The 118,352-nt window shown below is 43.3% G+C and overlaps 2 protein-coding genes across 4 annotated transcripts; one reads left to right on the forward strand and one right to left on the reverse strand.

The window, feature by feature from the left end:
* Positions 1-35,014: 35,014 nt before the first annotated feature.
* Positions 35,015-52,670, reverse strand: LOC139600261 (serine/threonine-protein kinase pim-1-like). Its single transcript, XM_071448328.1, is given in 8 exon segments — positions 35,015-36,837; positions 37,115-37,291; positions 37,506-37,644; positions 37,646-37,873; positions 38,083-38,124; positions 38,214-38,568; positions 51,688-51,824; positions 52,509-52,670. Coding segments are annotated over 8 exon segments (1,380 nt in total). The 3' UTR covers positions 35,015-36,697.
* Positions 52,631-118,011, forward strand: MAP4K3 (mitogen-activated protein kinase kinase kinase kinase 3). Of its 3 annotated transcripts, none has more exons than XM_071423732.1 (34): positions 52,631-52,893; positions 60,757-60,814; positions 62,875-62,965; positions 65,621-65,685; positions 67,935-67,990; positions 70,785-70,832; positions 72,929-72,971; positions 73,622-73,694; positions 76,044-76,175; positions 76,476-76,538; positions 76,620-76,701; positions 76,806-76,916; positions 80,898-80,973; positions 81,924-81,982; positions 84,541-84,603; positions 92,005-92,063; positions 93,198-93,236; positions 93,517-93,570; positions 96,617-96,659; positions 96,872-97,034; positions 98,021-98,130; positions 99,072-99,113; positions 99,346-99,430; positions 100,456-100,535; positions 102,950-103,010; positions 103,096-103,213; positions 105,025-105,083; positions 106,938-107,041; positions 107,791-107,962; positions 110,055-110,123; positions 110,241-110,333; positions 111,946-112,016; positions 114,471-114,526; positions 116,603-118,011. In XM_071423732.1, the coding sequence occupies exons 1-34, from the start codon at positions 52,783-52,785 to the stop codon at positions 116,688-116,690; spliced, it is 2,697 nt and encodes an 898-aa protein (XP_071279833.1). In that variant the 5' UTR covers positions 52,631-52,782; the 3' UTR covers positions 116,691-118,011. The 3 variants fall into 3 exon arrangements, with proteins under 3 accessions (XP_071279833.1, XP_071279843.1, XP_071279852.1); XM_071423742.1 differs by having other exon boundaries at positions 103,102-103,213; XM_071423751.1 differs by lacking the exon at positions 84,541-84,603.
* The last annotated feature ends 341 nt before the right edge of the window (positions 118,012-118,352 follow it).

The following is a 118,352-nucleotide window of genomic DNA, read 5'->3' on the forward strand; positions in this document are numbered from 1 at the left end:
CCAGCCATGAGGACAGGGCCACTCTGCACCTCCCTGAGGAAAGACCTGCAGCTGCCTTGTGACAGCACCAAGCCAAGCCTGAACAACCCAGCCCTGCTGGGCCTGGCTCAATCCCCATGGAGCAACAACCAGGGAACAGCCATACCTGACCCTTCCCACCTCACAGCACCTCTGTTTCCATTGACTTCAAATATTCTAGACTATCAACTTTTGGAGTAACTCAAAACTAGATTTGCTGTTCATTCTCAGGACAGACTATGGACCCAAGATCCCGGCTGTGCTGGCTGAGGCAGGAGGCAGTTTGTGCTCCTTGTGCAAGGACAAACCCCTGCAGGAAAAAGCTGCCAGGGAGCAGGCTTACCTGAGGAGCTGCGTGGGAAGCTGCCATCCCCATGGCGGGTGGGTGTACTGGGCAGTAAGGGAATGTTGTCCTGCTTCCTCACGACCATTTTCTTCATGGCACTACCAGGGGGTTTCCTCTGCAGCCTAGGAGCTGTGCCATGGATAGGTGGTAGGCTAAAGGCTGCAGGGACCAGAGAGGAGCATGTAAGTGGAGGGTGCTGGACCGGGCAACGATGGAAATGGCCAGAAAACTTGCTGGAGCTTGGTAACATCTCTTTGTTATCCCAAAGAACTTCAAGTATAACAATGGCACACCGACATGGGACAGTGATCACAGAATGACAGAATCCTAGAGAGTTTGGGTTCGAAGGCACCTCTAACCACCATCTAGTCCAACCCCTGTGAGCAGGGACATCTTCATCTAGATCAGGTTCCTAGAGCCCCATGAAAACTGACCTTGAACACCCTAAGGATAGACCAACAACAGCTTCTCTGGGCAAATCCTGCCAGCTTTTCATCCCCTCCATTAAAAAAAAAATCTCCCTAATATCTAATCTAAATCTACCCTCTTCTAGCTTAAAAGCAAACTGCAGTGATGCTTCCCCTGGGAACCAAGAAAAACCCAGTATTGCTTTGCTTTTGCTCTGTTCCAGAGGCAGGCAGGGGCAGTTCCCACAGAAAGTGCAGATAGCCCTGCGTGATGCCCTCGGGCTGAGTGCTGCCTCCTGAGGGCCCTGCTGCCGCCCTCGGGCAGCGCTCACAGCCCTGCAGGCAGAGCCCCTCAGCCGGGATTCAGCCGGGAACGCTGCTTGCTCCTGGGGCTACAACAGAAGCCCTGCCTGGGGCTCCAGCACCAGCTCCTCAGCAGGGAGCGGCAGGAGAAGGATCTCTGGAGGTGAATTTTGTTTCTTCCAGGTTGCAGCCTGGTTGAAAAGCATTCTTTTGGCCTCACCTTCCCTGGAGACTGCTCTCCAGGAGACAGTCTGAAGCCCCAGTGTACTTTGCAAGACAGAATTTTCTACTCTGAAAAAATTTAGAGGTGAAGGTGGGAAGCTGATATTCTCTTACTGATGCAGTGAGGCCATGGGCACTTTATACCTCTGTATTTTTCTTTGGGAAATAGAATTAAATCCTATGCAAGCTTCCACTCAGATGCAAGCAGAACAGCCCCCCAGTCTGATTGCAACATTGTGCAAAAGGCAAGCAAGTGCTCAAAAAGGACCACCACATGTGTAGCCACCACTTACTTGGTCCAGCTGCATGCCTGGGCTCAACTGCCTTAGAAAGAAGCTGCAAGGATGTTTCCTTTTGCCTCCTCTTCATCTCCTTTTCCAAAAGCTCCATTTTTTTCCTCGCAACATTCTTTTCAGCCAATTTTGCCAATGCATCATGGACCTAGGTGCAATGGAAATACATCACAGACTGTAAGCAGAAACACACAAAGCAAACACAACACCTCATCAGGAGCACAGAGTCCACAGAGTGCCATAGGCTTCAAGGCAGCTCCATATACATTCCAATAGTTTCAGAGGAATGTCTCCAGTCCTCACCTTGGCAATTACACACAGTGAGGTGGAGCACTGTAGTGCCACAATCTTCCACTGCTGCAACTGCAACCTATGTCAGGAAGCCCTGCTTGAAGCATGAAACTCATAGGAGTGCTCCAAGACAGATGAAGAGCTCACATGGCAGTGAGCAGGCAGTTCAGTTCCTACAGGCCACGGCAGGAGAATAAAGACCATGTGCAATACCCAGCAAGGAGGCCTAATGAGCTGTTGCTTAACACTCATGGCCAGCAATTGCAGCTGTTTCTCACTTCCTGGCTTCTGAAGGCCTCAGTTCTCAAGCACTTGATCTCTGAGACCAGCAGACCAAAAGGAGGAGTCTTGTGAAAACAAGTTGTAGAAGCACTGATGTTCATGAGCAGAAAACTTGAGAGTGAGAGGGCTATGAGATACAGCCACAAAGGTAACCAGGAAAAATCAAACTCTCCCATTTCATTTTGCAGCCTTGCTTACACTCAACATCAGAATCTTTGCTTCTCTGCTTCTAAGGATGCACTTTGCCCACATTCACTGATGTGTAGCTTGCTCTGCCTTTCAGAACTTCTCTAAAACAGCCTTTGCACATAAAGAATGCTTCTGGCATGAGCTTAGCACCATCTCCAAACCAGTGACTGTGGCACCACTGGAAATGGCCAAGCAATTGCCCTGGAGATGTCAAATAAATTCCCAAGAGAATCCCCACCCCCCAAGGAGTGGAAGATTATGATTTTCAGTGACATTTTGGGCATAAACAGCCACTGGAAAGGAAGCCTGCTCATCCCTGTCCTTATCCCTTACCTTTCCAGAGCTGTCCCTCAGCTCTTTGTCCCTCGTAACACCTGCACTGCTGGGATGATCCATCTCCTTGGCCTGGCTCAGTGGGAGGCCTGGGAATGGAAGCAAAGGTTCCTGTAAATCTCTGGCGCATTTCAAGACCCCAAAAATGCCATGCTGGCCAACAGGCAAGACAGGTTCCAGACTGCAGAACCCCAGAGCTACCACAGGCACAGCCTGGCCTCTGGGCTGCCCTGGGACAGCAGGGAGCCCAGAGCCCTGTGCTCTCCAGGAATGCCTCAGCTGCACATGCACCCTCCTGCTCCTCTCCCTGCCCCACAGCTCAGCAGCCCTACAGCTCCAGGGGCACTGCCAGCAGCACAGCTCCTTGCAGGGGGCACATGCAGGCCACGGCTGTTCCCTGCCAATGTGCACAGCCTCTCTGGGCTGCCACAAGACCCTTCCTCCCACCAGAGAGTGGCCCAGCTCCCACCTTACCTTTTTGTGAAACGGATCCATGCTCCTGGGGCTCCTGGGCCAAGGCCCCATAAGCCGGCTGGGAGCCCGGACCTCCATTCCCAAGGCCAGGGTCCAGCACATGAATCTCCAAACTGAAGGGGTCTGTGAGATCCCTTGGGAACAGAGGCATCCCAGGTCCTGTCTTACACTGAGAGCTCTTCTCATTCTTCCTCTGGGTTTTTGTGATACATTCAGAAGAAGCTGTCAACCAGGTGCAAGAGAAGAAGTGAGTTAATTGAACACACGCCTTTATAATCAGCCCTTCTAATGGGTGAGGAATTCAAGTGTATTTTAGTTACTGAAAAGATGGCTTGGTTTTTTATTTTTCATGAAACCAGCATCAGTTTAATTTCTCTGAACAATATGGAGCTGCCAAGCCAAGAGAGAAGGGTTCTACTACTTCATGTGCTGCCCGTTGCCTCCCCACTACTACAGGATCCCTTTCCTTCCAAACACTTGGGAATTCACAGCGCTCTCTACAATCTGACACTGGCAAGGAAGTCATTGTTTTCAAAAGGAGTTTTCAAGGCCTTGGTTTCTGTATTTCTCACTCAATTCTTGGTCAGGTTTTGCAGTTTTGGGGATTTTTTATATTACTCTTTACAACAAAGGAAGGTCTGAGACACAAACAAAGGCACCCCATGTTAGACATAAAACCAGCTTTGCTTTCTCCATTAGATGTGCCCAGTATTCTGCAGACCTATATTTGTAGGGAAAAAAGTGCTCATCCCAAAGTTCCACTTGGGCTCTACTTATTCTTCCAGGGGTTTATTCTCTGCTCTCTTTTCAGCAGACACACCCAAATCCAAAAAAATGCAACCCATCTTGAAACAATTCTGATCTTGGCTAATACTGACAACTGCAAATGTCCTTAATGGAAATAGCTGATGGCCAGTCATTCTGAACTACCTCTCAACACAGGTGTTAGAACTAGGAGAACTAATTCTTTATATGGTTTCACAGAGGATAAAATCATGTGGCAGCCAAGCACTATGAGAGGAAAACCTGTCTCAAAACTCAATTCTTTCAGCCTGCAGAATGCTCGGGTCAGTGACAAATACAAGACAGGAAAGGATTAATGATATAAGTCAAACTAGACCAGAATTAATCCAGAAAAAATGTCACCTTACTTACTGAGTAATGCTACTCTCTAGCTGCATTCAGCATTCCAGCAGCAGATCAGCAATGAAGGAGCCATTCCAAAGGGGCCATACCCAGGATTTGGCAGAACTAACCCTAAGCCAAGGAACCAGGGGATCTGATCCCTTTCTCTGCATCAGCAGAATTATTTCTTCAAGTCTCACCTCTCCTATCATTAACATGCCCTGAGATGCCAAAGGAACAACTACAGTGTCAATGAGGCTTTCAACTTGAAAGCATTCCCTGACCCAGCATTTTGTCTGGCACAATTCCACTTGTCAGGGATCAGGCAAGGCAGGGACAGGCACAAGGCACAAGGCATCTCCTGCCCCAGCCTCAGCCTGCAACACTGACACAGGCAGAGACAGCCTGGGAACAGATTTGTCACTGTGACCCTGCCATAGGTGGCTTTGGGACTGTGCTGTCAGAGGATGACAAACTCACACCCTGCCTAGGCTGCATCCATTTGGAAGTCTCCTTCTCATTCATTGAACTAGTCAAAAGGCCTTTTTTGTCATAGGAAGTTCCCCTATTTCTGAAAGTGTCTAACCAGGCAATACCCTTGAATCTGCTCCACATCTCAAAGCGTTCAGATCAGAAACAGCCACAGGGAAAGCTTTTCTCCTTCAAAAGCAGGAGGAATTAGTGGGAACATGTCTCATTTCCTGATAAATGCCTTCCTTTACTAGTCTCATTTTGACACTAGAAAGGCTGCAGGAAGATAAAAGGCATGTGCAGGATGAACAGGAATGTTTTCTTTTCAGCGCTTCATTTCCAGGACCCCAAGGTACCACTCCAGCTCCTGCCATTCAACACTTCACACTGGAGGAATTTTCACTGCACCACCAGAGAACACTCCCAAGGGAACTGGGTTCTGGGAGAATCCACTGAGCCCATCAAGGAATTGAAATGAATTTAAAGAAATATTTAAAAAGTTTGCGTTTTAACCAAGCTTTAAGAATGTCACCTCAGAGTCAAAATTCCAATGGTCCTTTGAGGACAGACATGCCCTTCACCTACCTGCATGTTCAGAGGACTTCTCTTGGCTTCTGCTGCTGGATCCTGGCCTGGAGAAAATGGAGGACAAAAGAACATATTAGGAGGTAGAAAGAGAAGGGAGGGAATGGGCATCCCATCAAAGGAGACAAACCTACTTAGCATGGTCACTTCTATGAAGGAGGGAATGCAACACATAAACCCAAAAGGATGCAAAGATGATTAACTGTCCTTAAGCTTTCAGTTGCTGGAGACACACAGAGCTGGCCAAGCTCTGGCTGAAATAATAACCAAGTCCAGCAGAGGACCCATCATGAGATGCTTTCAAGCCCTGCATCCTCTTCCCCACCACAGCCTCTGCTCTTGGGGCATTGCTGTGGGGTTTGACATTGTGCTGGATCATCATACATGGGAAAAATGCTGAATACACTGGGGTTTGCAAGAACACATGGGACAGGTGACAATCACCACATGAGATGGGAAGAGTGAGGTGAACAGCACACTGGAGCAGCAGACACTTGGCTTACCTCATCTCCCGGGACTCCTGCAAATCCAGCTGGGGAGAGCTTGGCACAGACCCTGCAGCACTGTCAACAGGGAGACTTCCTGCCTTGCGTATTGGGGGTATCAAAGGCAGTCCAAATGATGCCTTCTTCATTTCCCCATCACTGGGATATGGCAAGGAGGTCTGGAAAGAGTAGAACGTAGTGCTCCGATCAAGCAAACAGACTTCCCCCAGTCCTGCCCCAAGATTATTTAGACATGCCCTCTGCAAGGACCTGGCATAAAAGGACACGTCAAAGTGGTGGAGCAGATTGGCAAATGATGGGAAATGCAAAGGAAACTGCTGAGGGACAGACCATGTCTCACATTTGACACCTTTCCCCGCATGCTCTGTCCTCTGCAAGTGTGGCTAAGTGTGCCTGCATTCCCAATGACATCAAGATGTTCTGGGGTGTCACTGCCCCCACTGGCCTTTGGGATGGCATGGCAGTGGCTTTAGATCATCACTGTTCTCTCCCTGCCCCTAAGGTGTCTCACAGCCACTGCTGATCTCCAGCCATGGCCCCACAAAGCCATTCTGCAGGATGTCCAAACCTGCTTTTCTCAAGGCCCTCATTTCTTCTGCTGCTGCCCTTCCCTCCTACAGTTCCCCAGCAGCCTTTGAGCCCGGATGCTGCTCAGCTCTCGGCATGCTCGCTGCTCTCCAGCTCCCACACATCCATCAGCTCAGGCTCACTGGCATTTGGGAAGCTCAGCAGAGCTCCCTGCCCTGCTGCTCTCTGCAAGCTCTCTGCCTGCCCAAGCTGCTCCAGGGCCCCCATGCCATGGCCAGCAATGGGGCTGGAGGCACTGGCCGTAGATGCACACCCACCCTTAGTATCCCATCATTGCTGGCCCAGCTAAAGAGCCAAATCAGGACCTGTTCAAAGTTCACTGAAAGGGTCAGTTCCTGTCAGGGATACCTTGGGCCCTTTCTCTGCAAGGCTGAAATCAAGTACCCAAGCCTTGGATTGCACATTCTCTCTACCAAAGCTGTTGCTCATCTGCCTCCTCCTGCACCCCACGGCAAACCCAAAACAACTGCAGGTCCTGGCCCTGCTGCAAAGGCAATCGTGTGCCTGGGCTCTGGGCTGCTCTCCCCATGGCCACCTCCCATCCCTTCCCTCTGGACAAAGCCATGCCAGAGCACACAGCTGCCCAGGACCTGGTGGAGTCTGGAAATAGCATCAGAGACAACTGTGCAGAGGGCATGACTGTACAACTCACAAGCTGGGACAACCTGACCTGGCAGCTTCCAGCAAAAACCTTTTTCCATCCAAAGCAGACATAGCTGACAGAAACCACCACCAAGACATAGAGGTGCTTCATAGATATATGTAGGTTACTGAATGGAGGAGGATTGCTTTTCCAGATTGGACAACTTGAGCTGCTCTGACTGCTTGTTGGTGTTTTCTCAGCCATAAGACAGACGAGGAGCCACGAGTCAGCCCAGAAACCATTCTGAGACCTCTCCTGTTATTGATACATGCTGAGGACATGAAGTCTGCCCTGCACACCCATTGCAAAGACAGCCTGAGGCGCAGTGTCCAGCTGAGTTCTTCCTTGGCTCAGCAGCTTCCCTGGGCTCACAACACAGGAAAAGGTCTCCAAGCTCTGCCAACAGCACATAAACTGAACATCTACCATACAGGACTTTGCTTGGTCTCCTTACCATACATCCTTTTCCCTCTGAACTGTCCACCACGACGCTTCTTCTGATATCATTGTAGCCAGTGCTCATTTTCCCTTTCTCTTTCTCTCTGTCATACATAGCACTTGGCTTGTTGGAAGAAGAGCTCTCTCGGATGGGAGGCAGGGGCTTATAAGGAAGGAGTGTAGAGGGACGTGTCTGGGGATGACTCTTGGAAATACTGGAGTCAGTCAGGCCTGCAAAGTGGAGACACAAAATGTATCAGAGCCCACTAAGTAAATCTAACGCATCTGAAGCTCCATATTCCATGGGACAGACATCCTGGAAACTTCTAAACACCTGCACAGGGAAACATGCTCCTGCTGGCAGACACTTGAGGCAGGCCAGGGGAAAACCCTGAGCCACTTCCCCAGAGCTGCCACAGGCACAGCCTGGCCTCTGGGCTGCCCTGGGACAGCAGGGAGCCCAGAGCCCTGTGCTCTCCAGGAATGCCTCAGCTGCACATGCACCCTCCTGCTCCTCTCCCTGCCCCACAGCTCAGCAGCCCTACAGCTCCAGGGGCACTGCCAGCAGCACAGCTCCTTGCAGGGGGCACATGCAGGCCACAGCTCTTCCCTGCCAATGTGCACAGCCTCTCTGGGATGACACAAGACCCTTCCTCCCAACAGAGAGCAGCCCAGCTCCCACCTCACCTCTGTGTGAGGCTGAGCCAGGCTCACAAGGCAAGAAGTGAGTTGGGTGATCTCCCACCTATACAATCAATCCATCTCATGGATGAGGCATCCAAGGGGTGTTTTCATTATTCAGAAGATCACTCTGTTTTTAGTTTTCATGAAACCAGCCTCACTACAATTCCTCTGAACTGTATGGAGCTGGCAAGCCAGGAATGAAAGCTTCTACAGCTTTGCTTATGTGTTGCTCCTTGCTCATCTACTACTTTGAAATTCCTTTTCATCAACACTGTTGGCAACCCACAGTGGTCTCCAGAATTTGACAATTACACTTAGGAAGTAATTGCTTTCCCAAGCTGCTGTTCATGGCCTTTGTTTCTGTAATTGCCACTCAGTTCTGGGTTGGGTTTTGTTTGTTGCTTTTATTTCTCTTCACAACAGAGGAAGTGCTGGCACATAAGCAATGGCACCTCATGTTGGAAGAAGACTTGCAATCCACATTACATATCCCCAGTATTCAAGGAGTCTGTATGAGCAGGGAAAAAAACGTGGCCATCCAATTGCAAATTGCCACTTTTGCTCTGCTTCATTATTCCATGGGTTTTTTCTCTCTACTTTCTTTCCCACAGACATAACCAAAACCAACATAAAACATGACCTGCCTCAAAACATTTCTGATCTTGGCTAATACTGACAATTCAAAATTTTCTTAATGGAAATTGCAGAGGGGAAGTCATTCTGAAATACTCTCCAACTCAGCTGTTAACACTCAGAGAGTTTATTTTTTATATGGTTCCACAAAGGATAAAATCATGTGGCCTCCAAGCCATTAGAGAGGAACACCTATCATAAAACTGAATTTTTTTCCCTCTGTAGGATGTCCCAATAAGAAATAAAGGAGAGACATGTAAGGGATAATGAGATAGGTCATTCCTGGCCCAGAATTAATCCAGCAAAACTGGCAAGTCCTTTAATGAGCAATAATACTTTCTAGCTGCATTCAACATTCCAGTTGCATACCAGCATAAAAGGAGTCATTCCAAAGGGGCCATACCCAGGATTTGGCAGAAATAACCCTAAGCCAAGGAACCAGGGGATCTGATCCCTTTTTCTGCATCAGCAGAATTATTTCTCCATGTCTCATCTGTCCTATCATTACATGCCCAGAGATGCCAAAGGAACAACAAAGTGTCAAGGAGGCTTTCAACTTGAAAGCATTCCCTGAACCAGATGCACCTGACCCAGCATTTTGTCTGGCACAATTCCACTTGTCAGGGATCAGGCAAGGCAGGGACAGGCACAAGGCACAAGGCATCTCCTGCCCCAGCCTCAGCCTGCAACACTGACACAGGCAGAGACAGCCTGGGAACAGATTTGTCACTGTGACCCTGCCATAGGTGGCTTTGGGACTGTGCTGTCAGAGGATGACAAACTCACACCCTGCCTAGGCTGCATCCATTTGGAAGTTTCCTTCTCCTTCACTGGAAAAGTCAAAAGGACTTTCTATCATAGGAGTTTCCCTTTTCCTCCCAGTGCAAAACCAGGCAATGTCTATGAATAACCTTCATATCTCAAAGGGTTCAGCTCAGAAACTACCCCAAGGAAAGGTTTTTGCCTTCAAAAGCAGAAGGAAGGAGTGGGAAAATTTCTGATTTCCTACTAACTGCCTTCTTCTTCTATTCTCATTTTGACACTAGGAAGGCTACAGGGAGATAAAAGGCATGTGCAGGATGGACAGGAATGTTTTCTTTTCAGCGCTTCATTTCCAGGACCACAAGGCACCACTCCAGCTCCTGCCATTCAACACTTCACACTGGAGGAATTTTCACTGCACCACCAGAGAACACTCCCAGAGACTGGGCTCTGGGAGAATCCACTGAGCCCATCAAGGAATTGAAATGAATTTAAAGAAATATTTAAAAAGTTTGCGTTTTAACCAAGCTTTAAGAATGTCACCTCAGAGTCAAGATTCCAAGGTCATTTTAGCACAGACAAGCTCTTCACCTACCTGCATGTTCAGAGGACTTCTCTTGGCTTCTGCTGCTGGATCCTGGCCTGGAGAAAATGGAGGACAAAAGAACATATTAGGAGGTAGAAAGAGAAGGGAGGGAATGGGTGCACCATGAAAGGAGGCAAACCTTCTTATCATGAAGGAGGGAATGCAACACATAAACCCAAAAGGATGCAAAGATGATTAATTGTCCTTAAGCTTTCAGTTGCTGGAGACACACAGAGCTGGCCAAGCTCTGGCTGAAATAATAACCAAGTCCAGCAGAGGACCCATCATGAGATGCTTTCAAGCCCTGCATCCTCTTTCCCCCCACCACCATCTCTGCCCTTGCAGCATTGCTGTAAGGATTGACATTCATCTGAATCATCATAGATGGGCAAAATGCTGAATACAGAGAAGTTTGCCTGAATACATGGGACAGCTGACTGTGCAAAATCACCACAGGAGATGGGAAGAGTGAGGTGAACAGCACACTGGAGCAGCAGACACCTTGGCTTACCTCATCTCCCGGGACTCCTGCAAATCCACCGGGAGAGATCTGCGCAGAGACCCCGCAGCTCTGCCAATATGGAGACTGCCTGCCTTGCGCATTACGGGGATCAAAGATTTTCCAAACGCCCCCTTCTTCATTTCCCCAATGCTGGAATAACGCAAGACGGTCTGGAAGGAATAAAAACACAGTGCTCATATCAAGCATCCAGCCTTGCCCCCATCCATGCCTCAAGACATTTAGATATGCCCTCAACTGGCACCCGGCAGGAATAAACAAGTCAAACTGATGGAGCAGATTGGGAAAGGATGGGGAATGCAAAGGGAACTGGTGAGGGAGAGAACATGTTTCACATTTCCGAGCACTCCCTGCCTTCTCACTTCCCTAGAAATGTGGCTACATTTCTAGCTGCCATCCCCATGTTTGACATCAAGATGTTCTGGGGTGCCACTGCCCCCACTGGCCTTTGGGATGGCATGGCAGTGGCTTTAGATCATCACTGTTCTCTCCCTGCCCCTAAGGTGTCTCACAGCCACTGCTGATCTCCAGCCATGGCCCCACAAAGCCATTCTGCAGGATGTCCAAACCTGCTTTTCTCAAGGCCCTCGTTTCTTCTGCTGCTGCCCTTCCCTCCTACAGTTCCCCAGCAGCCTCTGAGCCCAGATGCTGCTGAGCTCTCGGCATGCTCGCTGCTCTCCAGCTCCCACACATCCATCAGCTCAGGCTCATTGGCATTTGGGAAGTTCAGCAGAGCTCCCTGCCCTGCTGCTCTCTGCAAGCTCTCTGCCTGCCCAAGCTGCTCCAGGGCCCCCATGCCATGGCCAGCAATGGGGCTGGAGGCACTGGGCGTAGATGCACACCCATCCTTACTATCCCATCATTTCTGGCCCAGCTAAAGAGCCAAATCAGGACCTGGTCAAGGTTCACTGAAAGGGTTCAATTCCTTTCAGGAAAAAGGTCTCAGAGCTCTGCCAACAGCACATAAACTGAAAATTTACCACACTGGACTTAGCTTGGTCTCCTTACCATACATACTTTTCCCTCTGAATTAAGCTGTTTCTTTTTAATCTCCTCATCCCCGCCGATGCCAGGTTTCCCAATCTCCTGCTCTCCACTGCATGTCTTGGTAGAAAGAGAGCTCTTGGGGATGGGAGGTAACGGCTTGGAGGGAAGGAGCATGGAGGGACCGGCCAGAGAAAACCTCTTGGCAAGAGGGTAGCCAGTCAGGCCTGCAAAGTGGAGACACAAAATGGATCAGAGCCTGCAATGCAATCCTAAAGCATCTGAAAGTATTTCATGGCACAGATTCCTTGGAAACTTCTAAACAGCTGCACAGGGAAACATGCTCCTGCTGGCAGACACTTGAGGCAGGCCAGGGGAAAACCCTGAGCCACTTCCCCAACAGCTTCCACAGGCACAGCCTGGCCTCTGGGCTGCCCTGGGACAGCAGAGAGCCCAGAGCCCTGTGCTCTCCAGGAATGCCTCAGCTGCACATGCACCCTCCTGCTCCTCTCCCTGCCCCACAGCTCAGCAGCCCTACAGTTCCCTTCTATCCTCACCTTTTCCTGCCATGTTCTTTCCTTTCCTAGTGAAATCCATCTTCAAACCCGTGCTTCTGCCAGGCAGAAGTGTCAGGGTTTGAATCTGGGATGGCTCTGGGAGGTGGCAGCGACGGGAGCTTGGTACCCAGCCTTAGAACAAGGCCTAAGGGTGACTCCAATCGCCAGCGCTCGGCACAGAGAGGCAGAGCCAGACGCGTCTGCTGCCACTGGGGCCGTGTCAAGCACAACCTGCACCAGCCCAGCCTGGGGCTGCCCCTTTGTGACACGCTCCCCATGCTTCTCCCGTTTCCATGGCTGCAAAACCCCACCTCAACTCCATCCCCTTCCATTCCCTTCACAAGCCCAGACAGCCCTAAGCCCAGCCTGGCCAGGCCTGAGGCTTTCACACTGTCTAGGATGTAGACCCTTTCCAAAGCTACTTTTCAAGGCCTTTCATTCTGTAATTCCCACTCAGTTCTGGGTTGCAGCTTGTTGGTGAGGGATTTTAATTCTCTTCACATCAAACAAAGTGGTGGGACAGAGACAATGGCACCAGGCAGTGGAAGTCAAAGCAGCTTTGCACTCCCCAGTAGATGACCCCAGAATTCAATTGGCCAAGAGCTGTAGGCTCTCTGAGTATCTAAACGTTCCTCTTTTGCTGTGCATCATTATTCTAGGGGTTCATTCTCTGCTTTCTTTTCAGCAGACACACCCAAACCCAAATAAACACGACCTATCTGAAAACAATTCTGATCTTGGCTAATACTGACAATTCAAAATGTCCTTAATAGAAATAGCTGATGCACGGTCATTCTGAAATATTCCTCAACACAGCTTTTGGAACTTGGAGAACCAATTCTTTACATGGCTTCTCAAAAGATAAAATCATGTGGCAGCCAAGCACTATGAGAAAAAATCCTGTCGAAAAATGGGATTTCTTGCCCTTTGTAAAATGTCCCAGTCAGTAATAATAGAGACACAGATAAGGAATAATGAGATAGGTCATTTCTAGTGCAGAATTAATCCAGAAAAAAAATTTAAATTCTTCAACACTTCTCCCGAGCTGCATTAAGCATTGCAGCTACAGATCAGCAATGAAGGAGTCATTCCAAAGGGGCCATACCCAGGATTTGGCAGAAATAACCCTAAGCCAAGGAACCAGGGGAACTGATGCCTTTTTCTGCATCAGCAGAATTATTTCTCCAAGTCTCACCTCTCCTATCATTACACACCCAGAGATGCCAAAGGAACAACTACAGTGTCAATGAGGCTTTCAACTTGAAAGCATTCCCTGACCCAGCATTTTGTCTGGCACAATTCCACTTGTCAGGGATCAGGCAAGGCAGGGACAGGCACAAGGCACAAGGCATCTCCTGCCCCAGCCTCAGCCTGCAACACTGACACAGGCAGAGACAGCCTGGGAACAGATTTGTCACTGTGACCCTGCCATAGGTGGCTTTGGGACTGTGCTGTCAGAGGATGACAAACTCACACCCTGCCTAGGCTGCATCCATTTGGAAGTCTCCTTTTTAAAAGGAAAAGTCAAAGAGACTTTTTGTCAGATGAGGTTTCCCTATTCCTTTCATTGCAAAACCAGGCAATGTCCATGAATCTCCTTCACATCTCATAGGGTTCAGCTCAGAAACACCCCAAGGAAAGATCTTTTCTACTACACAGGCAGCCAGAAGGATTCAGAACATTTCTCATTTCCTGATAAATGCCTTCCTTTTCTCTACTAATTCTGATATTATAAAGTCTGTAGGGAGATAAAAGGCATGTGCAGGATGGAGAGGAAATGTTTTCTTTTCCTGCACAGCATTTCCAGGACCTCAAGGTACTACCCCAGTTCCTGCCACTCAACACTTCATTCACACTGGAGGAATTTTCACTGCTCCACCAGAGAACACTCCCAAGGGACTGGGCTCTGGGAGAATCCACTGAGCCCATCAAGGAATTGAAACAAATTGAAAGAAATTTTCAAAATAATGGGTTTAAACAGAGCTTTCCAAATGTCACCTCTGAGACAAGATTCCAATGGCCATTTTAGGACAGACATGCCCTGTACACACCTGCATGTTCAGAGGTCTTCTCTTGGCTTCTGCTGCTGGATCTTGCCCTGGAGAAAATGGAGGACAAAAGAACATATGAGGAGGTAGAAAGAGAAGGGAGGGAATGGGTGTACCATGAAAGGAGACAAAGCTACTTAGCATGGTCACTTCTGTGAAGGAGGGAATGCAACACATAAACCCAAAAGGATGCAAAGATGATTAATTGTCCTTAAGCTTTCAGTTGCTGCAGCCACACAGAACTGGCCAAGCTCTGGCTGAAACACAGCAGTCATTCTTCAACTTGCACCAGAACTCCCCAATTCTGCTGCCTCTCCTTTCAGAGCCAAGTATCTCCTGCAGCCCCTCTGAAGCAGCAAGAGCTGCTGGGCTGAGTCATCAGCCTGGATGGAGGGCAGCTACTTTTGTACTGCTCACAAAGTTTGACTTTGCCTGCTCGTGCCTTGCACTGGTGGCAGCCCCGTGCTACACGTGGGCAGAGCACTGCTTCCTCCTGAGAATGATATTACACCTCCTGGCTCTTTCCAGAACAAAATGGCTTTTTCCAATTCACCTGCTAGGGAAGGATATTCACTTTGCACTTTCAAAGCCCTACCAAAGATTTTCAATTGGAATGATACTTCTGTGGCTCCCTCTTTATGGTTATCACTTGGATAAGCTTCACAGCTTCCTTTTCTCACACCTATCCCAAGCCAATATCTTTCCATCATGTACAGTCCTCGAACTCTTCTCTAGCACCTTGCCCTCTTTGATCTTAAGCCCAGATCTAAACATCAGTCAGATTATACATTTATATCCCAAAACTTATCAGGGATCTCATTTCACAGTGGAGGCCCAGGCACAGGGAAATTACACCTGATGTTTGCAGAAGCAGTACCTGAATTTGCAGACACCTCTCCAGGAGCCAATATTTGCCCATGCATATTCTCCTGGCTGAAGAATTTAACAGTTAAGGATCTCTGCATCCAAACTTCTGCAGGATCCAGACCCATGCAAAACACTTCCCAAATGACCCCACAAGAATTACAGAGGGAATCAAAAACCAAATCCATCAGAGGATCCTTCTGGAGGTGCTTTCAAGCCCTGCCTCCTCTTCCCCACCACTATCTCTGCTCTTGGGACGTTGCTGTTGGCTTTGACATTGGATGGGCAAAATGGTGAATACACAGAGGTTTGCCTAAATGGGAGACTGTGCAAAATGACCACAGGAGATGGGAAGAGTGAGGGGAACAGCACACTGGAGCAGCAGACACCTTGGCTTACCTCATCTCCCTGGACTCCTGCAAATCCAGCAGGGGAGAATTTCCGACAGACCCCGCTGCATTCCCAACATGGGGGCTGCCTGCCTTGTGAACTGGGGGGATCAAAGGCAGTCCAAATGATGCCTTCTTCATTTCCCCACCACTGGGATATGGCAAGGAGGCCTGGAAAGAGTAGAACACAGTGCTCAGATCAAGCATCCAGCCTTGCCCCCAATCCTATCTCAGGACATTTAGATAGGCCCGCAACTAGCACCCGGCAGGAATAAACAAGTCAAACTGATTGAGCAGATTGGGAAAGGACGGGGAATGCAAAGGGAACTGGTGAGGAAGAGACCATGTATCACATTTCCGAGCACTCCCTGCCTTCTCACTCCCTGGAAATGTGGCTACATTTCTAGCTGCCATCCCCATGTTTGACATCAAGATGTTCTGGGGTGCCACTGCCCCCACTGGCCTTTGGGATGGCATGGCAGTGGCTTTAGATCATCACTGTTCTCTCCCTGCCCCTAAGGTGTCTCACAGCCACTGCTGATCTCCAGCCATGGCCCCACAAAGCCATTCTGCAGGATGTCCAAACCTGCTTTTCTCAAGGCCCTCGTTTCTTCTGCTGCTGCCCTTCCCTCCTACAGTTCCCCAGCAGCCTCTGAGCCCAGATGCTGCTGAGCTCTCGGCATGCTCGCTGCTCTCCAGCTCCCACACATCCATCAGCTCAGGCTCATTGGCATTTGGGAAGTTCAGCAGAGCTCCCTGCCCTGCTGCTCTCTGCAAGCTCTCTGCCTGCCCAAGCTGCTCCAGGGCCCCCATGCCATGGCCAGCAATGGGGCTGGAGGCACTGGGCGTAGATGCACACCCATCCTTACTATCCCATCATTTCTGGCCCAGCTAAAGAGCCAAATCAGGACCTGGTCAAGGTTCACTGAAAGGGTTCAATTCCTTTCAGGAAAAAGGTCTCAGAGCTCTGCCAACAGCACATAAACTGAAAATTTACCACACTGGACTTAGCTTGGTCTCCTTACCATACATACTTTTCCCTCTGAATTAAGCTGTTTCTTTTTAATCTCCTCATCCCCGCCGATGCCAGGTTTCCCAATCTCCTGCTCTCCACTGCATGTCTTGGTAGAAAGAGAGCTCTTGGGGATGGGAGGTAACGGCTTGGAGGGAAGGAGCATGGAGGGACCGGCCAGAGAAAACCTCTTGGCAAGAGGGTAGCCAGTCAGGCCTGCAAAGTGGAGACACAAAATGGATCAGAGCCTGCAATGCAATCCTAAAGCATCTGAAAGTATTTCATGGCACAGATTCCTTGGAAACTTCTAAACAGCTGCACAGGGAAACATGCTCCTGCTGGCAGACACTTGAGGCAGGCCAGGGGAAAACCCTGAGCCACTTCCCCAACAGCTTCCACAGGCACAGCCTGGCCTCTGGGCTGCCCTGGGACAGCAGAGAGCCCAGAGCCCTGTGCTCTCCAGGAATGCCTCAGCTGCACATGCACCCTCCTGCTCCTCTCCCTGCCCCACAGCTCAGCAGCCCTACAGTTCCCTTCTATCCTCACCTTTTCCTGCCATGTTCTTTCCTTTCCTAGTGAAATCCATCTTCAAACCCGTGCTTCTGCCAGGCAGAAGTGTCAGGGTTTGAATCTGGGATGGCTCTGGGAGGTGGCAGCGACGGGAGCTTGGTACCCAGCCTTAGAACAAGGCCTAAGGGTGACTCCAATCGCCAGCGCTCGGCACAGAGAGGCAGAGCCAGACGCGTCTGCTGCCACTGGGGCCGTGTCAAGCACAACCTGCACCAGCCCAGCCTGGGGCTGCCCCTTTGTGACACGCTCCCCATGCTTCTCCCGTTTCCATGGCTGCAAAACCCCACCTCAACTCCATCCCCTTCCATTCCCTTCACAAGCCCAGACAGCCCTAAGCCCAGCCTGGCCAGGCCTGAGGCTTTCACACTGTCTAGGATGTAGACCCTTTCCAAAGCTACTTTTCAAGGCCTTTCATTCTGTAATTCCCACTCAGTTCTGGGTTGCAGCTTGTTGGTGAGGGATTTTAATTCTCTTCACATCAAACAAAGTGGTGGGACAGAGACAATGGCACCAGGCAGTGGAAGTCAAAGCAGCTTTGCACTCCCCAGTAGATGACCCCAGAATTCAATTGGCCAAGAGCTGTAGGCTCTCTGAGTATCTAAACGTTCCTCTTTTGCTGTGCATCATTATTCTAGGGGTTCATTCTCTGCTTTCTTTTCAGCAGACACACCCAAACCCAAATAAACACGACCTATCTGAAAACAATTCTGATCTTGGCTAATACTGACAATTCAAAATGTCCTTAATAGAAATAGCTGATGCACGGTCATTCTGAAATATTCCTCAACACAGCTTTTGGAACTTGGAGAACCAATTCTTTACATGGCTTCTCAAAAGATAAAATCATGTGGCAGCCAAGCACTATGAGAAAAAATCCTGTCGAAAAATGGGATTTCTTGCCCTTTGTAAAATGTCCCAGTCAGTAATAATAGAGACACAGATAAGGAATAATGAGATAGGTCATTTCTAGTGCAGAATTAATCCAGAAAAAAAATTTAAATTCTTCAACACTTCTCCCGAGCTGCATTAAGCATTGCAGCTACAGATCAGCAATGAAGGAGTCATTCCAAAGGGGCCATACCCAGGATTTGGCAGAAATAACCCTAAGCCAAGGAACCAGGGGAACTGATGCCTTTTTCTGCATCAGCAGAATTATTTCTCCAAGTCTCACCTCTCCTATCATTACACACCCAGAGATGCCAAAGGAACAACTACAGTGTCAATGAGGCTTTCAACTTGAAAGCATTCCCTGACCCAGCATTTTGTCTGGCACAATTCCACTTGTCAGGGATCAGGCAAGGCAGGGACAGGCACAAGGCACAAGGCATCTCCTGCCCCAGCCTCAGCCTGCAACACTGACACAGGCAGAGACAGCCTGGGAACAGATTTGTCACTGTGACCCTGCCATAGGTGGCTTTGGGACTGTGCTGTCAGAGGATGACAAACTCACACCCTGCCTAGGCTGCATCCATTTGGAAGTCTCCTTTTTAAAAGGAAAAGTCAAAGAGACTTTTTGTCAGATGAGGTTTCCCTATTCCTTTCATTGCAAAACCAGGCAATGTCCATGAATCTCCTTCACATCTCATAGGGTTCAGCTCAGAAACACCCCAAGGAAAGATCTTTTCTACTACACAGGCAGCCAGAAGGATTCAGAACATTTCTCATTTCCTGATAAATGCCTTCCTTTTCTCTACTAATTCTGATATTATAAAGTCTGTAGGGAGATAAAAGGCATGTGCAGGATGGAGAGGAAATGTTTTCTTTTCCTGCACAGCATTTCCAGGACCTCAAGGTACTACCCCAGTTCCTGCCACTCAACACTTCATTCACACTGGAGGAATTTTCACTGCTCCACCAGAGAACACTCCCAAGGGACTGGGCTCTGGGAGAATCCACTGAGCCCATCAAGGAATTGAAACAAATTGAAAGAAATTTTCAAAATAATGGGTTTAAACAGAGCTTTCCAAATGTCACCTCTGAGACAAGATTCCAATGGCCATTTTAGGACAGACATGCCCTGTACACACCTGCATGTTCAGAGGTCTTCTCTTGGCTTCTGCTGCTGGATCTTGCCCTGGAGAAAATGGAGGACAAAAGAACATATGAGGAGGTAGAAAGAGAAGGGAGGGAATGGGTGTACCATGAAAGGAGACAAAGCTACTTAGCATGGTCACTTCTGTGAAGGAGGGAATGCAACACATAAACCCAAAAGGATGCAAAGATGATTAATTGTCCTTAAGCTTTCAGTTGCTGCAGCCACACAGAACTGGCCAAGCTCTGGCTGAAACACAGCAGTCATTCTTCAACTTGCACCAGAACTCCCCAATTCTGCTGCCTCTCCTTTCAGAGCCAAGTATCTCCTGCAGCCCCTCTGAAGCAGCAAGAGCTGCTGGGCTGAGTCATCAGCCTGGATGGAGGGCAGCTACTTTTGTACTGCTCACAAAGTTTGACTTTGCCTGCTCGTGCCTTGCACTGGTGGCAGCCCCGTGCTACACGTGGGCAGAGCACTGCTTCCTCCTGAGAATGATATTACACCTCCTGGCTCTTTCCAGAACAAAATGGCTTTTTCCAATTCACCTGCTAGGGAAGGATATTCACTTTGCACTTTCAAAGCCCTACCAAAGATTTTCAATTGGAATGATACTTCTGTGGCTCCCTCTTTATGGTTATCACTTGGATAAGCTTCACAGCTTCCTTTTCTCACACCTATCCCAAGCCAATATCTTTCCATCATGTACAGTCCTCGAACTCTTCTCTAGCACCTTGCCCTCTTTGATCTTAAGCCCAGATCTAAACATCAGTCAGATTATACATTTATATCCCAAAACTTATCAGGGATCTCATTTCACAGTGGAGGCCCAGGCACAGGGAAATTACACCTGATGTTTGCAGAAGCAGTACCTGAATTTGCAGACACCTCTCCAGGAGCCAATATTTGCCCATGCATATTCTCCTGGCTGAAGAATTTAACAGTTAAGGATCTCTGCATCCAAACTTCTGCAGGATCCAGACCCATGCAAAACACTTCCCAAATGACCCCACAAGAATTACAGAGGGAATCAAAAACCAAATCCATCAGAGGATCCTTCTGGAGGTGCTTTCAAGCCCTGCCTCCTCTTCCCCACCACTATCTCTGCTCTTGGGACGTTGCTGTTGGCTTTGACATTGGATGGGCAAAATGGTGAATACACAGAGGTTTGCCTAAATGGGAGACTGTGCAAAATGACCACAGGAGATGGGAAGAGTGAGGGGAACAGCACACTGGAGCAGCAGACACCTTGGCTTACCTCATCTCCCTGGACTCCTGCAAATCCAGCAGGGGAGAATTTCCGACAGACCCCGCTGCATTCCCAACATGGGGGCTGCCTGCCTTGTGAACTGGGGGGATCAAAGGCAGTCCAAATGATGCCTTCTTCATTTCCCCACCACTGGGATATGGCAAGGAGGCCTGGAAAGAGTAGAACACAGTGCTCAGATCAAGCATCCAGCCTTGCCCCCAATCCTATCTCAGGACATTTAGATAGGCCCGCAACTAGCACCCGGCAGGAATAAACAAGTCAAACTGATTGAGCAGATTGGGAAAGGACGGGGAATGCAAAGGGAACTGGTGAGGAAGAGACCATGTATCACATTTCCGAGCACTCCCTGCCTTCTCACTCCCTGGAAATGTGGCTACATTTCCAGCTGCCAGCCACATGTTGGACATCAAGATGTTCTGGGGTGCCACTGCCCCCACTGGCCTTTGGAATGGCATGGCAGTGGCTTTAGATCATCACTGTTCTCTCCCTGCCCCTAAGGTGTCTCACAGCCACTGCTGATCTCCAGCCATGGCCCCACAAAGCCATTCTGCAGAATGTCCAAACCTGCTTTTCTCAAGGCCCTCATTTCTTCTGCTGCTGCCCTTCCCTCCTACAGTTCCCCAGCAGCCTCTGAGCCCAGATGCTGCTGAGCTCTCGGCATGCTCGCTGCTCTCCAGCTCCCACACATCCATCAGCTCAGGCTCATTGGCATTTGGGAAGTTCAGCAGAGCTCCCTGCCCTGCTGCTCTCTGCAAGCTCTCTGCCTGCCCAAGCTGCTCCAGGGCCCCCATGCCATGGCCAGCAATGGGGCTGGAGGCACTGGGCGTAGATGCACACCCATCCTTACTATCCCATCATTTCTGGCCCAGCTAAAGAGCCAAATCAGGACCTGGTCAAGGTTCACTGAAAGGGTTCAATTCCTTTCAGGAAAAAGGTCTCAGAGCTCTGCCAACAGCACATAAACTGAAAATTTACCACACTGGACTTAGCTTGGTCTCCTTACCATACATACTTTTCCCTCTGAATTAAGCTGTTTCTTTTTAATCTCCTCATCCCCGCCGATGCCAGGTTTCCCAATCTCCTGCTCTCCACTGCATGTCTTGGTAGAAAGAGAGCTCTTGGGGATGGGAGGTAACGGCTTGGAGGGAAGGAGCATGGAGGGACCGGCCAGAGAAAACCTCTTGGCAAGAGGGTAGCCAGTCAGGCCTGCAAAGTGGAGACACAAAATGGATCAGAGCCTGCAATGCAATCCTAAAGCATCTGAAAGTATTTCATGGCACAGATTCCTTGGAAACTTCTAAACAGCTGCACAGGGAAACATGCTCCTGCTGGCAGACACTTGAGGCAGGCCAGGGGAAAACCCTGAGCCACTTCCCCAACAGATTCCACAGGCACAGCCTGGCCTCTGGGCTGCCCTGGGACAGCAGAGAGCCCAGAGCCCTGTGCTCTCCAGGAATGCCTCAGCTGCACAGGCACCCTCCTGCTCCTCTCCCTGCCCCACAGCTCAGCAGCCCTACAGTTCCCTTCTATCCTCACCTTTTCCTGCCATGTTCTTTCCTTTCCTAGTGAAATCCATCTTCAAACCCGTGCTTCTGCCAGGCAGAAGTGTCAGGGTTTGAATCTGGGATGGCTCTGGGAGGTGGCAGCGACGGGAGCTTGGTACCCAGCCTTAGAACAAGGCCTAAGGGTGACTCCAATCGCCAGCGCTCGGCACAGAGAGGCAGAGCCAGACGCGTCTGCTGCCACTGGGGCCGTGTCAAGCACAACCTGCACCAGCCCAGCCTGGGGCTGCCCCTTTGTGACACGCTCCCCATGCTTCTCCCGTTTCCATGGCTGCAAAACCCCACCTCAACTCCATCCCCTTCCATTCCCTTCACAAGCCCAGACAGCCCTAAGCCCAGCCTGGCCAGGCCTGAGGCTTTCACACTGTCTAGGATGTAGACCCTTTCCAAAGCTACTTTTCAAGGCCTTTCATTCTGGAATTCCCACACAGTTCTGGGTTTCAGTGTGTCAGGGTTTGTGGGTGTCAGATGTTGTTTATTTCTCTTCACATCAAAAAAAGTGGTGGGACAGAGACAATGGCACCAGGCACTGGAAGTAAAAGCAGCTTTGCACTCCCCACTCAATGACCCCAGAATTCAGTTGTCCAAGAGCTGTAGGCTCTCTGACCATCCAAACGTTCCTCTTTTGCTGTATCTCTTTGTACCAGGGGTTTGTTTTCTGCTTTCTTTATTGCAGAGACACCCAAACCCAACATAAACCTGATCTGCCTTGAAACATTTCTGATCCTGGCAGCTCCTGACAATTCCAAATTTTTCTTAGTGGAAATAGCACAGGGCAAGTAATTTTAAAATACTCCCCCACAGAGCAGATAAAATTAATCATCCTTGTGTTGGCAGAACTAAGCCTGAGCAACGGGACCCGTGGGTCTGTTCCCTTGTTCTGCATCTGCAGAATTATTTCTTCAAGTCTCATCTCTCCTATCTATTCTAAGAACCTTTGCACTCTGCATTAGGTGCCCCCAGTGTTCTGTGGGCCGATATAATCAGCTTTTGTACACACTCTGCCCCCTGAGCTGAGCAGCATCCCTGGGACCCTGCAGCACCACTGCAGGCCAACATGCTCCAGGCACAGCTGCAGGAAGGAGATTGCAACAAGTCCTGGCTGAAGGAGTCTCCAGGCTGCTGCAGCCCTTCCCCTGTGGCGGAATCATCCCTCGCTGCCATGGGGGGAGCAATGGGGGTGACGGGCTCTGTGCAGATGAGGGTCTCCTCCATGTGCTGCTGCTGGCTGCGCTGATACAGCTGCTGCTGCCTTCCCCCACAGCTGGATCAGGAGCCTGCCTGGGAAAATAACACTGCCAGTGCCAGGGCCAGCCACCCATCCCTGCCACGGCCCTTGCACACACGGCATCCTGCCCACAGGGCATCCTGCCCACCAAACTGCTCCGCTCAGGTGATGTCAAACAATATCAAAATACATTCAAACGATGTGTTTTCCACATTCTGGCAAAATCATGGCCATACAGTCCACATGTTGGAGGCAGACTGCTGTTGGCAGAATGGGGGAAGCCCCAGCAGCTGCTCTCCCCATGGCTGGATGGCCATGGCAGCAGAGGCAACTCTCCCACCGTGCCCACTGCTGTGGGACCCAGTGCTTTGGGCTTGTTCCCACTGAACTCGGCCTGCTGCTTCAGCAGCAACATCACTTCACACATTTGATAACAAAGAGTTGGAATGGCACACAGGACTTGCCCCAAGTGCTACAAAAAATTTTAAAAACAGGAGGGGGCAGGGGAGTTAGAACAGTTAGTTCCTTTTTAATACAAGCATACCTGGATTGAAGCAGGGACACTGGGCTAATCATACTGGGCACTGCTTTGTAAGCCTTGTCTCTAGTAATTCCCACCAGTCTGAAAGCATTTTTCACTACAAAGGGTAGCAAAGATTTTACAACACATCCATGAACAAGTCTGAACGAGAAGTCAAAGCACAAGGAAATACTCCCAAATCTGCCACTCATGGGGAAAGGAAGCAGAAAAGCAGATTAAACAAGTGCCCTTGCAGCTAAATTGCCTGCATTGATCCCATTTGTCCAACCTTCCTGTACAAAAGCACCTCAATTCAAGCATACAGCTTAAGATCAAGGAATAAAAGTGTTTTGAGAGCATTTAACGCCTGATTCCTATTACTTTCAAGGAGAAGTCAATGCTAAATCCCTTAAAAACACAAATGCAGGTCTGTTTGGGACTGCATCCTTCAAAAGCACAAACGGAGGTTTAGAATTGCAGAACTGTTTCCATTGGAAAAGACCTTTAGGATCATCGAGTCCTTCCAATAACCTGAGACCCCTGACACTGCCAAGGCCACCACTAAAGCATGACCCAGGACAGGATGCCATTGGCCTTCTTGGCCACCTGGGCACACCTGGCTCACCTTCAGCCACTGCCAACCAGCACCCCCAGGTCCTCTTCTGCTGGGCGGCTTTCCAGCCACTCTGCCCCCAGCCTGTGGCCTTCCATGGGGCTGCTGTGACCCAAGGGCAGGACAGGGCACTTCACCTTGTTCAACCTCATGCAAGTGGCCTCAGCCCATGATCCAGCCTGTCCAGATCTCTCTGCAGAGACTTCCTGCCCTCCAGCAGATCAACACTCCCACCCAGCTTGGCATCATCTGTAAACTGCCTGAGGTGCCCTTGATCCTCCCCTCCACATCATTGACAAAGATGTGAATCACAACTGGCCCCAGTGCTGAGCCCTGGGGAACACCACTTCTGACCAGGCACCAGCTGGATTTAATTCCACTGAATTCCACCACTCCCTGGGCCCAGCCATCCTGACAGTTTTTACCAGGGAAGAGTGCATTCAGTTCTTCAGTCTTTTCCTCAACCTTTGTTCTGTGTTTCCCCCCACATCCAGGAAAAGACAGAGATTCTCCTTAGCCCCCCATTTGTTGCTGATGTATTTACAGAAACATTTTTATCCTCTTAGCGATTTTCTTGGAAGAAATTCTCTACAGTGAGGCAGGTGAGGCACTGGGAACAAGTTGCCCAGAGGAGCTGTGGATGCCTAAGGAAGGGTGTTAGGTGAACATGGCTCAGCCTCACACAGAGGTGAGGTGGGAGTTGGGCCGCTCTCTGGTGGGAGGAAGGGTCTTGTGTCAGCCCAGAGAGGCTGTGCACATTGGCAGGGAAGAGCTGTGGCCTGCGTGTGCCCCCTGCAAGGAGCTGTGCTGCTGGCAGTGCCCCTGGAGCTGTAGGGCTGCTGAGCTGTGGGGCAGGGAGAGGAGCAGGAGGGTGCCTGTGCAGCTGAGGCATTCCTGGAGAGCACAGGGCTCTGGGCTCCCTGCTGTCCCAGGGCAGCCCAGAGGCCAGGCTGTGCCTGTGGCAGCTCTGGGGAAGTGGCTCAGGGTTTTCCCCTGGCCTGCCTCAAGTGTCTGCCAGCAGGAGCATGTTTCCCTGTGCAGCTGTATAGAAGTTTCCAAGGAATCTGTCCCATGAAATATGGAGCTTCAGATGCTTTAGGTCTGCATTGCAGGCTCTGATACATTTTGTGTCTCCTCTTTGCAGATCTGACTGGCTACAGTCTTATCAAGAAGTTTTCTCTGGACACTTCCAATGTTCTCCTTGCCTCCCGTCCAGAAGAGCTCTCTTTCCTCCAAGCTCAGGAAGAAGCTGCTGCCAGTCTGAAGAGTGTCACAAGAATAGAATTTATGTGTTGGGCTTCATAGTTACAGATGGATTTATATTCTGATATTTAGATGTAATTTTGAATAAATATTTTGATTGTATCTTCAAATTTTGATGACATCTTTTTAATTGTATATCATTTATTTTGATGATTAAAAAATAAATAAAGAAATTAACTTTAAATAAACCAAAAGAAGAATGTGCAACCATGACCTGCTGGCCTAAGGGCTATAGGAGTGCAGCTCACTTGATGTGCCAGTGTTTTGCCACGTCCTTTCCTCACTGCGCATTCCCTCTTCCTCTTTTGCCATGTTTTCTTTGTGCCATTTGTCCTGCTCTTCTTACTTGGCATTACAACAGGGCCATACATTGACATATTTGGGGGACCATGGATCCAAAGGATCCTTTCAAGTCAAAAGTTTTCTAGCTGGATGAGTTCTGTCCTCACCAAAGGCCTGAGCAAATAAACATAGAGAAGTGTGCCCAAATGGCAAAGCTTTGATCCTTTGCAATCTCACACAGATCTGGCTCACAGATGTCTTCAATCACAATTTCATAGGTAAGGAGAGGTTGTGTATTTCACTGGGAAATGGGGCACTGCTTTGGAAAAGTCATCTGTAGGTAAAATTATCCAGGACAGAAGTCCAGCTGTGTTGTTTGCAAGTTGTTTGCAGAAGGATGAGTGGACTGTGAGGCCAATAACAAGTGACAAGGGTTCCTCAAATCTATTTACACTCCAGCCTGGGTGCTATTCAGCCCAGAGCTATGGGACAATGCTGTAGTGCATCCCACACACATTCTGCCTCCAAGAAGAGCTTGGCTTGGCTTAGTAGAGTGAAAGAAATAGAAGAGCAATAAAATGGACAGTTAAACTCGTCCCTTTGGAATGACTCTCCTGCTTTCCACTGTCAACCCTGCCCCTCATGCTCCCAAGGCTTGTTACAAACAAGTATCTGAGATTGCTTAAAAATTCCCAGGCAAGGTTCAGTAAAAAACAGTTTGAATATTAAGCAACAGCCCATGAAAATTCATTGGCAACATTCACACTATTACTTACTAGATGGTTAGAGCACAACAAGGAAAAAAATAGCAAAAAACAAAATTCAGTCAATCAAATAAGTGTGTGTGTGTGTGTGTGTGTGTGTGTGTGTGTGTGTGTGTGTGTGTGTTTTTAGGTGCTTTTGACAAAGGGACAGAAAGGACAAGGCTAAAAAGGAATATGGCCTAAAAGCTTAACAGCACTCCAGCTTAACAGTGGTTAAACTGGAGCCTCCAGGAGTGGGGCTCTTGGCCCAGGATCCATTGCTGATCGGTGATCCTGACAGTGCCGCAAACTTGAGAGCTCGCTGCCCCTGAGAGGCCCCACTCCGAGGGAGGTTGCTGCTGGCAGCCACTGTGGTCCAGGAGAGCTCCAAGGGCCTCCTTTGGAGCGCTCTTTATGGGCCACAAGAGAGTGGGCCTCAGCCATAAAATGCTTCCTCATGGCCGCACTGTGGGGCAGCAGCCTGTCTTGGACAGCAGGAGAAGAAGGATGCCGTGCCATTCAGGCAAGAAATGTGGTTTCCAAGGCTGTTCCCAGGACACCCCAGGAGCTCGTTAGACAGCACAAGTTCCTGGCAGCACTCCGTGTCCCTGATAAGCTCAGCAGGAGCTGAGCCCAGGGGCTGTTCAGCAAGGCCCAGGCCTGACAAGCGTTTCCCAGATCACCGTGGGGCCGGACAAGGCCGGGCCCATTCACCACCACAATCTGAAGCACCAAGTTTTGATGGAGGGGAAAAAGCCATGGCCCAGTGGAAGTGGGCCGTGTCCTCAGGCCTGTGAGAGAATCACAATGCAGATCCTTGTGCTACTGATTCCATGTCTCCCCTTTTTTCTAAGTTCTTGGTGGCAAGGTCACTTAGGTTAGACACACAGCTCATAAGCAGTGCTCCTGTAGTTTTCTGCACAATGAATTCAAGTGAGATTACATATCCCAGATCATGTTCTGTTACGGTTTAACTGACTGATTTCAGGAATTTCTGGAGCAGCAAACTTGCTTCCTCAAATATTTACTGTGTGTGGCACAGAGGAGAGATTTCATGTCAAAGGCATCGCCTAGACAATGCTCTTTTGACAAGTTCTGTCCTGAGCTTTCCTTAGGAAGATCTGAAAGGTTCAATGTCACCAGCACGAGCTCCTGCAATGGCTGCTGGCCAGCAGAGCAGGGCTGTCAGCTGTGAAACAAGTGTTGCCGCAAGCAGCAGCTCAGCCAGGGCAGCAAATCAAGAGCTGGGAAGGAGCTGATCTGAAGGCCAAAGCTTCTTAGCTCCTTCCAAGAGGACTGGAACACTTCCTCATCCCAATGAGGTGCAGTGCTGGACACCACAGCTCTGTGTGAACACTGGACACAAGTTGCTCCCACTGAGTGCTGTGATGGTTTCTGCAGGAGCTCTGGGCTCCTGTGTGTGCCGGACACAATGAGGAGAGAAGGAGCCAAGTGCAGTCCTCAAATTCCAAACGGCACAGGATGTCTCCCAGACCCAACCTGCCACTACCTACAACTCAGGCTGCCCTGGCAGTGCCAAATGCCTCCTGCAAACTGACAGCAGGAAACTGGGGAGGGTGAGTTTTGTTTCCCATGGAAAAGGGCTGGTGTTCATGTTCAGGGGCCTGTGGCTCCGAGTGGCCTTCTGCCTGCTAAAATTCTGAATGGTGCAGGATTTCTCCCAGACCAATGCTGCCACCACCAAGAACTCAGGCTGCCCTCCGATTGCCAAATGCCTCCTCCAAACTGGCAACACCACACTGGGGGGATGAGGTTTTTTGACACCGAAAAGGGCCAGCATTTTTATCATCCAGGGGCCTTTGGCCCCGAGTGGGCTGCCACCTCCTCAAATTCAAAACAGCATAGGATGTCTCCCTGACCCCACCTGCCACCACCTACAACTCGGGCTGCCCTGGCAGTGCCAAACACCTCCTGCAAACTGACATCAGGAAACTGGGGTGGTGAGTTTTGTTTCCCATAGAAAAGGGCCAGTGTTCATGTCCAGGGGCCTGCAACAGGAGCTGTTGTTGAATTTTTTAGGTAACTTTACCCCCTCTGCAAAATGCTATTTATGGCTGATACCCTGAAAGGAGACAAAAGCTCAGAAAAGGATGAAAGAAAAGCTCCAATGATGACAACAACACAATGATTTATTTTGGACTGCAAATGAACACCCGCCACCCTCCAGCCCTCCCAGACCAGCAGGCTGAGCAGTGCTGTATCCATGGCATGAGGTGCTGGCAGCCTGTGGAGAGAAACCAGAGAACCATGGTCAGTCACAGAAGGCTCCTGTCCCCCCTGTCCCAGCACAGCCTGTGCCCAGGCCAGGCTGCTGGCTGTGCTCAGAGCCCAAACTTCCCAACCCATTCTCCGTTTTTAGAGGAGAGCAGCGTGGCATTCCACGTTCCACCCACTCTGCTTCAGCACAGCACGGCAACCTCCTCAGCAGCTGCAAGAGTGTGATGATGCCCGTGTGCCTGCTGCCATCTGCCCGGAGCCCTTCTGCCAGCCCAGCTGTGGAGCCGGGTACCCCCGTCTGGAGACCTGCTGCCAAGAGAGGAGCAGATCCCACACGAGATCCTTGTCCTTCTTGAAGGGGATGCCCCCCACAGGGACAGCGCTAGCACTGGACATGCTCCACAGACAGTTCAGGTGCTTCCCCGTCTGGTCTGGGCACCAGGTGCAATCTTCCTGGAAAAGAAAAAAACAACAATTGCATGAAAATCAATTCAAAACAAGACCTGGAAACAAGAAAATCTGTCAAAGGTTATCACTGTATCACAAGCCTAGGGAGGGTCTGACCACTCCACGTGAGAATTTAACCTCTTCATGGGTGGAGAAAAACCCCACCTTTCCCTCCCATAAACCCACCCCTTCCTCAAGGGCCTGCAAATCAGACCAGCTGGGGCACAGCTTCGGAACCCGTCCCCCTCTTCTGCCCCCAATCCACATGGATGGATGCTTTTGTCAGGCTGGCTGCTCCTGCCCCAGGCTGGCTGGCAGAAGCTGTCAGCAAGGCTAGGAGCCAGTTCCCCTTCCACAACATCCAGTCCCCTGTCCTGCCACAAAGCAGCTTGGGGACCAGTGGAAAAATTAATATTCCCCACCGCCACTGAGCAGGGAACCTCCAGCACATGGTCCAGCTGAGCCCTGCCATGCCTGGAAGCACAAGCATCCCCCACCCTTGCACTGGCTGGGGACTCATCTTGATTTCATCAGGGTGCAGTGTGGAGAGCTTTGTGGATAATTGGCTAGCTGAGAAAGGTCACTTTGATATGATACCGTTGGATAAGTTTCAAGGAGACAAGCTGGGGATTAAGTAGTCAGTGTCCAATCACTGACAAGAGTCATGGTGACCTTGCTGCAACATGAAGATGGGGCAGAGAATCTTTTGCCAGAAAAATGAAGATAGCCTTGGTAGAATAGCCACAGGAATGTAGATGTAGAAACAAAATAATCATTAGAGCATAGAAGTAGGTGTGGTTGATTTATGTGTGTTTAACCAATAATGAGCTCAGTTTTGTAATATGTATAAGCTTCATTAACACCAATATAAATATGTGTGAGCTATCAATAAACTTTGGGATTTGCTGTTCACTCATATTGAGTGCCACTTTTCCTCCGCCGACCCGACAAATGGTGACCCCGAGACGTGATTGCCGGTAACCACGGTGGATCGGTGTGAGGAGTTTGGGTCCTACCGCAGCAAGGACGGTGAAAGCACCGCTGAAAAAGGGAAGGTGCCGCGCCCTGGGTGACCTCAACGGAGAGCCCGGCCGATACGTGCTGCCGAGACCTTGAAGGGCTGCAAAAAGCACGCTGTTATTTTTAAAATGGATAAAGAAAGGCAAGCAGCATATGATTTATTTACTTGCTTTTTACAAAAGCATCAGCTTAAGGGTATAGATTTGCAGAAAGAGTTTCCTGGGTTGTTAGCTTATGGGTATGAACAGGGACTTTTTCAAAATCCTCACACAGTACATGAGTTAACAGAGTGGCGCAAATTTGGGGATAAGTTGTGGCAGGCAATCACAGATGATGATAAAACTGCAAAAAAGTTGGGAAAGTTGTGGCGAGTTGTGCATGAGGAGTTGTTGCAATATCAGGCAGAGGAAAAGGCTGCTCAGCAAGCTAGTGTGGCGCATGAAAAGAACAAGGGTTATGGTGACTGGTATAACTGTCCATTACCCCCTGCCACGTCCACAGTCAATCTGCCACCAGCATCGGCTTCTGCTTCAGGCAGCAGCCCCGCCCCCCCCCCCCCCACACGTGTGCTACAACAGCACCGTCCGCACCTCCTGTGTCAAACCCTACATCTCCTCCTCCTAGTAATGCACCGATCCCTGGGTCAGAGAGTGACCTAGCGGGGGCCATTGCACAGGAGCGAAGGAAGGCATGGGCAGCAGTAGCAAAAGATATCATGGATACGGGGGATGAGGAGGCTATAAAAGCTGCTATGGATGTTGCCTGTCCGGTGATTTATTCTCCTGTGGCAGCGGGAGGGTTTCAAGCAACAATAACTGCTTTGGATTGGAAGTTGCTATCACAGTTACGGTCCACAGCTAGTCAATTTGGGGTAACCGGTGAGCCCACAAAACAAATGCTGGATTATATCTGGGGGGCTCAGGTTTTGCTGCCGGCTGATTGCAGAGGAATAGCGGAGCTTATCTTCACTCAGCATCAGCAGCTTTTGTTTAATGCACACTGGCAGTCACTCTGTCACGAATGTGTGGCAGTAATGCGGCAGCCAGGTGACCCGTTACACGGAATTACCCTAGATGAGTTAATGGGTCTCGGGCCTTTTCTTCGGACAGAGGCACAAGCGTTAATTGGTCCTGATAAGTGTCGGGAGGCTATGCGTCTGGTACGGTTGGCTATAGACAGGATAAAAGAACCGGGGGGAATTCCTTCTTACATGGGAATAAAGCAAGGTAGAGATGAGTCGTTTGGAGCTTTTATAGATAAGGTGGCCAATGCTATTGAGCGGGCAGGAGTCCCTGAGTTCATGAAAGGGACCTTGCTAAAGCAATGTGCTCTCCAGAACAGTAATCAGGCTACTAAGAATGTGTTAAATATCCTGGGAGCTAACTGGTCTATAGAAGAAGCTTTAGAAAGATTGGCAAATGTACCTTTAGGAAGTCAGGCAATGTTAGTAGATGCTATTAAGGAGTTAGGAGCAGGATTACAAAAACAGGCAGAAACATCACAAAGTCAGGTGTTAGCTGCACTCGCACCCCTCCAGACAGCGGCAATAAATACTCCACGGGCTCCAGCTGCTGGCCGATTCAAATGCTACCGGTGTGGGGGTATAGGGCACACGTGACGGGCTTGTCCAGCAGTCAGCATCTGGTGCCAAAATTGTTGCTTGGATACCCACAACACTGGAGCCTGCAGGCGCCGTCCGGGAAACGGGAGAGCCAGCACATCCACCAGCCGCCGCGCTCAGACACAAGTAGCAGCTGTCACTGCTTCAGCTCAACTTCCCTTCAACCAGCCACCGCCGGGAGCCTCAGATTGGACGTGGCAGCCGCAGCAACAGTAACCCTGATGACCACCCAACCAGAAAAAGTTCCAACTGGAATAAAGGGACCACTCATTATTGATGGATGACCTATGGGGGCTTTACTTTTGGGTCGTTCCTCAGATACCATGATGGGATTATTTGTTCTACCCTCTGATTTTACGGGGGAAATTTGTGTTATGGTGCATACTCTTTTTCCACCTATACAAATTGAAAAAAGACAAAGGATAGCTCAATTGATTCCTTTGGAACAGTTGGATAAAACTTTACCCCCTTGTCAAACACAGTCGAGAGGGGAGCATGGATTTGGTTCCACTGGAGGACTTACTCTTTTAACAATGTACCTGAATGAGCGACCAAAGCGCACTGTAATACTAGATTATCGGGGTGAAAGGCAATCCTTGGAAGGACTATTGGATACTGGCGCAGACTCCAGCGCTGTTAGTCCGGACTTTTGGCCCCGCAACTGGCCATTACAGTCAACCACAGTGCCACTTACTGGGGTTGGAGGCCTAACACTTGCAAAAAAATCACTCATGCTATCTGTGACTATTGATGGCAAAACTGTGTGGAGTGTTTTCTCAATTGTACCTTTGCCTCCTACTGTACAGTGCCTTATTGGTCGGGACATTTTGGCTCAAATAGGGGTGGTACTGGCAAATGAGCACCCTTTGGGCTAATGGCCATTGCATGGACTTTCCCAATCCCATTAACCTGGACCACAGACGTTCCAGTATGGGTTAAGCAGTGGCCATTAAAAAGGGAGAGTCTGGAACAAGTTCACATACTGGTACATGAACAATATAAACAAGGACATTTACAGATGTCAACAAGCCCATGGAATACCCCTATCTTTGTTGTCAAAAAGAAGTCAGGGAAGTATCGCTTAATACATGATTTGCGGGCTGTAAACGAACAAATGGAGCCTATGGGAGCCTTACAACCAGGATTACCTAACCCGGCTATGCTGCCAAGAGACTGGCCACTTTTGATTGTAGATCTGAAAGACTGCTTTTTTACTATTGCTCTTCACCCTCGAGACACTCGGAGATTTGCATTTACTCTGCCAGCTCTAAACAGGAGAGAGCCGGACAAAAGATTTGAATAGGTTTCTCTTCCCCAGGGCATGCACAACAGCCCCACCTTGTGTCAACTGTATGTTGACAATGCTTTACAACCTTTGCGGCATGCCTGGCCTGAAACAATCATCTATCATTATATGGATGATATTTTATTTGCGCAGCCACAACCTTTTACAGGTCAACAAATTCAAGCAATATATGATGCCTTGAAGCTTTATGGACTGACTGTAGCTCCTGAGAAAATTCAATTATCTGCACCTTGGAAATATCTGGGGTGGATACTTACTGATCAAATTGTTACTCCTCAGAAATTGCAATTAAACATTAAATTACATACATTGCATGATGCTCAAAAGTTACTTGGTGATCTGCAATGGCTGCGCCCGATTGTTGGTATCCCTAATGAACTGTTAGATGAACTTCGACCTTTGCTAAAGGGAACTGATCCGGCACAGCCTGTTCATATAACCTCTGAGCAGGTTAAGACACTGCAACAGATACTGGACTGTGTGACACAAGGCAGTGTTCGGAGACGCGATCCTGACCTTCCCATACAGCTGACAGTTTGGTGTGGAGCTAAGGTTTTACTGGGTGCGCTTACTCAGCAAAACAGAAAAATGGGGGAGATATGGGCCTTGGAATGGATATCTCCTCCACTTCAACAGCATAAAACCCTTCTTCAAAAAATTGAAATTTTAGCTGATTTGCTCAAAAAGGGTCGTGAATGGGCATTACAGATTACGGGAAAGGAACCTGATCAGATACAGATACCAATGAAGAAGGATACATTGACCTGGTACCTGACAAACAGTATGGAATTACAAGAGGCTCTGTTGGGAGCCGGTAGTGTGATTGCCACTGATGATATTCTCAATATACCGTTGAATTGGATAGGGCAGTGGGGTTGGATTCAATGCCCAAAAAGATCACAGAAGCCCCTGTTGGATGCTATAACAGTTTATACGGATGCAGGAAGGAAATCCAAAACTGCTGCAGTAACCTGGCAGGAAGAGGGACAATGGCACCATCAAATACTCCAGGCTTCTGAGTTGGATACTTTACAAACGATGGAGCTATTGGCTGTATGGGCTATGATGCATTTCTTTGGGCCTCTCAACATTGTGACAGATTCTTTGTATGTTGCAGGAGTGTGTGAATGAATAGAGGATGCCTCTATAAAAGAGGTTCAAAACAGGAGGTTGCATGAACTGTTCATACAGTTGCAGAGAGCAATTAAGCTAAGAAAGCATTCTTTTTGTGTTATCCATATCAGAAGTCACAAATGGGATATTGGTCTGGGAGAAGGTAACATGCGAGCAGATAAATTAGTCTCAATCACACAAGCAACTCCAATTCCCAAGCAAACTATAGCCAGAGAGGCACACTCCATGTTCCACCAGAATGCAAAAGACCTTCATAGAGAATTTCAGATATCTATGGAGGAGGCACGGGCAATAGTCAAAGCCTGTCCTATATGTAGTCATCATAATGGAGGCTGTGGACTAGGTCTGGGAGTTAACCCAAGAGGGCTGAACACAAATGAGACCTGGCAAATGGATGTCACACATGTTGCTGAGTTTGGGAGGTTGAAGTACGTGCATGTTACCATAGACACTTATAGTCATTTTATATGGGCCACAGCACAGACTGGTGAGAAAGCAGGGCAGGTGGAGAGACATCTTAGCAGTTATGAGAGTGCCATAGCGCATCAAGACAGATAACGGGCCTGCCTACTGCAGCAAAAGAATAAAGCAATTCATGCAAATGTGGGGGATAGAACACGTGACAGGCATCCCTAATTCTCCTACAGGGCAAGCGATCGTAGAGAGAGCAAATGGTACCTTGAAAACATATCTGAGTAAATACACAGATATCAGAGAGCCACAAGAAAGCTTGCTGAAGTGTTTATTTGTTTTGAACCACTTGTGTGTTTTCAGGGGAAATAAAGTTCCTGCTGTTATTTGTCATTATGTACAGGAAAAGGATGGTGTGAAGCAAGATGTATGGGTGAGATACAGAGATCCTAAAACAGGACAATGGCAAGGTCCTGCTAAGGTGTTATATTGGGGTCACGGGTATCTTTGTGTTTCTACCCCTACAGGATCTCTGTGGGTACCTGCTAAGTGGACCCGAGCAGCTGTGTTTGATGGAACACCTCGATCAACTGAGCGAAGAGGATCGTCAGCGAGTGGAGGCGAGGCTGTTGATCATCCTTCGACCAATACTTCTTAAACCGAAAGGACAGTGTAGTTTTGCCATCGATCAAGCAGTTGATCGGTGCAAATCTGTTGATAATATATTAAGCTTGCATTTAGTGCTTTCTGATCTTGAATTTGAAAAGCCATGGTTGTGAAGAATTTGAGGGCATGTGTTGCATGAATCTTTCTGATCATGCACAGTCTGTTCACTCACAGCTCTCTGAATTGCGGAGGTTAACTGGGAACTTACAGGTAGAATCAGGCCTTGGTATTGGTGGATGGCTCAAATCTTTAAGCTTAGGATCATGGTTATGCTCTATTGTTAAGGTTGGCATTATAGTAGCCATTGTAGCTTTGTTGTTAGTATTAATTTTACCGTGTTTTTGTATATGCTTACAGAATATGGTGCAAAAGATGATATCTGCCATATTCAATCAGACCATGCTTGTTCAACAGAAAAACAGGGGAAATGTGGAGAGCTTTGTGGATAATTGGCTAGCTGAGAAAGGTCACTTTGATATAATACCGTTGGATAAGTTTCAAGGAGACAAGCTGGGGATTAAGTAGTCAGTGTCCAATCACTGACAAGAGTCATGGTGACCTTGCTGCAACATGAAGATGGGGCAGAGAATCTTTTGCCAGAAAAATGAAGATAGCCTTGGTAGAATAGCCACAGGAATGTAGATGTAGAAACAAAATAATCATTAGAGCATAGAAGTAGGTGTGGTTGATTTATGTGTGTTTAACAATAATGAGCTCAGCTTTGTAATATGTATAAGCTTCATTAACACCAATATAAATATGTGTGAGCTATCAATAAACTTTGGGATTTGCTGTTCACTCATATTGAGTGCCGCTTTTCCTCCACCGACCCGACAGTGCAGAGCGTGTCCTCCAGGCAGGGGCCGCAGCCAAAGCCAATCAGCTCTGCCCTGCCAGCAGCCAGCTCCAAGATGGTGTTCCCAGCTCCACGTCATGCTCCAGAAGAACACGCCAGCTGTGCCTCGGCTTGTGGGGACATCATAATGTCATTGAGCTGCAGGGGGATGTTTCTCCTGTCCCAGTCCGTGGCAACTTCACCACACTGCCACCAATTCTCCAACAGGACATGGAGCACTGAGCTCCCTCCACACCTTGCCAGGGACCAGTGGAAGCATCTCCTCAGCTGCACTCTCGGCTACACTCTGTGCCACAGCCACAGGGAAATGCTCTGGGGTTTTCATCCAGTACCACAAGACACATGCAGCTAGTACTTGCTGGATCCTACTGTGCAGAAGGATGGATCTCTGCTGTCTCCTGGGCCACATGGGGGTCCAGCAGCCAAGAATGCTCAAAAAGGTCTTCCAAGGATGGCCTCTCTGTGGGATCCATGTATAAACACCACCTGATGAGGTGCTGGCACTCTGCAGAGACAAACCAGAAACCGCTGGTCAGCGGGACAACGTTTCTGTCCATGCTCTCCCGGATTCAATGGTGCCCAGGCCACACTAGGAGGGCTCGGGGCTGCACACAAAGCTTCCCATCAATCCTCCCTTTCAGAGGAGAGCAGCACAGAGGCACACGTGCCACCTCCTCCAGCTAAGCCCAGGAGATCAACCTCCTCACTAGCAGGATGCTCATGTGCCAGCTGCCCTCTCCCAATCCTTTTCTTCCTCCCATGTGTTGAAGGCTCATCCCCACCTTCAGACACCCGGGATGGGAAGAAGAGCTGGCCCCGGATGATGTCCTCACTGGTGTGGAAAGGAAGGTGCCCACAGACCAGCTCATACAGCAGGATGCCCAAGGGCCAGATAGTGGCTGGCTGGCCATGGTAGCAGCCAAAGAGGATCCACTCCGGTGGGCTGTACTCCAGCGTTCCTATGGGACACGGGTGCAGCTCATCAGGCCCATGGTGCTCCCTCCCTCCCTGCCAGCCAGCTCCCGTTCCACAACAGCCAGCCCCTGTCCCGCCGAAAAGCAACTTGGCTGCAGCCGGCTGAAGGACGATTCCCCGTCTTTCCCTCCCTCTTCCTCCTCTGCCAGCAAAGGGGGCAACCTCCGCTGCCCGGCTGAGCCCTGGCTCTGGGCGCACCTGACATCCGCGTGTAGAACGAGTCCTGGAGGATCGTGCCGCACCCGAAGCCGATGAGTTTCGCCTCGCCTGTGGCCAGGTCGGCCAGGACGTTCTCGGCCTTGATGTGGCGGTGCAGGACGCCGCAGCTGCTGCAGTGAGTGCCGCACAGCCTCCAGCACCTGGCCGAACAGCCCCCGCGCCACGGGCTCCGTCAGGAACCCCCGCTCGTCCAGGAAGTACCAGAGCTCCTGACAGCGCTCCGGACGCTCCGTGACCAGCGCGAAGCCGTCGGGCAGCTCGAACCAGTCCAGGAGCCGCACGACGCCGCGGAAGCCAGGGCACGACTCCATCCACAGCAGCGCCAGCTCCAGGGGCACAAGGGCGCCCTTGTGCTGCGGGGGGACCGCGATGCCGTCAGCGGGGCCGCTGCTGCGCCGCGCCCTCGGCACCCCCTGCCCGGCCCGGGACGCTGCGCGGCCCCCGCTCACTCCACGCCCGCTCCCCTCGCAGCGCCCCGGCTCCCGCCCTGCCGGGCCCCGCCTCAGCCCCGCCCGGCACGCCCCGCCGGCTGCTGCCGCTGGCCCCGCTCACTCGCCCATTCCGAGATGCGGTCCCGGGACACTCGCTTGATGGCCACCTGCGAGCTAAGGAGAGCGGCGCGCTGAGCTCGCTGCCCGCCGCCTGCCGACCCGGCACCGTCTCCTCCGACCCGGCCCCGTCTCTTACCGGGGCGCCGTCGGCGAGCCGGGTCCCGGAGCAAACGATGCCGCAGCCGCCGCTGCCCAGCAGCGGGCCCTCCCGGTAGAGCTGTTCCAGGGGAGGCTTCTCCGCCCGTGCGGGCGGCACCGCGCTCTCGCCATTCTGCCCGGGGCACACGAACGCCCCGGGCACCGGCGGCTCGGGGCCGGCGACCGAACTGGCGAGCGGCGGAGCTCGGACCGGGAAAGCTCCTGAGGGAGCTCCCGGGGACGGGGCGGGAGCCGGGCGGCCGCGGCGCGGCTGCGAGCGGAGCCGTGGGAGGGGCTTTGTTCGGGGCCGGGGCCGGGCCAGAGCTCGCACCAGGCGGAGCCAGAGGACGGTGCTGCCCCAGCACACCCAGAGGGAGGAACTCTTCCAGAGACTCTTGCAGAGGCGCTACAGCCAGTCCGGAGGGAGCCTGGCGGAGGCGAGACCGCGGCGGGCCGGGCAGGGTCGGCCAGGGGACCGACCCACCCACGGGCGCCTTGCGGGACGCGGCATGAGCCGGGCTGGGAAAGGCGGAACAAGGACGGAACGGGACGAGATGGGACGGGAGTGGAGGGAGTGTTAGACGGAGAAGGGGACGGAGAGCGAGCGGAAAACCGATTGAGAGAAGCGCTGCTGCTGCTGCGGAGCCGCCGGAGCTCGCGGCCGTTCCTCCATTGCCTCCGCGACCCAACGGAGGAGCCGCCGCGCGTCCCGTGGAACGAAAGAAGGAAACAAACAAATAAAAACCCAAAGCAATTCCTATTAGAGAAGTAACCAGAGGTCCTGACAGCGGTGTTCCAGCACCTTACCACCCTCACAGTGAAGAGGTTTTTTCTGAATATCTAGTTTAAACCTACTGTTTGGGTTAATTTTAAAGGCAGTGCTACTGCATATGCAGGTTTCCTTTCCTCAGCTGAGGGCGAGAACGGAACTGAAGGGTACATGAGCTCCCTGTACCATTGTCCTCTTACCATCCTTTATGCCGAGAGCAGGCAAAGAAACAAGTGGTTGTAGTGAAAAAGTATGGTTTTTCCAACAGCAACGTGAGCTGTTCGTTATGCACACGCAGAACTAAGCGTTCATTGCAACTTATAAATATCCTGCTCCACCAAGCGTCTGCAATTGGATCTGCAAACACTGGGAAAGACATGAAGAGGTTTTGCTGTAATCGCCTCTGCCTGTGACTGCAAACGGATCGTGTCTTTACCCCATCCCGGTTCAGGTGGCAGAGGAACAAACTGCCTCAAGGTACCAAAGGAAAATTACTTGAAACATTTGTCTACAGTGCTGGATGGTGTTCTGAGGAGAAAGGTGGATGATATATTGACATAATGGGAATATGACACCTACACATACCCCTCAAAAAATGCAACTGGAGCACCAATCAAGCTTGGAAATTTCAGGTTTTTCTTCTAAATCTTTCCTCAGTTCCATGATGGGGCACAAAATATTTTTTTTCGTGATATTCCATAACGTTTGATTGCTTACTTTTTATATACAAAAATGTAGAACAGCTGTGGAAAAATAAGTCCCCTCAAAAAAGTGTTCTCTGATTAAGATTTTCTGAAATATTAAAAATATAAAAGCACTATCATAGTATTTTCTTCTAATATTGAAGATCTTCCCCAGCAGAGAACAGTTATGTACAGACAGTGCAGTATGTTCTCCATCCTCACACTGGGGAGGTTTTACACTGACTCCCCAAAACAGCTTTCACGCCACAAGAGACAGGAACTGTGTCTCTGATAAGGTTTTCTTGAGCTATGATAAAAATAATTTAAGCAAACATTTTTATTACCTGTGGTAAGTAATTTTCTGTAAGCAAAATTATCACTACTGTTGCTTTAGTCATGATCCTATTTTCACTAGAGTCCTGTTCACGTTAAGTCAAATTAACAACATTCATTTCCTGTGCATTACCCCATAGGCTCTATCCTGTGATTACATTAAATTGTTGTTTTGAATGGACTTCTAATAGAAGCTTTTTGGGAAAATGCAATAATATATAGGCAAATCTAGTGTTAATGAATGTATTTTTACAGTTAACATTACTTTTATTTTTGGAGCCCCAGCATGGTGGAGCAAAAAGAGGAGCAAAAATGCATCTGCCTCGCCCACCTCGCTGGGCAGCTGAACAAAGCAGCTGCCATAAGGCAGAGCTGATTCAAAGAACAAACTCTCAGGCTGAGGGTGGATCTGTCAACTCTTGCACAGAGACACAAAGGGAGAAATGGAGAGGTGTCCTTTCTTTGAAATTCCCAGGAAGGCTAAGAGAAGCGCTATAAATGGGCTTCTACCATTCAACCCACAAACACAGATGCAAAAGGAACTTCTGCAAACTTGCACCTGTACTTAAGAGGATAAATCAATGTAATTTTTTATCAGACACCACCATGAATCAGAAGAAAACCCTAAACCACTATTTAATTTTAAGCAAAATCTTTATTTTATTTTATAGGCTTGTTTGTATCAAAAGCAGTTATTTCAAAATCAAATACACATAAAATTCAGCATGTAAATAGGCTGAAGTTGTCATTGGTTAAGATCTATTGGTGAAAGATGAGGGCTCTGAATGACATTTTAACAGCTTTGTGGGGGAACAAATAAAACTGTGGGGCATGTGATCCCCTTTTGTGTCTTTCAGTTTTCATGGGGTTTAATTAACTTAAGGTTATCTTGAGTGTGGCTTTACACTCATCCTAGACCATAATGGTAAACTTGTAAATATCACAAAAATACATATAATGAGAGGGTTTTTTTCTCTCTAATGGGACCACACACAAGGCAAATCCAGATAAAATGTTGCTTGTAACTTAAATGTACACATGAGCTCATAAAGCTCAGTGTTGAACTGTTGATGTTTTGCAGTAGGAGTATTTTAAATGAAGAGACATTACTCCTAAAAGGTGGAATCTCTTTTCCTTCATGAGATGGATTTAAGGAAATAATTTTATTACCTCATTCTGGACCTTAAAGCCTGTGTCTAGGTGAGTCCTATATAGGAAATTCACAAAATTCAGACAAAAGCGAGGTGGTTTTCCCATGTGCATGGATGATGAAGTATGTGGGGGGTTTTTTTGCTATGTTGCAATATTATTTTTTACAGGAATGGTAAGAAATATTATTTCCTATTAATAACAATATATGTATCTTGATTTCTTACTTTAGAGATGTGATTTGCTTTGGTGTCAAGGATAATGAGTTACTTTAATGTCAAGCTTTTCTAATATGCAACAAATACTTCTGTTTCTATCACTGGTCAGAAGCTGTTACTTTCCAATGTTTTGAGAAGAACTGTAGGTTATTTGTCCTTTCTCTTGTAGATAAAATTGTTGTGTTGCAAGTGTTGATCCAAGAAGCATCTCTAGTTCTGGAAAGGCTGGCATAGAATCACAGTGGGGTCTAGGTGAGAAGGGATGCTGGAGATCTTTCATCCTGTCATCTGCTGGGAGTGAGGCTAACTCCAAAGCTACGTCAGATTGCTCAGGGCCTTGTCCAGTCAGTTTTGAGCACCTGGAGGGATGGAGGACCTTTAATCTTGCCCTTTCACATGCTGGTTACACTCTGGCCAGTACAGCCTAGCATGTGACCGGCCTTCATCATCACAAGGGTGCAGTGTAGCACCATTGTCAAGAGAACTGACAGTTCCCAGGATGCAGAAGCTCCTGGGAAATACATCAGAGACTCTGGTTCTGGCAGATGCCAAGTGATTTGGGCTGTAAACCGATCCTTGGAAGGAGAAAAAGGGGATGAAGAGAAATTAACATGGGGTTCCTAGGCATTTGTCAGTGTGTATCTGAACATCTGTGCTAAGTGCTCTGAAGATCAGCTCTTCTTTTGCATTTTGCTTGCAAAGATGTACTAAATGTTCAGAAGCAGCAATTAATTTGCAACCATGCAGCCCACTGTTAGGAGTCATACTCTCATAGCACTAATAACAGGGAACCTGCAAGCTAAACCACACTCTCATGCATCTTTCACTTCCCAGTCTGCATTGGGTTGGTGGCTTTATAGTGTTGTTTGTGAGAATAAGAATAGGAGCATGAACCTGGCTGCATAACCCATGGAAGAGCTGGCAGGCAGTTTTGCAAGGTGAGCAGGGGCTTAGCTGCTGCTCATTTCTCAGGGTGTCACAGATAAAGACCTGCCTTTATTCTGCAGCATTGCCATTGCCTTCAGAAAGCTTTGGCTCTGTGACTTTGAATGTTCTATTGGGAAGAAGCTGAAGATCACAAAAGACATACAGCTCCTACTGGATATTGTCCCAGAAATGGATACCTTTCACATGCTTGGGGTTTTATGTAAATATCATGATGGTTTGTGACATTCATCAGCTTCAGGTTTGCTTTATTCCAAAGATTCTCTACTTCTGTGGTCTGATCCTGTGCAGGCTGGGGAAGTCTGAATCCTTTACTTGTCGTAAGGAGGTTGTTGTGGCTTGTCTTGCAAGCTGTGGAAGTGGCAGTGCAGGCTATCAAGAAATGAGTTTGTTGCAGAGGCCACACTCACAAATATTCTTTACAAGGCATGGTAACAGCAGAAAGGAGAAAGAGAAAAGGATGACAGCATGGCCAGGCAAATAAAGCAATAATCTTTCTTGGAAGAGGTCTACTTTCTAAAATCATAGGCCTTCCTTGCAGATTTACTAGCAGGCTTTCACCAGTCCCCCTTGGCAGGAAGGATCTCAAACCAGAAAACACTGGTGTGTATTTTCCTTTCTGTTCCTGTATATTGGGATATCCAGCTCACCACCTGATCTGCTTTTAGGTGTTTCCTTTCAGCCTTCACTCTGTCATTTTGCCTCAGAGTTGAGCCAAGCTAATAGTGGGCTGCTTCAACTGGGCACTTCAAACCATCTGCTCCTTTTATTTCATTTCTTGGCTGAAAAGAAGCCCCTTCTGTAGGACTGGTCTTCAGTAAGTGTTGATCGATCTCACCCAGTGCAGGAATGTGGTGGCAGTATGGTGAAGGTGAGGCAGCGCCACAGAATGGCAGGAGAATCTTCTGTCAGTTTCCACTGATCATCCTTCCCTTGGCCCATCCTTTTCTGGTCTTATTTACTCTGTTGGGCCATCCTAAGCAAAATATTTCCTTGGGAAGTTGGAGGTGAGGAAGGGAATTCATCACCATGAATGGCTGGCACCATCAGTAAGATTTCCACTTGTCATGAACAGAACCAGGCTACTCTTCTTTCCTTTCCCCTCTTTCAAAGTCAAGTGTAATCCTTCCTCATATACTAGGAAGAGTGGATTGCAAAAAATGGTCAATTTTCCCATTTTCTGAGTTTGAAAGCCATTAAGAATCAGTGGAACAGGTAAAGGACAGATCTTTTAAAGTTTCCAAAGCAAAAGCTCGCTTCAGAATTGCCTTTTCTACCTGAGAAGTTTTTTCTGCCCTGGGAAGGGTTTTCATTTGCAGACTGGTGGGAGGCTCAAGCAACCCAAAAATGGGGTTTGAAGGTGCCTTTGATCCATGGAAGAATACCAAGGCTGAAAAAGCTGGATCCATATTCCTTGCTAAACTAATGAAAAGAACTCATTAGGTTAGAAATGTTTGGGAGTTAGGTTAGGGCCTATTTATCCCATTTAGGAAGTTATGAAGTTAGGGAATTTAAATTCCATTTGGAGATGCAGGTTACTGAGTAGAGCCATGATGCTTGACATGCTTAGGTGTTTTAATATTTGCAGCTGGCATCTGAAGGTTCAGTGGTGTTGAGTTCTGCACAGACAGAACAGGATGAACACCTAACCTTCATAATGTAAATCCTGATAATCCTTGAAAAGCAGTATGGCAGTGATCCAGTGGAACCCTGCTGATTGGAACAAATCATGTGCCATTTGTTAGCTCACCTCACTTTCTTTGGGCATCTTAAGGTACTGCTTTTCTCTCTTTCATTTTAAGGAGAGGTGGAAGATGCCTAAAAGTCTTTAAAATCTTTGTATTGTAAAATAGTGTTATGTGATAAGAGTCCCAAAATCCTTGTTTAGTCAAAGTCTCTTGGTGTTGAGAGGAGATTCTTTCGTAAAGCAAGACTTTGCCAAAAGGTTTGTCAAGCATTGGAGCAGGCTGCTCAGGGAAGTGGTTGGGTCACCAACCCTGGGGTGTTTAAAAGATGTGCAGATGTGGCACATAAGAACATGGTTTAGTGGTGGATTTTACAGTGTTAGATTAATGGTTGGGCTGGATGGTCTTAATGGTTTTTTTCCAACCTAAATGATTCAATTAAACTGTAAAACCAAATGTGGTAATATTAAATGTAAATGTATTTTCACCTTCAGCAATATTTTTAGAAGCACATCTTGCCTGAAGCAGTTTCCTGCTCTTTTTGAGAGCTGGATGTATGTTTTCCCATGTGTTTTGCAGCATTACTTTAAAGCTTATTTCTGGTGAGTTTGAGATGTTGTTATTGAGATCTCCTGGAGTGGAAAATAAACTATTTTCTGTGTTATTTCTTTGCAGCACTTGCATGTGTCTACTGGGTATGCTTTAGCTTTTTCATGTGAAGAGAAGAGATTTCTAGCAAAAAGAACGTTTTTCCTCACTTGGTAATGTTACTCCAAGGGCACAGTGTGGAAGACAGAAAACTTGCCAAGTGGATGAACAACTGAGAATGATGTCTACCTGCAAAGAAACATGTGGAAAAATTCTACCAAAAAGAGAGAGCTCTTAGTAGTTCTTTCAGCCTATACAAAAGGTATTTGTGAGGTAGGAGGGGGATGGTCTAATTCAAGGCTTTCCTATTGCTGTTGATCTGACAGTGAAGTATTTTTATAGAAAATTACTGCAAATTGCTTTCAGATGCTACATTGGACAAGCATTTGCATCTTGGCAAGTTGAGATGGACTCATGCATTGTGTTCCTCTGCTATGATTAGGATGGAGATACAATTAGTAGTGTGTCTGGAGTTTGGGCTGTTTGGGTTTTTGTTGCTTTCTTTTGTTTGTTTTTTCCCTTGATTCTGGCAAGGTGCTTTGGGTGGGTAAGTGAAGAGACTTTAAAGGCTAATTGTATTTCAGGAGACTAAAACTTCCTGTTGTTGAGATCTACTTCTAGACCTCCCAAGCTGCATTCTATGGTTGTGATCCCTGCTGCTTTGCCTGATGCTGCAGGAGTTTTGCTCTCATGTCTGTCACTGCCTTTCCAGCAGTCACAGGCTCCTGGAAGATGTCCCCTCTGCCTTCTTCTCACCAAACTACACAAGACCAGCCCTCTCTCCTCAGAGGCACTGTGTTCCAGGTCTCTAACCATTTTTGTAGTCTCAGGTGGCTCCTCTACTCTTTTGCCACATCCCTTCTGAACTGGAGGACCTAATGCTGGACACAAATCCTGGAGAGGCCTCACCCTCTGGACAGAGCAGGTAGAAATCACTCTTCTGGCTGTGCTAGACATGTGGCTGCTAGTGCAGCCTGTTTATCTTATCTGTGATGGGAACATATTTCTGGTAAATGGTCAGCCTGTTGTCTGCTGAAACCCCAAGTCCTTCTCAGAAGGGCTGTTGAGCAGATTGAATCTTCCAACCTGGCTGAATGCACAGAGTTGTGTCACCCCTTGTGCAGAGCTCTGCTCCTCTCCTCCTTGGACACCACAGGGTGCTACTTCTCATGTTGACTGAGGCCCCTCTGGGCAGCCATTTGTTAGGTGGCCACCCTCCCAGTTTATTGTCACCAGTGGCTGTTCATGCTCTTCACCCAAAGTAGAACCAAGATGAAACTTCATGTTGATCTGAATCTATAAACCCCCTGGAGGGAGTATTTCTGTCTTGACCTGCGTAGGACAAGACAACCACACAAACAGGTATGAGATGACTCCAACAGGACCTACCTGTTTGCTGAAAGACATTGCTCAGTGGTAAAGCCAAGCATGGAAGTCCAGGAAAGGCTGACCACAAAGCTCTACTTAGTGCTGTTGCTGGTTTCTCCTACCATTGCTTCCAGGCATCTTGATTGTTCCCAGATCAATTAATTGATCTGTTGGGTTTTAGTCTGCTTTGTATGGTAGTGCTTCCTAGCCTCATTTGGCAGTGACTTTTTCTGCTGTCGTCTAATAACCATCTAATTGATGGTTATTGCATTAAGGCAATACTTTAGTGTTCCACCACCCTTGCCTCTCAGCTCCCCTTCTTTCTTCTCCCACCCCTTTGTCCTTCAAGCAACCTTTCTCTCCCATCTCCCTTCTTTTCTTCCCAGTCCTATGCTCACAGTGATCTGTACCTGACCCTTTCCCTCTGCCATTCCCTTTCGTGTTCACCTTGTACCATCCACCCTTACTGCACAATGGACTTCTCTGTTCCATCAACAGAGCCTGCTCCATTCCTGACAGAGCTCATGCCCTTTGCAGGGCAGCCCAGGGGACCTTCCAGGGGCCTGTCCTATTCTTTCCCTGTGTTCCATAGGTGTGAAACACTGCTCCAGCAATGAATGTGTGGATGCTGTGGATCATGGGCAACACTGGCGCTTGTGTGATGGAGGGGGAGGGATTGTAACCTTGGATGAATTCTGACAGAATCTCCTCCCCTCATGTTCAGTGAAATGTTTGGCATTTCTCAATGAGCCATGGCTGAACCTCAAGGATTTTGGTCCTATTATCAGCTTCACATGAGGATTTGCTAGCTCTGAGAGACATCCTGTCCTGGGTAATAAAAAAAGGGGTGGAGTCTCTACCACTATTGTCTCATTTTGAGACAATTTATGGAGTGGAGACTCCAAACTAAGTTGCCTCCTGACAGTGTTTAACCTCTCTCCCTTCTACCAATAAGACAAGTGCAAAGAGATATAAATGAAAAAATAACAATTTACTAAAAGAAAACATAGCAATAACCACAAGATACAAAGGTAAATGGTTCAGCCTCAACCCACAAATGCAGAAAAGGTATTTCCAGTTTGTCCCCAAATAAGGGATGGCACTGTTCCCACTCTGGGCCATATGGCAAATGAGTCTCTGTAGTTTAAAAACTCCCTCCTCCAGACAAACAAATAATAGGGAATGGGGGAAAAACAACCGGGAAAAACTGTTTGTCTGAAAGAAGTCAATGTTGCTGAGGTCCCACACTCCCTCACCTCTCTGCTTCTGAGGGAAGAGTCCCTGAACTTCCAGGGGCTTTATGCTGGAAACCACATCCTCCAGCTGTGACATGGTGGTATTAAACACCAAACACTGAAGTTCTTCCCTCCCTATTCCTTTTTTCTTCTAACCATACCAACTGTTTGATTCCATACCACCCACAGCATGGCAGGGGCAGGGTTTTCAGCTCAAAGAGTCTCACTTAGGACCGATGTTTATAGGGTCACAAGGTGATTTGCTTTAGTTTGGTAAATTTCCATCCTGGCCACAATCCATGTTGGCAGTTAATGGAATTTTCTGAAGCCCACCAAAAATTGTACCACTTCACTTGGGCAACACCTCGGGTAAGTGATATCCCAAGGCTGTGAGGGGATGGCTGATTATCCTGCTCTCATTCCCTACCTTGGTCAGGCAATAGATGTTCCTAGTACAGTCATGGCAGCTCCACCTTGGCCATCAAGAGCTCCTGGTGTGGTCCACGGGATACTGTCCAACATATTACACAAAGGCCAAAGCCTAATGGGAGTTCTTGAGATCTTAGAGTGGCCTAGAGGAGCAGGAGAAGAAACACCACAGTCACGAAGAGCAGACCAGCAACATGCTGGATGAGGATTTGCTTCAAAAGAAGCTGTTGGCTGCCAGAACACACCTGCAAAGAACAGCTGCAGCCCAGAAATCCAGCCATGATCCTTCTCCAGTCTGTTTCTACCAAACCCAAGAAATTAAGAGTGGGCACACAAGCAGGAGGAAGTGGAGGAACATCTAGAAATAGCCATGAGGGCAGCTGGTCAGTGCCAGGCAGACCTGCAGTAGGAGTGATCCCACACCTATGAGTGAGTACCTGTAAGTAGAAACTGCTGCTGCAGCAATGCTCCTACAAACCAGCAGTTTTTTGTTATGCTATGAGCTTCCCACTATCATATAAACCATATAATCATACAGCTTCAGCCATATGACCTTCAGAATGTGGGCGCAGCATGGTTTTGTGCAGTGATACACTTCTTGTTCTTTATTTCCTTCTAGAGTTCAAATCTAAAGTAGTTTGGATGGAAAGAAATGCTCCAGTTTCTAAATTCTGTGGAGTTTCCATGCAGACAGGTCCTGCCATAATTATTTTTAGCATGTGGCTTCTGCTGTCAGTTTCTGACATGGCTCCTGCTGGACCCTTCCCAGGGAAATCAGAATGTGGGGCTTCAAGCTGTTACCCTGGATCCACCAGCAGCAATGGCCAGTGCACAGATGGCCAGCAGCACTCATAAAACATAACCTATTACATGGGAGCTGGATTTCTTCCCTTCCCCTTGTCCTTTCCAAAAGGATACTGCTTCTCTCTGAAAGACACAAACAAGTATTTCCCAGAAATGTAAAAACATGAGGAAATGCTTACTACTGGGCTTCTGGGGAAAAATGATCAGTGTGTTTCCTCTCACACTATAGTCATGCCCCTCTTGATAAAGAAAAACCTTCCTAGAAAAGGTTTGATCTGCAGCAGGAGAAACAAGGCTCTGACTAATGCAAAATTGTGTGCAGGAACTCTGCCTGCTGGGAACTGGCTATTGCTAACTTCCCTCCAGCAGCCCATGCTGGCCACTGGCAGTGCTGGCTGAAACATGAACTTGCTGCAGAGAGAGAAGGAGGCAGGGATCAGCCTGGACCTCATGCAGGCTTTATTTTTGCAAGAGGGGAAGGGGGGCAGGGTAAGAAAAAAGAAGGAAAAAGTGATGCAGGGGTCTGGCTGGATTCCAGCTGCCACACGCTGCACCACCAGCTGGTATCCCTGAAGGGCCACCATCTGGCAAATGCCACAGAGATGTCACCTACCTTGCCCCTGCAGCCATTGCTGCCCTGGGGCACCATTTACCTCAAAAAAGGCATTTGTGCCTTCCATGTTCTTTGCAGAACAAATGCTAGCATGAGCTCTCACTGCTGGCACCTCGCTCCTTAGCTTGACACCATGGAGGTGGCTTCTTTAAAAGGCTTTTAAAAGGCTGTGCAGTCGCTTCACAAATAAAGCAGGTACTCAGGGCAAAGGGTGCCATCCTGCAGGGTGCCCCTCCTGGAGCAAGGGCGCTGGGTGCTTTGGGAAGTGGAGCTGAGCTTGCTCAGATGAATGGGAAGCTACCAGCAAAAGGCATTTGGGAGCAGATGGGAGTGGACATGGGATGCAAGGAAAAGGTACCAAGGAGATGCTGTCTGAGGTCAGGAAGGGCTGGGGGTCAGACACTGCTCTGGGAACTGTTAAAACAGGAAGAGAGCATAGAAGAAGCCAAGTATTCTGACTGTTGGCATCGTGCTGGAAAGATTTATTGTCTTTTTTCTGTGAAGTACAATGTAGAAGTCTCATGTTTGAGGAGAGTGGAAAAATTACCAGGCTGTACAGTTGCTTTTTTACAGTCTTAGAGTCATCCCTGAAAGTGTGAGGCATAGCTCTTCTGTCTGGATATCAGGAGTGACTGCAGCAGGGTTATATCAGTATAGGACTAGTATACACTGGCATCCCACATCCATCCTTCCTTCCTTCCTTCCTTCCTGCCTTCCTTCTCTCCCTCCCTCCCTCCCTCGCTCATACCTCTACATTAATTCTTTCCTACACTTTTTAAACCAACCTGCCCTGGGACTAACAAAAATGCAGCTCTTTCCCTGACCAAGACAACCTTCAGCATTCCAGAAATAACTTTCCAGCTTCAATGTCTGATCCCACCTGGCACAAACAGGACCCTCTAAGGACACCTTCCCTCTCACAGCAGCTCCAGTCCCATAAACAAAAGGGACAGGCAGGCCAGTGGCCACTTTCCCTCTGCAGCACCATCAGATGCAGTGCCTTGCCCTTTAGTCTGGCATGGAAAGATGCCAGAGAGTTGCAAAGAGGCTTTCAACTGTGACAAATTGCATTGGTGTCACCTGGCTGGAGCCAGGTGGAGTCTGCCAATGCATGCTGGTGAAAGAACCAGAGCTCCCACTTGAAGCAGTGGCCAGGACCTGGGGCTGTAGAGCACAAACCAGCATTTGAGATCAAAGCAGGAGCAGTAGCAGCAGGATGGATGGATTGTGAACACAGCTGGAAACAACAAGGCATCCAGTCTCAGCAGGGTATTTTCTATGGCTGTGGGGTGCCATGCCACTGACTGCAGCTGGGGCTCGTGGTCCCTGAAGGCACCAAAACTCCTCAAGCTCTGGGCAGTGACTGAACTCTCATGATAATGTCCAATACCCAAATGCAGTTCTGTTGAGTTCATTTGACTTTCCTCCATGGTATTGAAGAGGAGCCCAGCCTGCCTCTCTGCAGCATATGGCTTGACTGTCCTACCACAGCCACATCCAAGGAATAGGAGGAAAAAGAGAAAGCGAGAGAAGTCTTCCCAAAGCGTGGGAAAGCAAATGACGCCTGATACTAATTTGATCTGACCTGTTTCCAAAGGCAGTGGAGGACACACCTCTCAGCTCCATCTGTCTCTTTTACTGAAGAGAAGGGACACAGACACTCCCAGAGAAACCTGTGGGTGTTTTTACAAGAGCAGAGGAAGAACAGGCAGCTGCCATGGATAGAAAGCAGGATTTAAGAGGGAAAATAATCCTGCTTTCTTCATTCATAACCATTTCTACCAAAGCAGAACTCGGCAAGAACACAATATGGGAACAACTATAAGCCAGTTCCCCTCTAATGGGATAAAAATGAAGACTGCAAGAGCAGAAGGGTGACAAGGTTATCGGCTTTCCCCAGCAGGATATCTGTCAGCCTTTCTGGATGGAGCTCAAATTCCCTGGCATTTCCTTCTGTAACTCAGTCAGAGCTGCTGCTACTTCTGAACTTGTCACAGAGCCCAGTCCCCTTGGACTGCCTCTCAGAGCATCTGTGGCAGCCCTGCACAGCTAATCTGTGCCTATCCCGGTGCTTCCGCTGCAGAAAGCAGCAAAGTGTGCCGCAAAAACCTCGGTGACGCGCCAGGAAAAATTACTGACACCTGAATCTGAATCTGGCAGGTTTGAGAACATTTTGCTTGTGAGAGCAAAGGTCATAAAACCAAGCCAAGGACAGTAATGCATGGCCCAGGGTGGTTGGAAGGACAAACACACTGATAGACAATCTGCAATTTCACAGGCATCAGCTGCCACAGCTCAAGCTCCTCTTGAGCTCCTCACAGCTTTGTTTCTGCTCTGATAATCACACATGGAAATGAGGCCAATCCCAGCCCCCTGTCCCAGTCCTTTTCAGCAGAGAGGGAAGACCCCACACCAGTGTCTTTGGCAAGGCAGGCAGGGGCAGCGAGCAGATGGCGTATCCTATTGTCCAATGTTCCCCCTCATCCCACTCTGTTTATTTCACCCATCAGTCACTGGCAGCAGAAGTGCAGTGGGAAAAGCTGTGTATGATTCACTGGCATAGAGCCCAAGATGCGCCCTTGCACCCACTCACCACACAACTTCAGGGACTGCACATCTGGGGACAAGGGTTCCCACAGCTGTCTGGTGCTTGCTCTCCACACAGAGGGGGTCGGGAGTGCAGACAGGGATGGACGCAAGCACCTCACATGCCTCCTCCGTGCTGGAAACCTGTGTGCAAGAGAGAAAATCTTACAGTGGCATCACTAGTGTGAGAGGAGGGGGGGCTTTATCCCATGGGGACATGCACAGAACTCCAAAAAGTCACAAAACAAGAGGAAGCCATCCCATGGACGAAAGGAAAACATTGCCCAGACGGAGTGCATGGGATGGGTGTCCAAAGAGGCTGTGGCAGGGAACTGGCATGTCCACAGATGTGGGGAGATCTGTAACGTGTGGCTCCCATGCCCCACTGGGGAAAGGCAGATACCTCCCAAAAGCCAGCAAGAGCCTCTGGAACTCCCGCAGGATCCATCTGGGCAGGAGGATGTGGGCAACTGGACAACGCTGGGATTTCAGTGGCTTCCCAGTTGTGTGCGCTAGGACAAGGAGCGCTGGGTTCCCACACACCCAGCTGCGGGCAAATGCCCTGTCCCAAGGTGGAGAGCCGGAGATGGATACCAGGGAACAGGGAGGGCGGTCCCTGGTGCACGGGGTCAGCACCGCGGTGTCGTTGGGCTCCGGTGCTCCAGCGGCCCGGGGCACGGGGGTTGCTGAGTTTGCGAGTCCTCAGCGGCACCCGCGGGCTCCCGAGCCCTGAGCGCGGCTGCGGGGAAGGGCGGCTGCACGCTCCGGCTCCACCTTAGCGGGAGGGCGCGCTGGGTTGCTGGGGCGGGGCGCGGGCGGTCCCCGGACCCGTGGTGCCGCTCCTCCGTTGCGGGCCGGCCCGCGGTGCCGTGACGGGACCGGCTCCGCCACAGCCCGAGCCGGCTGCGCGCACGCGCAGAACGCGTCGCCCCGGGAAGAAGGGGGGGCGGGCGCTGCCCCGCGCCTGCGCGGTGCGGCGGAGGGCGCCATGTTGGCGGGGCGGGCTGCGCGGTGGCGGTGAGCGCTCGGGGCCGCCGCGTTCGCTCCCCGTCTCCGCCCGGGGCCCGGGGGGTCGCGGCCGAGCGGGGCCTCCCCTGGCACCATGAGCGGCGGCGGAGGCGGGCGGGTGTGCGACCTGTCGCGGCGCAACCCCCAGGAGGACTTCGAGCTCATCCAGCGCATCGGTAGCGGCACCTACGGCGACGTTTACAAGGTGGGCGCTGCACCGCGACCCGGCGGGGTTGTCGCCTGTGTCCCCCTCTCCGCTGTCAAGCACCCCGGTCCTCCAAAATCTGGGAGGGCTTCCGTCGCCCGGCGGCGTGCCCTGGCCCTCCCGAGGGCAGAGAGGCCGCCCCACTCCGGCGGGGTCTGCGCCGCCGCACCGGCACGGCCCCGGTGGGCGCCCGGCCCTGCCGCCCCCGCCCGGCCGCGTCCCCCGGGCGGCAGAACCGGGCGAGGGGGCGACCCCCGGGGCCGGCGGGCGGTGCGGGACCGGCCCCGTCCCGGCTTCCGGCGGCCGTGGAGCCGCCCCGGCGGTCGGCTGTGGCCGCTGCTGCTGGGTGCCGGCTCCGGCGGCTGTGTCACGGGCGGAGCTTGGGGTCGGGTCTCTTCCAGAGCGAGCCGGGGGGTGTAGGGGTGTGGGGAGCTTACTAGCTCCGTTCCTGCCCAAATGTCATCGTATTAGTCCCGGTCGCTGCTCCCGTCGCCGTCTTGTGTGGGAATGCCGGTGTATTGTGTTTGTGCCGGTGTGAGACGTGAGCGTGACCCTGGGGAGGCCGAACTGTTGTTCAGTTGTTCTCGTCTGTTAGGATGAGAGTCTTTCAGAATTCCGACCTAACTTCAGCAAACGTAGGAGAATCAAAGCTAAAGCAAAAGCAGCTAAACATAATTTGGGTTGGTTTTTCTTTTTTTTTTTATAATGCATATTGTAATTTTTGTCTGCTCTGCCAGTGAATGTTGTTACTTGTGTATCCAGCTGGCTGTTGGGATGTGGCAGCCTCTCCCTGGGATAGGATCACGCTGGTTGTAACCTGCTCTTGTGTGGCCTTGGAGCAGAGGGGAGAGCTGAAGTTTGTCGTGTGCAGCCTGGTGGAAGCATTGTTTGAACTGTGTGCTTTCCAAGCATCTTCTTGGCCTGTTTTTGTCATCACAGGGTTTGTGTGAGGAAACTTGCTTTGGGAGGCAGGACTGTAGAGAAACATGCAGAGCCATTCCACAGTTTGAGGTGCACAGAACTGGTGCTAATGCTGCCTTTCACTTTAGGTGAATGTGCCTAGAATGAAGTCTTGTTGGAGTTGGGCTGATTTTGGTTTAATCTCATCTCTTAAATGTCATGGAAGTTTCAGGACCTAAATCCTCTTGTTACTGCACTCTTGGTGTGCTAACTCCCTGCTTTATTAATTGTTTAATTGAAAGGGTGTTTTGTGTTGTTTGCCCCACCTTGCTAGCTTTCTTTGAGTATTTGTGTACTGTGCTGACCTTTTACTTGTCCAGGTCTGCTTGCCGTATGCTCTGGGTTTTTGTTTTTCTGCAAACTGTTTTATGTTGTGTGTGTATCTTTCTGCTGCAGGTTTAACTGGCATATTGACTCTGATACCTTATCAATTGAATTTTTTTCAATGTTCTGTGTGTGACTGAAGGATGTGAATTAACCAAGTCATCTGTCTTTTTGGTTTCATTTTAAGGATGTTACCTTCAACCGCAGAGTTTGGAATATTTACATATGCAATACCACTGTGCATGTGAAACCTGTTAAAGATTTGTGAAGGTTTCCTTGATGTTTATCACACTTAGATTGCAGTAACCTTCAGTTTGGCACTGCTTGTGACTTTTTCTTGTTTGAGGCACAGAGTGGATTTGTTGATGCTTACAATATGCCTGTACCAGCTGAGATAGATGGTGATATAGCAGGACCAGGATACACTAGGCTGGTATTACAATTATTTCTTCTAGATGAGAAGTAAGTGTTTTCTGGTTATATTGTGGACCCTGTAGGGAAAATGAGAGGTGCTTTGCTCTTGTGGGGGTTATTGCCTGTTTCATTCTGAGATGAGGTCTTGCCCAAGGTGTCTTCAAAGTGAAGCATAAAAGTAGCCCAAAAACAACAATGAAAGCCAGTTACTTGTGGCAAGTAGTAATATTGTCTGAAGTGTCATCCACCTGTGAGCTTACTAATGCCTTATCTTCTGTTTGTGAGTGGTTTTATAAAGCCCTTTCTTTTGCCTTCACCTGTCACCTGTAGGTGAACTTTGAGTGGATGAAATAATTGTGTGGAGCTGAAATCAGCTGTGTGCCAACAGTGCTCATCTGTGGTGGGGTTTCAGCAGAGTGCTTGGGCAGCTTCAAGCTGTAATTTGTGGTTTTGCCCCCTTAACAGAGAGAGCCACGTAGGAAAGGGTTTTCTGCTGTTAGCAAGCAGGGATTATTGCCTTAATAAGCTGACAGTCTTGTTATATTGAGTCTTGCTAAATGCTGACTTTCTGCAACCTTATTTCCTGGCAAAGTATTCAGGAGCTGAATGCAGAGCAGAGTGACATCTACTTCTCTTACTCTGTTCTAGTTGAGCTGAGCTAGGGCAGGCCATGGTTTAAATGTTTGCTTGTTTAGGAAAAAAATATATATATTAAAGAGAGGCTGAGTCACTGGTCTGGAGTTTATTGAATTTGACCTAAGAGCTGATGGTGGGGACTGAACTACAAGGGTTGGAAGGAAAGGAGGATGTGGTCAGATGGATACAATCTTGCTGCTGCGAGTCCTGCTCTCTAGGCTGGTATCTGGAAAGGGGCATGTCAGTGCACTGCCAGTGCGGATTTTTGGCTCAAGCCAATATTTTGCAGTTGTCTGCACTCCCACCAAAGTTCAGCTTTCAAAAGGGCCTTGGAGTAAATCATAATGGATTCATTGCAAGAAAGGTAATGAGTAACATGTCATGCTATTAGCTGTCTATCAAATATTCACAGTCAACAATATTGTGTATATTCTAGCTAGCACCAGTGAAACTTTGTTGTAAAAGATGAAGTCTTATGTGAATTGCTTAGTTCTGCATGTATTTCTTGTGTGGGTCATTTCTGATTTTTGTATTTCTATGTTTCATTTTTGCAAAGAATTTAGTTGTATCCAGTGGTCAGCAAAGTGTAAGAGAAGAATTAGGGTTTATTGATTGTGAATCATAGATAATGTCCTGTCCTGCTCAGTTTCAGGAAATATTCCTAAAGTCACATGAGGTAGTTGCTTAATTTTGTTTGCTCTGCAGTTATCCTTCTCACATTTAGGAAGACTTTTCTGTCTCTTGCTATGAAATTGGCATTGTAACAATCTCTAGTCCCAGATACTCTGTAAGTTGTGCCGTTCTTTTAAGGTTTGGGTCACAAAAGCTTTCCCAGGGTTTTCTGACAGAGACTGTGTTGTTAGGTTTCCTGTTTGTCCCTATCCCTGCGTGTTTGATTTTGGGAGTAACTGCACAGAGCTTGGAAGTATTTTCTGAGGTGCATGTAGGACCATTTTGTTCATGTCATTAATTTATATCGTAGCATATTTAAAAAAAAATACTGCTTTGGTTTAATAAAGGTTGAGATTCATTTGTCATCTCACAGGTCATTTGTCTAGTGCAGGTGGACCCTTCCAAAGATTTTCATCACCTTACTGCAAAAAAGGCCCTTATTTTGCTGAAATTCGGACAGTTGTGATAATTAGTGAGATTATTGTTCCTGGAGAGGTTATATATTACACTGTGTTTGTCTTCTTTCAGTTCTTTTTGGCATTTATGGCTTCAACCAGATAACAAATGAAGACAGCACAACTCATTGGGGTGCACATTGTTTGAGGTCTCATTTTTCAGAGAGGAAAGCCCTTGGGCAGGGACGTTGGTTTTGATGAGGGAAGTCGTGTATCCACCAGCTTACCTGCCTCATGCTGAAAACTTCAGGTTCTGACTATTACTGCTTTCTGCTGCCATCCATATTTTGGGGTGTCTGGTTGCTGATAGAGCTTCTGCGTGTTTCTGGGGGAGAATGTGTCCAGGTCAGATGAACCTGAATTTTGATGAACTTCTAATTTTTGGTGTCCTCTTCTCTACATGTGTGTGCCCTTGCTCCTCTTTCTCGGGGTGATCCACAAGAGCTTTAATTCCTCCTCAATTTGCTGCTTCTGAAATGTTGAAATGATGCTTTTTGATAGGCATTTTAGTCTTCCATTCTTCCTGATTGACATTACAGCTTTTGAAAGCTTCTTCACTTTGTTAGGAATAAATGTCTATGTTTTGACATCTTTCTGTTCAGCTTTAATTGGTTTTTGAAGCTTGTCAGGTAGGCAGAGAGTGAGGTGGATGTTTTGCCATCCTGTTGTTACTGCACTGAATAAGTGCTATGGGGCTTCGTTTCTGGGACTGTGGTTTCCTTAACCAGTAATCTGTGCCTTGCACAGAGGTTTTTGTTTAACATCAACTTTATCAAAGCATTGCTTTCTAAAACTGTGACTGTGTTGGGTTGTGGTATTACACTTTCTACCAGAATGTGGAAGCTAATTATTTTTAGCTGGGAGAGGTGTGAGGGTTTGAGAGAGGCTGAAGAGAAGGGCTCTAAGGGCTGGGGAGTCGCTTGGGTGCATTTTCCTGTAGAGTGGAGCTAATCAGACTCAGGAAGCCTCTTTGTACACTGGGACCAGTTTTCCCATGGAGTAGTAACCTGTTTAGAAATCATTTTGTTCAATAGTTCACACAGGAAGTGGTCAAAACCAGAAGCCTCTGTCTTAGACTTTTGCTTTTTCGGCTTTGTTGCAGCATTATATGCTTTATATTATCAGTTTCCATTTGAAGGATAATCAAAGCCTACAGTTTTTAGCTTTTATTTCTAGTTGGTGGTGATTTTTTATATAAATTTTTTTTTTCTGAGATCCTGCTGTTGTTAGAGAGTACACTAGTAATTATTTCCTGTTTAATTCGGTAGTGCTCCTTCAGCTTGACCTAGCAGTTGGAACTCCTGCTCAGATGGCAGTCTAGATCTCTGCAAGAGTATAGTTCTCTCAGCTGCTGATAGAATTAGCATCCTTCTATAGTTTTCAAGAGCAAACATTCTATAAATGCTGTATACATTTGGTAAAGTGTCTGCATGTAGATGAAGGCATTCTAGGCCTATCTTTGCCTCTGGAAAACCCATATTTCCATTGACACAGTGAAATGTGCATTTGAAGGATGCTGCTCATGGAAATGGGTGGTGCTGTAAACCTCAGCATCACAAAAGCTGGGAATTAGAGCAGGTAACAGTGTAATTGGTAACAAAAAATGAGCCAGGGTTTTCTTACCTGAGCCTCTTCAAAATTTTAGTTGCATTTTGTCAGCTCAGAAATACCTGTTTGAAATCATTCTTCAGCCACTTACTGCTTACTGATTTTCCAGTCTCAAAACCCATAAGGAACTGGCAATTTCAGTGGGATTTTCCTAAATAAAAGTCTAAGACAGTGTCCTCCACATTCTGAGGTGCTGTGTGGTACATACTTAGGCACCCCCAAATTCAGGGTCACAGCCAGCTCCAGCAGGTGTTCAGAACCATACGGTGCTTCAGTCATTCTCAGTCTCTCATTCAAGTGAGCTTGGAGAAGGAATTGCTTCACAGCTGATTATTTGAAAGGTGTTTGGGATCTAGTAAAACCTGTCAGGGGTATCTTATTCCCATCCCTAGCCTTTACAAGGAGCCCTTGTGTCACTACAATCAGAATAATCTTTTTATTATTCAGATTAACAAAGACAATTCATATTCCTGCTGTTGATAACACCCTCAATGCTGATAACCCAAATGGAACAAGATGCAAAATTATAACTTATACAGGCTCTCAACTTGGAGTCATGTTTTTTTAATCTATGCCCTTAAGCACAGGGTAGCCTGCTGTTGCTGAAGGTGTTGGTGGCCTGCATTAAATCAGATTTTCTTCCTCCTTTCTGGCTTTCATAAGTCCAGGAAAACTTTCTGTCCCAGTGTCTCCATAGGGACCTATGGAGCCATAGTCAGTGACACAAATTCCTGACAGCTGGACATAGTATTGTTAAAAATAAATAAAAAAATCATGAGCAGGGGTTCTGAGGCCTGTGAAATGTTTTCATACTGGCTTGTGCAGAGTGTGTAACTTCAGGATCTTCTCTCTTGTATCCACTACAGTTGTATCTCTTTGATCATACTATTGGTACAAGTTTGCCCTAAAACAAGTCTGTAAGTGTTAACAAGTCCCCCTGATGATCACAGGTCAGCTTGGTTAAAGCTTCAGTAACTTTTCTTGTTTGTCTTGGAGGTTAAAAAATGCTGATGTTTGATTAATGAACATTTTGCTTCTGTTTGTTTCTTGCTGTGAACAGAGTATGTTAGGAAAAGAAATAAGGAGTAAAAATCCTAGCTCATGCTTCAGTGGTGGCACTTTCTCATGTGTTGCCTTTATTCTGTGGTACAGATGAAAGGAACTCATGTTTTTGCTGTTCTAAATGTCTATGCATCTTTTCCACCATTGAGGGTTGGAGATATTGCTGCCATTGGTGGGGTGGATAAATAATGACTTACAGGGAAGGCTGCCAGAGAAAATTTATTTGTTAACTGTTTTCTTCCACAGTCAATCAGATTTGGACTACTCCTTGACTTCCATAGGATTCCCACTGGTCTCAGAATCTCTCTGCCTGCAAATGATTTGCAAATGCCAGCGCTCTCAGCATTGCAGCAGTGTTGCTATGCCAAAGAATAGTGAGAAGCTTGAGATAGCTGTCCAAGGAGTGAGCTGAGTAAATCTCTAAACACAGGAATACCCTCTGCATTTATTTCCAGACTTTATTCTTGTTCACTTTTTATAGTCTTAGGGATATTTTCCCCTCCACTTTCGGTTCCACAACTAAGTCCCAAGCTGCCATGTAACAAACCTTGCACATACTTGGTGAGTCCATAAAGGCTCTGAGTCCTGACTTCCTGAAGTGACTTAAATGAGACTATTAGCAGCTTACAAGGTGGATCCCTGGCTACATGTGTTAGGTTCTGTAGTTCTGGTCTTTGCAAAAGCAGCCTCTGAGCCCTGCTTGCCTGGGCACTGCAATCTGTACTCCTACAGGTAGCAAGCCTCCCCTGGGGAGAGAAGAGGCTGTAGCTGGGCATCCTTCAGGAGCTGCTGCTGCTGCTGCTTTAGTGGTGGGAAGCAGCTTTGCTGCCTTCTCTCCATGGCTGGGTGCACGGGCACAGAAATGCTCTGAAAGGCCTGGGCAAATGGCTTCTTGGCTTTCACTTAGAAGTCCAATGGTACAGTTGTAGAAGAGAAATAATTTTTATAGTAATTTATGTTGCTTCTTAATGGCTTTTCAAAAATGTAGTTTCCTTGGTTGCTCAGTAGAACCAAGGCCTTAGCAGGATAGAGCTCTGTTGGCCAGAGCATGGTGCTAATGGCATCAGGGTTGTGGGTTTGATCCCTCTATGGACCATTCACTTAGGAACTGGACTTGATCCTTGTGGATCCCTTCCAATTCTGAACATTCCATGTGTGAAAATGCAGTGAAGCTCCTGAGTCATTGCTGCTGCAGTTGGCTGCTGTGTGTCTAAAGGGAATGTTTTGAGGGGAATGCTCCCTAACTCCTTTATTGCTGCCTTGCTTTTTTCAACCCTTTGCAGCAAGGGGAGGCTGTTGTTTTTGGAGAAGGTTCAAGGGGTCTCGCACATAGCAAAATGAAGAAGAAGCATTGCATTGCTCATCTAGGAGTCTTCCAAGTGGTCCCACACACTGCAGAGCACAGCCCTTGGTGTGCCCTGGATCCCTTGGCTGCTGAGTGACCCATGTGTGTTACACCTGCTTTTCAGACTCTCAGTGGTTGGTTTGTTTATGGGTTTTCACATAGAAGCACAGCGTGGTTGAGGGCTTGCATAATTCAAGCAGACTTAAAGCTTCAGCTCTCATTATAAATCAGCTGTTTAGTGTTCCCCAACAAGTGGTTCCACTGTGTTAAACCCTTGTGTGCCTCAGTTGCTCTTTTGACTACTGCAGTCAGAGAGCAATAAGTCAAGAATGCAGAGGTGGGTGCTGCATTCTGCTTTCTAAATACTCCTTTTTTGTTTTTTTATAGGCTAGAAATGTCAACACGGGTGAGCTTGCAGCAATTAAAGTAATAAAACTAGAACCAGGTAAGTGGTTTCTTAAGTAGGACACAGAAACTTAACTTAAATATTTTTGTGCTTAAGATAACAATTGTACAAAATCAATCAAGTCCACTTATTGAAAGAAGGTGTAGGAAAAAGTACACTGTTCTAAAAAAAAATCATGGGAAACAAGATGTAAGAAGAAAAATGTAATTGGAGTACAGTTAAGTGAAAGCTGATTAAAATTTCATTGAGAATTGTGGGGTTTTTTGTCCTGTGTTCGACCCATGTGTTATAAAAATTTCTGGAACACAAGAAGACAGCAAGGCAAAAAACTTGCCTGGTAAAAGAGTAGAGGAAGAACTAAAAGAAGGGTGAAATAATAGCTGAACATTAGTATCTGGGAGTTGAGTACATTTCCTGAAAATCTTTTGGAGAGTCTGATTAGGACATCACTGCTAGATTTATCCTTGCACTGTGCTTCTGTGGTGATTTCACAAAGCACATGTGCCCTACAGATCAGTTCTCAGCCTGCAGTCTGTTCTATTAATAAGAGTAGGCCTGTTGAATAGGATTAATCTGGGAAATAAAACATCCAGACTTTTTGTTTAACTGCTGGTGTTCCATTTCCAGATTTAATGTTGGGGTGTGTGTAATATTTTAACTACCTGGTTTGATCCTTAAGGTCTGTGTGGGCAAGAAGGGAAAGAAGGTATTCAGTTTTTTCCATTTTTCCCCTTAGAGTTCTGGATGGGGTTAGAAATGTTGTGTTTTCACAGTATGTATACATTTAAAAGTTCAAGACAGGACAGTATGTTACTAGGTAGTTCAAAAAGTGTGTGTTAATCACACTTCTTTTCCTGACACTGAAAGTGTGATCTCAAATGCTTCTGTCTAGTTCTGCTTCTTTGTTTTTCTTATGTCAGTTCCCATTGCTGGAGTCCTTGGCTGTGCATGACGTGGGTTATCAGTCCAGCTAACTGTGCTGTGGGCAGAGCATGGGGATACCCTGGGGAAACACCCCCGTGCTCTGGTGATGGGTGAATGATTGGCATCTTGCACTTCAGTATTTTTGGCAGCCTTTGGACACCTGAGTGGTGCTCAGAGAGCAGACTTCAGCTGCCCAATTTTGGAAGTTTTGCAGATTGGTGTACAGTGTGCAGACTGTTTAGGGACTTGTTTTAAGGCTTTATGCTACTTTTATTTTGAATGCCGTGAAAATGCTGGTCACACACTGGAGGAATTGTGTCCTTTCAGGGAGGTCCATGTGTGAAAATAAATTCCTCTGTTCTTTAGTGTCTGTGTGTTTAAAAGTCTGGCCAGGAAGCCATCAGCAGCACACTACAGATAGATGTTGACTTGCAGCTTATGATTTGAAATTTGCTGTCAGTTAAATAAAACATATGGGAGTATCATGTTTCTGGTTATAAATAACTCAATGGATAGGTCATCAGTATGTTAATGTACTGGGGAAAAACTTAAAACATTCCCAAAAGAAAAATATCTCAGCTGTGTGTTAAGTTTCACACATGATTTTCTCAGTGTGCACATCTGGTAAGAACCTTTAATAGAAAGACTGGGACAACCATAGTACCAAATGGTGAGATTCAGGTAAATGTCACCCCTGTGTCAATGTTTTCTGGATGTGAGTTACAGTCCATAAATTTACATTCTTGTGGAGTCTGAAATGTTGCAGCAGCAGTCTACTAGTGACTGGTTTTGGGGTTTTTTTTTTGCTTAGGAAGATGAGCTAACGAGAATGGGCATGTGGCCAAAAATAGCAAAGTTTTGTTATGCTTTTAGGAACCCAGGCTATTGGCAGGGCTTATGCAGATGGACACAGTGGGGTCTCAGGGAAAATAAGGACTTGAGAAAGAGCTATCAGCAGATGTGAGGTCCATCTGTCCCAGAATGAAACTTCAGAATATCGTTACTTATTGCTAAGCCCTTGCTAATAAATACTGATTTACGGCTGATTTATGTCTGTGAGACTTGCAGATAATTAGTCTTAATTGCTAAGAATGTTTATTTTATAAACATGTGCTGAAAGTTAAGATGTGATTATAACCCAGGCCAAAGAAAATACTCGTTCTACTGCATTTCAGGAGAAGATTTTGCTGTTGTGCAGCAGGAAATCATTATGATGAAAGACTGTAAACATCCGAACATTGTTGCTTATTTTGGCAGCTATCTCAGGTACAGTTTGTTTCTTTTGTTCACTTAAAAATGTGTCCCTGTTGCCTTGTAAAGGACAAATCTATAAGGTGACATGGGCAAAATATAATTTACCAAGTATTATCCACTTGTGTATTTTTTTCATTCACCTTCAAATATCTTCTATTTACTACAGTGTCTCTCTCTAAATAATCTTTCTTCCAGCAAAATTGTTCAGTGACCACATAGTCATGTTTTCTTGCAAATAAGTTGATGCTTAAAAGCTTTGAATCTAATATATAAGTGGAAAATTAAGCAGAAGTATGTCAAGTATGAAGTGTCTGTGTATATGGTGTCTTGTAAATCTGTTTCAGTAGAATGTCTGTTTTTCCAACATGTGAACTTCTGACCAGAATGTAAAGGTTTTGTGTTTGTTTCTGGAGGTGAGGTTATTTGCATTGTAGAAACATTGACAAATGTACTCAATTGTCTTACCAGCTACTTCTTTTAACCAGTCGTAGTGGGAGCAGATTGCTTAGCATAACTAATAAAAAGTTGCTTCTGGTGATATTTTAAATTTCATGTGAAGACAGTGCAGAAACAACTACTATTGTTGCACTCAACTTTCTTGACCATTTTTGTATTGAAACACTGACTCTTCTGTACTCAAGCTGGAGGTGAGAGTGCTTCTTTTTTTGTCTGGGCAATCAAGTCACTCTCTTTGAGATCTTTTGCTGCCTGACCTTTTGTTTTCTAAGCATATTTCAATGCTAAGAAGAATAAGGAAAATACCCTTGTCCTATACTTGCTAGTCATCAGCATATTGTTCCCCAAGGATTTCTTTTGTTTGTGTAGGGATTTTTCAGACAGTGACATTTCTGCCTTCCTGTTGGCCTGGGTGTTAAGTTGCAGACCCTCAGTGGTACTGTTGGTCCTGTCTCTGTTTTGCTTGCTGCTCAGGCCATATGCTCTGTAGAAAGACTCTACACTGTTTCTCTTGGTTGTTACAGGGATCTTCACCTGTCTCAAAGTGCTTAGGCACAGTGATAAAAGGCTAGATTGAAACTAAGAAATGTAGTCACCTCTTCTGATCCTCTTATGTTCTTTTTCTGTTTTCTGTAGGGCTTTTGCACACTGGGAATTGAATGCCCAGTAAGCAAGTGAGAATTTGCAGTACTTTAATTCTTCATGTCTCTTACTTTGCTGGGAGAGTTCTGGCTTCTTCCCACTTCCACAGTGCTGCTACTTTTGGCAGCAAACAGGATGCAGCCACATGGGCCCATGAGTGCCCCCAAAAGTGTCCCTATCTTGAGTCCTGCATCATTGTGGGGAACAAAGAAGGGACTTGGAAATGCCTCTTCAGTGGTTCTTTCTTACTCAGCTTTCTTGCACGGGTTGTCACAGTACTTCTGTGTCTGGCTTTGGTCAGCTATTTCAGTGGAAAGTTTTAATATTATTTCAAGCAAGGCATTAATTGAGCCCTTAAAACGTATGGAGTTAACAGCCAGGGAATTCTGCTGCTTAAAACTCCTGTAATGCTTGGACAATACCTTTCCCACCCCTAGAGGAAGCAGCTGGGAATGTAGCTGTGAGGGCCATGTGCACCCTGGACATAAAAGGGGAGGACATCCAAGAAAGACAGAGTTCTCCTTGGAGCAGCAGCTATTCTAGCTGTCACCTGCTGGTGAGAGCACTTGCAGTTTGCAGCTCAGGAGATAAGATCAGCACTTCCCCCATTGCCTTGCAAAAACCCTGACACAAATGTCTCAGTTGTTCTAACAGAGCCTTAGGAGTGCAAGACCAGGTCATCAGGGAGCTGCAGAACAACCATCAGTCTTCCTTTTGGTTCTCCTGTGTTACTGTCTGCTCTAAGGTGGTTGTATGGGATTTTTTTTTTCCACCTGAGCACTTTGATGGCCAGGAATGACTAGGCAAGTCCCAGATTTTTTGCTCTGCACAGTGCCTTTTTGTGGCCACATCTTAGCAATGAAAATTACTGAGTGAAAATAGTTAATGGCCATGATAGAAGATACTTTTAAATCCTTCAGCCCGTTATCTATTCTTGGAAAGCACCTTTTGTGGAGGTACAGTGAATCACACTGAATTGATTCCCTTAGTGAGGGAAGAAGAGCTAAGTAACTTACCTTCTGACCCTGCCACCAAAAATATCCATAGGTTTTTTTGAAGGAAAAGACTTTATCTGAGCAGGTACTTACCCACAGCCAGGGCTGTGCTCTGCCTAGCTTTGACTAAAGCACTACAGTTTCATTTAATTTGCTGTGAAAGAAATTTAGTTGAGAGACTCCTGGGGCTTTTTGTTTTGTATTTTTTTTCTTGTTTGTGTTAACTCCTATGCTATGAAAAAAGTGGAGAAGTGAAAATAAGGAAGAAATAAGAACCCACATCTGTTTTGTCTCTACTCTCAGAAAAATGTATTTCAACAAAAATCAGTGTGAATGTTTCACTAATGCTGTTTTTCTTTTTTCATTAAAGTAGAATATTTTTGACTTTTTCATTCGTTACTGTTAAGACAGTGAAGTGTCACATAAGGACTAAATTATACTCATTATTTGACTTGTACTTTCCATAATATAGAGCATGTTGTGTTGTGCTTTATAGTGTTTGAGTCCTCTGACTTATCTTTTACAAGTCCTCTGCAAATCTGACAGCTAATGAATGGTTTTATTCACTCTTTAGACGAGACAAGCTATGGATCTGCATGGAGTTCTGTGGAGGTGGCTCTCTACAGGATATTTATCATGGTATGTTAAGACTTTATTCCTTAAAATCTAAGTACAGCTTATTTTCAAAAACTGAAATGATTGCAGTGTTTTGGAATTAGAGGAGGAATTTTAGTGTCCATAATAATTCATTGAAGGTTAATTTTAGCTTATCTTTTACTTAATTGGTTTGGGTTTTGTAAATAACATTAGTGGGGCAGGGTGGGGGGGTGTGCTGCAGAAATTATTTCCATCCTTCAGGGCCTCATATGCCCATCACTGCTTTTCAAAGGCTGTAAAATTTTTGGCAATATTTGTAAAATATTTGACAATCTTACATTGTAAAAAGAAAAAAATGATGTCTTGATCTGTGCTGTCTTGCTTCATAGCCATTTTGTTTCTGAGCTTTTGACCTTTATTTTAATATAATCCATACCACTTCCTACAGAAACCTAGGTATGTGGATTGATTAGCTTGGATGCTCTTGTCCTTTGTAAACTGTTTGGATGTTTGCATACCAGTATTGTATTCCATGAGGATATTTCTAAATTTTTTCAGGGTTTTTTTAAGCTGGGTATGTGACATGTGAAAAGCAAAGGTGGTCTCTATATTTGCTTTAGGGTTGGCTTCAGTGAGCAGTCAAAGAAACAAGGGCTGTCTGTGAATCTGTTGGATAAAGACAGGATCAATCAACTGCTTGCTATTTTTCAAGAGACAAAATCAGTTTTGAAGGACTTTATTGCCCTGGAATTAAGACCTTTGTAGGAAAGGAGTATGCTCTAAGTGAGTAACGGCTTTGGGGTTCTCAGGTGATGTTTTTTTATTGAGGAAGTCTATTTATATTCTAACTTGTGAAGATTTTACGTGTGAGGGTCTCTTGTGCATAAACAGCTTTTTACGTTTACCTTGGGTGCAATTAAAAGAAGCACCAATTCACAAGTTCCTGCCTTGTTCCTGTCATAGTTGTTTCAGTGTGGCCTTGGTGATCCTTTAACTCTTTACTAATTTTGAGAAAAGCATCATGTTTAATAGGCTTTGTTTTGTGGGACACCTGTAGAGTAGGAAATGAGCTCATGCCACATAAATGCCTGAGCAGATGTCTACAGGAGTGGCTTCCCGTTGCAGCTGATTTTTGGCTTCTCTGCTGGTAGTTAGAATGGAAGGTTCTTTTCTGCTCTTTATTATGTTTCAGAGAGTCCTATTCCAGTTGAACTATAGGCCTCTGTAACCTTGAGTCATTTAAGTTAATCAGAATGAAATTTCTCAAAACAAAAATAGATGCCTAGATCCGCCTACTGTGGGTGCCAGTATATATAGTTTTGTGTGGGTTTGGAGCTTTTCTTTCAGAAAAGAGAAGTTGGGTGTAGACTTACTTTGAAGATATGTTGCATGATACCAACATTGTAGAAGCTAAGCATTTCGATTCTTTAATCTAGATTTGTTCTTAACTTTCTACTCCTTCAGTGTCCTTTGAGAAACTCCATCCACCTTCTCTTTGTTTTTTGTGCAAAACCTGAAAAGCTTACAGTCAGGACTGCATTTCCTGGTCTTAAACCCCTTTAATTTCAGGATCAAAGTCCAGTGACTGGAATGAGTCACAGACAATTCCTTGCTTGCCGCTCGCTGTTTTGTTTGCGTATTTGTTCAGAATTTAATTGTCTTCCTCTAAGAGATGTAAGTGAAGCTGGACCCTTGAGGGAGAGAAAGATTTCTCCTTCCCTTGGGAAACTGCTGAACCTGTTTACAGGGGGAGTTTGAGAAGGTGCTTGGTGTGGCAGGCCCAGGAGCAGCAGTGCTGCCAGCTGATTTCAGAGAAAGGCTGAGAAGCTGGAGGGAACAGTTTCTCTGGCAGTGGGAAGGATGGAAGGAGAGATCAGGTCACAAATGGTACAAAGAACTGCCCAGGGCTCAAAGGGGACTGAACAGAGTTGGCTGCAGCTCTGAGTCACTGAGTTGAAAGTCCAGCCCTCTATAGAAGAACACAATGGGTTTGTTCAGGGGAAAGAGTTAGGCTTAAATCATTACTTATGCTTCTTTTTCCTAAGTACTGTGAGATTTAAATACAGAAGAATTAGTAGTTTCCATTCTAACCATACTGAACATTTTTGACTTTAAAAAATGCTATGATCTTTAGGGTGCTCAGTCTGGGATAAAGACTAAGCACATTAACTTAGAGACTAGTAGTGTAAGGTCCTGTCAGTTTGAATGAAAGTAATTGAGGTATGGATTTGGAATGGGCAGTATCTTACCCAATTTTGAGATTTTTTTTTTCTTTTTCCCTTCTATTTCAGTGACTGGACCACTATCAGAGCAACAGATTGCTTATGTTAGCAGAGAAACACTACAGGTAGTGTCTCCTCAGGTTCTTGTGGTTGTCTTTTAATGTAAAAGTATTAAAAGTTAAGAATAAAAGCTACAAATAACATGTGATGCCATGGAAATCCGGTAACTGGATGACACAGCGCTTTTCTCGGACTTTTGAGGAGGTCCCATATTAAAGCCTAGAAATTTATATAATTGCATAACCTCAATTACCCTGGATCACTTGAAGAAAGCTCTTGTCATCTTTCTGCTGTTAATTTTTTTTTTAAGGGGGGAAGCAGTGTGTTTTCTTAATCTGTATTTATGGTATAAATTAGTTACTGCATGTTTGAAGGAAAATTAAAACACTCCATTTTGCATATCTAATAATTGATCTGTGCCAATAGGAAAAAAAATGCCTGTGTGCTTGAGATATTGAAGCCATTAGCCTCTCCTTGTGGGTTTGCTAGCTTTCATTTTTCTTTCCTAAGTTACAGGTTCAATACAGCAGTAAAACTTAACCAGAGACTGCTTTTCTGATGGATGTCTTACTTCCCTCTGAGAGAGCAGTTCTTGAATTGTAGTGAGGGCAAACCTGTTGAATGCCATCAGCTGAAATCTGCTGCCTCTCACTCTTTGAAGATGGCTCTGTTCCAAGCCATCTCCCTTGGTTGTCACTTAGCATCTCCCTGTGCTATGCCAGACACTGCTGCCTTCTGACTTGCAGGATGTGGCGCTTTGTTTTTACTTACAGATCAGGCTTATGTGACATCTGGGAGCGTTAAGGGGTTTGAGTCTTTAAACCCTTTTGTTCTTAGACACTTGTAGAATGGTTTGCATTAGAAGGGGCCTTTAAAGACCCCCCTGCAATGAGCAGGGACATCTTTCACTAGATGACATTGCTCAGAGCCCTGTCCAACCTGACCCTGAATGTTTCCAGAGATGGGGCATCCACCACCTCTCTCTGCAACCTCTCCAGTAGTTCATCAGCATCACAATAAAAGAATTCTTCCTTATATGTAATCTGAATCTACCCTCCTTTACTTGAAAACCATTACACCCTGTCCTGTCACAAGAGGCCCTGCTAAAAGTTTCTCCCCATCTTTCTTATGAGACCTCTGCACATTGGCTGAGGATGCCCTTGATCCCACTGTCTGTATCAACAGTGGAGATACTGAAAAGTCTAGTGTGGGACCCTGAGGGACACCACTTGTCACTGTGGACATTGAGCTTGTTTACCACTGCTCTCTGGATACAATCATTTAGCAATTCATTACCCACCAGACAGTCCATCAATCAATTCCATAATCTTCTTAGATATGGAGGAGTAAGTAGTCTGGAATGGAATTTATGAAGCCATTTATTTGTATGGGAAGATATCTTGGTTAATATGTATAAATTGTATGTGAGAAAAAAAGCTTACTATATTGTGTTTTCTAAATGTTATTCATTGACCCATTTTTCTATATTTTAAATTGTCTGTAAATACATGTTTATAATACTCTGACCAAATATAATGCATGTAGTTTCAGATAACTTGTTGCAGCTTATAATGGAACACCATTTTCTCAAGTAAGAAGTCTGAGAATATAGGCTATTGTCCATCCACAGAAGTGATTTGTCCAACATTAATTTTGCTACCATTGTCCATGAATCCAGAGTCTCACTTGGATGCTGATGTTAACATTCAGTTTCCATATTTAGAAGCCCATTGAATCCTCCATTTTCAAAATATACCTGCTGTCCATTTTGCTGGAATCTGTGAGATTTGATTCTGAAAAGATAGATCTTTTAAATATGACTTTTAAAGTAATAAAACTCTGACATTCAGTTTCGAAAATGGTGACTTCACATTCTTTCCAGGGCAGTACTAAAAGTGTGTGAATTAATGGCCTTTGTATGCTAGTAGCATCTCCTTAAAAGAGATTTAAGGAGTGTACATGGGACTACTCTGCCTAATGCCAGTTGTTGCAGTGGTCTGGTAGATGCTGTGATTAATTACACTTTAAATTTTGCAGTCAACTCTCTGATGTCTTGCATGAACTGGCCAAAAAATATGAATCTTTACATGGATATTTCCCATGAACATGGAGCCTTGTGAAGGTTCATTGTCATAGAGCAAGGAAGATTTATGTGTGATTTTACATCTGGAAGAGAATTTTAGAGATAACCCTAGAATGACCAAAATGACACAGTCTCTGATTTGCCATGCAGGGATTTGGTTCTACAGAGTTCTTCCAGAATTTAAACTTAGTTCCTAACTTGTGTTGAGTCTTAAAATGTTTTGGTACAAGACCCAGGCGGCCAAATACTTTTGCAAAAATCCATGAAATAGAGTTGAAGCCTGGTGTTAGACCCAAAGCACTGCCAGCACTTCTAGGCTTGATTGAAAGATGTAATGATACAGGAGGTAGCTTTACTAGTGGTCCAGTGATCTGACTGCTGAGTAGAAGACTCCTAGGCCATTTGCCAGTAATTACTTTGGTCTAAAAAGGTGACAGTTACCATGTCCAGAGAAAAACTTGTTTGAGGAATATTCTTCTTCCAGTAGGTGTGGTGACTGGTATTACTTCCATCTATCCTGTGTTTTGGAGGAATGTCTAAATATCTTTATACAAAGATGCTTAGGTATGCTGCTTTATATAAAGATATTAGATATGCTGCTACATCTATTGAATCTGCAAATTTACAGCAAATTACACTGAAATATAAAAATGTTCTTCAGTCAGTGAGTCATTTAGATGATTAAATTGGATCCTAAATATATGTGGTAATTAAATAAGAAATGTATGTCAAATGAAAAATGTTGTACTAAATTACTATTTAAATATTTTATGCAGGGACTATATTACCTTCACAGTAAAGGAAAAATGCACAGAGATATAAAGGTAAGTAAAAACTGAAGGTTTCTTTGGTGCTTTAAAAATAGGTTACATCACCTCCAGTGGTCTTTACTGTTCTGCATCAGTTTTCAGTACATTTCTGAATATGTAGGGATTTTTAATCTATTAGAATGAAATAAAAGTTTCTGCACCAGGCAAAAAAAAAAAATCTTTCTTTAAAATATATTCAAGGAAATAGTTTGTTCTTTTCCTTGGAACCACACAAACTGTTTATGTGGACTAGTGCTTTGGAATTCAGCCATGAGCTGGTGTCCAGAGCAGTAGGTATTCAGATGGCTGTCAGGGTGTGTGCTCTGTGCAAAAGAAAAGTTTGCTCTTCCCACAGCTTTTCCAGGGATCTCCATATATCCTTCTTTTTGAACTAGCTAGTGAGCAGAGCTCTTGCTTTGGCTTCTTGCATCGTGGTGAGCAGATTGCAGGGCAGAGGCTGCTGTTCTGTGCAGTTCTTGGAGACTACTTCTGTCCCCTCCCTCGCATGCTAAAAATAGAGAGGGTGCTGCAAATCAGGCTATTAGTACTGACTTACTTAAATCTCCATCTCAGCAAAGCTACATCAAAAGTGGCTTGTTCAGACTCTTATATTCTGTTATAGTTTCCTTCTGGTGCTTCCTGTTGACTTTTTGTTCCTGAAGTTTTACTACCTAGTCTTTCCAAAGCCCTTCCAAACCTGGCAGGCTTCCTCCTGGAAATCTGACAGTAAATCATCATATTCTTTTGTGTTGTTGTGTGCTGGTTTTTTGGCTGGTTTTGGTTTCTTTTTTTTCCCCAGCAGCTTTAACTGTAGTTGCCTTCATGCAGCCTGATTCCAAGTTGTTCTCAATGGCTGCAGAAGAATATGTGGGTTTTGAGCAATCACAAAAGTAATTTGGGTTTTGAGCAATCACAAAAGTAATTTCTGAATGTAAGATTACTTCAGGCACCAAAATTAAATGTTTTCTACTATACTTCATAGAATGCTTGTAAGGATACAGTCCATAGATACTCTTTCTAAGCAGAACTGTGCTAATAAATGCTTACAGTGCTTGCATTGTGAAGATTATTTTTTTTTAATCTGTTCTCATGAGCATGGGAAAGTACTGTCTTCATCTGCAGATTGCCTGACTGCTGAACTGTGTTTGCTTCCCCCAGTAGCTAAGTTCCATGTTTAGAGTACCTGTCCTGTTAGCTTGAAAGGTGAACAAGGTCAAGAGCATGTAAGCAGGGCTGTTAAACTGTTTGCCAAGCTCATTAACTGTGCTTGTGCAGTGTGGGCCAAGTTAGCTGCAGGCCTGACTTTTCCTGCTCTGGGAAAAGCCATAATCTGTAAAAACACAGATCTTTGGAGGTTCATCTCTGCTGCCTTTCCATCTACCTGATGGGAGTGCAGTGCTGATGTTTGGAACTGTGTTTAGCCAGCTCTAATCTTCACTCAGCTCAACCTGTACCTGGTTTCAGTCTTCAAATCAGGTTTTTCTCAGTCCTTTTACCTTGTAATTTTGTAATACAAACCTCTGCTTTGGGTTAATTTTGGTTATTGAGCTGAAGTGAGTGGAACACACAGCCACACAAAAATGACCTCTCCAAGTCCAGCAAGAGCAGAATCTCTGTTGCATAAGGACGGAAGTAGCTTTGCTAAATGCTTGATTATTGAGGCAGGTCCTTAAGGCTGTAATTATAAGCATGGCTCTCAAACAAGACAAAATGAGCTCCTACTTATGAAAAGAAAATGAAATTGTTTCCACTTTGACCTTTTGAGTTCCTGTTTCCTTTGAGTCATTGTAAATAGAAAAAAGTAAGAAATAATCAGCACAGGCAAATACTGTTTATTGAGAGGTTTGTGTGCAATGCAAACTCTGTAGTACTATAGGCTTAACTAAAAATTAATGAAAAACACTGTATATCCAAGGAGATTTTTTAATAACAGAATGGCACCTTGCTAATTTCACAAAGATTTCCTTGATAAGGCTGCAGATTTATTGAACGCAATCCTTGCTTTGTCTTTGGCCCCTAATTTGCTGTAAGATCCCACGCATTTATTTTTTTAATGTTGGATTGGAGGAATTGGCATGTTTTAATTTAAGTAAACTTTTCTTTTTTTAAAGGGAGCAAACATTCTTTTAACGGATAATGGACATGTAAAATTAGGTGAGTTAATATATCTTAGTGCTTAAAAATTAATCTTTTTATGTGCTCTAAGGAGCAGCATGCTCTGTTTTGTTTAATGAGGTGATGGTTCATGTAAGGGGTTACTGAATATCAGAATTCTTTTTATCTTGCTGGTGGTATCTAACTAAACCATTGAGTTAGTATCTGAGGATTAGTTGGAGTAATTTTGGAACAGTGAGGTAAAAGACCTGATATTGTAAAGGAAAAAAAAAAGTTAAATCACAGGGGTTTATAAATTTTTAGTAAAATCTTCCATCCAGAGTCCTTAAATGTGAAATGTACCTTAAAAGCTTATCTGAAAGAATCTCTTTGATAACACAAAATGAGGTGCTCTGTCTTATGAAACCCTTCACGTACCTGTTATGTCTTCTGTGCCAGCCTGCTCTTCCTTGTGTCTCTAAGGGACATTGGTGTGCATGTCTGGCAAGTGACTGAGGGGAGCTGACCAATGGTATCTGAGACAGACCAAGTTTCTATTATTTGCTTCTGGTTTTTATTTTTTGTTAAATATTTCCAGTATATTTAAGGACCTCTTAACAGTGGGGAAACTAAACTTGTGTTCATTAACAATTAATTACTTCATATCACTTGTTAACTGTCATTTTGTTTTTGCTTTCTTTTTTTAATAGCTGATTTTGGAGTATCTGCACAGATAACAGCTACAATTGCCAAAAGGAAATCCTTCATTGGCACCCCATATTGGTAACTGTTTTTTACTTGACCATTAATATAATGGTAACACATATAATACTGTTGAAAAATTGTGATAAAGGCATGCTCTGTCATTCCTGGGTAGACTAACCTCTAAAGGCTGTGTCAGACTTTCTGGTGATCATTTCTGTGTTACTTATTCCAAATTAGTAATATCCAGTTCCTGAATTAGCTGAGTGTCAGGGAAGAGGCTTTAATGCTCTGAAAACTTGAAAGACTCTGTAGTGCCATATCACTGTTGACTAATTTATCTTCATTTAGTAAAACCTAAAAACTAACAGCAATTTTGCTTGCTTTTAACTTAAAGCAAGTTTAATCTTGCTTTTAATCTTAAGTATTTTTTATTCCCTGATTTTTCATTTTGGTATTTTATGTTATTTCCCCTCCAGCCTAGATACAGCTTTTCTACTTGATGAGTTTCCTTTGTCCTCACAGATGCACAGACTTTTGCCACTTGTGAACTGTTTCTCTAAGCCATTTTCTCCCTTTTTTACCTAAACTGATTGAATTCTGTGATACAGTTCTACCTATGCTGCACCTCTATTCCTCCCCATTAAACTAGTGTGTGTAATTTTTCTTATCTGGAGTTCTGCCTTTCATTTAATCCTTTTCTGGCTGAAAGTGGTTGTCCCCTTTCACCTTGAAGTACATGAGACATTCTCTTCTGTAAATCAGCACTTTTGTGATATGTTTCACAGACAAATACTAAAATTCTGTAGTCTGACAGCATAGTAGGTGCAAGATAAAAATATATATAATGAAAAACCCTATGTTCAAGTATTGACTTGAAATAGCCAAGCACAGTATTTTTAGCATTTTTCTTCACACCAAGGCTTCACTTCCCTTTCAGAATAGCACAAACACCCATCAGTCATGATTATGTGATTGGTTTGTGTCTCTCTCCCAAGAAGTCTGGGTGACCTCAGTGCTTGAAAGTCCTGTAACTTTCAAATCCTGCCAGGCTTCTCAAATGACCTTAAATAATAACTTTGAAAGTATTACATAGGTTAAATGCTGATGAAAAGCATCAGTTGTTCTTTGCAAAGCTTCTGAGAGATTTGAGAGCAGAATCAAGGAAGCAAAATTTTTGAGATTGCAGAGAAGAAAATTTAGTTGAAACAGGCCATGTGAAGGTTTTAGTGGTCATTAGATCTACATGTGTCTCAGGGCAGGTGAACTGCAGTGCTTGTAACCCCCCTTCCATTTAAATGTTTAACTCATGTTCCCCCTCTCCTGTGGTAACTCCCTCGTTTTTGATTTAGAGTGATGGGGATTTTAATGAACTCTGGAAGAAATGTTTGTAATATAGTTTAGTTTTACAAACATGAAGTAAGTTCTACCACCAAACCTGCTGATGTTTTCAGATCTACAGATAAGGAGTGGAAAGGGCCCACAAGGGCCATTGAGTCCAACTCTTAGCCCTGCACAGGACATCCCCAAGTGTCACACCATGTGTGGGAGAGCATTGTCCAAACACTTTTTGAGCTCTGGCAGGCTCAGTGCTGTGACCACAGGATATCTGTATTTGAATAGTGCATCAGTTGAGATGCTGCTTGATGATCTCCTGGAGCACTCTCTAAGTGACTGTTACATCTGTGTTACATTTATGAGTTATTTAGTGCTACTTTGCAGGTGATCAGGAGTGATAAAGCTTAAAGCTAAGAAATACTACCATGTTGGCCACCTTGTAGGGCTACATAGAACAATCAAATTCATACTTCACTTTGGCCATTAAAAACATGTGACAATTCCAAGTGAATAATTTCCTTTAGGTATTTATGTGCCAGTTACGTTTGTTCATTTTTGCCACCTAAGAATGTGAAACCACTTTGTTGACATAAAGAGGTCACCTGACATGAGTGAGACAGACTTTACAAACAGGGAGTGCTGTATACCGAGGTGACAATGAGTCTCATGCTTTCAGGGTACAAGAAAGCTGACATTTTATTGCTTTTTCTCTTGTTAGAATTCTTTTCTTCAAAGTCAATGGATCACTTTCTGGGCAATATATAAATTTGGGTATTATGTGGATTTTATTGTAGTTGAATAATTGTACTTCAGGGTCTTTGGTTTTTGAGTAGTATTTAGTCTGAGACAGATTGATTTCATCCACTTCCTGCTGAATGACCATTGTAGAAACTGTCTGTTAGTTATCAGAAGGTGACTGAGGGAAACTTCAGGTGTATATTGCATAATTTTTTACACACTCACTTGTGTGTGTATATCTATAATATACTGTGACCTTATCAATTGAGAGCTTTAAGGAAGAGAATACTATGTGTACAAAGAATGTTTGATTTGTGCTGAGAAGTTTACCTAAAAATGTCTCTTACTGTTCAGGATGGCACCAGAAGTTGCTGCAGTAGAAAGGAAAGGTGGCTATAACCAACTCTGTGATCTGTGGGCAGTTGGAATAACTGCAATAGAGCTTGCTGAACTTCAGCCTCCAATGTTTGACCTACATCCAATGAGGTTAGTAAAGAGTTAGAGCTTGGTGGGTAAATGCAACTAATTAAATAATCCATTTGAAGAAATGGCTGTGTGTGCTCGTGGGTTTTGGGTGTACTGCAAGGGCACTGGGCTGTGAGTGTTCTGAGTGAACAGAAATTGGACAGAAATTGTAACAACTCCTTCTGGTGCATAAATGTATAAAGTCCTGGTTGAGTCTCTTAAACTGATGTGGCTTCTTCTTGCCTATTAAATAAAGTGTTTAATAATTTATCTCATGTATTGCAGCATACCCACAGAAATGGTGTTGTTCTTTTTTTTCAGAGCACTTTTTCTAATGACAAAAAGCAACTTCCAACCTCCTAAATTAAAGGACAAAATGAAATGGTAAGTGCTTTTTTGTTTCAGTAGATAGTGAATGTACTGTACTTGGAAATTGATTTTAATGTTTAGCACTTTGTTTTGCAGGTCCAATAGTTTCCATCATTTTGTGAAAATGGCACTTACAAAAAATCCTAAAAAAAGACCTACAGCTGAAAAGTTGCTACAGGTATAAATTTATGTATGAGGGGTCTTTTCTAAAGTTATAAAATTAAAATATGCTTAGTGTGAGTGGCTGGAATTTTAATCTCTGTGTTTCCCTCTGTCTTTCAGCATCCCTTTGTTACCCAGCCATTAAATCGAAGTCTTGCCATTGAACTTTTGGATAAAATGAATAATCCTGATCATTCCACTTACCACGATTTTGATGATGATGATCCTGAGGTAGGAATATCTTCTAATCATAGTATCAGATTAAGTTTTTGTTTGCCAACAAAACTAAATTATTGTGATTTATTGAGCCCCAGGACTTTTTGTGATCTGGGAATAGTCTCAGGGGTTGCTTTTACTTTTAGTTGTGCTGTTCTTTCACTCATACAGGCACTTAGCAAAAATGATTATATTTTTGGGAAGGGAAGATTGAAGAAAAAGAGATTTTACTGTTTCAAAATTGTTGAAGAACAGCAATGAACAAAATTTTGAAGCATTTATGTGATATGCTTTTCCAGTCCTGAGTTCTGTCATGCATTCTGCTGTATGTTTCTTTGTGAAGTTATGTTTCCATCTGCAAAGAAGGCATTCATAAAACTGATTCATTAACCTGTGTAAAAGAGAATGATCCTGTAGTTGATTTTGTTCAATAGTTTGATGTGTGTATTTTGCAGATTGTATTTTTCCATCTTAGAATACTCTGAAACTTGATTTCACCTACAGTTTTATCAAAGAGTTTCTGATTTTCTGCTCAAACAGCTGGGAAAGAGTAGTCTGCTTATGTAAGATGATAAACAGCACAGGACTGAAGTGTTTAATAAATAAGAGAAAAGAGATACTCTGTTACTCCATCCTGTCTTCATACTTTCCTGCACATTAGTGAATACTTTTCAAATATTTACAGTTCCCTAACTGATGGCCTTTTCTTTTAAAGAAAAAATGTAATCCTTTTAACACAAATGCCATTGATTCTTTAATTACATATTTTTGGTTCTTTTTAATGGGTAAACTAATCTAAAAATGCCTTCAGAGGAAAAGAAGCTTAGAAGAGGCAACTAATTTAAGGGACTTTTCAGATTTTACAAGTTAAATGAGCTTTTAGGCACTTGAACAGCAAAGTCCTGCTGACTTTCACCAAGTCTTTCTTAAAAGCTAAAATAAAAAGTGTGGGAAGAAGCCAAAGTGAAATAGATAATTTTTTGTGTTATAGAGTGCAGTGCTTACACATTTTCCAAAGAGGGAAAGAGATGAAGGCATAAGGATGAAATAATAGTCAGTACTTCTAAAAGCAAATGTACATGGTGGGAGTGGGAGAAAAATTTAGTAGATTTTTTCTGATTAAAAAAAAATTAAAAATCAAACACACAAGAACTCCCTTAATGTGGTTGACTTTCAGGTCGCTTAAGAGAAAGATGTCTGATTCCACATGGAGTCTGCACTGAGTAACTTGGATCTTCTCAGCATAAGCTCTTTACTGTCCTTTAGTTCTCTCACTGCTCAGTGATGAGTGAGAGCTGTGAGGCCCTTTAAGAGGTGTTTCTTAGCTTACAAAATAGTGTTCCCTCTTATATGTCCCTTGTGACTTAGCATTAAGAGGGCTCTTCTGTTGTCTGCTGTGTGACTTATCAATTACCCTGTAATGAAGTGTGGTATCAGGAGCAAAAGCTGTGTCTTTTCTGGGGAGAAGCTCAGCAAGTTTTGTATTTCAGATGATAGGCAGGGCAATCTTGGCATTGTGGTCTTTCTGGTAATAAAAACAAGTGTAGTAGGAAGTGTATGTGCTTCTTTTATGCACAATTTAACATTCTTCAAAACTCACCTGCTCACACAGGCAGCTGGAGATGTTAATATAGGGATTGGCCAGTCCTGTGCTTGTCACAATTGCCTGAATGCATCCATCAAAAATCAAAAGAAGTGACAAAATGTGGTACAACATAACATATCCAAAAACACCATTGAGAATTGAGAGCTTCAGACCTACTCCCCAATTTGTTTACAGCTATAGATTTTTTTGGGTGGTCGTGTTTATGTTTTAAAGTTTTTTGGTGGCTTGTTTTTCTTTTTTTGGAGATGAGAGAGCTTTTCTGTCTGTCAGTGGTCTTTGAAGGTCAGTCTGCTGCTCACTGTGGTGACAGGTCTTCATCTGGCCTGTGCTGCTTTTAGGAGGATGCAATCTGTTACTGCTTGGATAGTCTGCAGAGCTGTGAAGCACATCTGAATTTGCCACCACTCTGAGGAGTACCATGCTACATTTTTAAATAATTCGAAACTCAAAGGGGAAGTCTTTAATGTGTGAAAACTAAAACTCATCCTATTATTTGGGTGTAATTAAAAAGGTTCTTCTGTTCATGCAGCTGTTGTTCATTTAGCAACTGTATCTGAAACTGGCATTTCCAGTATTTTTCCCTACCCCAGCTCATGGAGGGCTTCACTTAATTTCCTATTCAGTCATGGGCAGGATCGCTGCTTTGGGACTCTGGGCTTAGGAGATGTTGACGATTGCCTGTTCTCCCTATTTCTATGACAGTGATTCCCAGGATGAATGTGATATTAGCTGAAAAGGTTGCACAGAGGAAGGTGTTCATGTTTTATGCTTAGCACACTGCAAATTTTGGGGGTAAGATGCTTTTGAGATCTGTGCCATGATGGGAATTGTGCCCAAATGGCAATTGTGTCAGGAAGTTAACCGACATTCCTTTGTTCTCCTACACAGCTCAGATGTCAGGTGTTTGTATCAGCCTGTTGTCAGTGCAGGTATTTCAAGGTGACTTGAGGACTTTGTCCTCATGACTGAGGGATGAAGATTTGACCCTGAATGTACTTCTGTGGTCATGGAGAAGATGATAGGAGAACAGCCTCTGTCTGTAGTGCAACACAGGCATCTGTGTCAGGGTGCTCACACGGTATTGCTGCAAAGGTGAAAATACCTCCTAGCCCTGCTCCAGCTGGGCTCCTGGCACTGGAATTGCAGATGCACGCACATCAGACATGACCAGACAGTGCCTCTTAATGAAAGATTATAAATGAGCAACCTTTCAGGACATGGTATCAGATCAAATCTTGACATGCTGTAGCCAACCATTTTCAAAGCCTGAAGAGTGCACAATAGACAAAATGGAACTGTGGAAAGGAAAAATTAACACAAGCTGTGAGAAACAAAAAAAAACTGCTGGTGAGAGTGGAGAAAATACACATCCACAGTCTGTAAATCTCTGAAGTTTCAAGAAAGAGCAAAGTGAACAAAAATGGGAGGTGAAACATCATGTGTATGTGTTGGGTCCTAACAGGAATGAAGGAAGTAGTGTGTGGTGCAAAGGGGAGAAGGGAAATCATGTTTGCAGATTGTATTTTAGGAATAAATAGAGTCTCTGAGCTATTCATGACTCTGTGAAAGTACAGCAACAATAGTATTAGTAACAAAAGGGTGATTCACATGCAAAGATGCTCACCATGGACCCTGAAGCAGTGAACAAGGGTGCAGAATGCAGAAAAAGGGTGCCCCCACATTTCTAAGGGAGCTTGCAGTGGTGAATGTAGAAAGAAGAGAGAAAATCCAACAGAGGCGAAAAAAGAAAGCCAGGTCTTGAAGTGCAGAACACTTCATCCTGTAGAGAAGTAAATGGAAATTCAGGGAAAAAATAGAAGTGGAATATAAATATGAAGGTGAATTTGTAGAAATTTTGCTATCTGTCGTGCTACACAGTACAGGAGTACTAGGAATACTTCTTTCTAGTCAGCTTTGAAAACCTCAGGTAAATTCCTCATCTGCTTAAATAATGTAACTGATGACATTTTAGAAATCAGTTTAAGTTAAAAGCTGGGAAAATTATTTCAGTATCTCATGGAGTGAAATCTGCCAGTAAGTCAGATTTTGTCTTACTGCTTATTTTAAAAACTAGTAATACCCTTAAACTGAATAGTGAAAAAAGAAAATGCTGTATGAGCAAAGAGAAAAGCTGGCCAGCATTAGCTTTACTTGCTCAAATGCAGTGTTCTAAAATCCCTTATACTGAAGGCACTCAACAGTTAAAATGTCTCCAAATAATTCTAACTTTAATATATTAAAAAATACATACAATCTTTACATTTAGCTTTCACTTGATTTTTTTTTTCCTTTTTTATGTTATGCTAAAGAAGCCTGCTAAAAAGTATTACACAATACAAGGTTTCAAGTGAATATATTTTGGTATTAAATATTTTATTTTTCCCTTCTAGCCTCTCGTTGTGCCTCACAGAATTCATTCAACAAGTAGAAATGGGAGAGAAGAAAAGACACGCTCTGAAATAAACTGTAAGCATGTGTAATGTGACAATATGATGTATTTAATCATTGATATTATTTCAGCTGGTATTTTGGGTATCTGACATACATAGAAACATTTTTAGTGATACATCGGAAAATAAAAGCTTAGGCTGTTTCACTTAAGGATATAAGATGTGTAAAATATTTTTATACACCCTTTGTCAGCACTTCAGCAAAGTTCATTATTGTTTCATCTTAACTGAACAAGACACAGCCTGAGCTCTTCTGAGAGCTTATAGACATTGTTTTATATTTTACTCCAGGAAAGATATTCAGACCAATGCCAGATTCAGCTGGATAACAGAATGGATTATTCTTTCTTCCTTAATTTAGTATCTTGGATTTGCTTTTGAATTTAAACAGTCACACAGAGGTCAGAAAGGGAGGAGGTTGATTGACCATTAAAAGCAGACTCCATTCCCCAAATTCTAGTAATTATTTTGCTTGAATTAAATACTTAGAGCTTTAGCTGTCTTTTCTTAAGGTAAAATCAAGTGTAGGAGTGTTCAAGAAGTCCTGCCAAAGAGTTGTCCTGGAAGATTTGGTGAATTCACACCAAACTTCATTCAGGACTCTTTAGTGCTCGTGAGTCTCTCAGAAGAACAGGTCCAATAGTGAATTCACATCATGGAGAGTTTTTTCTGTAAAGTACAGCTGTATTGCACCTCTGAGGAGGACACTGTGCTCAGTGGTTTTCCTGTTCCTTCTAATGAGAAGGTGAGGCAAATGCCGATTGGGCTGTCTTTGTGATAAAAGAGTACTTTCTGTGCCCATTAGGTTCTCTAGCAGTCACAGGTTTGATATGCCCATGTGTCACAAGTTTCTGCCAGTGGGGATATGATACACTCTTTAAACTGATTTTTTCTTTTTGTTAGCCTTTGGAGCTAAGTCTTTTCTAACTGGAGTCCAACTTCTTGTTTTCCATTTCTCCTCTTTAGTTGGCCAAGTAAAGTTTGATCCGCCATTGAGGAAAGAGACAGAGCCACATCATGAATTTGTGAGTAACAAGCAGCATGGGCTGTGCACTACACATTAATCCCTACAAATATCTGTAGGGGAGGAGAAATCCAAGATACATAGCATGTTTCCTTGGTACTACTGAACTTGTTAGTGATTTTACTGACAAGTTGCAACATAGTGGGTTTTTTGTGCCATTATATTCACTATAGGCAGCAAACCACCTTATTTGTGGTTTCTGCCAGGTGTGCTGTATGTGCTAAGCAACAGCCCTTTGTGTTGCAGGTTTCCTCTATCCTTTATCCCTTACTGCCCAGTATACCATTCCCTTTATTTGCAGAGTTATTTTTTTGATTGTAGAATTCTTGTGTGTACTCATCTGCTTCTCCCCCTTGTTCTTGTATTGACAATGGAATTAATAAAATTGAGAGCTTGGGGAAGAGGTATGATGCATTTTAAAAGACTCCTCTGTGAATAATCCTTCTGTGGCCCTGCATCACAGCTGAGCCATGCTGAGTCTGGCAGCTATTTTCTGTCAAGGTGTGTTGCCAATGGTTTCCTCCTGTGGACCCATCAGTACAAGGGGTGTGAGAACTCAAGCTGTGAGGGAAGAGGTGTCTGTGCAGTCTCACAATTGCAGTAGCTTCCTCTCTTCTATGGAGACTGTTGCTTTCCACATTTGTGCACTTGGGCAATTTCTTCAAGATAAAAAGACACTCCTTTGCTTCCTCACTGCAGACTTATGTGTTCTCTCTGTTTTTCTAAGGCAGGTGTTCAGGAGAAAAAGTTGGCATAGTAAATATGTGGGAGGGACACTGACTTTGCTCAGAGTTGGTTTTTGGAAGGGTGTGTACTTAGGAATGTACTTCTGTAGTCTACAAACCACATGTGAGTCGGATTTCTGACGCAGACTTCCTTGTGGTGCTCTGTGGTTGTACTGAAATAATCCTTCCAAGTGCTTTGCCTTTTGCTAGGGGGTCAGCAGACTCTGGGTGTAAGAGGTTGTATTTAATCTTGCTTGTCCTCAGAACTGGCTGGACAGGGAGCCTTAGTTTCTAGTGACTGTTTGAGATGGAGGAGAGCAGCTTACCAAATGACACATGGGATTTAGACAAGTATTTCAGATGTGTTGCTTAGACCTTGGCATAACTGCATAACAGCATTATTTAGGAGCCCTGGTTATGTAAGTTTTTATTAAGTATGATAATGAAGGCAGTGCTTCCACTACAACCCCATCATTTAACTCAAAATTATTTTTGAACTGATTCCAAGTTATTTTGTCTTTGCTTCCCTGTTGTAAAGAAAATACAATTGGAAGCATTGTATAGTTGAAACTGTCATGTTTTTTCTCATTAACAGTTTTATTTATACACACACAGAGTTATAGTCGTAAAAATATGTTAGTGGAGATCTTGAAGTTTTAAAAATACTTTTCCCATTTCTTTCTTTTTATCAGTCACTGATGATACAGTGGATAACTCCATGGAGCAGTGGTGGATAAACCATAGTGGATAACTCCATGGAGCAGTGGTGCTTTTATTGCGCCTCAGGAACTTGCGTTGCTAAACTGGAGAGAGATTTTCTAAGGGGTTGAAAGCACAGCTTTTGAGAGCAGTTCTTTGACAGGTGTTGTTGAAGGGAGGAATTGAGCCTTTTCCTGCACTGTGTGTTAGCAGTCAGGACCTTTGTACTTTGGAATCTCAGAAGTTCTTGCTGCTCGGTGAAGGGACCGGAACCATCCAGACGAATTCTGCGATAAGAAAATGTCTTAGCATTGTTTGTTCTGGTCAGATGTTGCATATGTGAAACATGCCCGAGGAACTTGCCTCATCTCCCTGTCTATACAGAACACCTGTAACTGTTTGAATCTTTCTGAGGAGGAAAATTAACTGCTCCATGCTTTATGTCAGAAAGAGCATGCATACCTGATATAGATGTGATGTTGGGTCCAGAGGCCAAATTAAAAACATATAGATTAGCTGAAGCACCAATGGACAATTTAAATTGGCATGGCAAACTGCAAACAAGTGACCTATTCAAAGAATGGAAGCTTTAGCTAAGAGCCTCAGCACAAACCAGCCTGTGGGAGAAGTTTGTAACAATCTGCCCACTCTGGCATAGGAAGTCTTTGAAATGGAAGTGGGAGATGACTGTCTCTTCCTCCAGCAGTAACAGTGTGGATCTGTTTTCATTAAAGGAGTTCTGATGCTTTTGCTTCTATCTCACCAAGCAGGCTTAAACTTACACTCAGTTACTTATGTGTGTGAGTGCACAAAGCCCTGGACCCCTGCAGCATGAGAAGTTACTGTCAGTGCTGCACTGAGATGTTGAACTGGACTCTTGCTGGGACAGTTTGTCACACATTATCACAGCTCAGCTGATGAACAGTAATTCATCATTTTGGTGTTTGATGATGTGACCATTCCCTTAGCTATGTTTTACCTCCATTGAAAGAACTGTCTTAACATGGTTTTGAGTTTCAACTAACTAACTTTCAGTATCTCTTTTTTTTTAGCAAGAAAATTTACCTTTATGTGCATCTGGCTTTCAGTCACAATATAAATAATTTGCTTTTCTTGATCTCTATCTAATGAACAGCCTGACAGTAGCGATTTTTTGGACAATTCAGAAGACATATACTACACTGCAAGATCTAACCTGGTATTTTTCGTCTTATGCCTTTCTTTGTCAGTGTTAGTTTTGTCCTTGTTTTCCTTTTTCAAAGTTCATGTTTTGTCCTGTTGTTGTAGTAGTAGTGTTTTCATCTGTAAAAATCATTAAATGTAACTATTAGTCTGTATGTGTATTTCTGTAGTGTAGAAAGAAATTCTTATTATGTGCAGCATTGACAGTATTTAACCTGTACTCATATTTACTTGAATCACTCTTATAGAAGGGGCTCCGTGTTATGCATTCATGCATTCATTGTAATTTCTTTACTGCCATGCTGTGTGTAATTTGTTAGTTTTTTGGAGGGTGATTGAATATAGAAGAAACATTTTCTTTGTATTTCTGTCTGGTAGGGGTTTTTTTTTTAATGATCCCATGCAAAACTATAAAATTATGTAAGTCTGTGAATTCTCCAGATGGTAATTGTTACAGAATGAATATACACTTAATAGAAATAACAGAAACTGTGCTCAAAACTGTTTTCAATGGCATTTGGCATCATTTAAAGTCTGATAAATTTTCCAAATTTTCTGTTGTTACACTGCTAAAAAATTTGGTTTGTTAGCATCACACTGTGGAAATTACTCTAGAAAGTGAGTTTTCTTATTTCTCTTTGTGTAGTTAAGCACAGAGTGTTGAGAAAAAGGAAGAAACATTCTGTAGTAAATTAAGAGGATTAATCTGCTAACTTCCTTGGATTTGTGAGATGTTTAATATAAGTGCACTGAGAGGAAGATGGGAGGTTGGGGTGTTTGAGAATGTCTTGGGTTTTATGTGATGTTTTTTGTTCTTAGGGGTTTTTTTTGTTTGTTTGTTACATCATCTGTTGGCCTGGTGTGACTTGAATCTGCCAGAAACATAGTTAGTGAAAGCTTAGACTGTCTTTGCCTTTCTTGGAAAGAAATTTCTGTGTTGCTTCCTTATAAGAATGTTTCACAAATTGTTTTGAGATTAGTAGCTTAGATTTCCCTACCTGGTGGCAACACCCCATCCTGTGCAGTTCCTCTCATTTTGAGACTGTGGTTTTGGCTTTTCAGTTTGGTTTGCATTTGGTTTACTCTTTGCAGTTTAACACTTTTTAATTTTTTTGTTTAAGGCTATTTTCAGTGTTGTCACATATCTTGCTAGCCTGGTATCTGTGGGTCTAAGAGCAGAATAAGAACATGTCTCATAAGTGGACTGTCCTTTCCCATCCTTCTACTCCATGCTGTTCAATACACTCTTCAAAAATTGTGACTATTCTAAAACTTAGCAAGTAGTGTTGTTGTCACAGTCATGAGATGTGTTTTTAAAGTCACTCAACAGCACTTTGTCTGTTTCACTGCTTTCTTCACATCCTCCTGTGCTTATTTTGAATCAAAGTAGAGAATTTAGAGTTGATGGTAGTGCATCACCTATTTGTGAGATTCTTCAGTAAGGTCTGACCCTTAGAGGAGATAATTACTAGTTGGTTCATTCTTCTGTAGGATGCACTAATCAGAGATTCTCTCTCTGTTTCCTTTTCCCACTCCTGCTCTGACAGTATTGGTTTCAGATATCTTGATTGAGAAGTGGAATGTGAGTTTTTCAAATGTTATCAAGAGGAAACAATTACACTTTTTCAGAAGCATGATATATCACCTACTACTGTGGGGCTCTTTCCCTGCTGTTGTACTGGTTTTATAAAATACCTCATAAGTAACAACTCTCTTGCAGAGCTAAGATCATTAAAAAAAATTCCATAGATTGAGGTGTATTTTGGGCCACATACAGTTGATGTTGAAAGCAAAATTGTACAGGATTTTGTACAGCTGGATTGATCATATGGCAGTTTGTGCACATTACCTTTCAAACATTTGATGCCTATGATGTGCTACCCTTAAAAATAATTTCTCTCTTTTTCTTCTTCCCCTCCTTCTGCCTGTGCTTTTTTGAGGGACCTACCTGGATCTGCCAAAAAATGGAGAAATTGAGTACAGATCTTGTTTGCACAGAAAATTTTGTATCCAAACCCCAGTATCCCTAAATGCAAATTGCAATCAGCAAGGACAAGATAGTGCTTCTCTTTCATCTTATACAAATATACTCCTTTGATTCATAGCTAAATAAATAACAGACTGTTTTGCTCTAGATACAGGCTCTTCTGTCTTTCAGGATAGATATTTTTTCTTTTTTCTGCAACTAGGCAACAAGTTTCTCAGAAACTTTCTTGGGTACCTTCCATCCTTTAAGATTCTTTTGCACATGCTACTTCCTGTCATTTAGAGTTCTTCATGTTCCTTTTTTGTCTTCTTAGTCTTATGTGCACATTAGACTTTGTATAAGGTAGATCTTTTCACCATCTTTCTGTATATTTTAAAAGCAGCTGTTTGGATCCTAGCTCAAATAAGTTGCAGAGCTGAGCATTGCATTTGCAATGAGCTCAGGAAATGGTCTAAATCAAAATCACCTTTAAAAATATGTGTTCCTTATTCTGGGACATTTTTAACCTATGCTATTGAACCCAAGTCACAAAAGCTTATTGTTTTTCTGACTCAAAACAAAATATCACATTGAACCAAATGAAAATATTTTCATTTAGCTTATCCTGGTCTACAGTGAAATTCTGTGGGAAAACATTTTTCTTCCCATTTGTAGTGAGCTGAAAAATAATTCTGGTTCATACATGGAGAACTGTTCTGCACACCTTGTTAAGTGAGACATATCATCAGAGAATTCCAAAAAAAGGATGAAGTGGGAAGGAACCCCTGGTGATCTTTGGCTTACTTCTGTTTAAACTAGGGGCCTGGAGTAATTTAACCTGAAGGATATAACAGACAGTAAAAAGTGTGAAATTCTACTGTTAAAGTGACAGAGGAGTTGAATAAAACTCGGCTTTGGTATCTCAGGTTCCACCCTATAACTGTCTTCACTTGTTACAAATGTAACATGCATTCAGGACTCCTTTAGCAAAGAATTCAGTTAGAGGTTTGCAGCTCCCATGCTGTCTGCACTGTTGTCCTTGCCAAGTGCATTTACACATTTGGTCCTATTTAAATACTTTTGTCATGGTTGGTTTTTGTTTTCTTTTGCCTCATAAATACGCTCTGGGTTTAATAATTTGTGATCATTTTTGGTAGCAGTTACTTTTAGGAAGGTAATGTTTCTCATAGCTATTCTGTGATTTTTAATTAGTGTGGCAGAAAAGCCAAAATATTGGTAGGAAAAGATTGAACTGAAGAGATTGACATAGATAACAGAGAACCTTACCCAGGAGCATTTTCCTTTATTTTAAGTAATTTTTCTCCTCACTACACATACATACATATGCTTTTTCTTTGCTGCAAGCCATGAAGACTCCTGTCCTACTTTAGCTAACCTAGCTCTAAAAACATATTGCAGCTATCAGTATTGGATTTCAGAGAGTCTTCATACCTTTTCCATCTTTAGGTAGTGAAATGGAGCATGATACTTAGATCAGAAGAAAATAAGTGGAAATGGTGGAAAATTACCAGTGGTTTTTGGCCTTTGTTTTCCTCCCCTTTATGTTTTGGGTATTTTCTGCTTGGAAAAAGTAATTAAGAAAATGAGATGCTCAGTTTTACTGCTAGGAGGCAAGGGGATGTTCACAGACAAAATGCATGGAGAACTGAAATACAAAGGAAGAAGGGAACAGTAGCTGTGTAGCAGTAATGCACAGTAAAACCTCACTCATCCACCAGGGAAGAATTATATTTAGCCTGTTCAAAAAAGAAAATACATTCAACTTGGTTTTTCTGATGTTTTTCTGAGGCATTAGGCTATCCAGAGAAATTCAAGAATGCACTTTTTATTGAAATAAAGGCATTAAAATATAGAATATGCCTTAGGTATGCTAGGCTCTTTTAAAAATTAACTTCCTCTTTGATGAAGCAATGAGATAGGAATTGCTTTGTCATTTTACTGAGATAGAGATGTGTATAGGCCTTCTTACTTAATATGTTAGTAGTCCAAAGATGATTTGTATTCTTTGAAATTCAGAGTTACTCCCACAGCATTTTGTATATTTCAAGTCTCAATTTTGCCACTTTGATTGGTCTTGTTAGATTTCAAGAACAGCAAATGTAGGAAGTAACTGTGAATTCCTGGTTTGCTGTATACATTCTGTTTTTGAAGGCCTGAACACTGAAAAATACATTTCCAGGACAGCCCAGCCCTATAGAACAAATTAGGATGATAAGACTGTTAAAGATACAGTAGCAGTTAGCTTACAGTGAAATTCTACAGACATTAAATAGCAGGTTTTTTAACTTAAGCCACAGAAGGTATTGTAGATCTGATCATTCCTTTGGATTTTTTTTCATGGCATGGCCTTACCATGAAATGTTTTGTGGAAATCTCTATACTGTTTTTAATACTATTTTTAGTCATTGATTACTTTGCACATGTGATTTATCTAAGGGTATGATGTGGCTTTCTACATGGCAGCTTCCTTTAATGTTACCTAAGCTGTTGAGAAGAGCTGGTGATTATTCCCTGTATTACCTTTTTTTCCAAAGCAATCCCTACCAGCAAAGAGCACTCTGGTCTTGCACATGGATGAGTTGTTTCAGGAATGAGCTGCTGGTAAACTGGGGTTGCATCTTTGATTCAATACCAAGATCATAGACCTCTTCTCATTGCTACTGGCTGTAGATCTCAAGATCTATTGGAATGCATCTGTCTAGTCACTCAGATTTATTCAGTGTCAATTTTGTCTGATCAAAAATCAGAGAATTTGAGTTAACTAACCAGCATTGTATGTATGTGTGTTAAATGAAAATATTAATGTAGATTGATGAAGTTGAGGGTAACTTTGCATAAATTAGTAATTGATGCTAATATGTTCTTCCCAGTAGAAATCCATATCTTAGAAGATTTGATAGCTTTATGTGTGGCTTTAAAGAAATCTATTTCTTCTGGGTATTCTGGTGCAGTGTAACAGCTCACTGGAGGCTTTGCTGGATACATGCAGTTTTTATGAATGTTTCTGTATCAAATATGTAGCTAGAATAGGTTTAGTTAGTTAATATAAAATTATAAATTCTGTGCATATTTGAAATAGAAGGTAGAAGAAAAATATATTTCACTTTTAAAACCTCTCTAGCTCTCAGTATTTATCAAGAGATCAAAAGGAGAAATTTCCCTGGTAATGGAGTACTTGACCCTAGCTTTGGAGAGAAAACCAGAAGTATTTAAAGGGATTAGGAAGAGTATACATGTCCAATTAAAATCATAGTCAAATGAATGTTACACAACAGTAAATGGAACCAAAAGATAGGTTTTGCCCTTTAAAACATTTAGACATAAATAATTCTGGCAGATGTCATCTTTGATAAGGAAAATTCTAGTAACTCTTAAAAGGTCTGGTGGCAGAGGAGGGCTCCTTTTGTTTTAGGTGGATTTATTTATTTTCTCTTAATATTTTCCTTGTCATTGCTGTACAGTGTATCTGTCTATCTGTATCCATACATTTACTGTGTGTAAATTCAGATGAACAGGCATTTTGGATCTGCCCAGTGTTTTGCAACATCGACGGCTTGTCCCTTCAAGGTGAAAAATCTCAGATTTCTGTCACCCCTCAGTAACCCCACTGTTCCAGGGTTACTTTTCTCACAATTTCCCAGTCTTTGTCCTGTTACAGAGATTGACACAACCTGTTTAACCTATTTGCTTGTGACTCTAGTGACACCTTATGTTTCCAGTCTTGTGATTTTCTGCTCTAGAGTCTGAATCCTCAAAATATCTGTGCTTGCAGGTGGAAGTTTTTGAGATTGCATAGAAGTAATAGAAGTACTTGGAGCAAAGAAAGCTGCATCTGTTTCTTGCTGGTGGATTGTAGAACATCCACTGGTGGTGAGGAGTCAGATCAATAGACGTAGATGGAGTTTGGTGGTGTGGGGGGATCTTTTAATTCTAGAATAAAGATGTATAATAAAGTTGATAAAGAGATTGAAAAGTCAGTCTTTCCATGGTTCAGGAAATGCCAGCACCAGGCTTGCATTTGCAATTTTTATTCAGCCCTCTGATCTATACATTCTTTTGTGTCAAGTAATTATCAGTTACATAGTGTTTTTTCCACAGTATTTCACTTGTTTTGGGAAAATACACAAAGTCACTGAAGCAACCAAATGCTACTGACAGCTGTGGTAGACACACCCATGTGCAAACTACTACTTAGCTTTGCAGGGCAGACTAAAGGGTGCAGTAAACAACTTGAAACTCCTTGGCAAGCAAAAAAACAGTATTTACAGCTTTGTATTAATGTGATTGCCCTTCAGCCTGGAACTGAGGGCTGCAGTGGTTTCTACTTCATCAGCTTGGAAGATTGATAAATCTAGTGTGAAACTTTCCTCTGATTTTTAAAAATGTCATTTTGAAAGATCATCCCCATCTAATCCAGATTTATTCCTCTTAAAGCTTGGATATCTGGGCCTCTTGCTGAAGAGTGACATACTTTTTGATTTGGGTTACAGCTGAAAGGGGCCTGTTCAACAGAAGGTCTTTGGGAGACCTTTAAAATGTTTCCTGAGAAGGAAGAGCATAGCTCCATTTATCACTAATTTAGGTGATCAATAATTTGTTTCTCCTGGTGAATACACTCACTATTTTGGGAGCAGATTTATGCTCATATTTCTCCTGTTGTGATCCACCTGAAGAAAAAAAATAGACTGCAATTATAGCAGTATTCTTCCAGCAGATAGAGATTTGATTGTGCTTCTGTGGGGTCCCTGTATTCCATTAATGCATTAAATATTTATACCATTATGGTTTTTATTTAAAAATAGTGTTGAAGGCCTATTAGCACATCTTTTTCTGTGTAGTCTGCACTTCATGACTGCTGGAGCATTTGACTTTGTTAATTCTGTTTTGGCTTTCTTTTCCAAAGAAAAGGTCTTCCTAACATATACACATATTGGTATAACCAGAGTGATAAAAACACTAACTGTAATCTGCTTATTTTTTAAATGTTTCCATGTGCTAAAGGATTTCAGGCTCCCTACCAGAACTACTCCCCTTCTGAAATGACTACTAAATGTTCCAGTGAGGGGTAGCTGGGTTCTCTATGGAATTTGGTAGATTGCAAATTCCTGAATTTTTTTATCTCTTGCTGTTATATTAGTTTCATTGGGTTTTTTTCCCCTTTTATGCAGCTGACTGTATTTGAGCAAAGGATCTCTTGTGTGCAAGGAAGGGGTAAAGGTCAGAGTTAAACGGAATTAGAGGTGGAGCAAACTGGCAGAGAGGAGATTTTTGGGTGCAGTGGGCCTGAAAGTGGTGTTGGGGGCAGGAAGGCCAAAGAATTCAGCTTATTTGGTATCTCAGGTGTTGCAGAGGGGATAACAGCAGCATGGCACAGGGTGTGTGTTGGTTGCTCACTGTTCATCTTAAAAGATTCATTCTCTTATGTTTCAGGATCTACAGCTAGAATATGGTCATGGTTCTCAGTGTGGCTACTTTTTGGGTGCAAATAAGTGAGTAAGCAACTGCATTTTTTGTCTTTAATTCATTCAAGACTATTTTAATATAAAGACTCATTAGCTGAAATAGATGTAGTAAAATAAGTTAAACTTGTTTCTATCAGTTAAAATTCCAAAATCATTTATTTATTTCTAAAATAATACTAACTCTAATGATAGAGAATTGCAGCACTTTGCACTATGAGATGCTGTATTGACCATATTGTCTTTGTGGTGGTATAGGCTTCCTTTTAAGAGCTGTTATCTTGGTCTACTTGTTTATGGAATATTCTGCATGATAGGTCCCACAGAGCACAATTTTACCCCATCTGGGAACTGCCAGTGCTGCTCTTTGAAATTACTTTATGCCCTTCTTTATCTTGTAGGGCACTAGAACATGCAGTTATAGATGCTTTAAAAAATAAAACTTACTTTTCTTAGCAAGCCCTTTAACTTCATGCTCATACCTTTAATCATCTTGATGTATTAATCATATGAAATAATTCTCCATGTAATTTTCCCTTTGCACACAATTACTTAATTACATTTATGCATGCCAGAATTAGGATGCCTACCTTTGATTTGCTAAATTAAATCATACTAAAAATGCAGAAAACCTAAGCATAGAGCATGCTATTTTTGCAGTCTTTAATTGGGAAAAAATCAGTACTGATAATTTTTGAAATCCTCTTGTTCCTTAGTCCTGTGATTCTTCTCTGTGTTTTCAGACAAAAACATGAGTATGAAGTCCAGAATGTTACAAAAAATTAACCAGGGAAGAATTATTTTATCCCAAGAGTAGTTTCATACTTGAAAGTCTGTTTATTTTGTTTAGTATTAGGATTTTCTTATGGATTTCTTTTAAATTGGATTAAAGTAACACAGTCCTTGTTTTACAGTAAGAGGAAAAAGGACCATTACACTTAATGGCAATACATTAATAAGCACACATGAAAGGGTGTTGTGTGAACAATAAATTTTAAAAATTTGCAGCTGTGTTGGTTTTTATATGGATACTGGATGAATATTCTGAAAGCCAGCTGAAATAACATACTTTGAATTATTTACTGAAAGAATCATAGGTGCTTTTGATAATCATGCTTGTGTACCACAATTAAATCATGTTCTTGTTCTTATTTAATGCTGAAGGAGTCTCTTAAAATCAGTTGAAGAAGAACTACATCAGCGGTAATTCTATTTCTTTTTTCCTCTTGTGTTTCAAAAGTAATTAATGCATTGATTTTTTTGTCTGTCCCAACTGCTTCTTGTTTGTCCCTGTGCTTGCTGAGAGCCTGTGAGAGAGGCATAGTTGCCTAGATTGTAGCTGTACTTGAAAGAACAATAATGATTTTTAACAAGACAGTAAAATTCTATAAAAGAGGTAGATTTTGAGCTCAGTATCTTTCACAACAGTCAAGGTAAATTTAATAGAACTCACTCAACCATAATACTTTGTTCATTTTCTTAGGGGGCACGTGGCACATTTAGAAGATGATGATGATGCAGACGATGATTCTAAACAGTAAGTCTTTCTTGTAAAAATAAATAAAATCAGATTCTTGAAAAGATGAGTATTTAAAAAAAAAGGCTGAATCACATTCTGTAACAACTCAGGATTCTTTTTGCAATGGCATTCTTAAAGATAAGTATTTTCATGTTGTTGCTAGATTACATCACCATAAGTCATCTCATTCTGCTGATTTTTATAATTTGGGAGGAGGGGGTAATAGTGTTCCTTGAGTGATACAGTTTTCTTTTTATTTTCTATTATGGAACAAAATTTTGGCATCATTATGCTGAGACAGTAATATATCCAACTACAGTCCTAGTGTGCCTTCTTTACAACTGATAGCTATATATCAAAATAAAGCTCATGAAAAGTAGATGAAATATATATATTACAGGCTTCTCTGATGTTTGAGTTTGTTCTGTCCGTGTTCTCAACTAGGGGGATGTTTGTATGGGTGCTTGGTTTTTGTAATAGAGCTGACTTCCTTTACTCAGAGAGAGCAAATGTTACAGAGAGAGCACTTGTGACTGCAAAGGCATGTGTCAAATTAATGATGTTCATATTAAATCCCACTGGTATAAATATTCTTGGGCTCCATTTGATTATAGATGAGAGCTGAAACAATTTAAAAAGCAAAACCAGTACATGTAGATTTGCATTCCTAAAGAAATCTGGTGTAAAGACCAAAAGGAATGATGTCACTGAGACATAATTTTTGTTTGCTTTCTGTTAATGGGTAATTTGGAAAGCTGTTGCTTCATACAAGAAACCTTTAAAGCATGTGTTATCTATTGCTGGCATCTCTCTCTTGCAGAGAACCAAACTATAACCTCTCTTTTTTTTTTCTTTTTTGAGTCATTTTACTGCTTTTGTGAACCACCTCAGCTTGGTTCCTCCATCCATATGAACCTCTGGATGTTTTTTTGTGTACAGCTCTGTGTCTGTTCATTTTTGTTTAATATTTCTTTCCCCCCCACACACACTTCTTGCCCTATTTGCAGCCAGTATCATCAATTCAGTAATATTCCAGGGCTTGGAACCTCTTGATCCCTGCAGTCTTGAAGTGCAAGCACTGATTTCTTTGAGTGCTTTGAGATCCTTGTTCCTTGCCTGAGCTCCATCAGAACTTTCAAACAGCATTGGCTTCAGCTGCTTATGTGGCTGCTGTGTTTCTGTAGATTTTCTTTTTTATGTTAGGCAAGAAAGAACCTGAGATAGCTTCTGGAGAGGTTCTAATTCATCTGACCCTGGGGACCAGTAGTCACTGATGGTCTTCCAGAATTGTCTTGGTACTGTTTGTTTCTTCTGATGTATCATCCTAAGTACTTTTGCCCTACAGAGAAGGTCTGACAGTGTGTAAAAGCTTGAATCCCTCAACCTTGGATCAGACAAATTCTGCATCTGTTCCTTTCTCTTGATATCTGCTGGAGCCCAAAGAACTGCTGGAATTATTGGTTCATCTGCTGCAATTATTGGTTCATCTGCCTGGTCTTGAATGTCTTTCTGTGGAATCTACTGAAGATTCAAGGCTTTGGTTTGATCTATATTCTGTGAGCTGGAGCTGCAGTTGAGGAGCACATGTGACATCAGTTACTTCTCCCTTCAGATCCAGAACAAAGCCAGTGAATCCAGTGTACCTCTTCCAGCCCAAACTGGTGCCACTGCATGAAATCGAGTGATAGTAGCAGCAGAGAATGTTTCAGAGAACAATGTAAAGTTATAACTCTTCATTTAATAATTTTGATTGTTTTGATATTTCTGTTTCTCTCATGTGCAGCAAGGCTGCCGATACTTGAATTTCCTGGTTATGGAAAGCAGCAATTACTGGGGCAGTGCCCTGCATGAATAGCAGTGACAAACTGCACCTAAATCCTCTTGTTGAGACAAGGGCACACAGTCCTTTGTACACACATCTGTCACATGCATGCTAGATTGTTGCCTTTTTGCTTTCTTTGGCTGCCCAGTAACATTGGTTGTCTGAAGTGCAGGAAGAATACAAAAGAAATGGAAATGGAGCTTGAACCTTCATGATTGAGGACTTAAACTTGGCCCAATATTACTAAGAGAAGATAATTTCTTCCACCAAAGCAGCTGTAATGCATGACACAGGGAAACTTGTTCTCAAAATCCCCTTCCAGCTTCTCTGAAATACAAACAACAGATAAGATGCCAGGATAGAAACTCCTGGAAAGAATGAAGCCAAGCAGACAAGTTGTTGGCCTGTAAACAAACAGGCAGATATCTTACTAACTTGAACATAATTTAAAAATAAGGAAAGATACTATGGGAGAATGTCAGCTTTCCTAGTTTATTTAGTGGAAATAATTTTCTGTTCCTGAAAGATTAGGAAACAGGACAGTGGAACCAGTTTTTAATTGGTTTTAAAAACATGTAAAATTTTAGAGTTTAGTGTTTTCTTTTTAAATGCAGCATATTTTTTAAACCACAGAGCCAGGAGGGAAAGAATGCTTGTGATGCTTCAGCTATGTTGTTTTCTGATAATATCTTGTACTGTTGGACCAAACTGCTCTAGCATGAAAAGTTGTCTTTCCCAAGATTTCCGTAAAAAAAGAGACTCATCAACCAAAAATCAACCAGCCAACCTAAACATGAGGGTAGCCGTCTGCTGCAGATGGATTTTACTTTTATGTATAAGGTGTTTTAAGTCATCAGTGTAAATTTTCCAGGGAATGGTCTTCAATAGTTTTCTTGTAATTCCCCTTCAGCTCACTGATACCCTTAACTTTCTCCTCTCAACAGAGCAAATGTCAGGCCTCTTCTGTTTCTTCCTACTTTGTTCTGCACAAGTTTGTGCATCTTCAACAAATCAGTTCATGACACTCTGCTCTCTGGAGGGGAACATGTGATCCTTGTTTTTATATAGTATCTGAGGTATAACAAAATGTTTGAAAGTATTTGTGATGCAGTTACTTGGATATAATAGTGCTCTTGACAAGTTAATGGTATTTATTTGTATGGCATTTATAAAACCCTGTCTCTTCTTGAAGACTGCTGTTTGAGTTTTCTCTCTGTTTTGTTTTGTTTCTTTTCTTTATAGTGCTACTATGAAACCTAAAGTGCCACCTCCTTTACCACCAAAGGTAAGTGAGGGGGATTTCGTTGCTCACCAGAAAAATGCACTTTAAATAAACAAATAAATGGAGAATATTTAAATTACTGTATTGGTGGCTCTTTACTTGTGAAAATTTCAGAATCAAAATGCTGCATGTAGGGCTTTTTCCTCATTGATGAGTGGCATGGGTGCTTTGAATCTTTTTTGATTATGTTTTGTTTATTACTATGTCTCTTCCAGCCTAAATCCATATTTATCCCCCAAGAAACTTACTCTTCTGAAAATGAAAACCAAGGGACAATCAAGAGATGCCCAACATCAGAGAGTCCAGCAAAATCTACATCTCATGTTCCACCCAGACCACCACCTCCTCGGTTACCTCCACAGAAATCTAATCCTTTAGGTAATAAACGTGACCCCAAAGAGTATACCAGTATTTCTTAAATAATGTAATGGGATTTTATTTCTCTATTCTTAGCTGTGCACACATTAAAAGATATTGAGGTAATTTTTCTATGGTGGGCAAGTAACAGAAAGTGCATGAAAGCCAAAAGTCATGAAAAAAAGCATGCTTTAACTCTTAAAAGGGTCAAATGTGCCTTCTGTCCAAGTCACTGACACAATTCCTGCTGATGCCATTGGTGACACAATTGCTTTCCTAAGCAACAGGCTTATATAATGTAGAGTATCAAGATTGATTAAATTATGTTTGTAGGTTTCAGGTTTAGTGTGCCAGCTGTTATTTGTCATGTCAAGAACAGAGTTCTGCTTTCAAAGTCTGCTTTTGTAATGAACTGGGCTGGGGAGTATAGGAGGTAATTGTGTTTGTTTACTGTCTGCTGAGACTGTTCATTTTATGCCTTTGTCAGTCTGATGCCATGAGAGCTGTCTTGGACTGGCTTCTCTTAAGCAAGCTCAATGTCTGCCTCTCAGTTGTTACTTTGGTAGCTTTTCCTTGCTTCATACTTAGTACTGCTGTTGCTCTCTTAAAGATTTGACTCTAACAAGGCTGTGTTTCTAAGGAATCAATAATTGAAGTGTTAACTATTGGCAAGTATGTCTTTAGGTATGGTCAACACATTTTCCCTCGTAACTGTGACTGCATCCCTTTCTGTGCTCCTGTTAGAGTTGTTAGATTTGAGTTATTATGTTAGAGTTGTTACATTAAATACCAAAAGTCATGGACTGAGATTGAATGTGGCTTGATGGATATGTGCAGATGTAAGAACATGTATGCTTCAGAAATAAATTAGGGTATTTTACACTATACTGTATATAGTATATGTTCTGACTTAATTGGAAATTCTGGCCCACTTAAAGAGTTTTGAGGCTAGATTACTCTTTGAGGTGAAGGCAGAGGAACACATTCTTAACTATGAATCTTTCTAGGTAATGGAGTCACTTCTGTGCAATTAAATGGTGAAAGAGAGGATCTGCCACATCAACAGAATGAAGCTAGAGACACTAACTTTTCAAGGAAAGAAAAGAAGGAAATACTGGTAGGTATTTAAGCTTCTGGGTGTCCTTTTAGAGTTGTCATTACTACATGTGCAAGGAAAAGGAGCAGGTGTGCTCTTTACTATGGAAGTTATGCTGGATGGCATCTTGTTTACTTTGAATCAAAACACAGTTTTCCTTGATTGTCTAGTTGTGATACAGCCTTAGTCTGAAGATTGTCAGTGTTTAATTTTCCTCAGAAACAAACATCATCACAAATTTATGCAATTTTCCTGGTCTTTCACAACACCTGAGAGACATAATGAGTGCCATGTCTTGTGCTGTACTGAGCAATGACTGTTTAAGCAAACAGGGAAATGAGGGAATGGAATATGCTGTAGTTAGACTAGATGAAATGTGACATGAGACTCCCCTCTTTGAGGGCTCCTTCCAAGTGTGAGTCTGGAAATGTAATTTTTTTTTGTGAGAAGTGAAGAGGAAATAGACTAGAAGCATGGTGATAAGTCTTTGTTTTGTTTTAAGGAAGTGCCAGTAATGCTGGCAATACTTCAAAAAATAGGATTACCTGGACAGCTTTGAACTTGTCATTTGAAATTGTGTGTTAGAAGTTTACCTGTAAAAGAGGTTTGTTCAGAAGCTTGTTTGTGCTAGGAGAGATTGATACTGACCAGGAAAGTGCATGTAGCACTGAGTGGTAACATTTAATGCTGTAATACTGTAAGGGTTGAGCAATTGTTACAATATTGCTTAAATTCTCTAGTACTGGAAATGGCATTCTTACAGGCACCACTGTAGTGTGAAAATGTTGCATAAGACTGTGCAAACATTCAATGAGCAGGTATTAGGGAATCACAGTGGAGATTTTAATGAAAAGAAAATTATGCTGAATGTTTGTGGTTATGCTGTGTGTGGGGAGGGAATATACATGTTCAAGCATAGTGTACATGTGAGTGTAAACATACTTTTAAACTTTATTTTCTAGAAACCAATTAGTAATGGCCTTCCTCCCACACCTAAAGTACATGTGAGTATTGCTGAGTCACACAAATGCATGTAGGGGGCAGGGTGAAAGAGCACATTTTTTGAATGTTTGTAGTATTTGCTTTTTTACTTAAAAAACCTAATATGACTTAGCAATGCTAAGCCAGTGGTATGACTCTTAACCTTTTGCTACTACTTGAAGTAAAAATAATCCTTTTGGGAAGGTCACATTTTAATTTTTCATATGTATGTATTTAATATTTTTACTTCTACAGATGGGTGCTTGCTTTTCAAAGGTTTTCAATGGCTGTCCATTAAAAATTCATTGTGCAACATCTTGGATAAATCCAGATACAAGAGGTACTATATGATGAGTATTTTACCCATTTTGTCCTCTCCTTGAATTTCAAGAGTGCTTGAAGAGCAGCAGACACATATTCATATAAGACAGACATATATTCATATATTTAAAACAGACATATATTCATATAAGCAGGAGTCATTCTTTAATTATGCCACTGCTAGGTGTGTTGTTTTTAAGATATATTGGATGAAGTTTTTTGCTTTGATTAAAAAGAATAAATTACATATTGAAGTTAAAGATTCTTCTCAACATTTTAGTCCAAAAGAAGACAATCCTAATTTATCTGTAAAAAATCTGACTTTTGGAGGTCTTAGCTGAGATTGATTTCTTAGCTGAGATCTTTCTGGCCCTGCAGGATTCTACAGCTGGTTTTTGCATAAATTTTAGTGCTTTAATATCTAGCCTGATAAAAGGGGTAATTGGTAATATTGTACTCACTTTGCCTGCTATTACACCCTTTGATTATAAGCTATGTACACATACTTGTGAGCTGGTCAGCAAGAAAATATTTGGATTTTTTTAGAAACTGGAATTAGGGAAGGGTAAATCCTTAGGAGTTGACATCATCTCATAGGAGATGTCTGCCTTGTTTGCATGCCTATGTACAATCCAGAGATTTGATTATGTTCAAGAGGTGAGACACCCACAGGCTACTGAGAAAATGTTCAAGTCACTACTGCTGTAGAAGTACTCTCAAAGAAGGCAATGGATATTTCCATAATATATGGAAATGTCTAAGTAAGATATGCTGAAATTATTCACATGATCTCCTGCTTGTGGTTGAATTGCCTTTTTTTTTTAAATTTCAATTATTACTCAAAAAACCTTCTGAGCTTTCCTAATGACTTAAAACAGCCCCATTCATAATTTAAAGCTTCCTTATCAGGATTAATTTTCCATGCTTTCAAACACCATAACTATTATAGTTTGATTTGTTTCCATGTATGTAGACATTGCTTTTTGCAAAGGTGTACACGTTTTCCTGAATCAAGATTTATACCTCTTTTGGTTGTGTTTGCAGATCAGTACTTGATATTTGGAGCAGAAGAAGGTATTTACACACTGAACCTCAATGAACTTCATGAAACATCAATGGAGCAGGTATATTTCTGGTTAAAAAAAAATCACATTTTTAACCCCTCAGATTAATGTTTCATAAACCTTGTAAAAATGGTCTTTACTATATTTACATGGGCACTGGCTACACTGAGAATTATCTTAAATATTTGCTGTTGAGGATACTTTTCAGTCATGTTTGTGTTTGTAGGCTGAGCAGTGTTTATATAGGAGATCTTCATCTATTCTGTGTTTTGAACTTCATCATAGTGCCTTGTTCTGCAGTTAAATGATTAGGTAAATAGTATGGAATTTTCCTGGTGCATTTTGGATGAAAGTTTGTATTTTCCTTAAAACTTCATTACAATGCAGAATTTTTGCAACAAATTGTGATTCAGCTACAGGGAAGGAAGGAGATCCTTTATTCACAGGAGTCCATTCTTGTGGTCTTAAAAGCAGCTTTGCTGATGATACTCAGCTTACTGAATTCCACCTAAAGCTCTGTCTTTGCAAAGTCTTACAAGAAGTAATTTTTCTAAAGGGTTGCTGGGGAGGAGATAATGCAAGTTGCAGGCCTTTCTGTATTCTCCAGCTCTTTTGTTACTCTCTAAGAGACTTGTTTCTTTCCTGCCTTCTCCCTGCCATAGGGAGCTGTGCACCTGCCATCACGATGGAGGAATTTGCAAGGACAGCCTTCACACTGTAGCTAGAAGCACTGGTGTTTGTTCATCCTCCATGGGCCCAGACATTTTAGAGGTGTCTGTTTTGTTGAGAGGGAGGCCTAGTTGAACTGAGCTCAGTGTAACCCATAATCATACTGGTGCTCGAGTTACCTGATTTAAACTTAGCTCAGGTACCACTCTGCTGCTGCACTGCAGTTGTAACAATTACCCTGAGAAATATCACTAATGTAATAATAATTTTTATAGGCCAAGCAGACCAAGGAGGGGTTTGGATTTTTTCTTTACTTGTTTGGGGTTTGGTTTTGGTTTGGTTTAACTGGCAAGGAAGGAGAAGAGCTGTAATGAAAATTGTGTAGTGTGTTGCCTAGTGAGCTTTCAGGAAAATGTTTTAATAAGCACTCAGAGACAAGAAGAAATGCTTGCTAACACAGCCAGTTGTATGTGGAACAAGGAATGAGTGACAGGTCAATTAACCTGCTAATTTGAAGAATTGCTGTTCTTTAATCCTCAGGTCCAAACCTATTGAGTCACAATATGCTCATGTACCTACAGAAGGTCAATCAACCTTGCATGTTAAATTTTGATACAAGCAGTGTGGTAGATTATTACCATAGGTGTTTCTTACAGTGTGTTTAGGTTGTGAGAAGACTTCAGGAATAGAAGTGCACCCTCTGTGCTAACCATTTATTGCATCATTATTTATGATAACAGTCAGTAGGGCTTTAATAGCATTTCCAAGTTTTGTGTTTTATGTCATTGTTTACTCTCACTCTGATACAACTCAGCATAAAAGCAAAAGTACTGTCCTTGATTATTTTTCTCTGTATTTCACTTCACCAGTGGACAAAGGAGACATAATACACATTTCCAGGAGTTAGAATAGCTTCAGGGTTAATATTTTATGCTTTTTTTTGGAAGAGTTGTGTTTTGTTTTCTTTTGTGGTTGATTTTTTTTAAGAGGAAAATAGTTGTTCTCCTGAGTGATTGATCTAGCCCAGTAGTCTCTTTCCTAAAGTGGCAGTGGGAAGTGTCAATGAGCTTGGTCTCCACTAGAGTCATTGAATCAGGGATGTTAGAGGATCCCTGCCTATTTTTTGTCCCCTTTTGGACCTCTTGAACATGAGTATGTCTAATCCCTTCTTTGTGTTGGTACTTTCCACCTCCACGACATCTTGTGTCAGTAAGTTCCAGAAGTTAGGTGAGAGGAAGAAAAAAGTGGTTGTGGGATTTTTAGGTTTTTTTAATTTGTTGCACTCATTCATCATTTAAGGGAAATGTGTGGTCATGCAGGTGAAGGTGAAGAATCCCTTCAAAGTGCCAGTTTTAATTGTTTCAAGAGATTTGGACTGTCACAGGCTTTAGAACGGCGTGGTTTGTTTATAACAGGGTTTGTTGACCACGCTTGGTTTACTGAAGTTTGTTATTGAGCCTTTCTTTTTTGAAGGAGAAAATTCAGTGGGTTTTGAATTTTTTGGAAAAGGGTTGATTGATCTTTATAATGACATCTTATGGAATATAATATACCTGAAGACTTGAGTATAAAATGTGCTAATTCTCTAAATGTTAATTCATATATTAAATATAGTATGTGTGCCTAAGATTTACTCTGAATTAACTCTGGAATCCAGGTAAACATTACTTGGCTTAAACTTACTTCTACTGCAAAAAGCAAGTCAATATTAGTTTTGTCCTGTCATCTAAGCAGATACTAATTGATAGTTGTCTTGTGTATGTCAAATTCAATGCTACTTCTTTGTTTTTCCTTCCATTTATCAGCTATTTCCTCGAAGATGTACCTGGTTATATGTCATGAACAATTGTTTGTTATCAATATCTGGTAAGTTACTGTGCTATCTTTCAGTGGTAGCGCTGGTAAACACTTGGTTTCGTATTTGAAGTGTGGTTTGTTTTCTAATTGCCAGGTAAAGCTTCTCAGCTTTATTCCCATAATCTACCAGGACTCTTTGATTATGCAAGGCAAATGCAAAAGTTACCTGTTGCTATTCCAGCACATAAACTCCCTGACCGAATACTTCCCAGGTAAATACACATCATCAGATATATCAAAATATCTTATCTCTGGGAGTTCAGGAGATGCTTGTGAAGCTCTGGGAACACCAAATAGTGGGGGGCTGTTCACAGATTGCAGTGAATGACTCATGTGCATTAATCAGAGTGTTGAGCCCTACATTTACACGGATCAGGATGTGAATTACTCTTGTTAGAGAAATGCATTTTGGTACACCTTACCTTCTGGTTATGAAGGTTTCTTGTTTCTGGGTGTAGCTCTTTTCAGGTGTAGTCTAGTGTGGTAGATCCTGCTTGTACTTGATGCTGAACAAAAGCTTTGGCCCCTCCTGGCTGCTGCAGAAAGTAACCCTGTCCTGTCCAGAACCAGGACACTGCCAAACAAGCCTTAGTAGCAGCCCATTCAAATCCCAGCAGAAGCAGGTAGTAATATGAATTTAGTTTGCAAAAAAATCTTTGATTTTTAAAGTGCATAGTGACACACTGGTTCTTCTAATCGAATAGGATTTCTGTTAGGAAATTGTATTATAGAAAATTTGATTCTCTGCCACCTTTGGTTCTATTAAAGGCCTATTAACATGTAATGCTTGGGTTCAAGAAAGGCTTCTTCTTGTTCAGTTACCTGCAAATATAATGGTGTAACACTTGTCTGAAAATTATGTTCTTCCTAGAGGGGAAATTCTAAATAACTAAGAGATAATTTGTGCTTTGAATTGTTACCTTCTGTGTACGTGCACTATTGTTCTGCTCCTCTCTTCCAAATTTGACTTTGGTGGGTGACTTTGGCTTGAGGACTGAATCAGCAGTGGACTAATAACCATAATTACCTTAAGGATCATGCTAGGAAAACCATACTAGATTCTTCCTGGAATGGTACCTCACCTAAGTTGCAGAGGACTCAGAAAATTTCTTGTCCAGTCATGTCACTTCCCAGGAAAAATGTAGCACAACTTGAATGTGCGTGCCAAGCCAGTCATTCAAAGGCAGGAAAGATTAATTTAAATAATGTGTTTTCCTGTTTTATCTCTGATTATAGGGTGTCAGGGTAGCCACATTTAGCCAGGCAGAAGACAGACATTTGAAGTATGTAGGAGAGAATGTAATTTTTCCTACTAGACCATAAAGTGTATTCTTAAACAAGTTTCTGGATATTGTGATGGTGAGTGCTACATGCAAAATGGTAAAAGCAGAGGTTTGGTAGAAAAAAGGCAAAGAAAAATTGAATTTGAAGTAATTTGTGAGGTTTATATATTCATTTGCAAAATGTTCTAACCTCAGTTTATGATACTTGGTAGGCAGACATTCAGTAGCAGAAAATATGTCTGGGATAAGTCTCCTTTCCAGCTTCTTTCCCTGGAGTGTCCTTGAGCAGATCCTTTCAAACCTTCCATGACTTGTTCCAATGAAAATTTGTGGCCAGTACTCAGTTTTCATGCTGTTCAGTCCTTTTGCATAATCAGTCACTTCTGGATAGTTCCATTTGAAATGTTACACAACTGTTTTCTCAATTCATAGCTTTGAGTGCAGCATCTGTCTATCAATCTATTTATTCCCATTTTTCTACAGCATCAGATTACTTGTTTTTATTGTTAAGAGTACTGTGGCCAGTCTCAATAGTGCCTGAGTACTGTTACCAGCAAATAACATTTTGGCTTATCTGATAAATTTTCACATTATTGTTTCCATGCTTTCACAAGAAATGTACTAACTTGTATTTTTTTAGTTTTTTGATGTAGCAGATGTTTTTCTATCAGTGTATGTCTAAAAAGAAAATTCACTCAATTATTTCAGTTGATCAATAATTTTGTGTTTATCTTTTGTAGGAAGTTTGCAGTATCTACGAAAATTCCTGACACTAAATGGTGTCAAAAGTGTTGTGTTGGTAAGTGAAGGTCTGGAGAATAAATGTGAAGGGGCAGCACAAATGGTGGCAATATTAAGATTATTGAGTCAAGTGTAGGAGGTAAAGGGAGAAGAGACTTTTGTCATTGTTATGAAGCTGTGGTGAGCTCATTCAGGTTAGTCCTTGGGTTTCAGCAGTAGAAACTTTCCCATTTTAGCTCTTTAGATTTAAAGACAATTTACAAGAAATGCAGAGAACCAGAATGATATCAAAATTCAAACCATTTCTCAAGCAGAACCTAATCTCCATGGATGGAGAAACTTAGAGAAGTTGCCATCATGATTAAGTCACCTGCATTCCTAGCAGAAGTTTCAGTTATCAATACTGGGGAGTAAAAAGCAAAGGAGTATTTTTAATTCTTTGAGGACAGTGTTGTCTCTGAAGCCTTTATAAAGTGTTTAATAATGTGCCAGCTACCAAAATCTCAAAGCTGCACTGTGTTAAGACATGTTCTAAAAGGGAGGCAGATAGATTAAAAAAACCCAAACCAATGAGATAGTTAATGAATGCTGCAGGGAACACTCATGGCATAACAGGGGTGAAGTGACAGGGGTCAGAGGATGTAAAAACTCTGACTTTCTGACAGAAAAAATAATTTTGGAAGTCCCTGTGTTTCTAGGTTCATAAAATAAGAAGCCTTGTGGTGTGCTCCTTTGTGATTCTGTGATTGCTGTCCTGCCAGGCACAGAATTTAACAGGGGTGCTGTGGTACTTGACATTATGAGGGGAGTCTTCATATTCAGAGATAGCTCAGCCTCCTAAGCCTGGAGCCCTTTGTGCATGATAGGTATGAGTGATAATTTGTGAACACAGCAAGGGTGGCTCTAAAAGTCTTAATTTTTGTGACTTGAGTCTCCAGTCCTGCTGGCACATAAATCTGCTTTTGGCCTTGGGGCAGCAGGAGTGCCACAGGAGGCAGAAAAAGACAAGAACTTCTGGTCTTCTTTCTGCACCTTACAGGTGTTGGTGATTGTTTTGTGGTTTCTGTTGCTGAGTTCAGCCTTACTCAGGGTCACACCAAGCGTTATTTACTGCACTTTGCAGTCAGTCTGATGTTGAGTGAGAACTTGGATTAATGAAATAAAGCACTGATGTTTAAGGTGCCAAGGGATTGCTGATAAGTTTCTGTGGCAATAAGGTAGTGTGAGCATATTTCACTTCTGTGATAGTTCTGGATTGTAGAAGCTTGTTATCTAAATGGTGTTATTGCCTGATGGCCCACAGTCACTTTGCTGCACAGTAAAATCTGGTCTTTAGATGTATTTGTACAAAGTGCAAAATAACATTTGTTTGTCTTAAAGGAAATGTTGGCAGTGCTTAAGGAGTGAAATTTTGTCAGTATTGTAGAATTGAAGTTGTGAAACTTCACAGGGCCCAATTTTGCAACTTTATTGTTCTCTGCCAGTTTTTAATTGAGTTCTGACAATGGAAGAGCAGCACTTCCTGCTTTTCTATTGTTCTTCAGTTTCAACTGGATTTCCTGATGGTCTAGAATTGTTCATCAGAATTACAGAGCTCCTGGATTTCACACTGGCTGTGCTAGTGCTTGAAAGGCAGCTGAACTGTTCACTGCCTGCTGGGTAACTGTGTGTTGTAGAAAAAGCCATTCTTTAACAGCTTGCTTGTGGTGATTTTGAGATAGCTTAGGCAAACCAACACAGGAGACCCAAGGCACTCCAAATGTGTATGCAATCAGCTATTTTTTAAATATATAAAAGATTAGAGTGGGGGTAGTGAGTATTTTCCAAAAGTAAAGTGAATGTTACATAGTTGGAAATTGTTTATAATTTGCATGTGCTTAGTACACTAATATTCTCTATCCTTTCTTGGCAGTGAGAAATCCCTACACAGGCCACAAGTACCTTTGTGGAGCACTACAGTCTAGCATTGTTTTGTTAGAATGGGTTGAACCAATGCAAAAATTTATGTTAATCAAGGTAAAATTATAATTACTCTCATGTTGTCTTCTAGTTATCTTGTAGTGACTTGTTAAGAATAAGTATTAGCCATTTCTTGATTTATTAGACTTTTCTCTTGGCTTCTGTTATATTATATTGAAAATAACTATTTAAATGTGTCATGTATGAACTGACTCAAACTAAATGTTCATGTTTTTGGGGTGCACTTCAGTTAGAGAACCAAGCCCTTTTCTCTATGAACATTGCCCTTCAGTTGCACAACAGAAAACTGAGGCCGGCAGGCTGAGACATGGGTTAACAGTGGTCTTGCTCCTTTACTAGAGAGAAAGTGACCATTTATTCTGTGGTTTTGGACCCTGAGGTGCCCAGAAATGCTTGTTATCTCCCCATCTGACATCACCTGAAGAGACAGAGCCAGGGTGGGCTCATGTTTATAAAAAGGCAGCTGCTATAACTTGATCAGCCTGGAAGAGGAGGCTTAGAGGCTCAGTAGCCAGGGAGAGCAGTGATGAGCACTCTTGTTGTCCATGGGCAGCTGCAAAGGATACACATGATAAAGACATGCTATTTTATTTTGACTGAATTGGCATGAGATGCTCCAAGCTTCTTAACTCAGGCCTTTTGTATTTACCAATTCCTGTTATCCGAAGAAGTAAACCTAACATTACAAATTATGTCACAAAATTTACCATACAGTTTGAATACCTAATAGCAACTCAGACTACATTTGTTTCCCTTCTAATATCTATTTTTGCTTATTCATCTAGCACATAGATTTTCCTGTACCTTGTCCACTGAGATTGTTTGAAATGCTGGTAGTCCCTGAGCAGGAATTCCCTTTAGTTTGTGTTGGTGTCAGTAGAGGAAGAGACTTCAACCAGGTGGTGAAGTTTGAGACTGTCAACCCAAATTCTACCTCTTCGTGGTTTACAGAAACAGGTTTGTGTGCTGTTGTCATTGCATTCCAAAATGTTCTTTGCTCTTCTCTTACAGCTGAAGCACTAAAAGGCAGACTTCTCTAAGGAAGTAAATGGTTAAATCATTAAGGCTGAGTGCAAGTTCTCTGCTTAAAGGGTTATCTGGTTGAACCTGCTTGCACATGCACTTCTCTTTTTTTATGTTTCTCTTTGTTGAACTGATTGGATTCCTTGAGATTTTTGGTATAGCAGAGGATGGAGTTATAGTTTTTTGCATTTCCATAAATTAGGCAGCACTTTATTACCCCCTGTGCTGTTTGTGCTCTACCCTGGCACCATGACTTCTGTTTATTTAATATGTTTTAGTAAAATTGCATTCTGAGCAATTCCTTTTGACATCTCTGGAAGATGTATTTTGGCTCTCCTACAATGTGTCACTATGGGTAGAAATGGTGTTGTCACCTCCTGCTGAGATAGAGCATTCTTCTGGTGTTTGTGGAAAGCAAAAAGGATTAGGGCCACTGGTAGCAGGAAACCAAGTGCCTGCCCATCGCCATTGTGGGCACCATGAGCTGACATGGCCACCATAGGAGGAGCAACAATAGACATCCTCTCATGGAAGTGTGCTAAGAATTACTTTTTTAGAGTTACAAGGTTGCCCCCTGAACCTAGATGCAGTAAGGAACCATTGCTAGTCATAGCTGGCAGGTTCAGAAGCAGTAAACAGGTTTGGTTTTGCCTGTCACAGATCCCTGCTTGGTTCATGGTGAATTTATACATAGCTCTGTGCTGGCATACACATGTGCACAAGTCCAGATGAGTGTGTACTGTGGAATTCACTAGGAAGAGCTGTTTCCTCCAGGAAGATACCCACTGACCTTGCTGCTGCTGAAAAGTGTATCAGATTTTGACACAGTTTAAAGCATAGTTAGAATACCAAAGTGAGCAGTGGATGGCCAATTAACATACTTCACTACTTCAGACAATGCATTTTATTCTCATTCCTTCCTACCTGTAACTGTGTGAATTTATAGCACAGCCCATAAAAGAAGCATGAAGAGAAATGTCCTGTTGTCATTTCTCTTAATGTTGTCTGCATTAGTGCATAAATACAAGAGTACTAATCCCTTCTGTGTTTTTTTTTGCATTATGCCTTCCACATTTTTTACAATTTCCTTAATTAGTTGTGTGCTCTCACATTGTGTCTGTGTTGTTGTTTTCTCCTATTTTTGTAGATCAAATTTAAACCCTTTTGTTGCATAAGCTTGTTCCTGTCCCCTGCTGGCAGGAGAGCAATGATGCAAACAGATTTTTATTTCTTTTTAATACTTGTAACTGGAAGCTGCTTTTGTGTTCTAAGTAATGTGCTCTAATTTCTCATGTCTAATGGATTTACTGAGTTTCTTTTTGCTGTATGAAAGATGCCTACAGAATCTGGCAGTAATGTTGAATTAGTAAGAGTTGCTTTGTATGTAACTTTAATGTTAACAAACAAATGGACCAAAACTACACTTCTCTTTTGAGCTGACATGTCCACTAATCACTTGTGGGTCAAATTCCTATTTGCTGTGATGGAGACTGCTGCAGCTGTAACCCAGAAGAGAAAAAACAGCCCTTCTTTTGAAGTTTTGGAGAAGGAAATAAGACCCTATTTTTGGAATATCTGGGGATGGAACGTCTGCAAATAGCAGCAAGAATTAAGTAATAGTATATAAGTCCCTGTCAGGATTTAGAAATAAAGACAGAAGAAAAGTGCAGTGAAACAGCATGGTGTGGACAGTCACATATATCTGGCTGTTTGCAACAGCAATATTCAATTGCACCAAGAGAGAATAAATGGAGAGCAATGTACATGACAGTTTTGGTTTGTGACATGGCTCAGAAAAGGCTGAATGAAATCTGTACTTCAGTATTGTAGCTTCAGTTTTCCTGTCACAGCCAACATGTTGGATAAGTGGACATGCACCTCTAAGAGAAGAGTAATGTCACTGGTAAGATGATGATTTTAAGTAGATAAAACACACTAATCCATCAAAATGTCTCAATCTCTAGAACTTGAATTTCAAATTTCATGCTAATGTATGTTAGGAACTAACACTGCCATTTTTTTACAGACACTACGGAGACGAGTGTTGTCCATGTAACACAGCTGGAGAGAGATACCATTTTGGTGTGTTTGGATTGTAAGTTTAAAGTCAACTAAATATATATATATGTATGCATATACATGCATACTGTCTTCAAATTAGGTTCTGTATTGAAGATAATCCTTGGTTAACATATCCTTATTTATTGTCTAGGCTGCATAAAAATAGTGAATCTGCAAGGCAGGTTAAAATCCAGCCGCAAACTGTCATCAGAGCTCACGTTTGACTTTCAGATTGAATCAATAGGTAAGCTGGGTTTCACTATTAGTCTTGAATATCCCTGTAGGTCAGAGAGTTGGGCAATCACCATCTGGATGAAATTTAAAAAGAGCAAGTGGTGGATTCTGCATCTGGGATGAGGTAGTCCCAGTTATGTGTACAAACTGGGAGATGAGAGGCTGGAGAGCAGCTCTGCAGAAAGAGATCTGGGGGTTGGGATTGATAGCAAGCTGAAGATGAGTCAGCAGTGTGCTCTGGCAGCCAAAGGTCATGACCAGCAGTAAGGGACATGGAATTTATGTGAAGTTGCATATGGGAAAATTCAGGTTGGACATTAGGAGAATTCATTTTACTCAGACGGTGATTGATCACTAGACTGAGCTCCCCAGAGAAGTGGTCACAGGACACCAAGCCTGTTAGAGCTCATGCAACATCTGGATGATGCTCTAAGTGATCCTTATGAGTTCCTTCCAACTTGAGATCTTCTATTAGCACCTGTTTGATGTTACAGTAAAGAATTAGGTATGCTGCTTGTCTAGTCTTTGGCATTTGGAGCACTACCTCACTCATTTCACTTTGTGTGAGAAGACACAGTGAAAGGTTCAACATATGCTTTCCTAGGAACAACTGGAATGGAGTAATAATCCTGGAGTCTTCTTAGATCAAGCTAAATGTCTTGGAAGCATGATGAAAACTTCTAGCCTCTAAGGGAATACCTTAAGAGAACCTACATAAACTCTAAATCACCCATGCCTAACTCATTTTGCATGTGTGTTTGTGCTGTCCATTTTTATAAAGCAGCTCAAAGACTAAATTATATGATATGTCATAGGTTGCATAAATTTTGTTTCCTTGTGTAGAATTTGAATGAATTGTGAAACAGAAAGAATAGATTATTTTGGCAATTCTCCAGTAGTTACATACCTGGATTGCACCACCTGCTGTTGAAAAGAGGGGTAGGAGGGGTGTGTGCACAGATGAAGGGTAGCAGCAGAAAAGGAGGAACAGTGGGTTCTAAAATCATCAGAAGTTGCAGGGAGTTTATTTCTGAGGAGAAGCTTTAAAGTTTCAGGCTGTCCAAAGATAACGTCCCACAGAGAAGAAGACAAGAAAACATGGCCACTGAAAGCATTACTTTTATGGCTCTTCATGATTTGGAATGGGGGGAAAAGAAGGATTCATTGTATTTGAAGTTTCTTGCTCTGGGACCTCTGCATGTACTGTGGTCCTCATCCTTTTTCTCACAAAATGAGCTTCCAGTGGCCTTTACTGTCCTGGAAGTGTCTCCAAAGACACTCTTGGAACTTTTCTGTTAAAATTCCATATATATTTTCTGCAAGTATTAAAGGAATTTCCTGTTCAAAGAAAATGACACATTTAGGACTAGACATTTAGAATATTTTCTGGTTAGGTGGAAATGTTTTTAAACCCTGCTCATTAAACAAATAAATGTATAAATGCAGCTACTTTTGAGGCAGGGTCAGTGATTTCTGGGAGACATTCTGCTGTCTGAGTGGGTGGATGTCATACAATGGAACATACATGCACAGATTTCAAAACTGTAGTCTTGTGCTTTTGGCCTTAAAAGTAAGGGTTGAGTTTATGCCTCAAAACTGATTCCAGTGTTCTTTCTTACCAGTCTGTCTACAAGACAGTGTATTAGCATTCTGGAAACACGGCATGCAAGGAAGGAGTTTTAGATCAAATGAGGTGAGTACTACATTTTGCTTCAAATTCTGGCTTCTAATGTAAGCCATATGGAGGAGAAATGCACTATGCTGTTGTCTGAAAAAGAGTGAAACATTTCAGTAACTTCCTAGGTTAGACCTAGGAGCTGGATTTTCATTCTAAGCTTGTTTCATAAGCTCTAAGGCATTGGTGGAGCTGAACAAGAACCCCCTCACATCTGACAAGCAAAGCAGAAACAAGAGACCAGGCCAGAATGCCATAGAAAATATCCAAGTCTAATTCTTGGTGATAATATTCACCTTAAATTGCTTTGAAGACCACTGTCAATTCCTTAGCCTCTCACATATGGATACAAAAATCTGGGCTTTGCCAGTGGTTCTACTGCTAAACTTCAGCTTTTTGTCACAGTGTCAAATGAGTTGCCTGATGTTTTTTAGTCTCTTCCATGTTCTCTTGGCTTACAAATACTTTGAAGAATTGCCTAGCTTTCACAAGGAATATTTTTCCATCTTCAGTAGAAGAATACCAAATTGACCTAAACATGGTTGGTTTGATTTTTTCCTAAAATCTCCTTGTAGTCACTTTTTTAGCCCATTTGATGTGATTTTTTTGACAGAGTTAAACCATTATAACTACCTTCCCCAATAGTTTTTATTTTTCCTTGCTGCAAACGTTGTGTACCTGTTAGTGAAAATGCTGTACTTTGTAGGAATTTAATTAATTTGGTTATTAATAAATATTTACAAATATTACCAGTTGTTCCATCAGTGTTTCATTGGCTGAGAAATCGAGCTCATTATAACTAATTGTATTTTAAGGTACACATACAGTCACACCACACCAAGCTTAGATATCTCACGTTGTTCCAGCACTACATTGACTTGCACAAAGCCTCAGCTGACCCAGTCTGTGCTAACAGTGAGCCTGCTCTGTGTGAGCCAAAGGCTGGGGTCAGACTGCTTCTTATTTCCAAGGTGCAAATGTTTATTGTGGCATTTGTGCATTGCTCTACCCATTGGTAAAGCACTCAGTGACTCTGCTCCAGATGGGAGAGACCATGTCCCAGTGGGCTGTAGCCCAAATGGATGCATTTTGTTGTTTATGTCAGGGACACTGGCTTGCTTTGTTCCTGTCAAGCCAAAGCCAGAACCTAAATAAAGAACTGAAAGCAGAACTGGGCTGTTGACAGAAAAGCAAGCCACCTAGAACTTTTTCTCTGTAGAACATATCTAGGGTAAGCTTTTGGGCCTTTTTAAATTCCTTATCTCTACTAGCTGTCCCACTAGCTGCAGCTAAAAGAAATAAATGTATTTTCTGCTGTAATATGGAAAGCCTTCAGTGCCAGGCTCAGGTCTTGACCATATCTGTTACTTTGGGGGAAATTTTGTACTACGTAGCAGGTAGGAAGTTTTTGCTTGGGACAAAAAGCTGACTGACTTAACTTGCAGCATTTCTTTCTTTGAAGACATCATTAGTTCAGACTCCTTATTCTAATACAGTTGGCCCAATTGGGGATGACTTGAGCTGCTTGCAAAGTTATTTCCTTCCACAGCTGTGACCTTAGGCCGTGGTTTGATCGAGTGTGAAAATTGAAAGAGGGAACTGTGAATTCTGACACAAGAAGTTCAAAATTTGGGCAAAGATTGTACAGCCTTAGCCTCACAGAAAGTAGAAATTAATTTTCTTAGAAAAGTGAAGGATTTCATTGCTGTGAATTGAAATTCTCTTGCAAGTTCTCTGCACCAGAAGTGAATTCACTAAGTCAGCTAATATTACTAGGGTCTGGAAAGGAGATAAGAATGTCTACTTTCCCCAAGAGTGTGAAATTCAGCTGTGTAGAAGAGGAGCTTTGTAAACAGTGCTGCCTGATCACAAAGTGACTAAATACCCTTTGGAGTATGCACCAGGCTTTGGTTGACTTCATTAATGAACATGGCGATTTTCTGGGTGCTTTGATATTCATATAATCATAAAGATGTATCACACAAGTGCAATTCACCAACAGAACACACAGGTCTGTTGCACTCATCTGAAATGTCAGAAGATGAAGTTTTCTTTTTGCAGTGGGCATAAGTACCACAGATTAGATTGTTTCTCTGCTGAGGTTTTCAGAATATGAACTTAATGCATTCTTACTATAATTTAGCATTTCCACAAAATGTGTTTCATGTGTGATTTGCCTGACCCATTTTTGGATATACACTCTAGAGTGACACTGGTAACTCAAGTACCAAGCTGTGCCCTGCTGTTCTGCTTGCAGTGGCTACCAGAGGAATTCATGTAATGTGAGAGGAATTACAGAAAACTTTTATATCTTAGTTAAAAGTGACAGTTGCATTATAATCTCTATTGGATTTTAATTGGCAGTCATTTGTTAACATCAGTCACAGTCAATTCTTTTCTCTCGACTAATGTTAAAAACAAAATGAAAACACTTGTTTTCTTAACATGTAAATATTTCTTTTTATTGTCTAGATCACACAAGAAATTTCTGATAATACAAGGATATTCAGGCTTCTGGGATCTGACAGGTAAGATGAGAAGTAAACGGGACATACTAAAATAAAGGAATAATGTGTGTTTTCCTACCTTGTAAAAGTTCTTTTTGCATGTTTCTTGCAAATTCTTTTTTAGTCATCTTAGACATTCCTCTGTATACAGGTCTCCCTTCCAGTTCTTCACTTTTACTTTTCTCTTTCTTAAATTTAAAAAAATAAAAACCTTTAAAAGTGTTTGTGAGCTTCTAGAAGTACTCAGCCAGGCAAGAAGCTTTTCCTTGGCTGCAGTCACAATCTCCAGGAGTGTTTTCGTTTTTGTATTGTAATTCTTTGTTTAGCTTGGTGAAATCTTTACTTTCAGATGTTCTGCAGCAGTAGCTCATCAAAATCTGCTTCTGGAGATAAGTGCAAAAAATACTTAAAAATTTAAATATCTCACTTTGACCCCAGAAAGGAAATCTACCAGTTCTTCTCCCGACATGACAGTTCAGGTCTTGTAGGAGCTCTTGATAGCCCCTGGTGTAGCTGTTCTTTGACATCTGCTTTTGGAATCTGTTTGTGTGTGACCCAAGTGCTCTTTTAGGAGTGTCACTGACTTCCTCAACTTTCTCTGCCCTGGTGTTGAACTTTGTACTTCTGTAGGAGCCACAGAAGCAGCAACTGTTTTGTCTTCAGGGGAGTGCATGCTGATACGACAGTTTCACCAGTAATGAATTCACAAGAACTGCAAAGACAGGCCTTAACTTTTCTTTTGAGAATTGCCTTTGTTTACACTGCCTGCAGTAAACCCATGTGGCATCTTAGAATGACATTGCAAAAAATTGCCTTGTAAGAGTGTCCTCTTCCCCAAATATGCTCCCATCTATTTCTGGCTTGCTCTGATAGTTTTCAGGTCTAAGACAATGTTTAAAGAGTTTGCTCTGCAACAAACATTAATTCCAGTCTCTTCATATACACTTTTCCTTGGAGCTCTGTCCTGTTTTGTGCTTGAGTATGAAGCCTTTTTCCAGTAACAGGATCCTGTCCTAGGCAGTTCATAGGAGCTGGTGTTCAGAGAAGCAAAAACCCTGATGTCAGTCTAATAAAAGCTTGTGTGTTGCTTTCTCCTCACGGGCAGGGAATTGCCTCATTGCATGAGGTGTCATTCCCTTTGTGGAGCACATTGAGTAGAGGTCAGTTTTTTTCAGGTTTTTTAGTTTTGCAGCAAGCAAACTTTCCTGTCTGAATCCACAAGAGGGTTTTCCACAATCTGCCTTCACTTCAGGATGTTTGTGGAGGAGAAGTCAATCATGAACGTCTTGGTCTGTTTAGCAGTTTTAGCAGTTCTTGCCTGATGAAAAAAATTTAAATAGTTTGTGAAACAAAATTGTGATGGCTAATTTCTCTTCTTTGAAGAGAAAGGTCTGGTCTAGGACACCCCTGATCACCTTTGCAGTTGCAGGCCCATGTAACCCAGTCTCTTGTATCCAATGATGGCCCAAAGTGGGGGGCAAGAAAAAGTAAGAGAAAAGACTCTTCACATAGTAGTCCTTTCCTTGAGGATTCTCTTTGCCTGCAAATTTTTGTCTCTGCAACTTTCAGAGCAGAGGCAGTTTCTGTGGATTAGGTTATATAGCCTCAGAGATTAACTAGAGGTGCTCACAGAAGAATCAGCTTTGTTCATCTGTGATTCCTGTGGCAAGAGGCAGAAAAACAGCTCTTAGAACTGGAGCCTGATGAATGGGTTTGCTTTGCAAAGCTCCAGGAAAGCACAAGCCCAGTAGGGCAGCGAGGGACCCTCACTAAAAGGATGAGAGGCAACAGGGATACATTGCAGCCAGGGAATTTCCAGCTGCATAAAGGGGATAAACATGATTGGTGAGGATGGTTCAACACTGTAGTAGGAACCCAGAGAGGCTCTGGGAGATCCTTGGAGACCTTGTCTGGGTAAGACCAGGAGCTTGCTTTGAGGCTGGCATTGGTTTGAGGGGCTTTTGGACTAAAGGCATCCAGGGAAAGAGAAATAACAACCAATCAGATGGATCCTAGGAAAGAATATTTAATTAAACCCAGGGTTGTTTTTAAATGAAGGATCACTTGACACTGTGGCTTTCTTAATTTCCATTTTAGGGTCGTGGTGCTGGAGAGCAGGCCGACGGACAACCCGACAGCCAACAGCAATTTGTACATCCTGGCAGGGCATGAGAACAGCTACTGAGAGCAGCACGTGGCAGCAGCTCACTGTGAGGAGAACACTCCTGCTGCAGCAGCACTCGTGACTGGCTGGAATTGCACAAAAGCTGCAGTAACCCCACTTCAGTTACTTTATAATTTATTGTGGCATGAGAGGAAGATGAGAATTGTTTGTGGTATGGACACAGAAGCATTATGATACCACAGAAGTGCTTAATTTACTGTTATGTAATCTTTGTACATATGCAGTATTTTTCAGTGAAACTTCTTGCTGAAGCCCTACACTGACTTTCTGTAGATAGAGGTCCTCCTGTTAAGTACAAGTGTCTTACCTGTACAGATGTAAAAGTCACTGAGGATGCAGAAATTAAATTGGGGTACTATTATAAGGACGTCTCATGTGTTTATTATAAAGTGGGATTCTAGCAACAAATATAGTACATTTAGCAACACTATTGTATTTTATTATAAGTAATTTACTAATACAAATAAATATTAACTTTTAGAAATTGTAACCAAGGCTGTAATCAGATTACAATCTTGTTTTAATTTCAATACAACACACTGGTGTTCATGTTTGCACAATGTATTGAGATGTGATGTATTTAGTCACAAAGGTAAGCTGTGACTTTGTGGATATGACTTGGGCTTCAAAGTTCCTTTTTTTGTTTTGTTTATTTGGGTAGATTCCTTTGTGAAACAAACCAGTTAAACACCTGTATTTTTATATTTAATTAAAACTTTCCTTATGATTACTTCTCTATGCTTGAAAACAATACCTTATGGATGGGTGTCAGTCCCAGACTAGTGGTACCTGGCTGTAATTCTGCAATAGGTGTTTGAATTATTAGTGTATACAATGATAAAAAGTAGTTAATTACTGTTTGTCTTACTAAATATTTTCATATCACGATGAAAAGGAGCAACATTCCACATTGTGGAAATGGCTCAGAGATGTTGCCATTTTGACTTTTTTTTTGGCCTTATAACCATTTTCACACTTTTCTTGATTTTAGGATGTTAACACATGGCCAAAATTTAGTTACTACCTCATTGAAACAATACAATGGTTACTACGCATCACGGGAACTTAGTTTTGATCAGAAGTATTTTTGATTGCTATTTTCCAATGGAGTGTGTAAATGCCAAGTTTTAAGCAAAATGCACACATTTGACTCCTTTTTTTGTATATGTTCTTTATATTTTATTGTGATAATATACACTAAAACCAAACTAAATTAAAAGTGATTTATGGCCTGCGTTATTGTTGTGATGGGTAATGCTTTGAAATATGTTCCCTAATGTATATAATGTAAAATAAATTTTTTTAACATGTTGTTGTACAATTAGCTTATCACCTGCACTGATTTTCCACATAAGACTAAAATGGAACATACGGAGTTTTCAATTCTGCTATTAAATGGTTGTGCCAAACACAGAAGCCGGCCGTCTCTGAATGTATGAACAGAGGTTGCTGGAGCTCCACTCAGTTTGGGTTGGCATCAATACCCTTTTGACCTTTGGGCAGTGGACATGTAGCTTTGAGCTAAGTCTTTCCAAATTCCACCTTGTGTGCTTTCTTCCCTCCATTTCCTGCTGTTCCACTTGCAAAACAGATTTTTTTTTTTTTTCAGCAGGTTTATTTTTCTGCCTGTGAGCCTCAAGCTCACTCCTTCTGCCAGCCCCA

This window comes from Agelaius tricolor, unplaced genomic scaffold, assembly GCF_023055355.1.
Source record: "Agelaius tricolor isolate 1412-34295 unplaced genomic scaffold, bAgeTri1.0.p SCAF_1, whole genome shotgun sequence".
NCBI lineage: Eukaryota > Metazoa > Chordata > Aves > Passeriformes > Icteridae > Agelaius > Agelaius tricolor.

What these genes read in the sequence shown, in the direction of transcription:
- MAP4K3 (XM_071423732.1), top strand. Translation starts at nt 52,783, where the DNA reads ATGAGCGGCGGCGGAGGCGGGCGGGTGTGCGACCTGTCGCGGCGCAAC. An exon ending in ACAGAAATCTAATCCTTTAG is followed by an intron (nt 97,035 to 98,020) that starts GTAATAAACGTG and finishes GAATCTTTCTAG; the next exon opens with GTAATGGAGTCACTTCTGTG. An exon ending in TTCGTGGTTTACAGAAACAG is followed by an intron (nt 107,963 to 110,054) that starts GTTTGTGTGCTG and finishes ATTTTTTTACAG; the next exon opens with ACACTACGGAGACGAGTGTT.